The sequence below is a fragment of the Macrotis lagotis genome, chromosome 4, assembly GCF_037893015.1.
Source record: "Macrotis lagotis isolate mMagLag1 chromosome 4, bilby.v1.9.chrom.fasta, whole genome shotgun sequence".
NCBI classification, from domain to species: domain Eukaryota; kingdom Metazoa; phylum Chordata; class Mammalia; order Peramelemorphia; family Peramelidae; genus Macrotis; species Macrotis lagotis.
In genome coordinates, this window is record NC_133661.1 from 180630837 (window position 1) to 180775015 (window position 144179).

At 35.7% G+C, this 144179-nt stretch overlaps 1 long non-coding RNA gene across 2 annotated transcripts; it reads right to left on the minus strand.

The window, feature by feature from the left end:
• Positions 1-7195: 7195 nt before the first annotated feature.
• Positions 7196-98819, minus strand: LOC141521827 (uncharacterized). 2 transcript variants are annotated; one of them, XR_012478069.1, is made up of 3 exons: positions 98761-98819; positions 98212-98262; positions 7196-8174 (listed from the first exon to the last, which is right to left on the minus strand). It is a non-coding gene; the product is annotated as an uncharacterized LOC141521827 (long non-coding RNA). The 2 variants fall into 2 exon arrangements; XR_012478070.1 differs by lacking the exon at positions 7196-8174 and adding an exon at positions 96016-96824.
• Positions 98820-144179: the final 45360 nt, after the last annotated feature.

Below are 144179 nucleotides of genomic sequence, written 5' to 3' on the forward strand. Positions count from 1 at the left end.
AATATCTTAGTCTAGAAGACTATATAAGAACCTCAGAACATAAGTGAAGGGAAATTGGCTTAATTGCAATGGACTTGAATGCAAATACTTTATATTTCATATTCAATTAAATAAATCTTTTCCTATCTTCAATATTTTGTTAGCCTTGATGCTTATGTGTGAGTTTGGGGTCTTTTTGTGAAGATATAGAGATGTATCAAATAACTGATTCTTCCATGAAAAATCCTGGGTGAGACAAACTATATACAATTCTAATACTCACAGGGGAAACATTTGTTAGATAAGCCCAAAGGATTGAATTTAGTCCATGTTAATTTAGACCTTTGGTTCTGAGCCATAACTTTCATTGAAATTTTAAAATGTGAATAAAATTGTAACAGATGACAGGTAAACATAAGAACATAAACATTAAAAGCTGGAGGAACTCAAAAACTATCTAATCTTGACCCTTTACTTTATAGACAAGATAACTAAGACCAGGAAAACCTGAAATTAGTGCCATTATTATTATTACATTTAAGGAAACAAACACATGTGTCTATGGATGTATATGTTTTATATATATGCATGTGTGTATATGTACACATATGTATGGATTGATATATTTACATCCACATTTTTTAGATATATAAATACAAATACAAAATGGGAGAAGAATCCAAGAAAAATATCCAGGTTCAACCAAAATTAAAGAAGAGTCAACAATTCATTGTTTGTTTTGTGGGGTTTTTTTTAAAAGAAAAAGACAGGAGTGGAAGAGAAAAGAAGAATTCCTGAATGTTTCAAAAGAAGTATCCAAGAAGGAAGTGTCCTGCTTTTTCTACAATTAGACCCTTTGGAAAACACTATAGAAAATGTAGAAAAACTGAAGAAGATTCAGAGAGGAGTCACAAAGTGATTAAAAAGAACTAAAATAGTCCTTATGGAGAAAGACTGAACCAACTATATCCTGGAAAAACAAAGGTTAAGAAGTTATTTAACTACTTTTTCTTAGGTATGAAGTTATTACTGGTTAGCTGCTTTCAGAGTTCAAAGAGGACCTAAGAAAAAGACGTGTGATTGAAATGTGGAAGGAGACATTAGATGTTGATTGTCAGGATAATAAAACAATAGAAAGAGTTTTTGAGAGATTTTGCTTTGGAAAAAGTAGAGAATGCTATCTCTGGTGAGGGGCTATCTGAACAAATTCAAGTTGCTGAGACAAGAGATAATTAAAAGACTCTGGAGAGAGTATTGTCTATTAAGAGGTGTCAAAGAACTTAGAAAATAAAAAAGGGAAATTTGCAAAGAATGTAAGATAAAGACTTCAAGCTACAGTCATGAACAGTGAATGGATGTTTACCATTCTTAATGACAATCAGTAAAGGAACTAGAAAAGGACAAAATAAAATGAATCATCAAGCATTAAGTGCCTCCTGGGTACCAGTCACTGAGACAGGTACTAGAATGCAAAGACAGAAATGTAATACTTCCTACTCTCAAAGCACTTACCTTCTATGTAAGAAAATGGGGCAGGGAAAAAAAAGAGGGGAAAGAAACAAAGGTGGGTAGCCTGGCAACCAGATTATTCATTTGTAGCTCTTCAATGATATGATTGTAAACTGGCTCCTACTTTGTTCTTTTGATCTCCCTGTTCACGTTTCTGACCTTTTCAAAGCCCTGGGGCATCTTGGTGCATATAGAGTCAGAATACACTTGTATAATATTTTTTAAATCAATACCATATATATCAGTTTTAACACATTTACATGTGAGCTGAAAGCAGTGGGTCCAGAACAATCAGATTTCTGGTTTATGACTGAAATGAATGCATGAGGGTTTTTTTTTTTCTTTCAAGTTTAGGCCCCCAAAAAATACCTAAATAAGTGCACTGAAGAGTCTTGGGCAATGTGGGAGAAATTTCTGGAAAGTTCCTCTTACCTGAGTTTCTAACACATCTCCCCTCCTAAGAACACCTTTTCAGTATACTTTTTAATATGCACGTCACATTTGAGAAAGTGTCAGCAGGTAGGAATCATAGAATACTTACCATACAGACATCTGAAGAGCATAATTGCTCCAGCTGACATGTATGACTGCACTTTCATTATCATGTCAAGAGGACCCTTTCTGCTTATAAATTGTTTGGTGTGAAAATAAAATAGGAAGCACTCGCTTAAAGTTTATTATAGCCTTTTAGAAAAAAAAACATAATTATAAAGTGTTCTTCCTGGGCAAGAACATTCTGTTGTTCTTCTTTTGGGCTCCTTTAGGATCAAAAAAAATGTAATTTCAAGGTGAGATGTTAAGCAGACAAGTTTCATTCATTTAAAACTTTACTGACTTGTTCAACTCAGTTCCCTAGGGGTATGAAGAGTATGCCAGAGCCCCTTAAACACTCTTAGACACACTGGAAAGAACACCCTAAGTGGCCCCTCAATGCAATTCATAGATAATACCAGTGCCTGAACTAATCTGCCAGCTCAGCAGGAATTCACTCTGCATTTAGAACCAAAGGAAAATTGGAGAAAAGCCTGGGTCTGATCCAAAGTGGGCTCTACCTATGGAGTGAAGTAGTTAGCGATTTCCCTGATATAATTTCAAGCTTGCCAGGGAGGTTTCTTTTCACTTTTAGTCCCTCACCTCTAGGAGGAAAAAAAAATCTTCTCAAATTCCTTTTACAGAATTGTTTAAAGTGACAATCCTCTGGGGATTGTTAAGTCTTTAATTGGTTATAAATCATAGAATGGGAAAGCTGTAAAGGAAATTAGAGATAATTGGATCATAAGGGTTGAAGCAGGGAAAAGGTCTTCCATACTATTAGGTTTCACCTCTGAGTTTTAAAATGGAAAAACTACTGCCCAAAGAAGTGAAGGTCTCTGGCAGTTTAGGGATCCCTAACCTTCATCATTTATGTTTTATGTGAATGAGTTACAGATACTTTTCTGGTAGCAAGGTTTTAATCAGGAGTGGGAGGGTACCAGGACACTTAGGATGGGAGATGAGGGGACTATTGGAAATGGATTGGAGGACAAAGAAAGAAAAGTTAAGAGTGGTTGATGAAGATAAACATTTCTTCCCATCTTTTCAAATAGTAGGCCTTGGTTAAGGTTGAAAAATTATCGGATTTTTTCCAAATCCCATCAATCCTGTAAAACAAAGAGAAATTACAGCAAAAGAATATAATAGGGAAGAGTAAGATTTAGGTCCACGATGAAGGTAGTAAATAGAATTTGATCCAGGACTGTCTGAACCTAGGCTTTAAAAGCCAATCTTAGAATAGGAGAAGAGAGTAAAAGAAGGAGAAAGGGTTTCCCAGGATGAGAAACTTAACCAGATATCTTTAAGTACCCTTCCAGCTCCAACACACAGTCAAATAAAAAATATTATATTGTATTCTTCATTTTTAAGCACAAATACAGAAACAATTTTATTAATTTAATATTATTCTAAATACAAGCATGTCTAGTTTAGAGGGGAAAATGTCCAATTTGACATGATCCTTCCTCAAATGTCCTCAGACATCTCTTTAACACAAGACAATTTGAAGTAACATTTATAGGAATCTGGAACAAAGAAAAGGTCATAATATGATAAAATACAGTTTGTAGTTCACATTATACTTTATTTAATAGGACAAAAGGCACATAATCTTCTCCTAACCTACTCAATTCCTTCTTTGATCACTCTCCTCTGGAGTAATCAAAGAGACTACCTCCTAGTAATGGAAAAAGAAAAATACTGTCCTTTCTTAGGTCTTAATCCCTTACGAGGATGAGGAAGGCAATGCTCATAACTGAAATGAGTCACCAGGAAGAAGAGGAGGAAGTTTGATTCTCAACTTTCTATGCAATATTCTAGAGAGAAAAATTTGAAAATGGCTTTATATTAGAGAATTTTTTATTTTTATTGAGCTAATAATATATATACATATATACCTGTATATATTCTTCCACAATTCCATGATTCAAAGTGGCTTGTTACATCTTCACATGGAAGAAAACCAAGGGTACATTCACATCCAAGCTTGACTTTGAATATTTGTGGGTGTCAATCATCCCAATTTCCTTCAATCTCCCTTTAAACTTGGAATTTACTTGAGTAGAGTTAATTAAATAGTCTGATAAAAGGCCTTGGAATGTAAAAATACAGGGAAGGGAATTGCATGACCAGACAGACCAGGAAAAATTAAAAAGAAGGTATTTTCCTCTCCTTTTGATTTTCCTTTTTTATTCCCCAGATACCCACAAGGTCATTATAAGTCTGATCTTCTTCAGGACCAACCACTCAACCTGCTCTCCTTCCCCATTAGGTCATCTCCTCTAGATATGCATTTGGAAATTCTTGCATTTTATACAAGTTTTAATAATCCAATGAACCAAGGCTTAATGAATTCAATAAACTAATTTTCTTAGTGAGGGCTTCCCCATGGTAGAAATCTGTTTAACCCATTAATAGCCAAGAATGAGAATTTCAGCCAGGTTATTATTTGTCCTTTGTTCTCTAAGAAGAAAACCAATGAAAATATGAGGCTGTTGGTTTGACTTTCCAGTAAATTGAATATGAGTGACCTGTGCAGTCATCAACCCCATTTTCTTCTCCAGAGTTATCAAATTCTAGTGGCAAAACAAAGATGAAGAGGACTGGGAATAACCCAAGATGTGAATAGGAGAACCAAATGTTGTTACACATTTACCCTGCCTGATAGTCCCTCTTTTTTCAAAATTACATTTTCATTTATATCTTTTGGTTTTTTGTATGATGGTATAGGAGCACTGAAATTGAAGGCAGCAGATCTGATTTTTAATTGCAGCTCTACCATTTATTAGCTGTATTTCTGAGCCTTATTTTTTTATCTGCAATATTTAAACAAAAAAGGCTTACCTACTTCACAAGTTGTGAGGAACAAAACAGAGAATATATAGAAAGAGAGAAAGTTCTTTATAAAGTGTAGCACACTATTCAAAGATAAGGTACTCTCATTATCATTACCATGATAAACCAAGGAAGTGTTTCGGAATAAATATAATGAATTCTCTGGATACAGTTCAAATCTCCCTATGTGTAGTATCACCCTTGGCTATGGGTAACATTGACACAGCTAAGTTCACTTGCAAGAGAGTGTGTCAGTGAGAAAAATAACTCCTTCCCCAATAAATGACTGCTGAACCAATGGTGACTCAAACTGAGGAAAAAATACAAATAAAGATGAAATATAAATGAAAAGTCTTATATAACTGCTTTATATTCAACATTTTTAATAAACTATTTCATTATAAACTTAACCAGATTTTCTCAAACCAAGCTGAGAAATTCTTTAACATTCTCAACAGTAATAGGGAAGTTTAGAAAAGGGCAAGGTTGAGTTTGAAAAGTCTATAATTATCAATATAAACAACTACATTCATTTAATAAATATTTATATTTCAATTATTTTAAACCAAAAAAAAGCATGAATCTTTTTCAATTTCTCCCTTTAAGTCTGTATCAAGAACTTCTAACCATTCATCTTCATTAATTTTCCCCATAGGTTTATTGTTAGTGTATACTCCTTTAATCTGGTCCAGCTTTCTTTCTTTCTTCCTTTCTTTTCTTTCTTTCTTCTTTTATACTTTGTATTATTTCATAAAAATCTTCTTGCATATCTTTGTAATTCTTATGCTTTACCATTTTAATTACTTTTTGATATGCCAATATGTTACTGAATAACAATTTATTGTAACTATTCTCCCAATGTTACACAGTTTGCTTCCTTTTTTAAAAAAATATATTTTTATGAAAATCTTTTAACAGACTTCTTTTTGTGGTTGTTTTTGATGATATCGTTAGGGCATTCATTCATTTGTTCAGTCAATAAGAAACAAAGGAATTATTTAGTCAAAGTATATAATTATTTCTGTAAACTTTATTTTCCCTAGAAAGATTCTACAATTTTGTGATTCACTGTAATTCAATGAATGAATGAACCTATTTTGTCACAATCCCACCTGCACTGGATGATTTGCATATCTGATTATTAATGAGGCTGAACATTTGTGTGTTTATTAAAAGTTTTAATTCTTTTTTTGAAAACTGTTCTTATCCTTTATCTTCATTATGAACTAGAAGTTACCACTATGACTACTTGAGAGTTCTTTATCTACTTTAATCTGTAATATTTCCCATAGTTATTTTCCCAAACTGTCTTTTAATAATCTTATTAATTATAATGGTATTTCCTATATCATTTAATTATATCACTTAGTAGAATAAACTGAATTCAAATGATTTTTATTTTATTTCCAACTAGCACATCTATTGTGTCCCTAGTAATTCTCTTCTTTGTTTTATTGTCCCTATACAATTGAAATAAATACCTTACTCCATTATCTTTTATATTTTTCTAGAGTTCATTTTTGTTTATTTGCTTGATTGGTTACTTAGTTAAGTCTTTCATACAGCTGGAACTCACCAGATTAAATGATATAAAATGAAAATAAAAATCTTTTCCTACCAAATTGACAATAATGAATTTACTTGCCCAATATGGTTAGATGTCTGGAGGATGAATTCTATCCTAAAGATCTATTTTTTTTCTTTTGCCAAGTACAAGCAACAGACAGTTTTGATGATTACTGCTTTGTAATGTGTTTAAAAGATTGGAAGTTCACTGTCCCCTTCATCAGGTTTTTCCTTTTCAGTGTGTCCCTTTGTGCCATTATTTTTTAAATAAAATTTCATCATGATTTTATCTAGTTCTATAAAGAAGATTCTTGTATTTTAACTGATATTGCACTAAATACAGAAATTAATTTGGTATGGGAAAGGTAGTGTTCACTTGATTGCAGAGTTATAGAGTTAATAGAAAGGGAAAGAAAACTTTTCACTTGCAAATGAAAGATTAAAGTTCTAATTTTAAATCTTTATGGGACCCCTTAATTTTAATAGTATGGTATCTAGTTACTACTGGCTGACCATGTGATGTTTGGGAAATCATCAAGCATTTGGTCCTCTGTTATCCAAAAATTCCTATCATAGACCTGGATGAAGGTATAAATTGCATATTATGAAATCTGTAGATTCATATCTCTTCAAAGGATAATCAACAGGTTGAATAACAGTCAGAATCCAAAAGTATATCAAAAATTGTTAATGATAGGATGAATCTAACAAGTTGGAACTTAATAAGGATAAATGTAAATTCCTACAAATGTTAAGAACATTAGCATTACCAACATAGGATGAGTGTAAAATGACTGAACAAAAATTGGTGGGAAAAAACCTAAAATCTTTAATGAAAATGTTCTCATTGTGTCTAATAATGTGACATGGAAGCAAAAAAAACTGACCATAAACTTCATTGGGAGACAAATTCTTTTGAACTAAAATATTGTTATTCTCACTCTACTATCCTCTGACCAGCCAGTATCAGAAGAGATATATTGAGTTTAATTTGGGTACCATATTTATGAGAATTAACAGAGATAAGGTAGACATAGTTTACCCTCTTATTTTTAATTATATTTTTTCTCCTTCCCAGATCCACCTCCTTCAATTTGAAAAAAGAAAGAAGAAAAGCCCTGGTAATCAATATACATGGCCAAGCAAAAGAAATTCCTACATTGGTCATGTCCAAAAATATGTGTATTATTCTTTTTCTTGAATCTATCACCTCTCTTACAGAGGAGGCTAACTGATAAAATAGATAGAATGTTGGTCCTAGAGTCAGAAAAATCTGAATTCAAATACAGCATCAGAACTTTACCTGCTATGTGACTGTGAGCAAGTCACTTAACTTCTGTTTGTTTCTTTACTCATGAAGTGGGAATAATAACATACCTATCTTCTAGGAATATTTTGAGGATTCAAATGATACAATATTTTCTAAAGCAATTAGCAAAGTGACCCACACATAATGAGTTTAAAATACTTATTTCTTATTTCTTTCCTTCCTTCTTTTTAAGAGGTGATTGGCATGTCTATTCATTATTATTCATCTGAGATCATGGTTGATGATTGCATTGATCAGCATTCTTCAGTCTTTCAAAGTTGTTTTTCTTTACAATGTTATAATTATTTTAAAAGTTGTTCTAGTTCTAGGTCCCAGACTTCTCTGAAACTGTCCATTTCATCATTTCTTATGGCACAACAGTGTTCCATTATATTCACATAGAGGCATCCAAGAGGATCTTGATAGCCTGGTGCATTGGATGAATCTAAAAAGATGAAAATCAATAATGATAAACATAATTTTTTGTCCTTGAGTACAAAATAAATCAACTCTTCAAATATAATACAAGAGAGGCCTAGATAGGAAGCAATTGTTCTGAAAAAGATCCTAGAATGAGGATTGCAAGTTCAGAACGAGTCAGAAGTATGGTGTGGCAGACAAAAACTCTAATCTTGATTTTAGTTTTCAGGAACTTAAAAAGGGGAATCCCACTGTCCTCTGTTCTTGTCAGATTTCTTCTAGAATACTGTGCTCACTTCTGAGCACCATGGTTTAAGAAGGACATTAATAAACCAGAGAGTATCTAAAGGAGGATTACTGGGCTGGCCAAGGGAATTGAGTTATTGAAAAACTGACTGCCATATAGAAGAAGAATCAAACTTGTTCTGATTAGCTCAAAGGACAAAAATTTTTTAAAAAGAGATAGAATTTGGTGAGACAAATTTAGACTTGATATCAGGGGAAAATTCCTAATAATTAAAGCTGTCCGAAAGAAGAATGATTTGCTCTGAGAGGTCTGCATTCAGAGGGCAGACCATCACTTGTTAGATATGTTGGAGTGGAGATTCTTTCATGAATGGAATGGATTAGGTAGTCATTAAGATCTCTTTCAACTCTCAAATTCTTTGATTCTCTAAGTGCTTTAAAAAGTTACAAACACGGGGCGGCTAGGTGGTGTAGTGGATAAAGCACCAGCCCTGGAGTCAGTAGTACCTAGGCTCAAATCTGGTCGCAGACACTTAGTAATTACCTAGCTGTGTGGCCTTGGGCAAGCTACTTAACCCCGTTTGCCTTGCAAAAAACTAAAAAAAAAATGTTACAAACAAATGGAAGTACTGTCAATATTCATAAAATATATCCTATGGCTCAAGTCCCTTGAAATTGTGAACAAAATCCATCTCCAATCTTTAAATTATCCATATAATGCCTCAACCTAATATACTATGTCATGAAACATAGTTCTTGCATTTCTAAGATCATGCTAGCAGATCTCAGGGACCTAAAAAGCTATCAATTCCTACTTAGTTCCCAAAATGGCTTTTATTATAAGCCATCCTACAGACCTATGGATACAACAATCTAACGACCTTCTAGTTTATAAAGACAAGGGAGGGGGGAGGGAGAGGGAGAGGGAGAGGGAGAGGGAGAGGGAGAGGGAGAGGGAGAGGGAGAGGGAGAGGGAGAGGGAGAGGGGAGGGGAGGGGAGGGGAGGGGGAGGGGAGGAAGGAAGGAAGGAAGGAAGGAAGGAAGGTAGGTAGAATGGAAGGAAAGAAGAAAGGAAGAATATTTACTTGTCAGATACTTTAATTAGTGATAGAAATATAAATATTAGCAAGAAATACTCTGCACATAAGCCCTCAAGAAGTTTGTATTATAATGGGAGAAGATAACAAATAAATGGGTAATAGAAAGGAAAGTGAAGACAGGAATAGAAACATGCACAGAAACATGTTAACAAGATGTTAGGACAAGTTTTTGGAAGGCCCAGGTTCTAACAAGATCAGATAATAGTTTATCTATTAGATAATAGTTTATCCATTAGAACCATGAGATCCAGGGATGGGAGTTCAATATTCTGGTAGGAAACTGAGAAAGATGACCTGGTGGAAAAAATGGTTGATAGATGACATCAAATACAAGATCTTGTCAAGTTAAAGCAAAAGCTCACCATTCAGTGAGCATGGGTCTTTGGAAACCCAAGGCACAGACCACAAGTTTGATTCAGTTGGGGAGATATTTCCCTAGAAAGTCCTTGTTAGCCAGGTCCTTGACTCAAAATGTCTTATCCCTTCCTTGTCTCTCATGAACTAACATCATTTTGGACACATAGTAAAGCATTTAATACTTAGTGTTTGAGGATGCTGTCAGATAGTCTTTGTTCAATTTTAGTTGTTTCACCCTATCCTCAAGCTATTTTTCTTTCCTTTGGTAGTCTCATGAGTCTTCCAAACCCCTAGAGATTAGATTCTGTCACTAACTTTTCAATACCCCGGTTTTATTGGCCTTTCCTTGTGAGACAATGAAATAGAGTTGAAGGAGTAATGGACTGGGGATCAGGTGAAACCTGGGTCCAATGTCTAACTTTATTACCTATATCTTGAGTGACCTTGGACAAGTCACTTACATTCTCTGATAGGAAGCTGGGAATAATGACCAGAGAGAGAGAGAGAAAAGACTTGGTGTCAAGATAATTGGGTGGTGACATCAAAGCCTGGGTCTTGGCAAGTTAAGGCAAAATCTCACCCTTCAGTGAGCATGGGTCCTTGGAACCCCAAGGAACAGAAGACAAGATTGAATCAGGTGGATAGAGTTTAGGATTATTGCCCTATCTCCTCAGACTAGGAAGTCTCTGTTTCCTCATCTGCAAGATGGAGATAAGAAGTATGGACCTCAAAGGATTGTTGTGAAGTCCATATAAAATGACATAAGTTATGAAAAATGCTTAGCAAAACTTAAAGCAATATATAAAGGTCAACTATCATTAACCCATTCCCCTTTGGTCCCAAGAACCAATGGACACACATAGAGGGAATCATTTTTTCCCTAGGAGTCATACTGAGACTCTGGAGAGTAAAAACTAACCTCCATATAGGATTTTTCATGCTCACCTACAGGCAGAGATGACCCTGCAACTTACCACCTCCCCACCACCCCCAGAGAACTAGGCTGCGTGTGGGTGGATACTGGCAGCGAAGTGACACTGGGTGTTAGGAGCTCCTTTGCCTCTGGTACAATTTCTCCCCTATAATCAGGTTTTCTTTGTCTACTTTAGAGCAGCTTGTGTCAGAAGCTGTCTATTTCCAGGGCTTGCTCTTGTTCGCTATTTTTATTTTCCCTTATCATATTCAAAATAAAAGGAACTCTATTTTTATGCCAAACCTGTCTTCCTCCTCTTCTCACTAGATTGATTAGAATGCAATTTAACAAAAGGAAGAGGAAGGAATCTGTTTTCTCCCTTCCTGACCCCACGAAATTTTCCTGTCCCTATTAACCAGCTGTGGCAGCAGTTTTTTTTAATTTTTTTGTCTTTTTAACGAAGCTTTCTTTGGGTCTCTTTATGCTTGGAGCTCAATGGATGCAGAGTTTACTTCATGCAAAATATCACTACTGTTATCCTGTGCCAACTTTGAACCTTTGAGACAATTGAGTACCCACTTGGATGAAAGTTAAGACAAAAGCAGAGTATTATTCTTGAGAACCTACAAAAAAGGAGGAGTTACTTTTTCGCTTATTCTTTTGTACTCCAAACGCATTATTGTTTAAAAAAACTTTAAGCTCCATTAATCTACTAAGAACAGTGCTAATTGTGAAAATGCCTATTTGTTACTTGCATAATGAATTCAATTAGTTGAGGAAGTAAAGAGAGCACAGCAAAATAGACCAGACTGGTAAAAATACTTTAAAGAGTAGTCTCTATTTCTAAGGCCTCTAGTCACAGATGCTGTTAAGGTTGACAGACATAAGCATAGCTCATTAGGTATGCATCCAGGATAATAAATCCAAAAATAACAGAAATGTTTTCTATATCAAACATTTAGGAAAAAAGAAGCATGTTGTCTCCCCCCCCACACACACATACACACATAGAATATCTTCTACTTATAATAATAATAGCATATATAGATATAAATTATAAAATAATATCTTACTCTATCCTCCTTGGGAGGTGGGTACTCGTCTCCATTTGAAGAAATTGAGCAGTTAAATAACTTGACCAAAGGCACACAACTAGCAAGCACTAACTATTTTTCCAATTCTCTCCTCTATCTACTCAAATCCACTGTCACCTACTTCAAGGACTAGTTCAAGTCTCATGTTTGCTAAGAGGCCCATTCTAATTGCTCAAGTCCTTACTTATCTTCCCTTTCTTTAAACTGCAAAAGCATTTACTATTTCCACCATACATTTCAGTGCTTGCTTGTTGTTTTTTAGTATTCTCTTACTATTTGATGAGTGTTTTGTCCCTAATTAAGCAGTGTTTCCTGAAGGCAGGGATATTGTCTTTTTATTCTTTTATGTTTCTCCAAAGACTCCTAGCACCAAGTTGAGAGCCATTATAAAGTACTCAAAAAAAATTACTGAAAGATTTTGTTGCAATACATCTATAACCTGGTAGATGTTTTAAGTTGCCTGAGATATATATACAGGTAAAAGTGACCTGTCCAACATGCCATACAGTTAGAGTCAAAGTCAAATCTTCCTGACCACAAGTCCAGCATTCTATCAAGAGGTATTCTAGGTATGTAGTAATTGTGGATTTTCCTATGTCAGTTATTTAACAATAATAAAAGTTATAGATGTCATAACTTGGGGAGGGAAGAAATGGTAGAATGGAGTTTAGGGGAAGGAATAGGGACAAGCGGAGAAGACACCACCTCTTTCATGGTAAATTCAAGATAGAATCTTTAAAAATTCCTGGGGGAGCTATGTGGCACAGTAGGGGCATGTAGGTGGCACAGTGGATAATAGAGCACTGGCCCTGGAGTCAGGAGGACTTCAATTCAATCTGGCCTCAGGCACTTAATAATTACTTAGCTGTGAGACCTTGGGCAAGTCACTTAACCTCATTGCCTTGCAAAAAAAAACAAAACAAAACAAAAACAAAAAGAGTTCCCTACAGGTTTTCCACTTGAGAGAGATTGTGTGTATGTGTGTGTATATAATGGGAGTGCTCTCCCTAGCACAGGCTCTCTTTAGCCCAACACCATGGCACCAGTGAGATGGGAATGGAGAGGCATTTGCATTATGATGTTTTCCTATCAAACCCCTCAAAACAAAAGTAACTTTCTGAGGCAGCTAGCTGGCACAGTGGATAGAGCACCAGCCTTGGAGTATAAATCTGACCTCAAGACAGTTACCAGTTTTGTGACCCTGGCAAGTCACTTAACCCCAATTGCCTCTTTTTTTTAGATTATTCGAAAGTCAATGGGGTTATGTGGCTTGCCCAAGGTCACACAGCTAGGTAATTATTAAGTGTCTGAGGCCAGATTTGAACTCCTGACTCCAGGGTCAGTGCTCTATCCACTGTGTCACCTAGCCATCCCCTCCCAATTACCTCTTAAAAAAGAAAAAAAGTAAATTCCAGGGAATGACAAAAGACAGTACATATCTAGTCCAATAATTTGCTTGCTACAACCTGCAATCCTGTAGTGATGAGTATTTATTTCCCTAATTTTTCCTAAATTTCCCTAATAAGGGAAATAAGTGCTGTTAAGGTTGACAGACACAAGCATGGCTCATTAGGTGAGCTCCTCCCAACCTATCCTGGAACTGGGATCTGAAGCCAACTCATCCTGATCCAAAATCAGATTCTATCTTCTCCATCACACTGTCTCTCTGCTGTATTCTATTTGGTCTGAAATTAAAATTCTTTTCAAAGTTGAGTCAAGTAAGCCCATCATGACTCCACCAGTTACATTTTTCAATTTCCAATTTTCCCTGGTTATAGCAGACATCTCACTGATTAAATTAGGGTAGTCACAGTAGAAAGTACTAAAGATAAAATGACAGGCTAAGTTCTGAATCCATCCAGATTGTCAACTTGGCTTGGAAGTTACAGCCTTTTCACCACTGTTTTTGTGGGCAGGGTATTTTTCCAGAAAAACTGCAAAGATATTTACAATATAATTCCATCCTTGAAAACTATTTCTCAATAGGGTGGATTCTTGAGATCTAAAACATATAAAATAAAATAACATTTTCTAGGACAATGCTCACTGAGATTTAAGGAAGGTAATTTGATACATACTTTCAGGAAGAAAGATGCTCTCACCTAGAAGACCACCATTGCCAGACTTCTATCTAAAAAAAAAATCACTGTGGATTTCAGTTGGTTTAAAGTCAAAGTGACTGAACTATAAGTATAGACATGTTAATGGATATGTTGACATTGGTAGAGAAGAAAGATCTAGAAATGAAAGTCCAGAGCCCCACAGCATCTCTGCCTCTTATAAGGAATGCTAATAGAGGCCTCTTAAGCATCCATCTCTCCTGACCACAGCTGTCATCTATGGAAACATCTTACAACATCAGGTGATATTTGATGCTGCATCAACACTAAACAGTTCCTCTGCAAACCTGGTGCCCAATTACCTCTTCAATATCATGCAACCCATTTCGGCAGGGATCATTGCCACCCTAAAACTGAACTGATAATATACTGCAGAAATTGCTTAAGGATCAGGAAACAAACTGAAATTAGTCTGGAAGATGGTATGCAAGAAGGAAACTAGATCTTCTAAGTTGGATAAAGCTAGACTCTGAATCTATTCTGGGGGTCAGTAATTTGCTATACAATCTTGCTTCAAAGTGATTTACATTTCCAAAATGTTCCACTACCCTGACCTAATGAGTATACTGTATTGAACCTCTCATCATTGCAATTAAACCTCACAACATCCCTGTTTCTTTTTCAAGTATGGGATCAAAGATGGACATCTCATAGAACAGCAAAGCATATGGTGTTCTGTGGTGATCTTTGTGGGGAAAGGACAGACACTATGGAAGAGAAATAAGGAGAACAGTTTTCATTTTTAGATGTAAACCTTCTAGGACTGCCAAATGATGACAACTAAAAGAAAATAGTGGTAGAAATATAAAGAGTAGTACAGTGATTTCAGGGACTGCTTATTTTGACTTATTGTCTTATGCAGGTCTTTATGGACTGAGGAAATTGTCTTTCCCCCAAAACAGAAGTGGAGGGGGTCCGTGAATGGTAACTCTGATCCTCAAATCCACAAAATATAGAGTGTCTGAGTATAATATGGAGTGTTTGGGTATCCTGCTGAGAATACAGTGCCAGTTCCTAAGAAACCTGCTACAGAATTTTTTGTAATACTCAGAGAGAGTCTCATAACGATGAAGTTAAAGTTTTTTGTCCATTTGTAGACTTTCAACTAAAGGGTATAAAATTCATTCCTGAAATAAAATGTAATTTCAGAATACTAGAATGGTGAAAGACGTTCTTCACTCCTCTATTCATATCCCTCAGAACAAAAGAAAGATCAATTGATCTTTCTTATTACTATTTTCATTCTAAAGCCTTGCTGAAAGGTTAGAATATTCTAGTTACAATAATAATAATTATCTCATAGACTCTGTGTTCAATAATATCTGTCTCATTTGGACTCAATAAATATAAAACTTTTAAGTAATGACAAGGCAAGATAGAGAAGGAAACACTTCACAAGTGAATCTAGAAATCATTTCTAACCAAATCCATTAAAATGTTTGCTAACCCAGAGTCATAAAATCATGCATATCCATTAATCAATACATACCTCAACTAGTCTGTATCCCAAAGGGATTTTAAGAAAATGAAAAGCATGTGTGTGTATGTATGTATGTATATATATACATGTATATATGTGTATATATATAGTATGTATACATATACACATATATGTTCTTAAAGCAGCTCTTTTAATGATGGCATAGAATTAAAAATTGAAGAAATGTTCATCAATTGAGGCTGAACAAGTTGTAGATTGTCATTAAATATTATTGAGCTATAAGAAATGAAAAGCAGAATGCCCTCAGAAAACCTGAAAAGACTTACATGAATTAATGCAAAGTGAATTGAGCAGAAACAAGAGGACAGAAATATTGTATTATGATCAACTGTGAATACTTAACCATTCTCAGCAATACAATAATCCAAGGTAATTCTGAAGGATTTATGAAGAAAAATGCTATGTTCACAGAAATAACTGGTGGAATTTGAATGCAGATTAAAGTATAATTTTTTTAAAATTTAATTTTTCTTGGGAATTTTTGTCTGTGATTTTTTTTTTGCAACATGACTAACATGGAAATACATTTTGCATGACTGTGTATGTCTAACTTGTATCAAATTGTTTGCCTTCTCAGTATCTGGGGGAGGAAAAGGAGGAAGAGAGAATTTAGAGCTCAAATTGTTTTAAAACAAGGACTAAAAGTTATTTTTACATGTGATAGGGAAAAAAATAAAATATTAAATTAAAAGTAATTACCTGGAAAAACAAAGAGAAGGGGGAAAAGAGCTTTGTTAATACCCTAAAGTCAAGTTGAATCAGAAAAATATATTTAAAGCATTTAACTCCTATACTAATATATTAATCTGGTATTTAGTATTATAAAATATATCATAAGAAATTTGAAAAGTGCCCTAATAAAAATTCCATATAATCCTAACAAATCACAGGATCCATCATGCTAAGGCAGATACAGAAAGATTAATCTGTCTCCCCCCAAAAAGAAGGAAGATTGATAGATATGTTTATGATGAATGATTAACAGATCCAAAACCTACACAATTACTTTTGGAACAAACAGGTATCCCTTCATCAAATAATAGCAAAAATTCCTAGCATTGGATTTAGATGTATATACATACATATATATATATATATGCATATATATGTATATATAATAATCAAAAAGTTTCTTAGAAATAGAACTTATAAAATTATTAAGATTCAATCAAAAGTCTTCATGGGTAACAACTACATAAATTTAGCCAACAATATGTTGATAAAGAAGCTTCAAAGAAGCAGATAAGTATCAGAGTATTGTTTGTGGAAGAAGGAAGGGTTATAATGATAAGTCAGGATCAGGTCATTATCACTAGAAGGATCATTCTTTTTTGTTTTAAAAAGTTTACTTTTCCAATTGCAAATAAAAAAATTTTTAGCATTTATTTTATAAAGTTTTGAGTTCCAAATTCTATCCTTCCCTCCTCTCCCTACTCCCTAAGATGGTAAGTAATCTGCTATGGGTTTTATATATATATACGCAATTCATAAAACATTTCCATTTTAGTCATTTTGTATAAGAAAAATAAAAAGGAGCCTATCTGTGCAAAAATATTTATAGAATTTCATTCTTAAGGAATCCATATTTCTTAATTAATGTACAATTTGCAAAGAAATAGTAGGAGCCATGTAATGCATCAATCAGGCAACAATAATTAAGCACCTATTTAATGCTTAGCTAAATATGACCTAGTAGCTAGCATTACATATCAGAAGCTCATTATTTTTCATAGAATTGTCTTTCAGTCATTTTCAACTCTGTGACCCTATTTGGGCTTTCTTGGCAAAGATTATGAATTGGTTTACCATTTCCTTTTCCAGCTCATTTTGCTGCTGAGGAAATTAAAGCAAATATGATTAAGTTACTTGCCAAGGTCAGATAACTAGTAAGTTAAACTCAGGAAGATGAGTCTTCTTGACTATCCATTGTGCCACCATTTACAGACAACAAATCCATACAAATAACATCCTGGAGACCCCATTCCAACTTTACTGGAACCAAACCTTTATCTAATAACCCATAGTTGCCCAGCCCTTACATTTATTCATAAAAAAACAAAGTTTTTAATAGATGCTACCATATGAAATATTTATAATCATCAGGCCACATAGTATTAAAAACTTTCAAAATAGAGACCAGGCTGAGGAGATCAAACTCACATAGGAATAGGATGGGGTGTGTATCATTTTTGTTGTCCCATCTGCTGTAGGAGTTGTATCAAGGATGTTTTAAATGAGCCTACAGAGGATAAACTTAATAGTAAAACCTAATGTCATCATTCCAGTACAAAAAAGCAGTAATTTAATTCCCCCTAGGCAATAATTTATAGAACATTAAATATAAAAGAATAGTAGTTGGATAGTGATGTCCCAGAAGCATTTTCCTCTGAGTCCCATCAAAAAGATGAGAACAAGATTGCAATCATCATCATCATAATATCTGACATTTGGGTAGCACTTAAAGGTTTTCAAAGTACTTTATGTATATTTTATTACTTATTATCTCCTTTGGTTATAGGAAGAAGAGATCTGGTAGTAATGAAGTCTGAATATGTGATTCTATTTGTTGTTGCTCAGTCACTTTAGTTGTGTTCAACTCTTCATTACTCATGTTGGGTCATGAAAGATACTGGAGTGGTTTAGCCATTTCCTTCTCCAGCTCATTTTATAAATGAGAAAACTGAGGCAAACAGGTTTAAGTGACTTGCCTAGAGTCATATAGCTAGTAAATGTCTGAAGCCAAAATTGAATTTATCCTAACTTCTGGTCTGGCCCTTCTAGTTACAGGCCACCTAGCTGCATCAATTGTTTTTTTTTAGGTTTTTGCAAGGCAAATGGGGTTAAGTGGCTTGCCCAAGGTCACACAGCTAGGTAATTAATATTAAGTGTCTGGGTCCAGATTTGAACTCAGGTACTCCTGACTCCAGGGCTGGTGCTCTATCCTCTGTGCCACCTTGCCACCCGTGCATCAATGATTCTAAGCAATGATCTATATCTTCATATCCTTCCCTCTTGAATGCCTATAGTACAATTATATTATATACAATATATATGCTTTTATATTATATTATATATATATATATATATATATATATATATAAATTGATGGAATTGATCATAGGATCAAATTTGGTCTACATTACCTGGACTGAAAATAATATCATCCATTAAAATTTAAGAAGGACTTTAAAGGTCATCTGATCTAATCTCCTCATTTTATAATTGAGGAAACTGAGATCCAATGAAGTTAAGTAACTTACAGAACCAGGATTTGAAATTATAAAACTTTTACAAGGCATTTAACACTCCTGGGCCTAGTTTCCCTCTAGTAACTTAAGGGGGCTATATCAGATAGCCTCAGTGGTCAGTTCTAGCTCTAGAATTATGAACCCATGAATTAAGTTCTCTGATTCCAGATCAAGATCTCAACTCAGTGCACCACACTGTTCTTCGAAGTAGGTCTAGAATCTCATTTTAGTTCCGCTATTATAGCTGTATGACCAAAGGGAAATAAATGATTTTACCTTCTCTGGATTTTATCTTTCTTCTCAAGAAAATAAAAGATTTGGATTAGAGATTCTCCATGATTCTTCCAGTCCAGAATCCTCCACTTCCATGATTCTGTGTCCTGTTTTTCAAAACTACAGCATCAAGAAATTGCTTGTTATGATAAACTTACCTCTTTGCAGTAGTTCAGTGATCAAGGACAATTCTAAAATATTTGTGATGGAAGATACCATACACACCCAGGAAAAAAAAAAAAAAAACTATGGAGTCTGAATACAGACCAAAGCACATTATTTTCACTTTTTAAAACTTGTTTTAGGGGCGGTAGGTGGCGCAGTGGATAAAGCACCGGCCCTGGAATCAGGAGTACCTGGATTCAAATCTGATCTCAGACGCTTAATAATTACCTAGCGGTGTGGCCTTGGGCAAGCCACCTAACCCCATCTAACCTGCAAAAAAAAAAAAAAAAACTAAAAAACTTTTTTTATTTTTTCTTTTTCTCATATGATTTTTTTCTCTTTAGTTCTGATTATTCTTTTACAACATGATTACTATAGAAATATGTTAAATATGATTGAATGTATAAAACATATTGCAGATTACTCACTGTCATGGGGAAAAAAGTTCGCAAAAAATGAATGTTGAAAACTATCTTTGTATATAATTGAAAAAGTAAAATAACATTTAGAAAATAAATTGGGGGCAGCTAGGTGGTACAGTAAGATAAAGCATCAGCCCTGGAGTCAGGAGGACCTGAGTTCAAATCCAACCTCAGATACTTAATTAACCAACTGTGTGACCTTGGGCAAGTCACAAGTAACCCCACTGTCTTGCAAAAATTAAAAAACAAAAAAATTGGTTGTCTCACCTCCATTTTCTGATTGAGTAGGACAGGGGGAAGGTCAAGATTAAATTATCACTACAATTTTAAAATATAAATATTTTATTTATATTTATATATAAATATAAATATGTTATACATAGTCAGTGATAATTATCATCTCAGTGGTTTTTCTGAACTTCCCATGAGTAGTTGAAGCTATTATCCCACCATGCATTTAGAAAATTCTGTGAGTTTTCTAAAAATGGAGAGAGATTTTTCTCTTCTCTAACCCTACTTTTTTACTCCATTTCCCTTATGACCAGAAGATCATATTCATGAACAGCTGGCCTGGGTCAGCATTGGGGCAGTCCATGATCCAGAAATAGAGAGGTTAGCTAACTCCTATGGGAATTAAAGCTATAACTTTGAAATGAATCTCTCTATGCACATTGTAAAATGTCTAATAAACAGATGAAGTCAGACATGTTAATCATCATCTAAGTTGCATGCCAGATCCCAATTCAGGACAGGAATTTTTCCAAAATTCTGCCAAGGTTTGGCATCTTTAAAGAGCCAAAAAATGTCAACCATTGGTAAAAGCAATAATTGCACTAGGTTTGAAGATCTCTCACCCCATCAAAACCAAAGCCAATTTTTTACAGAATTACTATACTATTCCAGTATCTGGCATCAGTAAGCTTTCTTCCAGAAACTCTCCCTACCCATACATTGAGGAATAAATTTATTTAACCACTAGATGATGCTGGTAGCAGAAGCTAAGTGGCACAGTGGAGAGAACACTGGAATCAGGAAGACTCATTTTTATGAGTTCAAAGCTGATCTTGAATAATTACTAGCTGTGTGATGCTGATTTCAGACAGTTACTAGCTTTGTGACCTTGGGCAAGTCATTCAACCATGTTTGTCTCAGTTTTTTCATCTTCAAATGAGCTGATAAAGGAAATAGCAAACCACTCCAGTATCTTTGCCAAGAAAACCCCAAATGGAATCATGAAGAGTTGGGCACAAGTGAAACAATAGCACAACAAAGGTATTAGTAGCCACTACCCAATCCTATTAAACAAAAATGGTTTTTCATTTACTACCATTTCTGGTAAACCCCGTCTCTTCCCTAACATTGTCCTGATTGCACAACCTGTGAATGATGGAGCCACTATCCCACAGTTATTGGTAAGCATGCTTGGATATTACAGACAATATTTGACTTAGCACTGAATCAATTTAAAACAAGAACACATTCCATATTTGCAATAAAATAATTCATAACCAAACAGCTTTCAGAGTCCAGATAATACCCAAGAAACTTCAAACCCAGGCATTATAGGAAATGTATGATTAGACTTGGTAGAATTACTTGGTTACCCTTCCTTCAAACAGTTAAAGAAGCATAAACATATATATATATATATATATATATATATATATATATATATATATATATGTTATACATATAAGTATATGTATGTGTTTACATATGTGAAAATAAAAATATAATCAGACTGATTCTATCTCTAACTGTAAATATGTAGATAGATATAAAATTAAATGCAAAATTTGCTCATCTCCCTCTTGTAATAGGGACAATCATCAAGTAAAGTTTCAAAAACACTACAAATAAGTTATTTAAACTATTACAAATACCCCAATTAACAATAAAGGACATATGAAGAAAGTTACCATCTCTGTCCAGAAAAAGAACTGATAAATAAAAGTATATATAGAATAATTTTACACACATTTACATCTATTTGTGTCTAATGGTGACCATCTCTACAGCATAGGAAGGAGGGATGAAGGGAAAAAAAGAAATTTACATAATAACTTTGTTGTATATTTAAAATGAATAGTAAGTTGTAGATAGCAGATTTGAAATTTCATATGCAATCATCTTTTTTATTATACTGTTCTGGAAATGTTTATTTTATTCCATAAATTAAAATAAAATAAATTCCAAAAAAAAGAAAAGAAACTCTGCATCAACTCTGGTCTGAATATCTTGTGCAACACTGGCCACAAATTTGGGGTCTAATGTGAAATCTAAATTCTAAAAGGCCGGTGCTTTCAGTGTTCTTTTCCAGTAGGGATCTTTGGCTAACTCATCACTCATGGACCCAAGGAAGTATAGGAAAAAGCAAGCTGGATATGGAGATAAGCATTTTCTACTCCATTTTCTTTCTTGTTTCCTTTTTCCTCCCTCAACTAATCTCTGACCTTCAATTCCTATTTTCATTGAACAGGATGTGGGTCATATCTGTTTTTAACTTTTTGATTCCTAGCACAGAGTTTCAAGAGACAACATATATAGATCAACATAGATTATGTCTATGTTGTGTGTGTGAAGTTGGTGAAATTATTCTTGAACCTTCTCATCTCTCTTCTTGATAATCACTTTCCCCTAAATTAAGTAACTATTAACTAATTTCTGCTAAAAAGTATTCATTAGCTAATGTGCTAAAAGTATCTGCTTTATGATGGAGGGGTTTAAGAACCTATAGAGATAGTAAAAAGAACCCTTATTTTAGAGCTAGAAGACCTTGGTTCAAATCCTGCCCCTCCCTGTCACTAGTTTCTTCATCTCTTTGGTTCTCAATTTCTTCAGCTGAAAGATGGAGGGTTTGGAAGTATATGATCTCTGAGGTCCTTTCTACCTATGAATCCTATTACTCTTTAAAATGCAAAAATACAAGACTTTCTAATGGTACAATTTCAAGAATTGCATAGAGTAAGTACATTGAATTACTAGAGGTTATAGAGGTGGAAGAAAAGGGTCCTCTTCAAAATACATAGACAGTCAATAATATAGGACCTTTAAGAGACAGTAAGGTCTAAGAGGAAAACACTGAATTTGACATCAGAACATCTTGGATAGAGCCTTGTTTTGAAAGCTCCTAGCAAGGTGATTTTGGACAAGTCCTTGATCTCTATATAATGCAATTTTGACATCTCTAAAATCAGAATATGATAATTTGCTGATCTCACAGAGGAGTTCTGAAGAAAATAATGTGAAGTATTCTATAAAGGTGAGTGATTACTATAAGCCCAGATTGAGTGTCAGGTTCTTAACCTTTTGGAGGGTTCTAGATTTCACTGGCAATCTGGTGGAGCTTCTGGACCCCTTCTCAGGATAATATTTTCAAACTTATAAAATAAAATACATAGTGAATACATAATAAGTGAAATCAGTTACAATGAAATAAAAATATATTTTTCTCATCCAAGTTCATGGATTCCCTGAAATCTATCCATATACTCCAGGTTGTGAACTCCTGATCTACAAGGGTAGATTTCTATATTAGGAGACTTGTCTTGAAACTATTGAAGATTTCTATATTAGGGAATTTGTCTTGATACTTAGACTAGCTATCTTATGCTAGTGTATCTATATTACTCTCTCTCTTTGCTTTTCTCCCTTGGTTACCTATCTCAGTCTACCCTTATTCCTCTAACCTGTTGTATTTTGTTTAATTTAGCTATCAACTCTGTGTTAATTCAGTTAATTATAAGACTCACTTAGTGAAGATGATATGGGTAACTTTTATATTTCCAAAATCTATTATAGCTAATTCTTACTAGTAATGGAGTCACCATGAGACCATTACTTGGGTTCTAGTTTTCTACATGTTTTGCTATTTATAAACCAAAGTTCAAACTAAAGGGACACCCATCAATTGAAAAATGCCAAAATAAGTTATGGTATATGAATGTCAAGAAAAATTATTGTACTGTAAGAACTGATGAAGGGAACGATTTCAGAAAAATCTGGGAAAATTTACCTTACCCAGTATAAAGTAAAGTAAGTAGAACCAGAATAATTCAAAAAATGATGCTATTATAAAAATAAAACAACTTTGAAAGACTTAATGAACTCTGATTAGTGTAATGACCAATCTTGGTTCCAAATAACTCATGATGAATCAAGTTAACCAACTCCTGACAGAGAGTTGATAGACTCAGGATGAAGATTTTTAACATGGTCAATGCAGAAATTTGTTTTACTTAACTATACATATTTTTACATGAGTTTTGTTTTTGTTTTCTTTTTTGGTTGGAAAGGGGAAATTGGAAAGAGGAAAGACAGATTTGAGTTAAATGAAAAGTAAATTTAAACTTAAAAAAAAAAGAAAAACAAAATCAGGAAAGCACATAGCACTATCTTAATTATAAAAAAAATGAACACTAAAATATAATCCTGACCTAAAGCTAATATGAATTCTTATGAATGCAAATTTGATCTTGGAGACTTCTCATTAATTATGGTTTATGCTTTTGGGTAGGGTTTTCTCAAGGACCATAAGAATCTGGCATGTTTAACCTCTCCTCTAAGAATTATAAATTCCCTAGAAGAGAAACATAGCTACCCAAAGTATGTAACATGGAATGAATTTATTGCCAAAACAAAGCATAACAAGTAGAATCATATCTGAGACCATAGATAATAAAAAATTCTTTCCCTTCTGAGTTTTTTCACTTCCCAGGAAATATATACAGTCATCAAAATTGACATAGAAATTAATAAATTCTGTACCCAAGGAACAATAAGCCATATGATATGGAGGAGGAAATCCAGGTCTTGTCCTTCTCTGGGACTGTGAGTCTTATAGACTATGTTTCTGAAGAAGGTGGGGGTCATTAGTATGTTGTACACTAGGTGGAAGGCAACACTGAAACCCAAGATGGTGCTTTAAATCTGTAACAGTCATATAGGTCCCTAGGAGTGAAAGAATCCACAAGAGAGAGAGGTTCTTAGTTATTCATGAACTCAGATCCAGTCTTTTCAAAATACTTTGCTGAATGTTAATCAATCTTATCCTTTCCTTTATTAGCCTGCAGTTGGAGAACAAGACAAAATGATTGGCACATAGTAGGCACTTAATAAATGTTTATTGACTATTTCATTGACTGGATACCCCTATATGAGAGCTAGAAATTAATCAAATTCAGATATTCCCAAGAGCTGGATGCTGGATGAGTTTAAGATAAGCCATAAAAAGTTTTAATTATTAAGAAGCCTCCAAAAACTAAACCAATTCATATAAACCCAGAGCTGTTTTTCTATAACACTATGGGACATAGCTTAAGTTATACTGTGCTAAGCCCCAGAAATATACACAGTGTGTTTTCAGTTGGCATAGATGGATGTTTTTATAAAATCATGGGTGTGGAAAGTAGAAGGCAAAGTATTCAAACAAGCAGTGATTTCCTATCCCTTTTAGGCATAAAACAAAATTACGAACCAGTAAAGACTCTAACTTTTATTTCCTCTTGAGCAAAAGACACACACACACACACACACACACACACACACACACACACTCAAATCTATAAAATGAATCAATAATATAAATAATTACATCCCAAATTTTCTTCAGATTCTGGCATCCTATAATGATTAAATATTTCTGTGGTCTGGGATTTCATCAGACTAGAAATTTTGACAAGAATCCTTCCAGAGAACAAAGGGAAACCCTAAAGTATTAACACTTTTTCACAAGCCTTGACAAAGAGATGAGCAAATGTTCTGACCAAGGCCAATTCAATCTTGGTCATGCAATTTAATATTTACCAAGTTATATACAGTCATCCAGGTAATGATCATTTATTAAGCACCTACTCTGTGCCAGGGATCATTCCAAGTACTAGAAATACAGGGAAAGGCAAAAACAATCTCTGTCTTTAAGGAGGTCACATTCTAATAAAAAATATTTCTATTTCTCTATAAAGGAAGATAAAATTGCTATAAAAGAATGACTTACAAGCCTTTTTAATAGCTGGCTCTTCAAAATAAAGAGCAAAGCAGAAAATTGGAGGTACCATTCTAGATAAGTCAAGGAAAAAAACGATAGAATTGTTTAGGTTCTTGGATTTATTATGGCTAGATAAAACTGAACTTCTTATTCTTCATGAATGTGGATGTTTAGGGGTGATAACTATTCAACACACAGCATAAACCTAATGTGTTATAATATTGCTAAATGTATCCTAGAGTCATACTCATATTCCTAGACTAAATGTATCCAATAACAAAACATTTAATTAAATCAGGAAACAGTACAAATAATAAGAAAGCAATCCAAATAGTAAAATATTATCAATCCACCTACATGACAAGATGCGTGTCTTCTACACAGTCAAGGGAGTTTTGGTCCCATTTCCCTTCATTCTCTCTAACTCATCAGCCTAGTGATATGTCACATTCACTTTGCAATTCACAGACAGCAGGGTGGACACAGCATGAAAAACCATCTTATTCTTGGTGTCTTTCCCAGCAGCTCAGTGGTGTTGACTGAAAAATGACTGAAAGTTTTCACCTTGGTTCTGTGGCCAGGGCAAGGCCCAGACTAACATGGCTGTCACCATGGTCTTTCCCTCATCAAGCCTCCACACTTTGCTACTCCTGTTTCTGATCCTGTTCCTACTGATTGTCCCACTTTTAAAGTTCCTACCTTGTAAAGGACTCATGCAATTAGAATCTTTACCTTTTTGGTACCATAATGCTATGGGCTCAAATTGTAGCCCTCTGGGATGTGATCCTTAGCTTTAAGACCTTTAGGAAATCAAATTCCTGGCATATCCTTTCTAGACAAATTTGAATAGCAATTCAAATCTTGGGAGTTGAACATGACAAGAAGAAATCTAATAGAGATAACTATACAATTATAACTTGGAATTGCAAGTGAAGAATAGGACAAATATAATTAAATAGCAATTTGAGTGGGGGTTACATTAACAAAAGACTAAAAAGCATAGAGAAAAGAAAGGTGATAATTGTACTGTACTCTGCTAAGATCAGATCATGTCTAGAGTAATAGGTTCAGTTCCAATGCCATACTTTAAGAGGGATATTCTGGAAAGTAAACAGTGCAAGGTGATCAGAATGAGGAAGGTACTCAAAACTATGCCAGAGGAAGATTAATTGAAGAATTCTATGGAAGAAACATGGAAGTAAAGAAAATTATGAGGAATAGGCATGGTATTTATAATACCCATGTGAAAGGTCCTCACGTGAGAGCAGATTTTTTTTATTTCTTCTGCATAGCTTCCAAGGAAAAGAGAAACTATAAGGTTGAAGTTAGAGGGAGAACGATTTGTAACTTAAAAATTTTACAATATTTAGAGCAATTTGAAAATGGAAAGAGTTAGGACAGCTGGATTGCACAGTGGATAGAGCATTGGCCCTGGAGTCAAAAGGACCAGAGTTCAAATCTAGCCTCAGACACTTAATAATTACCTAGCTGTGTAACCTTGGGCAAGTCACTTAACCCCATTGCCTTGCAAAAAAAAAAAATGAATGGAAGGGGTTGCCTCTAAGGTAGAGAGGGATTATTGAGATTGTTTGGGTCTCAGGATCCCTTTACACTTTTAAACATTTTGAGGATCCTAATGTTGATATGGATTATATCAGTATTTATCATGTTAGAAATTAAATATACTAAATCTTAAAACTATTTCTTTACTGTCATTTAAAAGAACAATAATAACCTCATTGCATATTAACAAAAATAACTTTTTTATGAAAAATAAATACATTTTCCAAAAGAAAAACCTTTATTAAAAACAATGTCACTGTTGTACCTATTAGTACAAAACTTTATTGTCTAGTTTAATAGAAGAAAACTGGATTCTTATATCTGCTTTTGCTTTCAATGCTTTTGCATTCAATTTATTGTACTAAGTTTCTTTGATTTAAGCTCATGAAGAAAATACAGCCTCACAAGATATGCAATTGGAAAATGGAAAAGTTTTTAATAAGGAAATAATATCTTAGTGCTATTAGAAAAATAATTTTGACCTCACAGACCTTCTGAAAAGATCTCCAGGACTCCCAAGGGTTCATAGAACACATTTTGAAAAATGTTATTTTAGACAGAATTCAAATATTATGTAGGTAAAGAGTAGAGGATTTGGAAGTTAGAAAACTTTGGGTTAAATACTGATTGTTATTTGCCACATATATAACCTTACTCAAGTTATTTTTGCCTACCCATGTCTCAGTTTTCTTATCTATAAAATAAATACAGTTGACTAGATGATATCTAAGATACCTTCCCACTCTTAATCCCATTATCCTAAAATGTAGCTAAAGTCTCTTCTAATTCTGAGATTTATTTATTGTAATGTCTGGATTTTTGCCAAAGATTTTGTCTAGATCTAGAAATACACATCTCTGTGAATACATCCAATCTCTACCTTATGACTTATTGTCAATATTGTTGGGGATATTTTAATGACTTAGATAATTCAGTTAACAAATTTAATCATTCTCAAGTCAGAAATCTATAGGAAGTCAGGTTTCATTAATTCTTGTGACCATTTCATGAAACTATTGGAAAATGATGGAGTTTATTTTTGGTGCCCTTCCACCTACCTTTTCTGCACCCATCAACAGCCCTTCTTCACTCAAATGAGAAAACATTTCATTCAAAAGAGACTGGCACATGGTTGGTATTTAATAAATACCTGTTTCCCTTCCTTTCACTCCCCACAAAAAAATACAAGTTATGAGGAAAAAGTAATAAAGGGAATTTCATTGCAGTTATATCCAACTTTTTGTGATCCCATTTGGGTTTTCTTGACAAAGATAATAGGGTAGTTTGCCATTTCCTTTTCCAATTCATTTTAAAGATGAGAAAACTGGGGCAAACAGGATTAAGTGACTTGTCCAGGGTCACACAGTAAGTGTCTGAGGCCAGACTTGAATTCATGGAGACTAGTGTTCCTGATCCCAAGCCTAGTGTTCTACCCACTGCAAAAGTAATAGAATAAAATAACTCATATTAAAGTACTTCTCAATATATTTACATTCTTAGAAACAGAAGTAGAGAAAATGGGTTACTCAAATTATTCTCCATCTAGAATCTTAGTTGCTAGGGAAATAGGGTGAGAGATGGAAAATTTGAGCACAAGAATGGTCTTCCTGGTGACCCCTAAGATGAAACTATAAAAGGGACCGCCTATGTTTAAACACAAAACTTATCTGTGAGAAACATTTTGGTCCATCAAAACCACTCACAGCTCGATTATTTAAAAGGACTAAAGTCACAAATCCATCCAAATTTACCTTTGGAATGAAATGTCAAAGATTTAAAATATTCTGGGCTCACCACAGCTTTCCAAATTACCTTGGGTGGTCATTGAGATGTCAGGGTAGGGATGGAAGTGACTTCATTCTCACTCCATTTTATGACACTGTTTGAAGTGTGCATGTGTGTGTGCACACATGAATCACACATAAGAGGATGATTTGCAGATGTATTTATTGTAACAAAGCTATTTCAGAAAATGTTTAGAGTCTGGGGAATAATTTTAAGGAGGATAATTAGCATTTATGCACCACCTCCAGAAGTAGCTCTCTGTATTAGCAAGCCAGTTTGATTTCTGAATTTATAATGTCACATTTTATGAGTCCAATTTGGATGGGGGAAAGAATCAACCTCTGCTGTTGCTTCTAAATAACCTCTCTGATGTATCTGTTGCATGCAGGGGTAATGGAAGAACCCCAAGGCCTTTTGAACCATATGATTCAGGAAATGATTAACAAAAAATAAAGGTCTACATTATGGGCCACTCTGGATATACAGAGTCCAAATTCCTTGGCAACTTTATAAGAAGGGTTCGTTCAGGGATAATTAAGCTAAATTCAAGATAGCTCAGTTGAAGTAAGATATATATTTTAGAATTTGCATATTTAGGTCAGCAGATTTCAGGGAACAAACAAGATGGAAGCAGAAACTAGACAATCAAAAGAAGAAAAATTTGAAACTGACCCAAAACTTGAACATATTCTTCACAGTGATTATTCCATACTTTTTTCTCTTCTCAAGCACCCAGCCATCTACTCTGCCAGGTTCCAATTAATCTCAAAATTTCCTTTGAGAATTTGCTCCAGGAACCATCCCTTCACTCTCTTTCACCTCCAGTCTCTCTCTATTTTCTGATTCCTTTCCCATCACCTACAAACATGCTCAACTCTCCCTTTCCTATAAGAACAAAAACAAAAATCCTCTCCTTGCCCCTACCACTATCTCTGTCATGATTTCATATACTCTCTTCCCACTTCCTGCCAAACTCCTGGAAAAAGTCATCTATACATGATTTTTCCACATCTTTAGTGTTCACTCACCTCTCATTTTACTGATACCAAGTCTTTCTTTTGGTTGTCCCTCATCTTCCCTTCTCCATACTTGAAAAACTCACAGCATCTGACTATCCTCATTTTCTTTTCTCCAGGTTCAGAGAATAAGAATCCTTTCTCTTTTCTAAGACCAGTCTCTCTAGTTGTGCCCTCAATTCAAGGGTATGCTAGTACCCTTGTGCAGCTTTGCAGAGAGAAAAATGTATTCCAACACACTTTTAAATGTAATCTATATTATTAACATTTTTCCATTACTTCCTTAAATAGATAAAATCCACAAAAATAATAAATCAAGTCTTGATTCTAGACCTTGCTAATTTCTGAGGCATAAATGATCACAATGAAAATTTAACAATCATTTCTCAAAAACTGGTTCTAGCTGGCTCCAACACAACCCCTGCCTTGTTCCCATATCATCCCATTTCCTTTGAGAATTTGTCTCCTTGATCATTTCCCCCATTTCTCTCACCTTTAACCTCTCCTTGCCTTTCTACACTGCCTACAAATACATTCAGCTCTCCCCTTCCTTAATTTTTTAAAAAATTTACATATTCATTCATTTGTTTTTACAAGCATGTATTTCCTCTCCCTCTTACTGCCTCCATCAATTGAATATTTTTTAAAGAAAGAAAACTGTCTTAACCAATAAATATAGTCTAGCAAAACAAAGTCCCACATTGGCCATATCAACTATATATATTGAGACAGCTAGATGCCACTGGAGTCAGGAGAAGCTGAGTTCAAATTCAAATGTGATCTCAGACACTTGATACTTACTAGCTGTGTGACTTTGAACAAGTCAATTAACCCCATTGCCTCACAAAAAATAGATAGATAGATAGATAGATCGATAGATAGATAGATGATAGCTAGAAGTAAAGAGATAGAGAGATATAGTAGATAGATGTAGATATAGACATAGATATAGATATAGATGTAGATGTAGATAGATAGATAGATATCAATATAACATTCTGTATTTTAAGATCATCATTTCTCTGGCAAGAGGTAGGCAACATATTGCATTTCAGTCTTCCAATCCTTAAAAAAATATTCACTTGACCTACCATCTCCTCAAATTATCTTTGTCTTTCCTGTCTACTAATCTTCTAGTCATTTATACTCACCACCACCACTTCTTCCTCATCTACTCACTCCCCAAGTCCTTGTAATCTGGTTTCTGACTGACTCGTTCATTGAAACTGTTCTCTCCAAGGTAGTCAGTTATTTTTTAATTGCTGAATCTGGAAGCCTTTTCTCAGTTCTAATCTTTCTTGACTTTTCTGTAAATCTTTTCTTGACTTCTGTAATACTTTTCTCTCCTGCTTCTTCTCTTTTCTGATCTATCTTCCTGAGTCTCCCTTCCTGAATTATTCCAATATCTGCCTCCATAAACATGGGTGTTAGCCTGTATTCTGAGTTCCTTTTCTTTATATATGCTTTCTTCCTTAACATTGCTCCTATGCTTTTGTCTACATTTATGGGTTTCTAGAATCACAGAACTTGAGAATTGGAAAAGACATTAATAATTATCTTGTCCAACCCTTTCTCATGAAAGGAATCTGTACTGGAACATTCTAAATAAGTGGTCATCTAGCTTAGAATTGAAGACCTCCAAAGTGGCCACCACCTCTTGAGGCAAGCCACTATACTTTGGGACAACCCCAATTTTCAAATATTTTTTCCTGACATTCAATCTAAATCAGCCTTGTTTCAACTTGTACCTATTGTTCTGGATTGCAGATTTGCTCTGGAGCAAAGAAAATGTATCTAATCATTCCTCCATAAGACAACCCTTCAAATGCTTGAAGTTAGCTATCATGTACTCCTGAACCTTCTTTTCTCTAAGTCAAGTAGGTCCAGTTTCTTTAAGTGATTCATCAGATCATTGACTAAAGGCTGGAAGGAAACTTAAAGGCCATCAAGTCTTATAATCTTTAAACCAATGCTATGTAAATATATTCAATAACTTCTTCCTTATACTCTAGCCCCATATTAACTATGGTCTGCCAGATATCTCTAACCAGTACTTCAAATTTAACATGTTTAAAACTGAGTTTGTTATATTCCCATAAAATTTCCATTCTTCCAAACTATCCTACATCTATTGATTGCACCACTGCCCTTCTGTTAATTATAACATGCTATCAGTGCCCCAGGCCTATCAGTTCTTCATCTAAGACATTGTTAGCATCTTCCCTTCATGTCACTCAAATGACCTTCATCTCCATACCTGGACTGAATGTAGTCACCTTGCTTCACCTTGAGCAATTCCAGACCTAAAAGAAACCTTACATATCATCTAAACAATTTACTTTAGATATGAAAACTAAGACCCATAAAGGAAGTCTAGGATTTGTCCTGTCTGTTACTTAGATGAATGCAAAATAGAGGTCTGGTGGTAGAACCCAGGTTTTCTCATGCCCGACTGATTGTTCTTTTCTTTATACTATACTATATGAATAGGAGTATTAAATATTTGCTCATCCCATGGTACATGAGAGCCAAAGTCACCCCTGAAAGAAATTTTCAACAGAAGTTTTCTGCAACAAAATCTTACAGAAGCAAGGATAATGCAGCAGAGAGAAGCTGGATTCTACAAAGAGGAAATGTAACTGTTGTAAATCAGAATATTCAATTAATTTCCTCTCACAGAACTCTGCTACAATGTCTTAAAGAGAAAAATTGTTCACGCTAAGGAGAAATGCAACATATTATTAAATCCCTGGTTTGTCCACTTGGGGAATGAGAACATAATTAACTTCATTCAAATTGGGGGATCTAATCCTACCTTTGTCTTCTATAAACTTATGTATATATGTTGTCTTTCTCATTTGAATAGAAGCTTCTTGATGAAGGGAAGACTTTTACTTCTGTCTTTGTATTTCCAGCACCTAGCACATAAGAAGTCTTAAATAAATGCTTATTGGTTGATTGATTGATTGATTGATTGATTTGGTTTGTTGTTAGGAGCTCTCTTGAACATATGAGTTAAACACCATCTCCCTGGGAGCTGGCAATCCAGGATACTCTCTATAAACACTTTTAGAGGGGATGGAGACAATAGAAGTGGGAGTGTTTTTAATGTCACTCAATGTAATATCCTCTCAGAGGTATTCTTTGTAATGTAGGAAAGTGCACACAATCTGGTACGTGCATCTGAGGCCTGGAGATAGCATTTGTTGTTCTGGATTATTCATTGTAGAGAATTCTTTGTAATCAGATCAACAAAACAGTGTTATCCCACGGCAGACCTCAGAGGGCTGGCTCAATCTGTCATCTGGGAGCAAGGGCTCAAAAACAGTTCTATCTGACCTGTCCAACAACAAGAATACAAGCTGTTCAAATCCTTCCAGTCAGTAGTCCCTGTGTTCAATCTCCCTTCCACATGTCCTACCACCCATAAACACACACAAACAAGCATAATTCTCTCACACACCCCCATCCAAATGAGTTTGTTACCTGCAGGTTAGAAGCTCAATGATATTTTTTCTCTTCACTGACTATAGGCTAATCATTATTTGGTACATAAGAAATGTCTAATCCAGGACTTCTGTGAACTAAGATGTGGCCTAAGGCTTTAGAAAATAGTAACAGAAGGTAGAAGACATAGAGAAAAAAAAGAAATGTTTGTTTTTAGTTGAGTAGAAGTTAGAGAGAAAAAGAAAACCATTTCATAGACATCAAGGGAAATTCATCCAGAATCTCACCCTAAACCAAATTGGAACTAGACTGTAAACTCAAAAAAAGACAGAGACTGGACAATTCTTATTTCATAAGGGCCTCCCCTTAGTGTTTTGCAGTTCTCTGCACATTGCAGGATATTCGAATTGAATGACACAACCATACAAGTACATGATTGGGAGAGGTGAGGAGAATGAAGGAGTATGATCAGACAGGTTATTTTCTGTACAATATAAAGTCACAAAGAATCAACAATGTGGCAAGAAGCAAAAAAAGAGTGGAGGTAGAAATTAATTGAAGGGAAAGGTCTTAGCTCTATGTAAGAATAACTCCAGTTACAATAAAGTTATCCAGGACTTCTGTGAACCAAGATGAGGGAGTAAGGCAGAAAGTCACCTGAACTCTCCCAAATTCATCTCTAAACAACACTAAAATATTATTACTTCTGGAAAGGTAGAACCAAAAAATAGATGGAGTTAAATAATTCTCTAGCCTAAGACAACCTGAAAGGTTAGCATGAAAGGTGTCTTTCAAACAGGTAAAAGGGGAATGCAGTCCAAGGCAGACAAACTAGCAGCATACCTGGTCCTAACAAGCCAACAGGAAGCCCTGAACCTCACTGCAGGTATGTGACTAAGGCCCCATGGCCCTGGTGCACTAACAGATGAATGACCAATACCACCCCCTTCGCTATCCCCTTCTACCCCCTGCATAGTACCAGATCTCACATAGACCCTGACAAAGTACCAAGTGAGCACCCAGACCCCCCCTGCAGCCCCAGTATAACACCACACAATTGGTAAGGCCTGCAGCTCCAAGAATACAAAGCTTCCTGAGAGCCCATGAGCAGAGTTCGACTTTCAAAGTAATAAAAATAGACTGAAAAAATGAACAAAAAAAAAGTGGCCATAGAAAGTTATTGTGGTGACAGAGATCAAAACACAAACTCAGAAGAGGATAACAATATCAAAACACCTACATGTAAAGGCCAAAAGAAAAATGTACATTGAACTTAGGACCCTCCAAAAAAAGAAAAGCTGAAAAACAATAGTGTCACCCAGTATTTAAACAAAGGCTAGATCACCCCTTGTCCAGAATACATGACAGAAAAGTTTCAGGTTCCAGATTCAGGCTTATATTAGAGATTCTAGAAGATCAGCAAAACACACAAACTCTAACACAAAGCTTTCCACACAGAGACCTCTTAGGGAACCAAGGAAGAAGGAAGCTGATAATAATCGGAGTCAGAATTCAGGTATTAGGATTGAAAAAGTAGAGCTTCAAAAACTCAAATAGTAATGAGGGAAGAATCTCTACAAGCCACTTATAGGCTTAGACTTAAAATTTAGTATGATCTATGTTTTATTGGTTTTTTGACTAAATATTTCTCGATTACATTTTATTTCAGTTACATCACACACACACACACACACACATACACACTCAGTAGTGTAGGATACTGCAGCATGTTTAACTCTGAAATACAAAGGAATTTCTAAATAAGACAAAGGCAAGCTCTACATTTGCTTGATCTACTTAGAAATTCCACCTCCATACACTTTACAATCCATATATTAATAATATCCTCATATTTAGATTCTTATTTAGAATCAAGCTGCTTTTGTTGTATTCAAGACAACTAGTCTAATGAGCTGCACTGTTTTGACATCTCCTTATACAGGTGGTTACAGAAAATAAGAAAAAGACTATAGATATAAGATGAAAAGAAGTGCAAACTACAAGCAGAAGACACAAAGGTAGGGAGCCTGGCAGTGTTACCAGGTTCATATATTCCTTGCATTGATGTCAACAACATACATTTATTTAGCACCTACAATGTACAGAGTTTTGTACTAGGCTTTGTAGAATAAACAACATTAGATAAGGATCACATCCTTCATGAAGATTACCTCTTGTAATGAAGCTTGAGACAAAAATTAGGGGATACTAGTAAGTCCTTAATGATTTGTCTCTCCTGGAAGAAAAATAAATTCAGCTAGGATATATGTTTTCAAGTGTAACCTGCATTATTAACACTTCTAGACAATTCACAAAACAATAAATCAAGTCCTGATTTGTAGCATTTGTCAGTTGATGAACAGGAGTAGAAAAAGGGAAATATAGTTAATAGTAGACACAAAACAAAAACATATCTAATTTTCAGGGACTAAATGAAAGATTTTATCTAAGCAACATAAAAAGGGGAACATTTCCATTGATCTTCAGAGTTTGGAATGCAGAAGATATGATGCAGTCTACAAGAAGATATGATACAGGATTCACATTTAAGGATGCAGAGAAGTCAGTACAGGAATTCTAGCTGGTGACATGACTAGACTGGAAGTAGAAGACAGGGCTTAGATTTATCCTTTCCTACGCTTGCTCATCAATTGGGAGATGATGGACAAATTATGGCATAAGAATGTAGTGAAACATTGTTGTTTATGAGACACAAAGAAATGAATGACTTCAAAATATCCAGAAAATTTGTATGCAAAGTGAAGTGAAGAGGACCCGAAAAATGATTTACTCATTAAGAGTAATACTATCTTGAAAAGACTTAAGAATTCTGATTAACATAATAACCGATCATAGGTCTGAAGATGAACCATGTTAAACAGCTCTTAACATCAAGAATCAGAATCTAAAATAGGATGTATATTTTTGAATTTAACCAATGAGAGAATTTGTTTTGTTTGACTATGCATATTTGTTATAAGAGTTGGTTGTTCTTCTTTAGGAAGTGAAGCCAGAGTGGAAGAGAAAGAAAACACATTTTTATTAACTGAAATAAAATTAAATAATTAAGCATCCTCTTCTCCTCAAAATACAAAATAAACCTCCAAACACATTTTGGCTGAAAGTTTTGATTCCATGGCCCATTCTATCAATCTTTTAAAATATGGCTGCTGCAGTTTTACTAACCCTTTTCAGCAGAAATGGAGAGATAGGCTACGAAAGTAGGCTCAGGTTCCCATAAGAACTCTCTAAACATACAGGGGAGCTGGTGCCCTTATCCCCAAATAAAGAACACATGTGAGCATTGTTTTTAACTTTTTGAGTCTCCCTTTGCTCCTCCCTATTCATGGTTGGTGTCTATAGGAAACTAATAAACCACATTGAACTTTTTTGATCAAACTTATAGGATATGAGCAAGAACAAGGTTTTTATACTGAAAGGAGACAAAAAGTACAAATTTTCCATGAGGCAGTATATAGTGCAGCTCTAATGAGCAGTCCTTCCTTTAATGACATCATAAGTAGAGGAATCAATCATATATGAATAAGACTTCAATTACCAAAAAATAAAATTTACATGTATGAGTTGGGAGTAGATAGTTAAAGGCTTTAGCATTGTGGTCTGGAAATTTTTTTATATAGCTCAAATCTTCAGGTCTGACATCCAAACTAGGATCAGGGATACATATTTTTAATACTGCAAAGCTCCTTACTGCCTTCCTAGAGGCTCATTTATAATAGGAATTGGCTTGAGAAGTGTTTATGTGCTCTTTGGTGTTGTCTATAATTACTTTCTCGGCTGAAGTAGCTGTGAGAAGGGAGCTCTAGAGTAAGAGAGGGACTGGAACATGCCTGCATAAAATAAATAAATAGTGCCTTCTGGGAAATTGGTTTCATTTCTCTGGTCTTGTAATTTTCTACTTTTTCTAACTATAATTGAAAAAAATATCCAAGTTACACTGTGGATATTAAAAGAAATGTCGCTGGGTTTTCCCCATGCAAGTTTTATAGGTTTATGACTGAGATCTCCACTATGTAAACAGTTGAACCTAATCAAGCTGCTGAATACAGTGAAAACTGAAATGGGTCCTTTTGTCTCAGAAGTTTTCCAGATGTATCCTGACTTCACCCAAGAGAATATGAAAAATGGCCTTTTTAAGTGTTCCATTATATGTACATTGTATGAACAAGGCAAAAATTTAGATCACTTGAAAATGAAATCTAGCAATCACTGTTGTAATGTAGAAAATTCACCTTTTATGAGAGACCAGAACTCTTGTTGAGGGTGGAGAAGGTTTATGGAAATCCAAAGTCTTCAGATGAGTGTTTTTAATAGTTTTTTTTTCAGTTATATGTAAAGACAATTTTTAACATTCATCTTTACAAATTTTGAGTTCTAAATTTGTCTTCCTCCTTCCCCTGCCTGCTTCCTAAAATGGGAAGCCATTTGATATAGATTATTTTGTACAATCACGTAAAACATATTTCCATATTAGTTGCAAAAGAAGAAACAGACAAAAAAGGGGGAAAAACACAAAAGGGAAAATATTACACTTCAATCTGCATTCAAAGCTCATCAGTTCTTTCTCTGGATGTGTATAGCATTTTCCATCATGAGTTCTTTGGAATTGTCTTGGATGTTGAATTGAATTGTCTTACTGTTGAGAAGTTAAGTCATTTATAATTAATTATCAAATACTATTGCTTTTACTGTGCACAATACAGTTCTGTGTTAACAGAGATCTTACCCAAAAGAAGAGAGGATTCAGGCCTAAAATGAGGATTCACTGGAATACATGAAATCAGTGACATTTTCTGAAGACCTCAGCCAACAGTGTAAAACTCAAATAGTAAATAAGGGCTACTAAACTAAATGTTTAAGAATTCCCTGCAGATGCATGTTGACTTAAAAAAACACATATCAATATTTTCTATTTTTATTTATCTTATTAAATAGCTTCCAATTACATTTCAATCTGTTTTAGGTAGTACCAGGAAGTATTGTGGGCCATATGCAGCCCACAAAGAGTGTGTATGACACTTCTGAACCCATTTTGTACTTCTCCATTTCATTCTCTTTAAGAGGCTTAACAAAGACACACACACACACACACACATACATCACTTCCAATCTGATCTAGTCAGCATTTCTTATACCTACTATGTGTAAGACAGTCAATAAGCATTTATTACACCCCTTTCTGGGCTGGACACTGTAAGTTCTGCAGATAGAATTAAGGCAAAACATTCCTACTCTCAAAAAGCTGATAATCTAATGGGAAAACAATGGCAAAATAACTGTTTACAAATAATCTATAAGCAGGACAAATTGGAAATAGTCAACAGAGGGAAGACACTAGAATTAAGGGGAGTCAGGAAAGGTTTCCTGGATCCTGGAATTTTTAGAAGGGACTGAGAGAAATCCAGGGAAGTGAAGAGGCATGAGGAAGGTGATGAGGAGGAAATCATGGAGGACAGCCAGTGAAAATGTCTGGTGTCTAGAGATGAAGTGTCTAGGACCAACAAAGGGACCAGTTTCACTGGATTAAATACTATGGGACAGAAAGGAAAACATAATGTATAAGAACAAATGCATTTAAAATATATAAGGCATAAGAAAACTAGAAAGAGAGAGAAGGGAGACAAGTTATAAAGAGCTTTGAACATCAAGTGATTTTTATATTTGATCCTGGAGGTGGTATAGAACGTTAGGGTTTAGTGGTCAGAACTATGCTTAAGGAAGAACACTTTGGTAACTGAGTGGACTGGAATGGGTTGAAAGACTTGGGGAAGGGAGAACCAACAAGCTATTACAAAAGTCCAGATGAGAGATAATGAATGCATGGACCAGAGTAATGGCAATATTCAAGGAGATAAGGTAACTTAGGCTATAAATGTTATGAAGATGAATTCAACAGGACTTGGAACAATATTGAACATAAATTGGGGAGATGTGAAGAGTCAAAGATAACACCTAGGTTGTGAACATAGGAGACTGGGAAAATGTCAAAATTCACAATAGTGATAGGAGAATTAGAGAGAAGGGAAAGTTGTGGAAGAAAGATTATAGATCAGTTTGGGACATGTTGAGAATAAGATATCTATGGGACATCTAGCTCTAGATGTACAGTAGGCAGTTGGAGAGGAGAGACTGGAGATTGGCAGAAACATTAGTAATGGAAAAATGAATTTAAGAATGATGAGCACAGAAATAATTATTGTATACAGGGAAGAGAAGAGAAAATGAAAGGCTTGGAAAAGGTTTAATGTTTGAAGTTGTATATGAGGTGAGTCTTTAATTAAGCTAAGGATCCAAAGAGACAGGAGTGAGAAAGGCATGCCGTATAGAGATAGGAGTCAGCCTATGAAAAAGTTAAAAGAGCAAATATCAAGATAGAAGTCAGCAAGGGGATCAATTTGACTGAAATGTGGAGCTTATTAAGGGATAGAGTGATAGATGAATATATGGGCCAATCTACCAAAAATAAAGTCTGAATGCTAGCCAGATATCATATTCCACCTGAAGTCAGACCAACATGTGTCAGAGATTAGAAACATGGGCAGTGAAAGAGACTCTCTGACTAGACTAGAGAAGACAGTCTGAATTCAGATGTCATCAAGTGTAAACCAAGAAATCAGTCCAGGTTGCCATTAAAATAAAAGATGTCAAAAGTAGGGGAAAGGAAGATATATGTGACAATAGAGATTCAGACCAAGTGTGCGGCATATAATCTGGATGTAAGATCCAGAGAAGGCCAAGAAACTGATCTACTTCCCAAAATATCAATCTTTTTTACTCAATTTGCTTTCATTGACTAACAACAAACTGTGTTAAAAGTTCTCTACCATATTCCTTTGGATCCTGCAACTCAATTATCCTAGGATCTGATTTATCAGCAATCTTTTAAATCCTGTTATATGGTGGGCACTGGATTAAGTGATATAAATACAGGGATTAAAGAAAAATAGACCCATTGAGGCACTTAACATTCTAACAGAGAAGACACATATGTGAATATTTATGGAATGTGAGTTTTTATATATGTATATATAATAGGGGCAACCAGGGGTATCTTACTTGCTCTATACAGAGAAAATGGAGCAAGAGCAAGAATGGGTCTGTTAAGGCCATCCCACAGCAGTGAGCTCCCCTAGTCATTTTTCAGGATACATATGCTCAACACCAAAGGACTTGATACTTTGAAGTGCCAAAGCATTCTCTTTTCCCTATGATAGAAGAAGAAAGAAGGGAATTAGTCAAAAGAGGATTGGCTACTGAGCCAGGAAGAAATGTTCATTGAAGAAATAAAGGAACTTCCATGCTTGCTCTCATCTTCCTTTCTCTAAAACACATGACATGGAACTCAGAACTCCCTGGAACTTCCTGTGGGGGGTATGGGGGGGGTGGGAGAGGGAGAGAGAGAGAGAGAGAGAGAGAGAGAGAGAGAGAGAGAGAGAGAGAGAGAGAGAGAGAGAGAGAAGGGACAGTGTTGATTTCTCCTTCCCTTAGACTATCTAAGCACTTAATATAGATCAAGTACAGCAGACCCTGAGTCTAGATCTCAAGGTCCTGGTTACTTCTTTACTTTAAGATTCTCTCTATGAGCATAGGTGACTGAACAGCAATTCTGAGATGGATTTTTTCAGTCTTGAAGGTAACCTCATGAATTAAAAAAAATCTGTAGCTACTAGGTCCTTCAATTAATGCTGACTATACTGCAGAAAAATTCCCCCTGAAATAACCATAATACTCAGAGAGCTTCTGAAAAAAGGAGGAGCCCAAGCCCTGACCTGTTTGCCAGAAAACTTGAACCTTAAGGGAGGTCTTGGAATAGTAGAGAACCATGGTGGAGATGATATGCTTATACTACAGTCCTCTCAAAACTCCATGTTTTGATGTTTTAAGTATTACCCCCTGAGAAAGAGTTTGAGCTTACTTTATCATCTTTGATGTATTTGTCAAAAATCATTTATGATTCTTCTGTGTCTTAAGGTTTTCTTTTGTGTGGAGAAAACAAATAACTATTCTGTATTTGATCTACATTAAGTCTATAGAGGTGAGACACTAGGCATGAAACAAACCTAAGCTGTAAGAGATTTTCCCCAGAGGTTTAAGGTTGGAGACTCAAGTTTCAGACATTATGGGGGTGGGCAGGGGCAGGGCAGGGTAGGAACAATGTGGGAGGGAGGGGAAATGATGTTGACTTCTCAATTTAGAGCTCAAGCTTCTCCAAGACTGAACTGGGAGCATGTGAAAGTCTAAGCCTAGAAGTCCCCTCTCAGAGAGACGGTATCCTCAACCCCCTGGGACTAGTAAGATATGCTGTTTGACATAAAATAAATATAAGATGGTTTAGGGAGAGAAGGCACAAGTAACTGGAGGGAAATTAGATTTCTTAAAGAAGGTAATATTTGAGCTGAGTTTTAAAGGAGTACATCAGCCCTGGCTGACCTGATCAAGTTTCTCATGTTTCATAAATGAATGATCAAAGAACAAAGTGCAGAAGTGACAGCCAAAGCATCTTTTCTTAAAAGTGTCCCTCCACTAAATGCTTACCTATTAACTTCAGACTAGCTGGTATATGTCAGCAGGCACCTGCATGAAGAATTGTGATGTCCAGTGAAAGACAGGTTATAAACTGACCTAATTGTTAGTGTGATCAGTGATCTGAAAAGCATATGTGGTCTTTTACAACTGCAGGATCAGGTTATACAAAAGAAAAATTGTAGGAAAACTCCTTCTCTCTAAAACCTCCTGAGGGCAAAGACTATGCTTATTCATTTTCATATTTGCCCTAGCACAATGTCTTACTTGTCATAGAGTGTCAGTCCATTGTTGAACTGAATTGAATTGATCACTTTCTTCCCCTTCCCCCAATATACTAAATGATTCTTTTACGGGGGGAATTGTAGCTCTCTTGCTGAAATAGTGGCAAAAACAGACGATTAGCATAGAGCTAACAACATGAACAGACACAGAAATTTGTCAGATACAATTGACAGAAGCATCACTAACTGAACAAAAGATATAGAGAAGGAACACCTGGTCTGGTCAATAGTCTTCAACAATTCAGTTCTGTCTGACTTTTCATGACCCTATGGACCACAGCATGCCAATACCATCCATTGGGTTTTCTTGGCAAAGAGTCCAGAGGGATTTGCCATTTCCTGCTGCAGTAGATTAAGGCAAAAGAGATGTTAAGTGACTTTCCAGGGTCTCACAGTCAGTAATGAGACTCTATATCCACTGAGCCAGCTACTAGCTGCCTACCAACCAGCTAATTGGTAAATGGCTTATTCTAATAATGACAGGAAAAAATGGATTTACACCTCGACTAAGCCATGAGTTGGAGCAAAATTTTGTGGACTGAATTAGTTCATAGAATAAGAGATTTAGAATTGAAAGGGTTCTAGCTTCCACATTTTATAGATGAGCAAATTGAGACCCAGAGTAATGAGGTGATTCACTGAAGATCACACATAAATGGCAGGGCTCTCCTTTGAATTCAGGTCCTTTAACTTCAAATTCTGCCCTCTTTGGTGAACAAAATGTTCATTGGATCATAATGTTGTCACCCACTTCTGGGCTCACTTGAGGGGATGGTCAAAAGGACTACTCTCCCACAGAATTCTAGGGCAGTTATTGTATTTCCCCATGTATAAGATGCTCCCATGTATAAGACACACCTTAATTTTGAGGCCCAAAATTTGAAAAAAAAAGTATTACCAAAAGTTATTGATCTCAAGTTTTATTCATCATGAAATTCAAGGATCTTCTGCTCATAACTTTCAGGCATCTTTTGGGCAAGTCTGGTGCATGGACCCATGCTTAGTCTATTCCATTTCATGAACCTGAAGCACCAACTGTGTCCTCCTTTGAAATAAGTCACTTCTTTTTCATCAGCAATTCTTCTTGTCTTGTCTTATACTGAACTATCTTTGTGGACACAGGAATTCCAACTGCCCTTTGCTCTATCTTCAATTCCCTCTCTACATCAGACCATTGCCCTGACTGACTTGCCTCTTATGACCTTCTTCTGCCAAGGCATTTTCAGTAGGTTTCTTCTTCCCATAACTAGCCTAGGATTGTTTTCTCAGTTGGAGGAGGGATAAACTGATGAAAAATGAATCTTCCTGACTCTAGATCAGGCCTGCCCTGTTGATATCATTATTTGACTATAGATAGGAAAAAAGATAACTTCATCAAATCTCTAATATACAGCAAAGTTATACATATATAAACTATGTTATAATTAACCATCAAAGTCATGATTAAAACAAATCACAATTAGAATATTTACACAACTCAATGACACTAATGTTTCCCCCAGAAATCAAGACAGCTTTCCTGATGATCATAGAGAAAAAAATATGATACAATACCTCAAGTTGACCTGCTAATGTATATTTTAGATGGCAGTATAGCATATCATGTTCATGGTGGCAGACATTATAAATGCAAGAAAAATCTCTGATCTCTCAGCTGACATTTTGTGTTCTATTTTTCAGTCACTGATTAATGTTTACTTAAAACACTGAGGTTCATATTTTAATAATATGCCCCATTGTCCCCAATAAATCAATAATAGGTAGGGTATAAAAATAAATAAATAAATATATATATATATATATATATATATATATATATATATATGTATGTATGTGTGTGTATACATATAAACATGGCCATGGGTCTAGAGAGGCAAAATAGAAATTGTGGGTAGAAAGCTATGCTCTTAGTCAAAAAGGTATGGATACAAGTCCTTCACCTATACACATAGTATGTATGACCCTAAATAAGCCCCTTACCCTCTCAGTCCCTGAGACAACTCTCTATAAATTGCAGAGCAGATGGGAATCTGTGGAGAGTGAATGTCTTCATTGGCAAATTCTCTATGAAAAAAATGAATGAAAATGAAAATGAAAATGAAAAAACAGATTCAATCCCCCAAAAATAGGCTTTTGGCAGATTTATTGGAGATTACAACAGCCCCTATAGCCAGACTTCACAGCTTGGGGAATCATGAACTCAATCCGGTCTCCTTTTTCCCAGTCAAGTCTACTTTTCATGCATCAAAGGAAATGGGGGAAAAAAAGATTAAAATGAAACCTAGAATATCCAGAGGAGAAGAACAGGTCAAAGAGGCTTAGGTTTCAAACTTCTTACTATTTAGAGTACACACATAAAAAAAATGTAGTGAATTCACTGGGTTGGAATTATATTAATTTACCTATTGTTTGACATCTTTAAATAAAGATTAGATGGTCATTTAACTAACATATTTTATACAGAATTTTATTTTCTGTAAAGGACCCCTTGACCACCAAGTGTCCCCTCCAATTCTGCAGTTTCATGATTGTTTGAACCCTTTATAGCTACAAAAGGAATTTTGATTTCTGTTGTTAGTCCTTCTAATTCCTCCTGGTGCTATTAATTTCTTCACACCTGGAAGAATGGAGAATAAGCTTATAAAATATGTGCATCTAATAATGTATTTTGAATTCTACCTAGGATGGAAGCTAGTGCCATCTCTTGTTATTAAAGTTTCAGGAAATTTTTCAACACTTGATCAATAACCATTAGAAATAAACAAAACAGGGGATGGCTAGTTGGCACAGTGGATAGAGCACCAGCCCTGGAGTCAGGAGTACCTGAGTTCAAATGCCACCTCAGACACTTAGTAATTGCCTAGCTGTGTGGCCTTGGGCAAGCCACTTAACCCCATTCATTGCCTTGCAAAAACAAAGAAATAAACAAAACTAGAGTAGCTTACCAATCACTAGACCCGTGATCTCCAAAGTGAGAGTTCCATGGCCTAATCCCAAGAAGTGTGTGATCAGCCAGTTGGAGGAGTGAAAGATAAGTATCATCTTACCATTTTGGAAATAGTCATTCAGTTTGTATCCAACACTCCTAAATTTTTCCTTATCCCTCACACTCCATTTTTCAAATTACTAACCTCCCTGCTTTGAAATGAAACTGAATTGAACACTGAAAATTATAAGCTAGCCACCCCCAAGGTGTCCACAGTAATAGCATTGTAAGTGCTACTGAGAAAATTCAGATTAACCATATTAATCAATCACACTAATAATTCTCCCTAATTATAATCATTCCTTTTCTCCAGATTACCTCATGACTGCAGCAGATGACCCTCAAGAGAGCAGACACCTTGTTTCAGACCAGAGACTAGAAAGAATCCTATTTCCTCTTTTTTTTCATTTATGTTAAGATAGTAAGTCAGGTATAATAATAATCAGGCATAAATGTATTGTTATAGATTACAGACACCATTGCATTTTTTTCTCCCTCAGAGAATCCCTCTTTTAAATTGCATGTGGTAAGTGTGCCACCATCCTTCCAATCACCAAGACTCACAATGAAAATGTCAGCTTCACCTCCATGGTCCCACCCCACATATCTAATCAGTTGGCAAATCTTGTTGTTTCTACCTGTACTTTCATACACTCATTCTTCAATCTCATTAGCTTTTACCTGGATAGCTAGGTGCCACAATGGATAGAGTGCAAGGCCTGGAATCAGGAAGACCTGAGTTCAAATCCAGATTCAGTACTTCCTAGACATGTGACACTAGACAAGTCACTTAACCCTACTTGCCTCAGTTTCCTCATCTGTAAAATGAACTGGAGAAGGAAACAGTAAACCACTTTTTGGTTTCTTTGCCAAGAAAACTTCAAATGGGATCACAGAGTTGTACGCAGTTGAAAAATGATTGAACAACAACAAAACCAATTCCTTCCCCTTGAAAGGAAAAAAAGACAGCCTGTTGTGTAATGAGACAAATATCTTACTCCTGGGTTTGTGCTAAGTTCTGAGTTCCAACCAAGACATTGTAAAGAGATGAGGAAGCAACTGGTTTGGGTTATGGTAATTTCAAATGAAGTCTCTCTTATTTGGCTATTGAGAGTAAGGGAGAAAGCCTGCAAAAAAAGAAGCAGGTCATCCAAGCTCAAGAGGAATTTTTCTTACTTTCCTCTAAGATATCAATCAATGACTATGAAAAGCATCCTAAAACTTCACCAAGAGCAAAAACTGAACCTGAAAGAAGTAGGAAAAGAACAATTAGAGTGTACAACACCAAGATAAGGAATTAGTAGGGAAGAAAAGTCCAGGAATAGGAGTGAGGAGATAGCTCTAAATCTCTTCTCTGTTACCAGTTAACTGTGTGATCTTGGACAAGTCACATCTCTCTGGACGTCAGAATCATTACAGGTAAAAAGAAAAAAAAGACTTGGTCTCAATTACCTCTAAGGTTACTTTCAGTCTAATTACCTTTGAACTTACAAAGGCACAGATGAAGGCATTTTTGGAGTAGGGGGAAAAAAACCCTTTCAACAGAAGGCAGGGAATGAATGTTGGTTGATAATAAGAAGGAACCTTAGAGATCATCTAATCCCATCCTGTCATTACATAGAAAAAGAAACTGAGGCCCTGAGTGTGGAAATATAACTAATAATAAACAGAGCCAGGGGTTAAACACAATCCATCTTCTCCTTCTTAATCTAAATTCAGGCCTCTTGCAGCTGTTACTAATGTCAGATTGCTATCACTAGGAGAGATAGGCACTGGATTTCCTTTTTCTCCAGGTGGAGTAAAGTAGCAATGCACAGAGAGAAAGGGTGACTTATACTCCCTTATGGTATATCGTGTGTAGGGTTTGTGTGCCAGTGTTTAAATCAGCCTAATAAATGCCTAGCCAGCCCTTTGTGACTTTTATGTGCCCTGGAGAATAAAGCTCATTACTTTTAGTTAGAAAAATGTGTGTTTTCCATCTGTAATGCTTTCATAGCAAAAGAAAAGTGCTGATGGCAATTTTTCAAGATCTATATACCAATGACTGTTTGTTGGTGGTTTATAATCAGAAAGATGTCCAACATTCGAGGTCATCTTACCCAACCTGCACTTTGTTTTGGTTTGAATATAATCCCTCAAAGTAGAGAAATCTCCTCCCTTGCTCCAAAATGGTTCACCACACAGATCTAGATGATCTTTCCTAGACACTTCTTCCCTTTTAACAAGAAATTGGTTTTTCTTTGGCCACAGCAAGTGTTTCTCTTCTCACAGTATTACATCATTTTTTGAGATGTGAGCATCCCAGAAAGAACTTTGTAGAACAAAAGGAAATATTATTCAGTTAAATAAGAATCTCTGCCTGGATGTTTCTGAACTCACATAATGTAAACATGATCTTTTCAACCAAACCTCACCTTCTCTAAGATTTCCTATGAGAATATTGCCTTGTTTCTAATCATCCAGATATGCAGCCTCACAGTCATCCTCATCTCTTCATTGTCCTTTGCCTAGTTTTGATGTATTTACTTCAACATCTCTAATTCATTCCCTTCTTTTCACTTAATCTGCCACCACCTTTGTTCAAGCCTTCAATATTTTTTCCTGGATTGTTAATAGTAGCCATACCACCAGTGAACTGGGAAAATTTGGGGGGGGGACCCCAAACACATGAAGACATCCCTGGAAGAATGGCAAATGAGAACAAGTTGTTCCCACATCCATAAAGGCAGTTAAAGAAAGCACTGTGGAATACTTAGAGCTTGTACAGACATCAAAGAAGTCAGGGTCATCTTCTTCATCCCAGGTCACTGTCAATCATTTTGAATTTTGTCTTGCCAGTAGACTTCCAAGAGTGAAGTAAAGAATGAGGCTGACAACTTTGTACAACTCTTCCTTACTTTGAACCCAATTCATACTCAAGTCAAGACATCACCCTGTGATATTATTGATCCTCTTTGAAAACGATGGACAAACAGCAACAACAGAACCTGTTGGACCTCCCTGCCTAAAGTCTCTCTATTCTCTTCAGTCCAAAATACCTTTACTAAAATATTCTTTCAGACCCCACTCAAAAAGCTTGAGAAGATATTTGATGTCTCTGGGGTGAAATATAAACTCCTCTGGCATTTAAAGCCCTTCAGTCTGTCTCCAGACTCTTTCCAGACTTGTTTCACTTATTCCCCTTCATACATTCTAGGTTTCAATTAAACTGGTATATTGCTCAGATTTAATATTCCATCACTTGCTTCCATGCCTTTACATATCACCCTACCCCTACCCACTCAAAATTCACTCCTTCTTTTATAATACTCAGTTTCAACTCAAGTGAGGCCTCTTCTATTTCCTGTTCTCAACTAATTTAGCAATCTCTGCCAAGGGAAGTACTGGTAAATGTTTAATAAACCAGTTCTCTCCAAAGTACAACACACTTTTAGGTTTTATCTGAATTTTAAAAACATTTCCTCCATCATTTTTCTTCAATTGTATCCTCCTCTTCATGATCCCATTTGGGGTTCTCTTGGCAATGATACTGGAGTGGTCTGACATTTCCTTTTACAATTTATTTTTAATAGATGAGGAACTGAGGCAAACAAGGTTAAGGGACTTGTCCAGGGTCACACAGCTAGTAAGTATCTGAAATCAGATTTGAACTCAGGACAAGTCTGAACTCTAAACAAGTCTTCCCGACTAAGTCTTCTATCCACTGTTGCCACCTACCTATCTAAAGTCTAGACAATCAAAAATGCTATAAATCAATTTGTTTTGTAGTACTTACCATTGCGAAGGTCTATATGCACATAATGAAAATTGCACAGTGTGCAAGCAGAGACTAACTGGCTCCAGGACTAACTATCCCTGGTTCTCTCAGTCTTTATCTTCTATTAACACACTGTATCCCATTAGAATATAAGCTCCTTGAGGTCAGGGGCTACTTTTCGTTGCATGAAATAAGATACTCAGAAAAGTTGAACTAAATTGAATGATTAAAATGGCTAGGGTTGACATGATGTCAGCTTTCCCTTGCTGGTCTTGGTGGAGAAAATACTCAACACATGGCAAAATAACTTGCTACAGCTGGTCAGGCTATTTGGAGAACAATGGAGAATGAAAAGCTGCAGCAGGGAGAAAACATCAGAAAGACACCAATGTGTGTCTCATGTCAGCCATGAAGCCCTGGTGGAACATCTGGGACTGACGCCCACCTTTGGGATCAAGCCATTTCTCATTGTAGGGGAAAAGACTGCCCTTGGGATCAGCCAATCAATGACTCAGACCTTACCCAAATAAACCTCTCACTAAAAATCCTTATGTGTTTGATTGCTAAAGAAACAATTTACAGATGGCTTGACTTTCAGTGAAAGGCTGTATTTTTCTCTTTACCTAACTTTAAAACTGAGTGCTACTTCTTTAATATTTCACTATATTTCATTTTAACAAGGGGTATTAGATGTTAATGTTTCTCCACATCCCCTTCTCCCCTCCCCAACAGGACTTCAAATAGAAAAGTCGCGTGGGGAATACAGCAGATAGTGAAAGCTCTGTGTTCATACATTATTTTGTTTTTCTCTTCCAAGTCAATATTTGCACTTACTGGAGAAGCTTATGCAGGCCTGCCTCTGCAAACTGAATTCGCCTTTTGAGCAGAAGGTCAGGAAAGGGATACGAAGAGACACAATGCAAGCTCCCCTGGGCCTCCTGCCTAGTGACCTTCAGCCTGATGTGAAGGTGACATGTTTAGAAAGAAGGTGATTTGGTCTTCTCGGAAGCTCAATTTGTGAGCTGGAATGAACCAGAGACTGACAGCTGTGCTAAATGATGTTGAAATTACATTTAATGGATTTGAGATTATGACCATTGTCCACTGGGGACTTAGCTAAGATCCCCAGACTCAGCTGATTCTTACAATGTGGGGTACTGAGCCTATTCCAGGGTCAAAAGGCAGAGGCTTTTTCTCATTATAAATTGATTTATTGTTTATTGGTTGAGAAAGGGTTGTAAGGCCCGATAGCCCATTCAAGTAAATAGATGCTACTTTCCTGCTGCAGTATAAATCATGCTTATCCCCCTTATCTGAATGAAACCAAACAACCTCTGAAACAAAAACAGCCCAAATTCTCTGTCACAAACTTGTACCACAATTTTACTTTTGACTAGTTTTAATCTTTAAGAATTTTTTTTCTAATATCTAGTCTAGATTTGCCTTTCTACAAATCTCATGCATAGTTCATACTTTGGGGCCAAACAAATAAACAAAAAAAATTCCTCTTCCTATTTGATGGATACTTGAAAACAGCTATCTCAGTTCCCTATTGGCCTTTTTTTTCCTTCTCTAGGCACAATATCTCCTACCAATTCTTAGTCATATATTTAAGTTGTGATACTTGTTGCCTCTCCCCAGTTTATCAAAATCCTTCTTAAAAATGTAGTTTTTAGGACCGAACACAATAGTCCTGATACAAAAACGACTCAAACAGAGTGTAGTAGGGTTATCATCTCCTTATTCCTAGAAGCTCTTCTAACATGCCCAAGGTCATCTTCCCTCTCACAGCTGCCATATTACATAACATTCTTCACTCATATTGAGTGTACAACCCACTAATATACCATCAGGTCTTTTTTAGATAAATTGCCAAAACTTCAGTCTCAGAAAGCCATCAGGGAAGCAGCAAGTGGTTAAGAAGATAAAATCCCTTTTCATAAAAAAATAAAAGAATGTATGAATGAATAAAAACAGATCAGGTTATTCAGGATTATGCATTGATTCCTAAAGAACAAACCTATAAGATCCTGCAAGGGCATTTTTGGGGGAAATGTAATTTATTCACAGTTAGAATTTTGACATTTTTACATAGAAAATTAATCATATGGAAGGTGTTGCAGAATCTGCAGAGACCCTCTATGGATACTGGACACCTCTTTCTATTCTTGTAAGCAGGGAAAACCAGATTCAAATTCTACCTCAGACAGTTACTAGCTATGTGACCCTGGGTAAAACATTTAATCAATCTGAGACTGTTTCTTTATCTGTAAGATGGGAATAAAAATAGTGTCTACCTCATAGAGTTGTGATGAGGATCATATGAGATGTTTATAAATAACTTTGTAAATTACAAAGTGCTATATAAATGAGAGCATTTGTGTGTGTTCCTTTTCTTTCTATTCAAATCTATCACATATTTAGAAGTCTATATTTATAAGTTCCTAGGATAAAAGAGTCAAAATTGAACAAGATCTTTGAGGTCATCAAAACCCTCGTTTCATAAATGAGAAAACTGAGATCTTGAGAGGTAAAAATTACTCATCCAAGGTCATAAAAGAAGTACATGAGGCAGATAGGCAGCACTGTAGCTACAGCTGGAGCCAAGAAAACCTGAGTTTAAATCCCACCTCAACTGCTTACCAACTGTAGGACCCTGGGCAAGTCACAGTTTCCTCATCTGTAAAATAGGATTAATTATAGTACTTTCCAAGATCATGAGGATAAAAGGATATCATATTTATAAAATGCTTTGTAGTCCTTAAAGCTCTATATGAATGAGAAATAATATTATGCTAGCTATTAAATGGCAAAGGCTAGATTCAAATTCAGGTCTTCTGATTCCAGGCTAGAAGTCTGTTCCCTAAATCATGCTACCTTGCATTTATTTAGGTGTTACTTGGTAACTTTTCAAAGTGATCAGCTTACTTGGCTGAGTTATACATTTTTTACCAAGAAGAGATAAGAACAGGACTTGTGATATCATTCCTTACCAGGTAACTTCTGGTGAGGAAATTTCCTTACTCAAGGCACAGTCTACAACTTAAAGCCTTAAAGAGCTACACAGAAAACCAAGAAGTTAAATGACTTGACTATAGTGACAAAGCTAGCAAGTGTCAGAGACAAGAACTGTGCCCACATCTTCCTGTCTTCAAGGTCAACTGCAGCCTTGAAGCCAAGATGTCAACAAGTACAGGAGCATAAGATAGTTATGCCTGTAAATGACTTACTTGTAAATTGATTGGTTATGGTCCTTCGGGGCCTCATTTGAACAAGAATCCTCCCAAACAGAAATGTGACTGGATCTTTGTTGCTAAAGGTCTTATAGATCAACAGAGTACCTTACAGATGTGGAAATGACCATAGAGGTGCAATGATTCAACTAAGTTCATACAGCTAATTAATGACAGCGCTGGAATAAGAACCCAGGATTCTAGTGTAATACTCCTTCCACTGAGAGACAGACAGACACATAGGGGTAGAGACATAAAAATAGAACCGACAGACAGTAATGGACAGAGGACAGATAGGTGGACAGAGACAAAAGCCAGGTCTCCAGTCCAATATGCCTTGCACTCCACTAGAGAGACAGATAGACACAGAATCAGATAAACACATGTTCAGAAACTGAAAAAGAGAGACACCCAGACTGAAACAGAAAGAGGTAAAAGACAGAGACAGAAACAGGGACAGAACCAAGTGTTACAGTCCAATATTGTACTCTATTAGAGAGACAGACAGACACAAAGATGAAGCAGAGAGAGGCAGAAATAGATAGACAGACAGAGGCAAAGGCAGAAAGATAAAAAGATAGAGAGGCAGAGATGAAAGAAATAGAGGCAAAAATAGAAACAGAGTGGGATTAAGGCTGAAGCAGAGATAAAGAGAGTTAAGAGATGGAAATAGAGATAATTGAGATGAAAATAGAGAGATGAGATAGACAGTGACAGAGACTGACCTAGAAATTAAAGACAGAAGTATAAGCAGAGATAAAGATATTAATCTATGATGTTATTATTTAAGAGACATATTTGTCTGTGTATATATATATATATATATATATGTATACATATATATGCACATATATGTATCTCTCAGTGTCTGGGACACTTCAAATATTCAAACCAAGGCAGGAAGAGCTCAGCTTCCTATTTGAAATTAACTACAAAAATATCTGCTATATTTTTTTAATCTACCCTCAAAACTAATCATTGCACAAAACTCAAATAAGCATGAGCTGAGGCCTGGGGTGAAATCTAGCTTTTGATCGATCAGTGACCAGGTCCCCATTTCATCTGTCTCCAAATGTTAACACCTCTAGCATATTTCCTCTAACTTAAACTGCATAATCCTCCTTGTATTCAGAGGAAAGAGCACCATCTACTGAAACCCTATGATGGGAAAGTTCCCTCTATATTTTTCCCCAAGGCTTTCCATTCACTTCTGGAGCCCAGCCTAGCTTATGAGAGTTAACAAGATTTCAGCTCCAGGCCACAGTGGCCACTGGCCAAGTTTTAACCACATTAAAAAGCCCAAGTCTTTGGAATGGGTTGTTTATTATTAACAAGGTAATGCTATTAGGCAGGGATAATGATTGATGGCAGTCATTTTACGAGGCAGACAGATGCAAATGTCACTTTTTCTGAGTTTATATGAAAAACAACATAAAGAAACATCAACAGCCTCCCAAATCTCTGTCAGGCAGAGTGGAGGATGAACAGCCAAGAGAGCTGGCATTGGGTGCTTAAAATGGATTCCTGTTTGTCTTGCAACCTCCTAAATCTCTCCATCTTTTACCTGGCATAGGGGTGAATATACTTGGTCTTTGAAGCTAGATAAAAGAAGTAGGAAAGGGTTGATATTATAACTCTGTCTCCAAACAATTCCCCAATTTCCCCCAAGACCCAAAAAAGTCAATTTTCCATCCTAGAGAACAGAATTCAGAGGAAAGGAAAGAGAAAGAAAAATAGGAATAGAGACAGAGACAGAACTCAGGACTGGAATGTGATTACCTTCAAATAGTAAACTTTCAGTCAGAGTATCTCCCTCTACCAATTTAGTTTATCCCTCCCCAATCATGTTCACCCATAGAGACTTGCTGAGAGTACTAAGACATTAAAGTGTCACCCAAACAATATGTGTCAGAGGTAAGACTTGAACTCATATCCTCTTGGTTGGCTCTCTACTCACTATATAAGTCTACCTAGGTAAAAAATCCCATTACTATAGAAAATACCATCCACATGCAGAGAAAGAATTATAGAGTCTGAATGCAAATCAAAGCATATATTATTTCTACTCTTTTGTTTTTTGTTTTTTTCTCATGGGTTTCTTTTTTATGCTGATTCTTTCACAACATGACTAATATGGAAATATGTTTAACATGATTGTGTATGTATAACACCAGATTGCATGCTATCTTGGAAAGGAGGGAGGAAGGGAGAAAATTTTAGAACTCAAAATTTTACAAAAATAAATATTGTAAACTACCTTTGCCTATAATTGGAAAAAATAAAATACTATTAAGATAAAACAAAAACCCTATCACTAAGATTTAGTAACTATGTGACCATGGCAAGTCAATTTCTCTGAACTTCAATTTTCTCATATATAAAAGAAGATATTTCCCTGATAGTACTTACCTCATAGGATTACCATGAGGCCTAAAAGGAGACAATATAAGTCAATTTCATTGCAAAGATTAGAGAACAAAATATAGATCATAAAATCATAAATTTAGAACTAGAAGGAATCTTTGAGGTCACCTAGTCTATTCCCTCCATTTTATAGATGAGGAAATGAGGCCCAGAAAGGATAAACCTGAGGTTTTATAGATAGTAAGTAGCAGAATTTAAAATCCTATTCTCTGACTCCACATCCAGCATGCTTTTCAAACTATACTATAATCACTTATTATTGTGATTACTGTGATTATTGTTTTCATTATCCTTAGTGCTATTGTTATTGTTGTTGTTGTTATTATTATTATCCTAAAGAACATGAATCATTTCTGAAAAAGTGAGCATTGAAGATGGACTTGGGAAGATGTGGGATCAAATCCTGCCTCAGAAATTTAATAGCTATATGACCTTGGTCTTCACAGGTCCCTTCAGCACTAAATCTATGATCCAATGATTTATTCACTCAAAAAAAACAAATAAATAAAAATTTCCTTATCCTTTTAGGAATCAATTCACTACTTAGGCCTTTGTTCAGGTCTCATGCGTAACTTGGAGTCTCTATTTTGATTCTGTCTATTACTCACATGGTGCTTCTCATATTCATGGACCCTTGACCATGTACCCAGGGAATTGTCCATGAATAAAGATGAAAAGGCTTCCTTACATGCTTGTCAGTTGTAATTGCTTGCTTTTAAGTCCTTGTGCTTTAACATTTCCATATAAAAAGAAGTTCTAGTACTCTATCCTTGTGTGGTACAATAGAGAAAGCCCTGGGCAAATGGGTCATAGGATCGGAAAATTTAGAAGGTACCTTAGAAGGTCCAATTCTCTCTTATTAGAGATAAAAAAAAAAACTGAGGTCTAGAGAAGTTAAGCAATTTGCCCAAGATCATATTGGCAGTTTGAATAGTTAGAGATTTGAATTCAGGAAAATGAGTCTTGAAGACTTCAGACCTGGAGCTCTCTCTAAATAACTACATGATTCCCTATAAGGAACCACCAGGAACAAACTAGACCTCTCCTTTCATTAGTAATATGAGTCCTATAGATTATATGCATAAATAAGGTTTGAACATATTCTGGGGTTTTTGTAGGTTACACAAGAGCTATTCCATATTCAGCAATAACCACAAATTGATTCAACCGCGGTAACTGCAGGGGAGTGAAAAGTATTGTAAATGAGGAATAATGAAAAACTAATATGAGATTATATCAGAATAATATATGTGAATAAGTGTATGTAGAGTAAGATATAATCAATGGATGACCTACATGTTCCATTGGTTTTCATATAATGTTAAAAGAATGAGAAAAAAAAGTTGTTCAGCATAATGAGGAGATAATCTGTAGAAGTTTGTAGGAAGACATGAGCAAGAGAGGCAAAGAATGGATAGCACAGACAGCTTGTAATCTGTATCCTGGGAATGAGCACTCCAATGAGCACTCTAAATCATGGGAGCAGTAAAATACTGGACTATTGAAAAGCTAGAGCAATGAGAGAAGAATATCACTCAACTGGTATTCTAAGACGCATGCCCTCACATAGGGATCAGTTGTCTCTTAGATAGTCTCCAAATGTGATTCCTGTATAAGAACCCCAAAACTCCAGTTTTCCTTTCTGAAGATGCTCCCAATCAGCATTCTATAGCCGAGAGATTTTATGGAACAGTTATAACCTTCCTGGTGTTTCCATGGCAACACCAAATGGGTCTGTTCAAACACTGTGCTTTTCTAGTTGAGGATACAATTGATACCCCACTTGTGGAAGATTTTTAGTAAAGTACTACCAACCAGCTAGTTGAGTGGACCCCACCAATCAAATTGAAATATGTTTGAATAAAATTCCTCCATTGACCAAGTTGAATATTTGTTTGGACATCAATACCAGAAAGTATCTGTTATACTCAAAGCATCATAATACGTTCATCTACCCAATGTAACTACATACAGCAACCACTTAAAATATATTTGTTGGAAATAAAAGTCTGGAATTTTCATCAACAAAATGATGTCAAAATACTCATTAAGTACTTGCTAATTAGAATAAAACTCTATAGTCATGGAGTTAATGTTTCTACTTCACGGAAATTAAATTTCCTTGGAAACTTTTTAAAGTAGAACTGAACCATCCAAATCATCCAGAAACCTAAATTCTTATAATTAAAATTTTAACAATTCAATATTTATTAATAATGGTTATAATTAATATCTTAATATCTACTCCATAAAATAGTATATATTTTATATGATATGTTTATGTTGCACTTGGAACCCTTCTCAAATGGTGATACCCCCCTGAACACTACCCCCAGATTCAAGGCTTTTTTTAGGGGAGTATCAGCATCCTCTCATGTCTAACAAGCCTCCACCAAAATAAAATTTTTTAATCAACCAAAGTAGGCATTAATTCAAAGAGAAAAATAGGAAAATATAAGATAGTTAAAGTGAAGTTAAAAGAAGTTAAAAAGAGGCAGACTTCAACTTGATATTGTGAAAAACTTTCTAATAATTAGAACTCCATAAAACTAGAATGGTTTGCCTCTGAGGTAATGGGCTTTCTTACATTGGAGGTCTTCAAAGTCTGAAAGATCACTAGTTAGGAATATTGTAGAATAGATTCTTGTGAAGGTACAAGTTGAATTACATGACCTCTGAAATCCCTTCTTACCCAAATCACCAGGTTGATGACTAAGAGCAAGACATGAGCTTCAGTTTCCTCATCTGTATAAGGAAAGAATGGAACTAGATGATTCCGAAATTCTCTAATTGACTGAGAATGAAATTTTAGTTTTAATTTCAGCCCCCAATTATGCCATTTTTTCTCATGAGAAAATGCTGTCTACTTTATAATGGTTTTATTCAATTCAACAAATAAGTATTAATCTCCTTCAATACATATGGCACTAAGTTATGAGATTCCAAGTTTAGATGAGAATGCCTGCCTTCATGGAGCCTATCTGTATAAGGAAATGTATCCCAAATACAGATAAATATGAAACAGAGAAGCATGATACAAGTATATAACAAAGAGAAAGGTATGAAAGAGAAAAGTTTTCTTTTTCCCAAGAGGTTCAAGGAACACTTAATGGAGGAGGCAGCATGTATGTTCCAAAAAAACTTTTATTGTCTGCTACATGCAAGGTAATGTTCTAGGTTCTAGGGATACAAACAAAAGATGAAATGATTCCTTTCAATGAGCTTCCAATGAATTTACAATCTAATGGAGGAGATAAGACATGCACACAAATAACTATAATACAAATTAAAATGTCAAATTATAATATAAGGATCAGAGGAAAGTCCAAAGAAAATGTTATGAGAAATTCAAAGAGAAAAAGATTATCAGGTTTTTAAAGTCATCTCCAATCCCAGTACTTAATTTTTTCTTACATTTCCCCCATGCTGGTAAAGTGTTCTCTGTCCCTCTATTTCTCTGTTTCTTTATCTGTCTCTCTCTCTCTCTCTCTCTCTCTCTCTCTCTCTCTCTCTCTCTCTCTATCTCTTTTCCCTTTCCCTTCCTTCCTCTCTTTTTCTGTCTCTGACTCTCTCTGTATGTGTGTCTTTTTGTCCTCTGTGTCTCTTTCCCTTCCTCCCTCCCTCTCTCTCTCTCTCTCTCTCTCTCTCTGTCTCTGTCTCTCTGTCTCTGTCTCTCTGTCTCTGTCTCTCTCTGTCTCTCTCTCTGTCTCTCTCTCTCTCTCTCTCTCTCTCTCTCTCTCTCTCTCTCTCTCTCTCTCCATCCCCCCTCCCCCCCTTTCCTAAAGAAGGTCTTGACCTTGTCTTTCAGGACTTCACATCTATACCTTGGCTATAGATTACCACTGCTTTCCTTTCAGTCACCTAAACACTAACACTACCGCTTCCCAGGATTTATACAGAATCTATGAATTATTTTTTTCTCCTTATTGTGATAATGTAGTTGGACAAATATCCAAGAGAAAGAGGCTTTCTGCATTCTGTTCTTCTTTATTAAATTCCCTCTTATAATACCGACTTAAAATTCCTCTAAAAACTACATATGTTACATATCTCCACCCCACCCTTGCCCACAAGATCACTAATCTATTTGGCTGATCCAAAACCCATTTCCAGGGCTCATTACCTTCTCTGTGTAAACTTCAGCATGCCCATTAACATACATAAAATCCAAATGGATTTTTATTACAATGGACCCAGCTATATCAGGGTTGCTATGGATCCACATATCATTTAGGATAGAGTAAGGAGTGGAGGAGTAGGTGATGTTGCTGCTTCCCTTTGACAATAGTAAACTCGGTCCACCTCAGGATAACGGGGAGATGAAGAGGGGTAAGAATAAAATTCAATCTCATAAGAGAATCTTATAGAAAGACTGGAAAGCAAAGAGGCTGCAAGAGGCATAACCTCTTGATTTTTCTTTACAAGTGTTCTCTGACTCTTTGTCTCTGTTTCTCTCTGTCTCTGTCCCTCTGTCTGTCTCTGCCTCTGTGTCTGTGTGTGTGTGTGTATATATACATATAATATATATATATGTATGTATGTATGTATGTATGTATGTATGTATGTATCTCTTTCTCTCCCCCTTCCACTCACCTCTCTTTAAAAAGGATCACTTGGAACACTAATAGAGCTATCTCAGACCCAGGAGTCACTAGAAAAATGTTGAGCCCTAATAATTTTCTTTAGTATTTCTCTGACTATGAAAGAATGAGGGAACTAATACTGGTGGTTGCAGTACTAGGTCTCAGAATTAGGCCACCAGACTCACTAAGGTGATGTTTAAGTATATTGGATTAAGATTTAATATAGAAATGATTATCTAGTATGGCTTTTTACGGGAAACAGAAAAAAATAAAATGCCTTATCATCAAAGCATAGAAGGAGGGTAGAGCTGCTCCATATTTAATTCAACAAGTAAAATTCATGGACACATGTATATTCAGTTTTCTACCCTCCCTCCCAAACTCAATTAACATATTGGTCTAAATATACTCTAAACATTATCCCCAAATCTAAATAAAACCCAGATGCAACCTCAGAATGAAAATGCCAATGAAAGTTACAAAGGTGAAAAAACTCTACATGGTCTCCTTGGATCACTGATTTCAATCATATAAATACTTCGTTCATCAATGCAAGGTGAAATCCAATTACTATTACTCCTATTACTCTACAAAAGTTGTCCTATATGTTCTCCCTGAGGTCCTCTGCTGAAAAACAATCCACAATGCTGGAGGACTTCCTCTATATTGTTTTTCATTTCCTATGTAACAGGAACAGTGCAACACATTATCCTTCACCTTCATCATAAGCCTAACCAGACAATCATTCCTTGGATGGCATCGCTTTCACCTTGAGGTGGCCACAAGCAAACTATAGCCTAGTTCTCATATACAAGCAGTTATGTCATGAACAAAAAATAAGCAAAACATTTATTTGAATGAAAATAAATGTGTTTAAGATCGCAGAAAATGCCTTTTTATAAGATAATTGTGTGTGTGTGTATATATATATATATATATATATATATATATATATATGTATGTATGTATATATATATTTTCCTTTTCAAAGAGATCTCATTTTGGGAATACAAGCTAGATTTGAGGATAGTGTATATTTGGATCAGTACAGTATTTCCATTCAATCCAAAATAAATGTGTTAGGAAATTTTACAAGCTCAAGGGAATGAGTCATGAGGCAAAATGAGGGATTAGGACAGAAAGAACATAAAAGGAACCAGCTCCTCAATTCTAGTAAACTCACAAAAGACTGGTTAGATAGAGATGATGATGAGTCATACCAAAATATTGTAAAGGAAATTCTAGGTTCAAATCCACCAAGAAGTGCTGTTTATGCCATGGAAACTAAGATGAAGGCAATCTTTGAAGGAAGAAGAATATTGTCGCATATATATTGAGATATAAAGGACCCAGTCTAAACCTTTTATTTTCCAAATGAGACAAAGTTGAAATTCAAACTATATAATGCATATGGAAACAGGTTCAGTGATTCAAAGTTGAATGCCCAAGCATAGCATTCTTTCCAATGTAATACATTGCCTCCATAATCCATTACTTTGTGAAATACTTTGTTTAAACTTAGACACTATCAATTCATTTTGTAATTAGGAATTCTGTAAGTCAAATGTCTAAGGGATGGACCTGCCTAAGACAAATTTGTACCTCTTTAACATATACATACACATGCATATATGCATGCATACATATACATGTGTGTGTACATATATGTGCATGTATGAGTGTGTGTACATGTGTGTGCATGTGTGCATGTGTGCATGTATATGAAAGTCAAACAAGTGGCAGAGAACACTTGTAAGGAAAAATTAAGAGTATATTTCGACCAATATGTTAATTGAGTTTGGGAGATAGGGTAGAAAACTGAACTATAAAAATATAATTGAATAAATTTATTTCTCCCAGACTTTTGGGATGATAAATATATATCATTTGTCCCAGATATTAGTTTCCAGTCCTAGAGTAGACCAGTCTTTGGTATGAGAGCTAACACCTTCCAAATTGAATATAAACCAATGACTGGTGGAAGAAAAAGGCCTTTGAGATACTCAAGATTCTAATGACTTTAAACGCGTTCTTATTTGTGGGGAATATTAAGAAACTGTCCCAAACATTTTTGTTAATTAGATTTTAGGATCATAGATTTAGTGCCAGAAGGTACTTCAGCAATAATCTAATTCAACCCCTTTGTTGGCAGATGAGTAAACTAAGGTGAGAGAGGTTAAGTGATTTGCCTGAGGTCACACAGATAGTAAATAACAGAGGCATTATTTGAACCTAAATTTTATCTAAATCATCAAAAGGTGTTTCTAAAATGTTTGGCCACAAATTAATAAAAAAAAATTCCATAAGCTAAATGTGAAAATCCATCTCATTCCTTTAATAATTGTATATACATTTACCTGCCTATCCATCTCTATCTACAAATATACAAAGATATATACATATAAAGAAGAACATGCAGACTACTGATTCTTTGTTATCAGAAACCTCCTTTACCTCAAAATCAGTCCTGCCACACTTAATAAGCAGAAATAATAAGCAAAAATTTCACTCAACTGTTCACCCCTGGAACTGCCTGTTTTCTGTGTCTTCTTTTTGGCACTCTGGTAGAAAATATTATTCACACAGCAGGTAATAAATTTATGGAATTCATTACCCCCAAGAGGTGGTATAACCACAAAATATAAATGAATTCAAAAAAGGGATTTGGACAAATTTATGAATGGGAGAAACATAAATGACTACATTATTTTAACTAGTATTCAATAATATTTTTGTGCAGTAAGCTCACCCATTCAAGAATGAAAACTAATGTCTCTGAGTATTGTATAGAATATTATTTAATGCTAGCTAACATTTCTATAAATATATTTATGTTATACACATGCATGCATGCACACACATACATTTCTATTAAAGAAGAGGAACCAGGGGCAGCTAGGTGGCACAGTGGATAGAGCACTGGCCTGGGAGTCAGGAGTACCTGAGTTCAAATCCAGCCTCAGACACTTAATAATTACCTAGCTGTGTGGCCTTGGGCAAGCCATTTAACCCCATTGCCTTGCAAAAAAACCAAAAAAAAAAGAGAGGACCCAATCTAACTAACTTTGATAACAATGTTTCTGATCAACAATGTATGGAATACATCCTTTTAATGATTATATCATTTTATTTCATTTTTGAAGGATTTTTCATTTCTTATTTTGAGAATGAAAACTAATGTTATAATTATTAATTTTGTATGTTCTATTGGGATATAAAATTGTCTGAAAAATTTAAACACTGGTCACCACCACCTCTGTCACCACTATCATCATCATCATGACTGCAGAACTGGTAAAATTAAATATAAGCTGTGTGAAGATGCAGAAATCATAGATCATCAAAATTTTGCCATTTTCTTCCCCAACAGGAAGTGTCTTCTCCCTGTCTAGCAATGGAGAAACTAAGGAAACCAGAAAATTCCCCTTTGTCTTCCTGCCTTACCCCCAGGGATAAGACATCTGTTCTGAACGTTTGAGACTATTCTAAGGACTTCTGAGCATAATGACAATAGACTGGATGCTGCTATAGTCTCAGACAATTCCCTGCTATCTGAGTTAGAAGATATGTCAAATCATCATTGACCAAGTCCCAGAGCAGCATGGACTTTTCAAGAAAAATAGATTGTCTGTTGTCCCTATCAGAGGAACATGGGCTATAGTGCCAGGCCCCATCCTTATGGTTTCTCCAGGGAAATGGCAAACAAGGCAGTTCCCTGGACCTGCTCTCATGCATCACAAAGACAACTCAGTGAACTGTGTTTAATTAAGTTCATATTTCCTATAGACTTTGGACTGATAGACTTTGGAAAAAGTATTTGGGGTTTTATTTTTTTCATAACAGACACACTATTTCACTGCTGGTAGAGTTTGGGAATGATTCAGCCATTCCAAAAGAAATTTGGGGCTATATCCAACAGGTGTTTATTCTCTGATTCAGCAATATCATTATAAAGCCTATATTTCTAAACATATCAAAGAAAGAGAGAAAGGACTCATAAGTTCAAAAATATTTGTTGCTATGTTTTTTTCTTATAGTAAAAAAATGAAACCAAAATAGATACCCATCGATTAAGGAAGGAGGAAGGGAAAGTTGGTTGGACAAATTATGGAGAAGCCTGGGAGAACTCCTCATTAGTATGAACTAAAGTAGAAGTGAAATAAGAAGAAGGAAGAGAACAATTTATACAATGACCAAAACATTGTAAATGGAAATGATTATGAAATACCTAAGAACTCTGGTCAACCATGACTCCAGTAGATTGATGAAGAATTTTGCTTCCCACCTCTTGGTAGAGAGGTGAGGTTGGGTGAGATATATTTTCAGACTTTGTCAATGTGTAGATTTGTTTTGCTTGAATACAATTAGTTGTTACAAGGAAGGGTTTTAGTATTGTTGTTGTTATTATTATTATTATTATTAGGAGTTGAAGGTTAGTGAAAGAGTAGTTAGAGTGAGCCAAATTAAAGGAAAGAAGAAAGGAGTCAATGAATCAGTTAAAAGTACACAGACAAAAGAGAAGAAAATTTAGAAGAGGAAAGAGATAAGCAAGATGTTATTGGAACTACCATGTTCAATTTAAAATGTACTTTAAAAACAAGCTATAGAAATTGGAAATGTATATTTATATATTATATATATATATATATATATATATATATATATATATATATATATATTTGGGGGTTTCTGTTCTTTGTATAATGATGTGTTTGAGTTGATGTTCATAAAGCTCATAATGATGAAAAGAAAAAATATTTTAAGAATTTTTAAAATTCCTTCATTATTTCCCTCTAAGGTTTTTTCAGTCCCAAACAAAGCAAGTAGTCACTCTCAAAGTGAAACTAAAGATGAGTGTCTGTGTATTTTCTCAATTCCTGCTTTTCTTATAAACATAGAAAACAAAAATGTTTACTGTCCTTTTTTTCTCCAATTAAGCTCACAATCCTGCTAGAAGGTACAAATAGCTACATTTCCTCTGTGCTAGTATAGTTAAAACAATATGTAAATGCCAACTATCATTATTATTTTCACATATGAAGATTTTGCTCCTCCGATGTTGCAGAATTCCTCTCCTCTGATGAGATTGCTTTCACTAAGGGTTCTCCCCACTAGATTCAGCATCTCTGTTTCCGTTGCCTTTATAGTGACTGCAAGTCTGACCCTCCAGCTGAGGGACCAAATCTCCCTGTCCAGCAATCATTTGAGCCAATAAGTTAACAGCTTCATACACTGATTTTCTGCATTTAAACATCTTCTGTGGTTATACTCCCTAATATATTGTGGATTGCATTTTCCTGTCTCCCTCTAATAATAAAATGCAAATGAAAGATTCAGATGTGTTGATGTTTGTACTCAGCCAGAACAATTTGAAGGGTTAGTGAGAGATCTGCTGAAAAAAAAATCAGAGAAATAAAACAGAAAGACCCAAACTCCCAAAAGAGCTCATCTTTGGAAGAAAACTTCCTCAGCCCTTAGATGGTGGCAACAGAAAATTACCAGTTTCAAAATGTCAAGGAGTATTCTGCCTTGTATTCTGGATTAGTATTCTGATCCATTTTATCATAGTCATTCAGAGAAGAAGGAATATAATCAGAAGACTCCAAAAATGCCATTAAGTGCTCCAGAGACAACTTCCCCACCATCCCTTGGTTCTCTAGCAAGTAGAGTCTATCACACAATGAGCCCCCCCTGCCAGGACACCTACTCCAGATCCAATATACTCCTGAGTCTGTGACCACAAGAGTCCATAATTCAAAAATCCCTATTAATATATCAACTTATTTACTTATTTAGCCAGAAGCACAATTATTTCAAAGAAAATGTATTTAATGAAGTAACATAGCATAAGAACTTTTTTGAAATCTAAATCTAGGGTATACTCTTTCCACAATACACACACCATCATGAGGAATGGTTGGCATGCCTAGGAATTATACATGAGAGACACATACACAGACAAAATGTAGTCACAGCAAATAATTTAACATATATCAAGTGTTTTACAAACCTTTAAAGCATTGTGTAAATGCTATTATTATTGTTATTATTATTATTATTATTATTATTCATAGAAGAATAATCCATGCCTCCAATGTTCCATTGAGCTCTCCCCGACCCTACTTTCTGATGGATTCAGTCATTGATCTAAGGATAATTAATAGCTCTGCTGATCTGATGGTCCTGTGGAGGCCAGTAGCTGGTAGCTGGAGGGTACATGATCTCTGTTAGGCATTGCTCCCTAATACCCTTCTAAATTCATTTCCTTGCCTTAAAAAACAGAATTTGGCCAATTGGAGAAGGAGATTAAAAAAAAAAACTCTCTGAAGAAAATAACTCCTTCAAATGCAAAATGGAACAAAATGAATCTGATGACTTTGTAAGAAATCAGGAAGAAATAAAACTCTTTCAAAAAGTCAAAAATTAGAAGAAAATGTGAAATATCTCATTGGAAAAACAACTGACCTTGAAAACAGATCCAGTAGAAATAATTTAAAAATTATTGGGCTATCTTGAAAGCCATGACTAGGAGAAGAGCCTAGACTTAATTTTTTAAGTAATAATACAGCAAAATTGCCCTGCGATCCTAGAAGCTGAGGGTAAAAATAGAAATCAAGAGAATTCATCGATCACCCCCTGAAAGAGATTCCCAAAAGAAAAACTTCCAGGAATATTATAGCCAAATTCCAAAACTCTCAAATCAAAGAGAAAATTCTAAAAGCTACCAGAAACAGACAATTCAACTACCAAGGCTCCATAGTCAGGATTACACAGGATCTGGCAGTATCTACATTAAGGGCTCATAGAGATTGGAATATGATATTCCAGAAGGCAAAAGATCTTGGTTTACAACTGAGAATCATCTACCCAGCAAAACTGAACATCCTCTTTCAGGGGGGGAAAAGATGGACTTTCAATGAAACAGGGGACTTTCAAACTTTCCTATTGAGATAACCAGAGCTGAACAGAAAGTTTGATCTCCAAGTACAGGACTCTGGTGAACCATAGAAGGAGTGGAAGAGAAGGACTAATTTTGAGAAACTTGATGATGTTGAACTGTTTGTATTCCTGCATGGGAAGAAGATATTGATAACTCATGAACTTGCTCATTTATAAGAGCTGTTGGAAGGAGCACATATAGACAGGACATAGGAAGGAGTGGAATATAATGGTATGATGTGGTAAAGGGATGGAGTCAATGGGCGATGGGGGAAAGTACTGGGAGGAAGGAAAAGAAGATGAAGAAAAAGCCGAGAGATTTCACATAAGAGTCAAGAAAAAGCTTTTTCAATTGAGTGGAGGTGGGGAAGGCAAGGGGAAATGAGTGAGCCTTCATTCTCATTGGAAATGGCTCAGGGAAGAAATGACATACACACTTAATAGGGTGAGGAAATCTGTCTTGCCCTGGAGAAGGATGGGAGGAAAGGGACAGAATGAGGGGGAATGGGGAAATAGGTGATAGAAGAGAGGGAAGATCAAGGGAGAGGATACTCAGATTCAACACACTTTTGGACAGGGCCAGGATGAAAGGAGAGAGAGAGAGAGAATAGAATAAATGAGAGTGGGAAGAAATAGAGTGGAGGTACAGCTAGTAATAGCAACTGTGGGGAAAATATTGAAGCAACTTCTCTGGTAGACTTATGATAAAGAAAGCAACTCATCCCAGAGACAGAGTCATTGAAATCTGAACACAGACTGAAGTACAATTCTCTCTCTCTCTCTCTCTCTCTCTTCTTGCCGTTTCTCATCTTCTGGGGGGGGATTTATGTTTACTCTTATAACATTCAATTTACATCAATGTATGGCATGGAGACAGTGTAGAGACTGTCAGACAGCCTTCTGTAGCGGGGAGGGAAGGGAGGAGGGGGGGAAAATTGGAGAATTCAGATCCTTGCAAAAAAATGATGGGTATATATTACTATTGTATATAATTGGAAAACAAATAAAATGTTAAAATGTCAAAAAAATGTTAAATTCATTTTCTTAGGGTAACCTACTATCCATCTCAGCTCTATGCTAAGGTATAGTGTCTAAAAATTTTCCCCTATAATAGACTGATAGCCCTTTAATCATTGCCACCATAATCAGGTTATAACAAACAGACAAAAATGACCTTAGACCTTAGACAATCCATAAGTCTGGGCAGAGATCCTGCCTTCTTATAAATAATTATCAATTTAGCATTAGCCATTCCCAAAACCTTCTCTAGTTTAGCACATAAATTTGAGCCAGAACAAAAAGACAAGCTAAGGAGCTAATGGCATTGTTCTCCCTTCTCCTAACCAGCATTCTTGCTTTTATTTTGAAAATATATCTGTCAACTGCAATAACCCTGTTCCCACTCTCATCCCCCTAGTACTTTAGTGCTCAATTTTGGCCACTGGAAAATCCTGCTGTCTCTCTATAGCTCTATGGTGCATTTCAAATTCTTTACACCATAATCAGGATTTACAAAGAACCCCAGTATTTTCTGACAATGTACTGCTAGAGAAGGAAATGTGTTACTTCTCACTCTAATCATGCAGAGCTGGGAAATAGAAGTCAGCCCTGTGTGCTTTTTATGCCTTCTGGAAGAGATGGTTATCACTGGTGATAAAATGGAATGGTTCCGTTATTTTGTTCTGCTTATGTGTTTAATTGTCAACATTTGCAATAGCCTTAACTGCAAAGAAGTATAATCTCATTGCCCACCAATTGTTTGATGGGAAAAATATAGGTAGTTTAGGTATGATTTTTGAGATGAGAAGAATCACAATTATCTTTTTTATATGAAGTTCTCTTTTCATTTGCCAGTTAAAACCAACCCCACTCACCCCCATAGACATTATAGTCCTTCATGCATTCCACATGGCAATTTAAAAATATCTGAACTCCTACGGTAAGTGTCATTTGCGTTTCAAGAGACATGGTAGAAGAATGAAAATAGCATTAATCTAGGAATCAAGGCAGTGGATTCTAAGCCCAGTTCTGTCCCTAACATGTTGTCACAAGGCAAGTTCCTTACTCAAGATTCAGATTCTTCATCTCTAAAATGAGAGCATCTTCCAGATCTATTTAATAAAGGATTAATTGAATGAAGTCCAACATTCATGGTGGTGATGTTTCTTGTTGCTATTATTTTACCATTTAAAAGAAATTTACTATTTATTATCTAATATTAATAGTCAGAAGGGTAAAGCAATTAACATGTAGGGGCTTAGATAAAAGAAAATCTGGATTTAAATTTCTTCTCTGATATTTTATTAATATCATGATTGATGAACAAGTTACTTAACCTTTATTGCCTTACTCTAACATGTAAAAAAGAGAGAACGCTTGTTAGAAGAAATGGGTTCAAATCCTGACTAATGCTACCTGTAAGAGCTCAGGCAAATCATTTCAGCTTATCAGATCAGAATTACTTCAACTGTAAACTGAAAAGATTAAACTAGATGGCCTCTGGTTTTCCTTCTAGCTCCAGAGCTATTATCTATGAGAAATCTCTGACACACTTACCATGCCTTGGGGATGGAGTTTCCCACACTAAGAATACCCTCATATTGCTGAATCTGTAGTATCAATAAGTTGTTGCTGTTTGGTGGTGGTGATGGTTGTAGTGATGATGGTGGTGGTGGTGGTGTCTGTATGATCCTTTGTGACCCAATTTGGGATTTTCTTGGCAGAGATATAACTTTCTAGTTCCTTCTCCAGCTCATTTTACAGATGAGAAAACTGAGGCAAACAGCCTTAATTGGCATGCCTAGGGAAGTAACCAGCTAGTAAATGTCTGAGGCTGGATTTGAACTCAGGAAGATGAATCATTCTCACTCCAAGCCTGGCTGTACTATACACTATGGTACTATCAAGCTGCCCTTCACCTATGGTTACTTCTATATTACTTGCACTGACTCTAAGAGATGAGTACAGTTGTTATCTACCCATTCCAGCTACCACATAGAATGATCACCGAAGCTGCTCCACCAGGCCTCCCTTTTCAAATGTCATGGGATCATAGGTTTTGAATTGGGAAGGGAATTGATAGGTCCAACCCTCAAATTTTACAGATATGAAAACTGAGGTCCAGAGAAGTCAAAAGACTTGGGATTTCTCACAACAAAGCTATATTTGGTTTCCATCTTCTTTTGCAACATGGTTAATATGGAAATATGCTTTTACATAACTATACATGAGTAATTTATATCAAATTTCTTACCTTCTTGAGGACAGAGAAGGAGAGGGAAGGAAGGAGAGAATTTGGAAATCAAAATTTTTAACAATTAATGTTAAAAATTATCTACATGTAATTGAAGGAAATTTTTTTTTAATTTTAAAAGACAATAAAGCTAGAATCATTTCCATGGTACCATGCTGTCCAAACTTGACTGGGCACAGAATGCACCTATGGAATAATAGCAATAGTAATAATAGCACTTATAGAGCACTTACTACATGCCAATTATTATCTCATTTGGTCCTCATAGACCCTGGAAAGTAGGTGTTATTAATATCCTCATTTTATAGATTAAGAAACTAAGGTTAACTGACTTGTCCAGGGTCACACAGTGAAAAAACTGGATAAGTTTCTCCACTCCACCCCAACCCTGCTTTTTCCTTCCTCTGAGTATAAGTTTCAGTGCAGAGGCCCACAAAGCTCAAGGGTGGAAATTCTCCTACAAGCTACTGAGTATAACATGTTTGCTCAACAGTTTTCAGTCTATACTACTTATCAATGGTGTAATTTCCTAGGATGACTGTTTCCATTTTTATTAGCCACGACAGCTCTATTATTAAGAAGAAAAACATATCACATTGAAGGAAAATATGCTTAACCACATTAAGAACCAGGTGCTAAAGTATAGGAAAGTTCTCTCAGGTGAAATCAAGAAACTGGCTCTATCTACAGAGGAACTGATACTCTGATAGCTGATTAAAAGTGACGCCAATACCAAAATTACCATGAATTATTCCGTCATTGTGTCACTTCCATTTAAAGTAGGGATGTTAGTGTTGGAAGCAGCCTAGTTTTGAAAAATGAATTAAGAGAGAGACAGTTTTGTTTGGAAAGTGGGAGGTTAGGAAAGCTCAAACTGAATATGATGGTTCTTACCTCTAAGTTGATGGAACAGGTCCATCCCAAGAGAACATTCGCTGAAAGTTATTATAAGTTGATGGTTGACTCCATGACAGCTCTTGTTGATAATATGATATGATGATATGAGATTGGGTCCAGTTTGAGACCTGACTAGAATTATAGATGCTCAGACAGTAAATGTTTATTAAACACTTACTAATATGCCAGACACTGCAAAATGCTGAGAATACAAATAAAGGCAAAAATACTCCCTGTTGTCAATGACCCCACAATCCAATGGAGAAAACAACAATTAAACAGCTATGTACAGAAAAAGTCATATACAGGATAAATTAGAATTAGTCAACAGAGGGAAGGAACAAGCATTAAAGGGAACCAGAAAAGGTTTTCTGTAGAAGATGGGATTTTACAGTTATGAGCCAGACCTGTGATTTCTTTGGTATAGGAGATACCCAGATAAAGAATTTCCTTCCCAGTGCAGGTGGGAAAAATCTTCTCTACAATTTATAGTCTCAATATTGCCCAGAAGAACAAATTAAATGACTTGCCCACACAGCCAGTAGTGTCGGCAGCAGGACATAAACATGGGTCCTCTTGTTTTTAAAGTCAGATCTTCAGCCATATTCACCATCTAGAGGGATTCTGCCCCCCAGTAATCAATTCTGAAAGAGGTAGAGCACTCCACTTCCAAAACAAATTGGAGACACAGATGAATAGGGTAATATTTAGTACCTGTTGTTTAGTGGTAATTGGGTGTGGTTTCTTCTCAAGTGTGAAAATCTACTATCTTCCTCAGTCGCATTTAATAAAATGATTGGGGGGGAAAGCTAGGAAGGAATGTGTGTGTGTGTGTGTGTGTTATCTGCGTGCGTGTATATGTGTGTGTGGGTGGGTGTGTGTGGGTGTGTGTGTGTATGTGTGTGCTCTATTTGGTTCACTCAACTTATATGAACCTACTTTGCCCAGTCCGTTGCAACTGCTCTGAGATTTGGAGGTTTTAACAAAGGAATCAGACAGATCAGAAATGCTAAAAGCAATATGGTTTTATAATGAGCTTGCTTTAACTCACAAGGGAAAGCATAAAGCCTAATGAGAAACCCAGGAACTAGGGCATTAAAAGTGACACCAGGACTATCATTAACCATCACCATCCCTTTCAATTACTCCATCATGTTGTCAGTTCAACTTAAAGTGGAATATTAGAGGTGGGAAAAGTCAATGATGGAAGAGGGTAGGGAGTGGTGAGGAAATGGTGATTACATATCTGAAGAGCATCCTCTGTGTTAGAGAAAACAAAAGCAAAACATAAGTAGCAATTTTTCCTCCTCTTCATTTTTCTTTATCTTTGTCCCTTTTACACCAGGCAAGATTCACTCTTTGATTTTCCTCTTGCTCCTCCTATAGCCTTAAGAATCTCCATTTGTTGCCTTTAATCACTCATAGCTAAACTTCAGAAATAATAACAAAGGACTGGATCACTCTCATATGCATCCTCAATTACTTGTCCTTTCTTTCCTCTTGTGCAGGTCTTTAAAAAATAAAATCTAGACTGATTAATAAGTTTCCTGTCCTGTCAGATCTTCTTTGTTGACCAGTGGTGTCAAATTCAAATAGAAAAGAAGATACTACACCATGCATAAGAATACCTGCAGGCTGTATATTGACTTGGAAAACCATATATCAACATTATATTTGTCCTAGTTATTTTCATTTATTTTGTTAGCTATTTTCCAACTGTGTTTTAATCTGTTGAGCTGTGCTTTAGACAATCTCTCTTCTTTCTCATTGTAATCATTTGTGTTTTTGTCATCATTCTCATTTTTGAGATCATCCCATGCCTTTTTTTTCCTACAAGGCAAATGGGGTTAAGTGGCTTGCCCAAGGCCACACAGCTAGGAAATTATTAAGTGTCTGAGCCCGGATTTGAACCCAGGCACTCCTGACTCCAAGGTTGGTGCTTTATCCATTATGCCACCTAGCCGCCCCCATCCCATGCCTTTTTTTAAGCCTGTTTCTTCTATAGAATTTTTGTCCATGAGATACTTCCTACTTTTCATCTGAACTCTTTGGAACTCCCAAAACATTCTGCCCAGGAATGCCTAGACTCTCCTTCCTTAGGATGATAAGTCCTGAATTACCACTGAGTAGAAGATACTTCCTCAGAATGCAGAAGTATTCTCAGATATCTACTGGATACCACTGTTTCCTAGTAGGTAAATTCTTCCTGGTTCTCCCATGGACCCAGTATTGGTCCCTCTCAATAATCCTCTTTTGATGGTCCAAAATGAAATCTCTTCTCAGGCTTATTTCCAAATTTGAACTAACCTGATCTGCTGGAAAAACAGCATCTTGAACAAAGGTGTTATTCTGTGTTTTCAGAGAATTTGGGGGACCACTTTAGCAGTATTCTATACTCTCTCAGCTTCTAATACTCTCAGCCTGAACCCTAAAAATACTGAAGTTGAGACAAAGTCCATACCATCTTTTTTATGAGTTTCATTTCACATTGGACTTAAGGTCAGCTAAAACCTGTATATTTTTCCCATGTGAAGCCCCACCAAATCAGGTCTTCCCACCCTATTTTTAACTGAAATAAAGGTCCTTATGTTTTATCCCTACTCAATTGCATCTCACTAATTTCAGACCAAACTTCAACCCTGTCAAGATTTGGAGAACTTCATTCTATTAGCTAACACATTAGCCCTTCCTCTTCAACCTCCGTTTATCTATGAATTTGATAAGGATCTTGATCTAAGATATTGAAATGCTGAGAAAAAAAAGAACCAGATGTAGATCCCTATAGCATTCCACCAAAGACTTTTCTCAATATTTACCCTTATCCATAAATCAACAGTGTGTAAGTTCAACCAGCCATGGATTCATCCAATTATACTTATCCATTCTGGACTACTCTATCTTCCCCATTTGAATATTGATGTCAAACTCACCATGAAGCATTTTTAGAAACCACAACAATTTAAAATCAATGACAGATTTTAAGGCAAGTGTCTCACTTCTCAAACTTTTTCAGAGATTACTGACAGTGCCACTACCCTGATATGCAATTCATTTAGGCCAGATTTTTTTTTAGGTTTTTCCAAGGCAAACTGGGTTAAGTGGCTTGCCCAAGGCCACACAGCTAGGTAATTATTAAGTGTCTGAGACCAGATTTGAACCCAGGTACTCCTGACTCCAGGGTCGGTGCTTTATCCACTAGGCCACCTAGCCACCCCAGACCAGATTTTTGAACTTGTTTTAATGAAAGTAGACACTCTCACTATGTGTCACTTACCTTGAGTTCTGATTCTCTTAGCCATTTTAGTTCTATCCTTCATTCTTCATACAGGAATACAGGAAAGATCAAAGAAATCATGAGGATAGGGAATTCTAACTGCAAACTATCTCCAAAAACCTTTATGGTTTAGGGCTTGAAACTATTTCATTTGGATATTTACATCAGCCAGAACTTCTTATTCATTGTTCCCAAAATGTTGAACTGCTCCATGAAAACCAATAACCAATGAAAGTTAACCTCACTGGATGAACATAGGTGAAAGTACCTGCTTCTATCTGCTTCTCAATTATTCTGATGTTCCCTAAAGAATATTAATCATAGAGTAAACCCTGAACCCTAAAGGGATTTTTACCTATAGATCTTCATCTAAAACCCATGCTCAAATCGCCTAAAAAAATCTACATTTAGACACCTATGTTCACACACACACATATACACACACAGACACACACACAGACACACACACACACACACACACACACACAAACTAAACTTCGATACAATCACTGAAACCAATCATTAACTCACCCCACTTTCAAGCTCTACTCTATACTTTATCACTATCACCTATTGGTCACTTCTAATCCCTGCACCACTACTACCAACATCAAAAGAATATTCTGATGATCTGTTCTAGCAGGAGCAGCTTTAAACCATCCTCACCTGCCTTTCAAATCAAATATTACTAAAATTGATGATAGGAATGTATGAAACTGCCAAAAGAGAATTTGTAAAGAGAGTTGTGTCCAAGTGCTAAGGATACAAAATAGCATTAAAAAAAAGTCTCTGTCCCTAAGGAACTCACTTTCTGATGAAGAGATAATACACAAATGACTTGGATGTATATAGTGTGAATGGAAGGTACTAGCAGTCTCAAACCCCTGAGAAATAATCACATTAAGGTATCAGTAACAAGATGAAGAATATGAGTGAAAGAAAGGTAGAAGGAAGTTCTAAAGACCTAAGAAATGGTTCTAAGAACAAGACAGGAGAGAGAGCATCCACAAGGCGGAGTTGACCATTTGTGCAAAAGCTTGTAGATAAATTAAAGAGGAAGAGGAGAACAGACTAGATCAGGAATTCCTAACCTGAGTCTATAATCTTTTCCAAAATATTTTGAGAAGTGTCTTACAATAAAATTGGTTTCCCTTATAGTCTAATGGATTTTATTTCATCAATTTTAAAACATCATTCTGAAAAGGAGTCCATAGACTTCACCAGTCTGGCAAATGAGTCCATTGCAAAAGAAACAAAAAGGTTAAGAACTCTTGCACTAGAAAACCTGAGGTTCCCTCAAGATCATGACAGCCTATGACTGTGAGTCAGACCAGCACTCTATCTGTGAAAGGAAGAAAAGGGGAAAATGTAGAAGATGAGTGACAGGAGGTCAGAATATGAACAAATATAAAATGAGAAACCAGAAATATCTAAAAGTAAAAAACAAAAAAGAAAAGGACCTAAAAGGACAATAATATTTATAGCAGGTCTTTTTGTAAAGAATTAGAACTTGAGAGGATATCCATTAATTGGGGAATGGCTGAACAAGTTGTGGTCTGAAAATGTGATGTAAGCATGTAAACATGCTGTAAGAAAGGATGAGCAGCTTTTCTGGTGGCAGGGAATGGAGACTGAGGGGATACCCAGCAGTTGGGGAATGGCCAAACAAATTGTGGTATGTGATTGAAATGAAATGCTGTTCTGTTTTGTGAAATGATGAACAAGATGCTCTCAGTAAAAAACTTACACAAGCAGATGCAATGAGAAATGTACATTATGCAAAGTAACAGCTATATTATCAATGACCTACCCTTCCTCAGCAATGCTGTGACCCAAGAGAACTCTGAAGGACTTAGGATAAAGAATGCTATCCTTCCCAAAGACAGAACTGATGGTATCTGAAGACAGACTGAAGCAAACTTTTTTCCTTCTTTCACTTTATTTTTCTTGAGGTTTCTTTTCTATGGGGGGAAGGGCTCATGTTTACTTTTACAACAAGACTATTGTGGTGATGTTTTTCATGGCTAAACATTTTTAAGCTGTACCAAGTAACTTACTTTTTCAATGAGAGGGAGTGGGTTGGGAGGAAGAGAGAGAATTTAGAACTCAAGGCTTTGTAAGTAAATGCTGAAATTTGTTTTTGCATGTAACTGTGGGGGAGGGGTGGAATTTAAAAATTAAAATTAAAAAAAAAGAAATGATGAACAGAATGTTCTCTGAAAATCCTACAAAGACCTACATGAGCTAATGCAAAATGAAAAGAACAGAACCAAGAAAACTTTCTAAACAGTAAGAGCAATATTGTACAATGATCAACTGTGAATGTCTTAGCTATTTTCAACAATAAAAGGATCCAAGACAATTCTGGATCCAAGGATCCAAAAGAATCCAAGACTTATTATGAGAAGTACTATCCATCTCTAAAGAAAGAACTGATGGGGTATGAATGAAGATTGAAGCCTACTTTTTTTTTTTACTTTATTATGCTTGACTTTTCTTTTTTGCTCTATATTTTCTTTTGCAACTTAGCTAATATGGAAATGTTTTGCATGATTGTACTTGTATAATCTTTATAAAATTGCTTTCTCAAGGAGGGGGAAGAGAATACAGAACTCAAAATTTTTAAAAAGCAAATGTTAAAAATGTTTGTTTAAGGGTAGCTAGATAGCACAGTGAATAGAGTACCAGCCCTAGAATTAGAAGGACCTGAGTTCAAATGTAACCATGCTGTATGAGCCTGGGCAAGTCACTTGATTCCAATTTCCTCCAAAAAAAAAAAAAGTTTACTTGCATGTAATTGAGAAAAAAATAAATAAATAAACAAAAAATATAACTCAGGCAGAATGGGGGCAGAGAGATAAACCATACCATGGGAGAAAAAAATTATCATTTGCTCTTTATTGATCATTATTGCACATATATGTTATACTTAATCATCTCTTGATGGAGATTAAATTTCTTGACCTCATTTTACAAATAAGGAAACATATATCTAACATCTTTCATTCAATAGTTTCCCCACAAGAGTCATTATAAAATTAGCTGATTGTTGTCATTCAATCATGTCAGAATCTTTGTTACTGCATTTGGGCTTTCCTTGACAAAAGTACTGGAGTGATTTGCCATTTCTTTCTGCAGCTCATTTTACAGATGAGGAATATTTCCTGCATCTAAAGGAAGACTTTATGGATTGTTTAAACAAATATTAAAAAAAATCCTAATTAGTTAAGATAATTCTTACAAATTTGGAAAACAATTAAAATTGAAATTGTGTATTGCAGATTCTGAAACCCAAAAACTGACAAACTGAGCCAAGCAAGGTTAAATGACTTGTATAAGGACAAACAGTTAGTATCTAAGGCTATATTTGAACTCAGGAAGATGTCTTCCAGATTCTACACTTGGTGTTCTACCCAATGCAAGACCTAGCTGCCCAGAATTCATGAAGCTTCCCCTTTGTCTTTTTGGTATGAGGTGTAAGAAAGTGAAAGAAAGAAATAAAGTGAAAGAAGGAAAAAAGTTTGCTTCAGTCTGTCTTCAGACACCATCAGTTCTGTCTTTGGGTGAGACAGACATCGAGTTATCCCCACTGAGAGATGCAAATAAAGAAGTAGCCAAACCTGCATTGAGTGAACTTTGCAACAAAGCACACCAGATTAAGGAGATTGGGAAATGAGGACTCTTTCAAAAAATTCTGGGCATTTTTATGCCTAGACAAATACTGGCAGACCTCACTTATAATACCCCAGAAGAGGAATTGATGGAAGGACTGACCATACAAGCAGAATTTCTTCTCAAATCAACCCATGGAACATGCCCAAGCATTTCCAAGTAGATTTTGATTCTTGGAACATTTTCTGATTCCTATTTGGTAGCATGATGAAAAAAACATTGTACCTATAATTCTTTAAAATTTTGTGTTTTAAGACTCACTTTCTTCCTACAAATTAAGTTTATGATGTCCAAGATATTTCCCAACACCAAATAATTATAACTGACAATCATGTATTGCTTCAAGTTTTACAAATTGTTTTATATGTATCATTTGATCCTCACAACAACCCTGTTAAGGTAGTTATTTTTCCTGTTATTATTATCCCTTGGTACAGCAAAGTGGAGAAATGGAAAGAGTGCTAGACCTGGAGTCTGGAAGATTTACATTCCTGAGTTCAAATCTAGTCTCAGATACTTACTAGTTGAGTGACACTAAGCAAGTCACTTAACCTTGTTTGTCTTGGTTTCTCATCTGTAAAATGAGGTGGAAAAGGAAATGGCAAACTGCTCCAGCACTTATTTTTAGCAAGAAAACCCCAAAAGGGTTCACAAAGGCTAAGCACAACTGAAAAACAACTGAATAACATTATTAGTGCCTTCCGCATAAATGAATAAACTGAGAGAAATGGTAGTTGTCCAGTATTACATAGCTAGCCAATCATTTATTGTTTGCTAAACATTATACAAAGTTTAAGATAGAATGTGAGGGTGAGGGTGAGGGGACTATTTGCAATTAACTGTACAATGGAAGATGTATATAATGCAAATGGAAGGACATCTCAGAAGAAAGGAATGAGGGGGAGGATGGGGAGGAGGAATCCAAAAAGATCATCTGAGCTCAGGTCATCCTGGCTGCAAGTCCAATGCTTGATTCACCATGTCAGTTAACAGCTACAAATTCTATGATTCCTTGATTGTAGAGTTCAACAACTCTGATGTTCATGCTTTTGCTTCTTTACTTGTCACCTTTAGCTGTGATAGGCTCTCACTTTAGGGTACATTTTTTGCTTTTATTCACCTCCTACTATGACATCTTTATATGAGTCTTGAAAAAAAAGTCCTTAGAAGATGACTACAAAAAGCTTATAAAAATGACCTATTCACATATGTATTGGTGATCACTGTCCCTGCTCAAGACACATACAATAAGGCGATTAAAACTCTGTCACCTTTTGTCAGTGTGTTCAGTTTTGATATGGAAGAAAAGGGGGAAGGAAATGGAAGGAAGGTATAAGTAAAAGGAAAGGACATACTCTGAAGGTAAATGTTGGCAAGGGAAGTGAGTATATGCTCTAATTTTGTGATGACAAAGAAGACAAAATCTTAGAAACCTTTAAGGTTTTTTGGTAAAGGTTTCTAACATGTGGCAGTAAAATGTGTCATCCTCAGCCTTCTGTTTTGCAGCTCACCTCAGCATTGAACACAGGGACATTTTAGCAAAGAGAGACTGAAATAGAAAACTCAATGCTGGGATGAAATGTGACAACTTGCTTTGCAAGGGATATGTTTGATGTGTTTTCCACCTGTATGTTTCTAAAATTTATTGCAGTTTTAGACAGGATTTCAAAAAAAGGGGTTTTTTTCCATTTCAGAGTTTCAAAACTACAATAGACATAACAAATGAAGCCCCAAGGAAAGCTTCCTCTGAGTTACCTTTCCCTAGTCTTCCACAACTAATGGATTTTGCAAGTCAGATTTCACAGAACATTAAAAATTAGCTTTAAGGAACAATTGTTAAAGGCAATGGTCTCCAACTCATTTATAGGGATCACAGTTCTAAAACAAAAAGGTGCATCTAATCTACCTTCTCATTGTACATATGAGAAAACTGAGGTTCATATAGAAATTAAATGGCTTTCCCAATATCACACAGGAAAGTAGTCAAATGAGGGATTTAAAATCAAATCCCAAGTCAGTGGTCAATATGCTTGACCTTGACCTAGTAATGGTACTTTTAGTCCTCTTCCATCTGGAAGAACAACAGCTAACCCTTTACCTTCTTCACTAGGACACCTCAAATATCTAAATATCTCTGTTGGTTGGGATGACCACTTCCTCAACTATGTCTCTCTCTCTCCTTGCTTAAGGAAAAAAATGAATTCTTATTTACCCTTTTTTGCAGAGATTCTCATCTGGAAGAGCAGTCAGTAGCAATACTCTTCTCACACTTAGTTCAGGGAAATTAAAATCACCAAGGTTCCTTCTCCCTATTGCCCAGACTCATGACTGCCTTCCATGATGGCAAAGTTTCAGAGAAAGAAAAAGTTGTCTCTCCTCACAAGAAAAAAAATAAAGAATGAGGACCTTAGATTAAAGCCTTTAAAAGGAATGATGGATTTTGCCAGTTAAAAGTAGAAAATATAAGATATTCAATTGAATTCTCTGAAATAATTACAATAATAATAATAATTAGTCAGTAATAATTGTATTAGTATAATGGCAATAATTAGTAATAATGCTATAATAGTAATAATATTGATTTTATAATTTTATGAAATGTGTTATTATTCCTGTTTTTATAGAGAAAACTGGGATGAAAAGAAGTTGTAGTTTGTGAATTTACAGGTAGCAAGTAACTGAAAGAGAATTTGAACTCATATCTTCCTGACTCCATCATCAACATGCCACATACTTTCTGTTTGATCTTAGCCAAGTCATCTAACCTCAAGATGAGGTTAGGAGGAGCCTTTGCTTCCTCAGGAATGATCTTGATTTTACTTTCTGAAGATGTTTTTCCTCCAGCAAAGAGACAACTGAGTAGTTATAGGAGAGTGCTAAATGGGTATTCTGAATCTATACAAAGTCTGATATAATGCTTTTGACCAAAAGAATCATATAATTAAAATTTAAAAAGGACCTTGGAGGTCATCTAAGGCTCGTGAGCAAATAAATAAGAATTCATGTCTTTTCTATTCATTTCTATTGACTCCTCTTGTCTTAGGAGGATAGATTTCCCACTTGTCCCCAAGGCAGTCTGAAAGAGTTTTGAAGTACTAACTCTTTGTAAACCATTGGAACTGATGCTGAAAAGAACTGGTAGAGAAAAAAGAGAAATAAAAATACCTGAAAGCCAAGATTGAACTCTGGTGCTTGGCATGGTCATCCCAATGGTAATGTACAACACCTAGAACACAGTTCTTATTGAGCTTGATAAAAAGTTTATTATGTTTATTAAGCACAGGCCCAGAATTATATTTGAGACCTCCCTTCACTCCTTTACGGAGGGTGAAAGTTCCTGAGTTTGGAATATAGCTTTTTCAGATCTTTTAAATGTTTTTATCAGTTATGCTAATTTTTTCTCATTTTCCTTTTTTTCTTTTAAAAATCCCTTGTTATATGAGATAGCTCTTTGGGGAAAAAAGGTAAACGAAGGGTAGGGGAAAAGACAGGTAGTATTAAAAAAAGGTTTCAAGGTTAGTCATTTTTCAGTCATGACCATCTCTCTGTGATCTTATTTTATTTGGGCTTTGGGGGGGGCAAAAATAATGAGTGGCTCACCATAGCAATAAAAAATAACTTTTAAGAATAAAAACCAAATATGTGATGGTTGATTAAAATGGGAACTAAAGCTATAATATGTGAGGTTCTCCTAAAACCAGTTTATTGTGAGAAATAATTCATTTGGACCTCTTCTCTATTCCAATCAGCATTAATCAATTTGATATGATTCCATAGGGATAGTGATTATAAGTTCTATGTATTAGGCTCCAGAGCTGCAAGCTGCAGATGGTAAGATGACTTGTGTAATCATAAGAAGCTAGTTAGAGGCTCTCCACCCATTTTTCCTTGTCATAGTGACTAAGACCAAAGTGGTGGTGGTAAGTCAACTACAGGAAAGTTCTCCCATTTATTTTTGTACCTCTGGACCATTCTCTCTTTTCCAAAACAATCAAGTGAGCATATGATAACCATTTAGTCAGTGGACATGCCCTATGCTCCACCCAACTCATGATCCTGCTGACATTATTTTTGCCAATTTTAGTGTTTGCATCATATGCCAACCAAGGGATTTATTCTGCATTTTGTGTAACTGCTCTGAAGTGACTAGGAATCAAGCCCTATAAAAAAAATTGGGCCCTGGAAGGAAAGGGCACCTCAAATCATAAGGAAGATCTGAGATCCACTTCATTAGAAGAGACCATGGACCCTTTAATAAAGTGGCATTGGTTCAGAGCTCTGCCTCAATCTCTTTTATTGTAGGTGGAATAATTTTAATACACACACACACACACACACACACACAAACATACACACACACACACATAAATATTTGTGAAATCAGGTCAAAATGAGCATCAGGTTCAACCTGAATGGGAAGTCACCAAAGAGTGATAGACCACCACCACCCCCATTCATTATAATGGAGAGAGGCAGTCTCATCTACTTTGTCTTGGTGGTGATAGTGGGCTAAAACCTGATTGCACATATGTGAAAGTTAAACTGATCTGTGACTCATCAACATAAGGAACTCCTAGGATCGGATTCCTTTGCCAGTAGTAGACCACAGATCTCAGAAAACCAACCATGTTCAAATCAACAGGTAAGTTTTTGTTGGTTGACTAAAACCAATAGAGGTTCAGCAACTTATCCAGAAACACACAATACTAGTAAGTGCCACAGGAAGGATTTGATTGTCAATCTCTGGATTTCAAATCTAATATTCTGTTGCCTATGCCACACTGCTCTGATTATGTGTATGTACAAATATTACATATTATGTGCATGTGTGTGTGTGTATGTGTGTGCCTAAGGTCTTTTCCCCTTATCAACTAGGCTTTTTTAATCCCTAAACTAATCCTTTTAGTCATTGCAGACTAGCAGTGAAGCATCTTCCTGAGTTCAAATCCAGTCTCAATCACTTCTTAGCTATGTGACCCTGGGCAAGTCAATAAATCCTGTTTCCCTCAGTTTCTCATCTGTAAAATGACCTGGAGAAGCAAATGGCAAATCATTCCAGTATCTTTGCCAAGAAAGACCCAAATGAGTCCTTGGTCTTTTTAAGCTAAAATCTTCCTGATTACAGTTTGTCTGAGGCAATGACCATTCAGTGATTAGGGAAGGAGAGAAAGGAGAAAGGAAGGGAAGAAGGGAAGAAGAAGAAGAAGAAGAAGAAGAAGAAGAAGAAGAAAGGGAAAGAAGAAGAAGGAGGAAGGAAGGAAGGAAGGAAGGAAGGAAGGAAGGAAGGAAGGAAGGAAGGAAGGAAGGAAGGAAGGAAGGAAGGAAGGAAGGAAGGAAGGAAGGGAGGGAGGGAGGGAAGGAGAGAGGTAGAGCAGCATTGTCCAAATGGTCAGTTGCAGGGTGGGATGGGGAAAGGGGAGTACTGACCTCATGAGGAGGTAGTCTAGTAGGAAATTCATGGAATCTCATGTATTCTAACCTAACAATCCTTGAGGCTAAGAAATATCCATGTTTATGAGACTCAATCCTATGGTTCTCATGATGCTGAATTGTACTCTTGTCATTTCCATGAATGGAAATTCTCAGAAGTAGTAACTCTCCTTCATTTATGCAATTTATGGCTGCAGATGTAGAAGTCCATTATGACCCATATGCCAAAGAAAGTGAAATAAATACTTCTGTAACAAGTGGCATGACCAGCACATTAGACAAAACTGACAAGTCAGATATTTGTTTTGGGTCCCTTCCATCTCCCTTTCTGAATTGTTCTCCCTCACCTCCAGACCATCATGGTCATTTATATATTGATTACCCAAAAACTCAGTTCTGGCCTTATCTAGGCTGATTCTCCCCTTGTAGGGTCCTATACCCCTACTCATCATTCATCTTAAATGTTGAAGAGGTAAGTCAAACACAGGTTGGGTTAAGTGACTTCTGCTGTTTCTTACAATTCTGAAATTATGTTAGTCTGCTTTTTTTAAAAATAGACTGTTGAGTCTACCTGTTAAAAGTATAGAAAAAATTGAATCAATGCTTTGTAGTACCATGCAAAAACAGTCAACCAGAACAAATTCTCAGGGCATCTGCTGTGACTGTATTTCTGGAATATTAGTTAGGTATGTCTTGTTAGATTGAGTCATGAACTAGTGGCTAATTATAATCACCAAATGTCAGTTAGAGAACATGAGCTCTGATTGATGATCTGAGTGACAAACTTTATGCTGCTATAAAATATGGTTTGGTTTTTTATTTGTTTTTTTTAAATCCCTTTTATAGACTCTATCAACTTGATGGGTTATCCTGGGACCTCGATGAAGGGATTATAAACCAATAGGAGGGGAAATCATCTCTGTTTCATGCTATAGATCAGTCCTAATTCTCCAGTCTTTAAATTGAGACTCTGAATCTTCATCAAGCTGAACAGAAATGGAAAAAATTCTTCATGATGGTAGTCGAATTTAATTCAAAAGACATTTATTAAGACCTCTTAAGAACAGGACACTATTCTACTTCTTGGGGGTAATTTTTTTTAAATAAATAAAACATAATACCCAGTCCCAGAGTTTACAGTATGGTTACTATATGAACTTGGGCAAAGTACATCTCTTTGGCCTTAACCTCTTCATACTTAAAACATGAGAATTGAAACACATAGTCTATATGACTATTGTTATTTAGTCAATTTTCAGTTGTATCCAACTCTTTGTGACCTCATTTGGGGTTTTCTTGGCAAAGATACCATAGTAGATTAGCCATTTCCTTCTCTAGTTCATTTTAAAAGTTAAGAAACTGAGGCAGAATTAAGCGACTTGCCCAGAATCATATAGCTAGCAAGTGACTGAGAACAGATTTGAACTCCAGAAGAGGAGTCTTCCTGATTCCAGGCCACACACTCTATCCACTGGGCCACCTAGCTGCTATATGGCTGACTTCAGTGCAAAATTTTATGGTCTTCAATTGAATTACCAAACTTAACTTCAGAGTACTGGACTTGATTTCAGAGTGCTGGTGGTAAAGCAAAACTTTCTCTTCTCAGCAAAGAGAAAGTAGAATATAAGTGCAGAATGTTGCCAGACATGGTCTCTATGTTGATTCATTTAGTAGGGAAATAGGAGAAGGAATTATTTCCAAGGGATACTGCCATGTACAGATAATAACATGGGAGAGGAACAGATGCTAAAAGGAGTATGTCCTCCTACTGTCCCCAACTCCACAGTCAGAACAACTGGATCATACATGCAACAAGTTGCACCCTCTGATCCCAGTCCTCAAAATCCTCTTAGGATTCAAATTAATAATATTTTAGACAAAAGATTGATACAAAAACTAATAGGAAACAGTCCTATCTTTCATGAGGCAAGGTAGTAAGAAGTCTGGACCACTGATTTATGTCTGATTTGCCTAATAAGAAAAGAGAAATGAAGGGCAGGAACTCCAGAAGTTTTGTCATAGCAAATAAGTAGTTAGAGAGAGGGAGCAGTTCCCAGCCTCCAGGTCAGTTGAAGCTTAGCCTATATGCATCCTGGGGGTTGGGACCATAATCATCAAACTGCTTTACACCTGCTCACAGTTTTGCTTATCTATTCTTTATTACAAGGGACAATTCTGTAAGAACTAATGCTCATTGGGAAGTAATAGTGATGGACCCCCCCCATTCAAAAAAATTGTTATTGAATATTTTAATCCTATTATTTCAATCAATCAACAAGCTTTTATCAAACACTTGCCATATGTCAGCCCATATTAAGTGTTGGAGATAAAAATACATAAATGAAATAATCCCAACTCATAGGGAGCTTACATTCTTATGAAGGAGAGAAGTTCTCAGTTTTCACATCAACAAAATGATGGGGTTGGAAAAGATAACCTCTGAGTTTTGTAATCCAATGGACATAGATAATCATACACAAAATAAATAGAATAATAATAAAGCCAAAATACTTAAGTACATGGTAGTTAGGGAAAGGAAATGGCAAACTACTCCATTATCTTTGCCAAGAAAACCCTAAATGAAGTCACAAAGTGAAGATCAGATTGAAAAGTCTGAACAAGAAAAAAAGTCAAGGAAAGAGAACTCTAACAATTGAGGAGACGGGAAAAAAAAATTCCTTTAGAAAACAAAGTTTGACCTGGGTCTTCAAAGAGAGTAATAAGAATATAATCCAAATATGAGGGAAATAAAAGGAAGGAAGGAAGGAAGGAAGGAAGGAAGGAAGGAAGGAAGGAAGGAAGGAAGGAAGGAAGGAAGGAAGGAAGGAAGAGATAGAATATGGAATGCCAGTGTTGAAACATAGAGAGTCCAGGTTGGTTTATTATAGAGTGTGGGAGTATCTGAGAGAAATAGAATAGCTACATCCATGCAAATAACTGTAATGCAAATAAATGACTATATACAAAGAAATAGGCAAGAAGAGGGATCCCTTCCATCATCAAGGATCAGGGGAAGCTTCATAGAGGAGGTGTTCTGTGAAAGGTAGAATTTTAACAGGAGGAGATGGGAGAAGCACTCCTAATCAATTCAATTTAGAAAATAATCATTAGCAACCTAGTCTCCTAAGGGCTTTGTTATAGGAGGTTGAAGAGATACATAGGAAAGTTAGAAATGATTCCTGATCTCATAGAGTTGATTATGTACTAGGGATATAAGACACATGCACAAGAAACATGTGTAATGTGCTGTTGTTAACTGCTGTTGCTGCTGCTGCTGCTGCTGTTTATGAATGCAGTTTTGAAGCAAAAAGTCTATATTGTTTGTGAAATAGAGATTTTATCTTGTTATTTTTTTGTACTTGAAATTAAAGTGTCAATTTGGATCAATGTACAACATAGAAACAATGTAAAGACTGGCAAATTGCTTTCTGTGGGGGGGAAGTAAGATTGGGGCAAAAATTTTAAAACTCAAAATAAATAAAATCTTTAATTAAAACTAAAAAAAGAAATTAAAGTGTGAATAGATTTTACTGAATGCTGCTTTGAATAAGTAGTTTAAAAGATGATTCATGTAACTCGATTCTTGAATGTGTTGCTAATGAATACTTATTTTTAAAATTCCAGGATAAAAATAAATAATTTGGTACAGAGGACACTAACATTTGGGAGGAAATAGAAAAGGCTTCATGTAGAAGATGATGATAAAACAGTCATGCCATAAGATTTCTCAGGATTTTTATCTTTTGAACAAATTCCAATTCAGAAGACTTTACACTAAAAGAGCTAATTTTGAGTTTTCAGAATCGCAAAGTTTCCAGAAAATACTACAATGTCACATGCAAGTTTTATTGTTAAGTACTTTCAGTCGTATCTTCCTCCCCATGAGCCCATTTGGGGTTTCCTTGGCAAAGATACTGGAGTGGTTTGCCATTTTCTTCTCCAACTCATTTTACAGGTGAAGAACTGAAGCAAACAGGTTTAAATTATTTCCTCACATAGCTTGTTGAACTTGTCTTTCTGATTCCAGGACCAGTACTCAATTCACTGTGCCACCTTGCTGCCCCCACGTGCTCCTTAGTTTGAGGTAAAGAAGGATAAATTCTTAAAATCATTTTTAAAATCTTCTATCAGTTATAAGGATGGCCCAATTCACAACTATCTCCATCCTTCAAAAATTATTACATACATACATATCACTAGTGTCTAAAATTGTACTATTAAAGATATATTTCTTGAATTAAAGCATGTTTCTTTATTTCAATGAAGTATAAATAGCCCCTAGATTTCAATGAATTATAAATATCCCCAGAAGGGTTATATGTTAATCCTTTATCAGCTATAACATCCTGATTTAAATTATTTTGATCACTTTTCAGAAAACTTCTGACTTGATTTTTCTTTAAATAAAAAGATGGGGACAGACTTCAAGTTGAAAATCACTTCTTATAAATGTTCAGATCATAGAAAGCATATATATGCTATAATGAGAAGACCAAAAAATGGTCCAGAAACCATCTCATATAGAAAAGCACTATCTCCTTGACATGCAAGTCAAAAGATTCTGATCTAGAAGGGATCTTAAGGATCTAACCCTGCCATTTTAAATATGAGAAAGTCGATTGACTGTGACCTCTCACAGTCCATTTCCTCTCCTGGTGCTCGAGGAGCCAGCTGCCACCATGAATGACAGTAACCGTAAGAATCAGGAAGTTCATGACAAACAGACTTCTTCAGCAAAAACAGATGGTTATAGATGTCCTTCATCCATCCTGGCAAGGCCACAGTACCTAAGACTGAAATTCGAGAAAAACTAGCCAAGATGTATAAGACAACTCCAGATGTCATTTTTGTCTTTGGATTCAGAACCCATTTTGGTGGTAGCAAAACAACAGGCTTTGGCATGATTTATGATTCCCTTGACTATGCAAAGAAAAATGAATCAAAGCACGGACTTGCAAGGCATGGTCTGTATGAGAAGGAAAAGACATCAAGAAAGCAGTGAAAAGGGGCGATAAGGTGGTGCAGTAGATAGAGCACCGGCCCTGGACTCAAATCTGACCTCAGACTTAATAATTGCCTAGCTGTGTGGCCTTGGGCAAGCCACTTAACCCCATTTGCCTTGCAAAAAAAAAAAGAAAGCAGTGAAAGGAACGCAAGAATAGAATGAAGAAATTGAGGGGTACTGCAAAGGCAAATGTTGGTACTGGCAAAAAGGACTAAAAGACATTGTGGATGTTTATCTGTGAAGATAATTTGGATTTTTCATCAGAGCATAAAAAAACTATGTTAAAACTCTTGAAAATTAAATAAATTAATAAATAAATATGAGAAAGTCAAGGCAAAGAGAGGTTAAGTGACCTGCCCTATGTCATACAATTAGTAAGTACCTGATATGATTTTAAACCAGTTATTTCTGACTCCATGCCTAATACTCCCCTAAACCAAGCCACACATGGTAGCTAAGAATGATGACTTTTAGAATACAAATTCATTCATAAAATACTATGGAGAAGGACAGTGAAAGATACTGAGTAGTATCATTTCACAAAATAGCAAAAGGCAGGGAAAGAGGAAAGAAGAATGATAGCTCATACCAAGAATATTCCTGCTATAGGTGAAATTGCAAAGACAACAGAAAGGAAAATAGAAAAAATCTATTTCGATTTCTATATTGTATTTCTAATGTTCTATTCACACCATTGCTAATATTAGGATCACACTATTTGAAACTTAATATCTCAATGTTCAAAATGAGGAATTATACATGGCAATTAAGATGGCCAAGTCAGGGAAAGAGTTGAACTAGTACAGTATACACACAGGAAAAAAAAAGCTGTGTTGAGGCTAGAAACTTTTTAAGTTTATAAGTTAACAAACATCAAAAACACAAATATTTCAATATACAAAGAAAAACAGAAATGAGTATTGTTTATGGTACGAAGTTTTGTTACAGGTTTTTTTTTAGGTTTTTTTGCAAGGCAATGAGGATAAGTGGCTTGCCCAAGGCCACACAGCTGGGTAATTATTAAGTGTCTGAGGCCGAATTTGAACTCAGGTACTCCTGACTCCAGGGCCGGTGCTCTATATACCGTGCCACCTATCTGCAGCTTTTTTTAAATGAAGCTTATACAGTTTTGAAAACATTAAGAGATTGATTTTCATGATATCACAAAGAGGAGAAGATACTCGATAATTGGAAAAATTTTGGTTGTTATTATTTCCTTCTACAATAATAAAAAAGACATCAGCATTTTTAAGTCATATGCCTACTTTCTCATCTCTATGAAACTACCTCATCTTTATGAGACTAATCTACATACAGGAATGGTATTTTTTATTATTACTGATTATTATTTCTCTATATTTTTAATTGCCAATGTTTTGGTTTTTTTAAATAATCTCTCTCTCCTTATCACTTGGATACTTCCCTATTGCCTTCAAATATATTAAAGTCCCTCCTTTCACTTTAAAATTATATCTTACTCTCAATCTCTCTACCCTCAATCTTTTATTCTATATTTCTCTGCCCTTTCTTAGCCATATTCCTAGAAAAAGCTGTCTATATTCATTGTATTCACTTCCTGCCTCTCATTTCCCACTAAACCCTTTGCAATCTGACTTCTGACTTCATCACTCAATTGAAAATAAATTCTTTAGCATTACCACTGATATATTAATTGCTAATTCTCATGGAAGTCCATTGATTAAGTCCATCAGTACATATATTTTGGACAGACACTGAAGATAGATAATTATCTGAACCCAGAATTGAAAAAGAGGAAGAATGAACTAGATTGCATTTGGTAAAAGTTATTGTGCTCTTCCAGACTAAACTTTAAGAACTCAGGATTAATTACACAACAGTATGAGATATCAAAATAGAACTGTTTCTTTTAAAGACACTCAGTGATCATTTTTTAGGGATTCACAAAGAGGAAGATTCAAAAGAATGGAATAGATCACTAATTAGTACAATCACTTAAATGGGGGTAGGGGGAACAGGAGGCAAGACTTAGAAGACATCAGCAGTTACTGACACATAAACATATTTCTTCATCTATAAAAAATATTTCTAGGAATGACCTATGTATTCAATAAGGGTAACAGTGATGTTTAAAACATGAAAAAGAGTGAGGTAGATTTTTGCGGTTAAGTTCCTATAGGAGAGCACATTTTCATAATTACACAATTTATTTGAGAGCAATGGTGAATACAACATACTACTGTGCTTATTGTTTCTTGATAATAAAAAAGGTTTTATTTAATGGGACAAGGTACAATTCTCCCCCTACAAGATGCCACCCATGCATGTTAAGATCATATAAAAGTCCATGAGAGATGCTGCCACAGAGATAATTATATTCAACAATCCTATGACAATTAATATCAAATAAGGTATAAAACAGAGCGGTGTTTGTTTATCAAATAAGTTCTTCATCACCTTGGAGGATGTCCTTTACAAAGGACAAAGAAAAATGAGGAATTCTGAAGAACCTCCATTTTATGGAAGACATTGTAGTGATTGACTTAAGTCTTAAAACACTACAGGGTTCCTTTGTCATTCAAAGAAAATAGGTCTAGGGGCGGCTAGGTGGCACAGTGGATAAAGCACCAGCCCTGGAATCAGGAGTACCTGGGTTCAAATCTGGTCTCGGACACTTAATAATTACCTAGCTGTGTGGCCTTGAGCAAACCACAACCCCATTTGCCTTACAAAAATCTAAAAAACAAACAAAAAAATAACAAAGAAAAAAAGTCTAGCAAACCCCACAAGAAAATCCAAGTAGATCATGATATATATTTATCAGATTGTGATATCCAGTGGGATTTATATTCCCTTTAGAGAATTAATATGTTTGAATAGTTTGGATGGTCTCTATACATGAAAAATGAATTGGACTCATAAAAAAGAGGAAATTAGATTCCTCTTCTTAGAAAGAAGAGATTGGGCAGTATGACATTGGAGAATTTGTACAGTTTAAATGAGTCTAAGATTCTCCCTGATATAAAAACTCATCTATGCATATTCTCCCATTAATGCTTTACAACTCTGAAACATGGAATCATGATTACAGGATTAAAATTGTGGGTGAACCAAAATATAATACAAAGACATATGTTGTGTGTACATGGGTTGAAGCAGATAAATTATGGCTTGTATACAAGAAATAACCAAAAAAGACATCAAGTGCAGGTAAGACTCAAGAATAATTCCAACACTTAATCAAATAATGTCAATAAAAACTTATAAAGTGACTGCTTTATACATGACACACTGCAATGTGGCAGGCAAAATGCTAGGGGTTATTGATACAAAGAAAAGCAAAAATAGTCTCTGGCTTCAAAAAAGGAGCAAAATCTGATGATGACAAACAAAATAAATTAGGGAATCAAAACCAGAGAATCTTGAGGAGGTACCCACTATTAGGGAGGTGTGATTGGATGAAGTTAGAGCTAAGGAGACTGAAAAGTGGTCAGATTAGTAGGAGGAGATCCAGAAGAGAGAAGTATCCTGAAAATCCAGAGAGGAAAGAGTATCAAGAAGAGGATGATAGCAATGCTAAGGCTGCAGAGAAGTTAAGAATGATTAAGAAATAACTAGCAACTTTGGAGAGAGTGATTTCAGTTAAAAGATGAAGTTAGAAGCCAGTTTGCAGAGTCAAGAAGAGAGAAGGAGGACAGGAAGTGGAGGCAGAAATTGTAAATGGACTTCCCAAGAAGTTTAACCTCAAAAAAGGGGGAGAATTACAGGAAAATAACTAGCAAGAACGGATGGATCAAGTAAGCATTTGGGGGGAAATGAAGGAAATATAAGATTGCAAGTAGTAAGGAAACTGTCAATAGAAAAGAAAAAATTGAAAATTAGTGAAACTGGAGATGTTACGGGATTACTCTGTGGAAGAAAGGATAGAACATATGTATCACTTATGCATTTCTTAGCAGGATCACTATTTTATGTGAGACAAGGGAGAAAGAAGAAATGGTGGCAGAAAGTATCTGAGTGTTGTGAAATGAGGAAGGAATAAAATGGAGCTCTCAGTGAGTGATCTCAATTTTCTCAGTGAAATTTAAGACCAGGCTCTCAACTGAGAGGGGGAGAAGAGTCATGGGAGATTTTAGGAGAGAGAAAAAGGATTAGAAAAGTTGATGTGGTGGGATTGATGACTGAGGCATAAAAGGATTGCCTTGATGCAGTGAGTACCTAGTTTAAAATATGTAACACACATGTGTAGCTTTGTGTTTTGTGAAGTTTTATGATTTTTCTCCCACTCCTTTCAGTAGTATGGGAAAAGAAGGCAAATTGGCAGATAGTGTGAGAATTCCAAGGTTAAGGCTTTGCAGGGTAAAACTGGTAATAGCATAATGAGACAAGAGTATCACTGAAAAAGAGAATAATGTAGAATTGAATGATTTAGCAAGGTTTCAAGATTTGCAGCCAGGACATGGGGCAATTGCCTGGAAAAAATACTCAGGAGAAGAGTGATTGCAGATTTCCAATAATTCATCTCCCATGTTTATTGATGAGGAAACTATGACCATAGCAGTGAAATTACTTTATGTGGTCATGCATATAAGTCATATAGTCATATAAAAGTCATGTGTATAGTCAGTGGTTGAACCAGGATTCAGACCCTGTGCTGTTTCTACTTCATTATGCCATCTTTTCCAGATCCATGGAAGAATCAAAGAAGAATAGACAAGAGTAATAAATATAGAACTGCTCATTGGAAAATAATTTCAGTTGTCAATCTACCAAGGTGGTAGAGGAAGATAGGAAATAGACAATTCAAAATTTAAAATGCCTTTATAAATTTAATTAAAGAAAGGCCTTCTTTATAATTTTCATTTAAGGTTTTTGCATTCTAAGGGAAAGGGAGCTGCAGACTAGAACTTAAATGCTCACCTATTTACATTGCTTTTCCTCCCTTCCCCTTTAAAGGGAAAATATCAAGGAAGTGTACTGAAGGGCAAGCAAACATGGCATTATTTCAAATAACTGTGCAAACAGAGTTGCAAAGGATTTTGTATATCATCTAGCCCAACCTCCCACCAAGGGCAGAAAGACTGCTGAACAAACCTTCACTTGAATGAATTTTTCCAATAACAAAAAATTCATGCAATCACAAGAAATTGTTTTATTGGGAATCTGCTACTTTTTAAAAGTTCCCATGTTGAACTAAAATCTATCTTCTTGTAACTTCTAACCAAAAGTCATGGTTCTTGCCTTTAGGGTCAAAGTAAATCTAATTCCTCTTCCAGATAACAACCATTCAAACATTTGAAGACAGCTAAAGTATCTTCTTCAAGTCTTCTCTTCCTCAAGTTAAATATCCTCTTCTTCAACCATTCTTCATATTCAGTTTCTCTTCCACATGGGATGAGTAACATCCCTATGATCTGGAAAATCTGGGTAAAAATATTGGACCTCCTCATACCAGAGAAATCTTAATTATTGTGGCATTAAAAGATAAAATATGTTGCTATTTTACAATTATGTATGTATGTGCGTTTTATGCATTTCTGAGATTCTAAACTTTTTCCTATATTATCTGTTGGCCTCCATTGTCTTGAGTTACTGAAAAACTCACAAAAACATTCCCATTTAATTTCTTATGCCAACCTGTGATAAATCAAATCAACATGGGACTTGCTAAGCATTGGAGGAGACAAAGACAGGATAATGCTAGCCTTCAAGAAGCTTAATTTATACTGGAGAAAAGGCAATACTAGCATAGATAAGTAAATGGAGGGAGGGGAAATATATAGAAAGAAATGAAGACAAAATCATTGGCAGAAGAGTACTTGCAACTGAGAGGGCCCTATGAGACCACATGCACTATCCTGGCCACACTTGAACTGAGCATTTAAGGGAGATAAAGATTCCAAAGGCAGAGATGAAGAGGGATAACAGGCCAACTATAGAGGACACTGCTTACACAATAGCACGGGGGGGGGGGGGGGGAAACAAAGTATCATAAACAGGGGAAAAAAAGTTGGTCATTTTGTGGGAAATATTGTCCAGGAAATATGAATGTTTTAGTATGAAAAGATAAGTTGAAACCAGATTGGAGAGGGCTTTAAATGCCTAACAAAGGAATTATGAGCGGAGAAATTACAGGGTCAGATCTGTGTTTTAGGAATATTCATTTAGTATTTTTTGGAGGTTAGGTTGGAGAGGGAAGAAAGGGAACAATTTTGTTGATCTTGTTCAGTCCATCTAGTCCTGTCCAACTCTTGGTGATGCCATTGGAAGTTTTTCTAGGCAAAGATACTGAAGTGATTTCCTTCTCCGGCTCATTTTACATATAAGAAAACTGAGGCAAACATGACTGACTTGCTCAGGATCAGATAGTTAGGAAGTATCTGAGGTGCATGTGAGCAGATTCTAGGACCAGCACTTGGTCTACTGCTCCACCTAGTTGTCCAAGAATGAAGTTTGGGAGATCTATTTTAAAAAATTATTACAGGGGCAGCTAGCTGGCACAGTGGATAGAGCACTGGCCCTAGAGTCAGGAGTACCTGAGTTCAAAGCTGACCTCAGACACTTAATAATTACCTAGCTGTGTGGCCTTGGGCAAGCCACTTAACCCCATTGTCTTGCAAAAAAACCTAAAATTTAAAAAAAACTATTACAAAGATGCAGGCAGGAATGTGGAGGACCTTAGCTAGAGGAAGCATATAAGAGATATTAGAGAGTCAGTCTCTTCACAGTTCCAGACCCTTTCCTTGTGATTCATTCTACTATGTTAATGTCCCTTTTAAATCCAACACTCCTAACAGAATACAATACTTCAGATGTGGATTAATCAGTACAGAACACAAGCTGGGGGATACCTTCTTTGATCTGTATATTTTGTTACTCTCGAAGAAGTCCAAAAATATGTTGGCTATGCTGAAGTCATACTGCATACTATTGGCTCATATTTAAAACAGGAATGTGATTGAGGCAGTTTGTACTGAAGAGGTCAGGAAGAAAAGGAGAGGGAGAAGAGAGAAATGAAGAGAATTTTTAAATTTAAAATTTCTAGTATGAGCATTTACACCTCTGAAATTGGACAGTGTTACAAATCATGGCTTGATTTACTGTTTTGTGGTTGTCTACACTTAAGAAAGTGATAAGGGAAATGTTAACAAAATAGGTAATACTAAAAGTTCATTTTCAGAGAGCTTGTTGTTAAATATTTACCAAACATCCCTCCTAACACATACCAGCTTAAAACTGAAAATCCTAGGTCTATTTTGATGGATCATTATTAAACCAAATTTCCTTTGATATGTGCTTGTGCAAATTGGTTTTCTGAACCTATATTTAAGACTTCAGAGTTATCCTTATTAGTTGGGGTTCATCATTCCTTCCTGATGGGAACTTTTAGAATCTTGATCCTGTCAATTAACATAGTCTTTCTCAGCTTTATGTCATTGATAAATCTGTTAAGTATGCCCATTAGTTATTTATACAAATCAGTATTAGTCTAAAATTATGAACAGTACCAGTCTGAGAACAATCTTATGGCATACCACTAAAGGCTTTATTCCAAGGTTCACATCAATCTTTTAATTAAACTAGCTAAGAATCTACCCATATTTCTCATATTTCTCCTGGCCCATATTTCTCCTGACCTATCATGAAAAAACATGTAAACAGCTTCAAAAAAATCAAGATTACATGTAATAAGGGGCAGCTGGGTGGCACAACATAGAGAGCACAGGCCCTGGAGTCAGGAGGATCTGAGTTCAAATCCAACTTCAGACACTTAATAATTGCCTCACTGTGTGACCTTGGGCAAGACACTTAACCCTATTACCTTAAATAAATAAATAAATAATTTTAAAGATTATATGAAATAAGAAGACAAAATTTTAAAATGACATGGAACTCTAGGGAGGACCCAGTGCAATCCACTACATTTTATAGCAAATGGAACTAAATTACTTAGAAAGGGAATGTTTTATCCACAGTTACTAACTCATTAGTAGAAATATCATAGAAAGAATCCAAATCTCCTACACCAATGTTCTTTCCCCATATTATACTGTCACCTAAACCTGTAATAATTAAATTCCCTCAATATGTATATAAGTTCCTTAATTTAGTGATCCTATCAAAAAAAGTAAAAGAGATTAGTCTGATTAAACTAGTTCTTAAAAAAACTCTTAATGGTTTATGAGGACAAAGAATAGAAAGAGGAACCTGAATTGAATAATCAGTTACAAAATTATATTTGGAATTTGTATAGCGACCATGTCTATAATTTGAGTAATTCACTTATATTAATTACATATTTTATCTACTCAAATAAAAATTTTCCTTGGTTTTTGATTGATACTATAATTCTGAAATAAAATCCCTTAACTGACTATATTTGTTTATTTGTATATTTCCCAAGATATTGGAATCTCTAAAATATTTCTTAGTATGACATGTACTCCAGTGCTTTTCTAAAGATCCTGGAAGCCCATTGAGTTTTTGGTCATCCTGTCTATTCAATTTCTGCTGCCCTTTTCTTAAATGTGACCTTGTGTTATCTTGGGAGCAGTTGGTTTCTGTCAATTCTCTTTTGCTAATTATCACAGCAACATATCTTCAAGGTTGCCCTTTTCAAGGAAGTCAGCTTGGAGGCTGCCACTCCACTTACAATAATTTTCTTCTGTTGAATCTCTTCAAAACAATGTGATAGAAAAAATAATGTTATTTTCATTGAGTTTTAAAAGATTGGTTCAGTAAAATAAATCTCCATGATATAGAGCAATTGAAAATAAGATCAATCTGACAGTCAAAAGTCAGTTTGGGAAGTGTTAAAAAGAAATGCATTTGCATTACTTTTAGATAAAACACAGGTCACAAATTAAGATATAAAGGGATTTAAGAAGGACAATGACCAGAAGGGAAGGTCTGGGAGGAAAGGAAAGGTAAATAGAGGCTGTCATTCAGAAAGCAGAAAAATGAAGGAAAGACCATTAGAAATAGAAAGAGAGAGAGAGAGAGAGAGAGAGAGAGAGAGAGAGAGAGAGAGAGAGAGAGAGAGATTCTCTGACACAGAGAAAGATACTTATCTGAAGAGGCTGCAGGACTCTTCCATCTGTGAGAGAAGGCTGACAGATGGGAGGCATTAGAAGGATATGTTTCTGTAATGTCTTTCTTGCTTATTTATATTCCCGATTCTGCAACCAAAATCAAAGCAGGGTCCTTAAGCAAAGTACTTCCAATGACAGCAAAAAAGACTGGTGACTAGAGAGGAATTGACTAATTCAATTAGTGACCATTCATCAAGCATCTACTATAAGCTCAATAATTGCTGTAAGAGACAATGGAAGTATAATAGTTGGTCCCCATCTTTAAAAATTTGGATTGGAAAACAAGATAAGGTGCATAAAAATTATTTTTTAAAAAAGATAGCATCTGATCAAGTATATGGGGATAGACCTAAACAGATGGTCTAACCAATTCAGAGACTAAATACAGTGGAACCAAAAAGTTCCATAATAAAAGCAGCTAACCCGAAAGCCAATAATCAGTGGGATGAGCCAATTATACAGTTCCTTGGACAGAAATGGAAATGGAAACCATGAACATAAGATTGTCACTATTGTTGCTTGGCATATTAATACAGACAAAATAGACCCTAAAAACAGAGCCTCTGAAAATTGACTTTGGTAGATATACTTTCTTCCAAGACAATCTTCTGATTCCATACCTCAAATCTTTCATCATCCTGGGAGCCCCAGTTTATATATGCCCTGCTGCCTTTCCCAGTCTTGAACTACTATTTCCATGTCTTCTAGAAACCATTTGTCTAGGTCTCTTTCTCCCACCATCTTCTTTCCATGACTAGATCCTAGTTTTTGCACAAGGGCAAATTCAGTTGATCAAAAAAGTGAAAGAAATGGAAAAGAATATCAGAAGACATCAGACTAAATAATATGTAAATAGAAAAGATGATGGAGATATATGGAAGAGAGAGAGAGAAATGGTATTTGGGATAAGAAATAGAGAGAGAAATAGGGATAAGAAGAGAGAAATAGGGACAGGGAAAATGATAGAAAAAGGATAGAGAAAAAAGAGGGTGAGATAGAGAGGGGGGAGGGAGAGAAATAGAGATTATAGAGATAGAGATAGGAAAAGGAATAAGAAAAGAGGAAGGAGAAGAAGGAAAGGAAAGGGAGAGAGGAAAGAGAGGGAGAGAGAGAGAGTCTTACTTCTTTGAAAGGTTGGTACAGAGGTTCCCCATTAAAATCTTCCCATTAACGATTTTATATAAGGCCCTGTTAGTTCAAAAGTTCTTTTTCTAATGTTTGAGAGTCAAATTAAATATAGCACTGTTTCAGTTCAAATATGGCTCCCACTACTGGAAGAGTGTGTCCAAATAGTGTTCAATTGATAAAACCCACACTTGACCACAACCGAATTGGTACCAAGCACAAGAACCCTAATAAGGGTTTAGATTTAGAAATAGATTTGACTTTAGAGACATCAAATACAATCTCCTTATTTTGCAAAAGAGAAATTGAGCCTCAGCAAAGTGAAGAAAGTCATTCAGCATTATATTACCTAAATCTTCCTGACTTCAAGTTCTTCATTCTGTCCACCATAGCATGCAGCCTTTACGAAAAAAAGAATAGAATCGTGTTAAACGTGTGGTACAGATGTAAAGGAATTGATCTACCCAATCTAATTTAAGGCTAATTTAATATTTAACAACGTAGAAATGTAGTCATACTTACTGATACCTTTAAGATTTTAAAACAATTTTCTGATTGAGCCAAAAAAGGAAACAACCAGATTGACAGAACAAATTAACTATCCCTCTCCTAAGGTTTAAATAAAGTCATAGATAAATTTCTGCAGGTGAGTGTAAAGGAGATCACAAACTAAAGTGCCTATGGACACCTAGAAGGGGACATGAAGAATTTCTCTTCCCTCCACCCTTCAATGATCATGTTGTTGCTGTTATTGTTGTTGTTATTTGTCCTTCCTTCTGAAAGAGGACCATACATTAGAGATACTATACTATGACATGCAAGTGAACTGGATTTAAGTCAGGACTGGGAAAGGAGGGGGAGGGGAGGGGGGCTGGAATAGTCATGCAAAGTCACCAACCTCACTTTCTCCTCCAAAGCCTTCTGGGTCCGGTGTCCAGCTATGGATCAGGCTGCCTAGAGATGACCCAAGATACAGTGAGAGACCTTGGTCATTTTAAGTTTAGGGTCTTTAACAAGTCTCACAAGTAACACCCATTCAGTGATTAAGGCTAGGTAAGAAATAAGGCAAAGAATGACCTTTTTAACCTAGTCAAAAAAGAAATCAAACTGAGAGGGGAAGACCCTAAGAGTTTCTGATCAAAACAGAAACAAATTGCCATTTTCATTCACTCTAGGACAATCAGGACTCAAAGATATAGTCTGCACTGATCATATTAATGATGATGTTTGTCCTTCCTTCTCAAAGAAGACCATGACATCAGGGAGGTGATGCCATGACAAGCAAGTGGATTGGATTTGAGTGAAGGGGTGCTGTGCTAAGTCATCAATTTCACTTTCTCTTCCAGAGTTATCTGGATGACTGGAGATGGTGTTGGGTGTGAGACAATCAAGGTTAAGTGACTGGTCCAAGGTCATACATCTAAGTAAGTGTCTGAGATCAAATTTGAATTCAGGTCCTCCTGACCCCAGGGCTGGTGTTCTATCCACTGTATTGCCTAGCACTGATCATGTAGCTTTTAAGGAAAGTTATTCAACTAGTAGAGGCAGCTAAGTGGTATCATGAGCAGAGCACCAGACCTGGAGCTAGGAAAATTCAGTTTTCTGAGTTCAAATCTGGCTTCAGACTAGCTGTTTGATAAGTCATTTAGCCCAATTTACCCCCGTTTCCTGTAAGAAAAATGTTGAAGAAAAAAGTTGGAGAAAGAAGTGGCAAACTAGTATCTAAGCCAAGAAAATCCCAAATAGGGTCTTAAAGAAGAGGATACAATTGAAAGGATTGAACAGCAACAACTCAACTAGTAGGAGACCTTGCAACCAGTAACAAATAGACATACTCCAGGAAAAAAAGAAAGTTACCAGAAGAAGGAAGTAGCTTCAAAGACTGATTCTTGGCAGATTCTAGGAGCTCAGCTGAACAATAATACACTCAGCAGAGATGCTTAGTCATGAGGAGCTGTGTGATAACTCTACATGAAGAGAGAAAACTTCCAGTGCCTCCAATACCAAAAGTTATAAGTTGTCTTTATCGCAATATATCTTACATGTGTGTCCTGATATAATTATACACTAAATTTGAGTCCATTCTTCCCCATAAATTCTCCATTTTTCTTGAAGAGTTTGCAATCTGCTGGGGAGGGCTAGAAGGGGAATGTTTTGTAGCTACTATTATTACCATGTCCTCTGAGTAAATGACTTTTACTAAATCAATGAATTGTGCCTCTTGACATATTGTTAATAGGAAGTAAAAATAGAAATAGATATATCATAGACATATAAAGATCAATCAATAATTAGATGAATGAATAGATAGATGAAAAACTACAGATAGAATGATAGATATAGATACATAAACAGATAGATAGATAGATAGATAGATAGATAGATAGATAGATAGATGATAGATAGATAGATAGATAATGGTCTATAGTCTTAGATATAGATACCCAAAGGATAATGTAAAACCCAAGGTAGTAGCTACTCTCTACCCAATCTTCAAGCCCAACAGATACTACCTAAGAATTCAGAAAAGAGATCACTATAAAAGCAAAAGTGATCAGGGAAGCAAAGAATTATACTGAAAGTTGAATGACAGCAAAAGACATGAATTTAAAGAAGGAAAAAAAGACATTTTGTGAAGGTGAAATAATATGAGGAAAAACTGAACAATGTACACAAAATGGACAGGGAACAATAAGGATTACAAATCAATGAGTTTTTCAATATTGTTATATCATCCATTAAGCATCAAACCTGCATGAAAGAATGAATTATAACCATCGTACAACACATAAGCACACACACACACACACACACACAATGCCAAATCTTAAATCTAGTCTGGGTATCTATCTAACTATGATAAAGTTAGTTAATAGTTAAAATATTTGTAAATCTTTGAAATTTCTCAAAGAAATTTCCAATTGAAAAATTGTCATCCAAATGGAAAAACTTTCATAGGACAAATAAAGTTTAGGATATTAGTATATCACATCTTTACATGTATTTATTTCTATCCATTTTCCTCTCTTCTCTTCCAAATAGCTCCTGACAGGTGCATTTCAATTTTTGACTGCAAATGTTATTTCTGAGAGCTGCCTTCAAGTATAAACAACTTTATTTCCTTCCCTTAAAATGGCACCTTTTATTGAATAAATTATTCAAGTCTAGAGATCTGGATGAGGTAATCACCTTACCCAGAAAGGAGCTGAAAAGTGATATTAGAGACTGGCACCTTGTCATTCCCAATTCTGCAAGCCTATTCTGTTTCCTGAGTTCCTTGGGACTGACTCATAAGTCTGGAAAACTTAATTTGGCAAGAGTGGTGAGACAGATCTTAATTGAAAAGTTCACTCCTAATGAAATGCAAGATGGTAAAAGGTTGGACTAGCAGGCTAGATCATTTGAGTCTTTATTAATAATACTAATTCATTTTAATTCAGTGAAGCACATAATTGGCATCAAGCTTTTCAAGTTCACTGCACAATTTTGTGTCTAGAATTACTAATATTTTAAAACTTTTTTCCTTATTTTTTGATAGATGTTTTCATAATTGGCATTTCAACATGAGGTTGCTCTTAGATAGCAGAGAGTAATTATAAGTCTGTTGATTTTTATGAAGCCACTGGTACCTAGTGGCCAGCAACAAATCTTTATAGGTCTAAACTTGAATTCCCTATAATTATTCTGCAGTCAGCTAAGTCCTGAGCAAAGAGATGAATGAGTCCCCCTGAGATTACTCCACCTTGAATAATCAGAGGAGGTCAGGGGGGGGTCAATTACTGTTTCAGTTTGTTTCATAGCTCCTGCATGTAAATCAGTTTACTCACCGCTTAGAAAGGGCCTCAATAACATTTATTTCATTGCCATATCTTTGCAACTGCAGCCATTCTATGATGTAAGCCTCCACTTTTGAAAAGATTCTCATTCCATATGATGTAAGGGAAGCTGTTGAATTGCCAAGTTTATAGGAAAAAAAGAAAGAAAACTTTCTCTTATTCACTGACAAAGGTCAGGCAATTCCATTATAGAACTACAGGTCTAGTGAAGTCCTGGGAGTCAGGAAAAAACTAACTTTGCTTTTATTTATATTTAAATCTAATATATTATTGAGCTATTCATAGATTTAGGATTTCTTTTAAATTCTTTCTTATTTATCCAGGACAACTCAAAATAATGAGTGGGAAGGAGAGGAAGGAGGAAGGAAACAAATAAGTGTAGTCCTCCAACCACTATCTCAAGTTATCTCTAAAGGATGTCTACTGGAAATTTGGTGGTGCTGTGGACAGAAGAGTCAGATCAAGTTTGAATTCAAATCTGGCCTCAAACACTAGCTGTGTGACTCTGAGCAATGGACTCAATACTATCTGCCTCAATTTCCTCATCTATAAAATGAGCAAGAGAAGACTTTGAAAACCCCTCTATTATCTTTACCAAGAAAACTCCAAATGAGATCATGAAGAGTCAGACAAAATAAATAAACAATAATAACAACTATTCTCAGAGGTTCTAGGGTACTCTCTGGATAACTAATCCTACCTACTTTAGCTAAAAAGTCCCTGTGAGTGAGCTTCCCCTTAATGATAGACCAGTAGGCAGGTAAGCCTCCTCCACAAAAATCTAATATATGCAACAGACTGAATCCTGAACAGGAAATCCAATAAAATATAATCAAAGTTAGGCATGATGCCAGCACAGTTTGGCAGAGAGAGAGAGACAGAGGTCTATGGATTCAGGAGATGAGGTCTAATTCACACTTTGCTGAGGATGCTAGTGGCCTGGGTCTGAGAGATGACCACTCTACACGAGGGCAGGAAAAAACGAAGACAGGAAGTGATCCCAAAGGTTCATGAACTAGTGCACAGAGTGGGAATTGGTGCCATCTGGCAATTCTATCATTCACTATCCATTTCTGATTCACAGGTGCAGAGTAGATTAAAGAGGAGACCTGTGCCTAGAAGTTAGTAGAGAGGAGCAACCATGGTTAAAAGGCCTTTGCTAAGTACTGATCAAGTTCAGAAGCAAAGAAGAGATATGTGATTCTGACTCCAGAAGTAAAGACTATCTTCTAGTAAAGGTGAAGCCTTTAGGGAAATAAACAAGACAGGATGGTGATGGCAATCATACAATTAAAAGATGTTTGCTCCTTGGAAGGAAAGCTATGGCAAATCTGGATAGCATACTAAAAAGCAAAGACAACACGCATATTTTATAGTTGAGACAATTGAGGCAAATAGAGGTTAAGTAACTAATGCATGATCTTGAAGCTAATAAGTATCTGAGGTTGCTTTTTAACTCAATTCTTGATGAATTCAGGTCTGATACTCCTATCTACTGTGCCACCAAAGTGATACATTGAATATTTTTGGTCCTCACAAATATTCTATGGAAACAATACAATAGGTATTATCATTTCCATTTTACACAATGGGAAAATTGAGACCTAAAAAAATAATGCAATACCCATGGTTACAATAGCTTCTAAGTGTCAGAGATAGGATTTTAACTCAAGTGTGGATGGTTCTGATTTCAAGAGCAGCATCTGATCTACTATAGCTCACTGACTTTCATTTATAGTCCCCTTTTTCTTCAATAATTTATTAAGTTATCTTAATTGAGTCATTTCACCTCTGGGAACTTCAGTTTCCTCATATGTCAAATGGAGATAATAATACCCTCTTTATCTCAAAAGTTTTTTCTCCTTTAGGGATAAAATAAGAAAGTAGATGTGAAAAGTAATTTGAAAATATTCAATTATTATATAATAGGAGCAGCAGTTGGGGAGGAAGATGAAGAGCCAACTTTGGAGTGAGAAAGACCAAGATTCTAGACACATTACTGATATTCTAGACAAGTGACCCTGGGCAAGTCACTTCATAAGTGCCCCAGGCAAATTAGGTTCTAAATCACAGTATAATTGTTGCCTGGGTACAGGGTATTGGGCCTTTGAGAATTCTCTACAGCAATGACATCTAAAATTATGGTACTATTAAGATGATGACAAAGACTATGACTACTAATTCTGCTTTCATGTAGTTCTGTGAAAGAATGCGGAGTTAAAAAACCTAGGTTTGATTCCTGACACTGCCACATACTGTCTGTGTGATCTAATACTTCCTCTCTTAGTCTAAGTTTCTTCATCTATAAAATTAAATAATTGAACTAGATGACTTCTAAGTAAGGTCACTTTTAACAACATCATTATCAATCATCATCATCGTCATATTTATTAATGATATGATTAACCTAAACATTTGCCTCCAGGATTGATCATAGTTATTTAGAGTTGATAAATGACTTATGTTTTAAATCCATTATCTGATCAAAGTCTCACAGCAAATTGGCCAAATATTATAAGTTCTATGTCAAGGGCAGCTAAGATATCACAGTGGGTACAGCACCTACCCTGAAGTCAGGATGATCTGAGTTCAAATGTAACCTCAGATACCTACTAGTAATGTGACCTTGGGCCAGTCACTTAACCCTGATTGCCTCACATCCAGGGTCATCTTCAGTCATCTTGATTTATATCTGATCACTGGACCCAGGTGGCTCTGGAGGAGAAAGTGAAGCTGATGACTTAGCATAGCATCCCCTCATTCAAATCCAATTTACTTTCTTGTCAAGGCATAACCAGTCTCAGAATGATCTTCTTTGGAAATGAAGGACAAACATTATTTTTATTATAGGTTTCAATCTCTCTTTACAGATAAAGAAACTGAGACTTCAAAGAATCAGGTAAGTTGCCCTTGTTCATTAGTTAGAATTTGAATGTCCTGAGTTCAGATCCAACTATCTATCTACTGCACCACCCTACCTACTAATCTGAGTATGCATTTCTTTACTATTATACATGGCTACATTGGAAACTGCAGGGAGCTGTTTTTTGAAAAATTAATTTTTGCTAATTACTTACATGCATTCTATTCTTTTCATCTTTCAAAAAAATTTAAAGCTTATTACTTACAAGTGATGTTAGAAATCCTAAGGAAAGGGTCAAATTCCATGAATCTTCTGAGTAATGATGAGGTATTGCATGTAAAGAGCAAATGGGACTTACTAAAATGGATTCACTATCAAGATTCATTCTAGTAAGGTTCAGGGAGCAGGCATTAGTTTTCTTTTTATTTAAAATTGTTTTTATTTTAGTTCCAAATTCTTTCCTTCCCTTTCTTTCTTACCTCCTCATTTAGAAGGCAAGCAATTTGATATAGGTTATACATGTGCAATCATACAAAGCATATTTCCATATTAATCATGTTATAAAAGAAAACACAGACACTCCAAAAAATATCAAAATAAAGCTAAAAAAAAGTATGATTCTACCTGCAGTCAGACTTTCAACTCTCTTTTTAGAGGTGGATCATTTTTTTTAAATCATAAATACTTTGGAATTCCCTGGGATGATTATATTATTCAGAATAAAAGTATTAGTTTTCTTTCAGGGAAGGACTCATGGATTCTATTTCAATTTGCCTTCTAAATCTAATAATTCTATCCAGTTTTCTCCTCTGATTTCTTGAATATGGTAATAAGGTTTTTGTTTCATAATGAGTTTTAGGGAAGTGTCTCTTAAGTTCTGTATCCATGTCTCATTTTCTAGGTTAATTGTTTTTGACATTAGAGATCTCATAAGTCCTTTCATATTTTAAAGATTTGACTTTTACTCCAATAGTTTTATTATATTATTGAATTTTCTAAATTTTACTTCTTCCATTCTATTTCTCAGGGTATCTATTACTTTAGCAAGGTGTCCAATTTCTGTCATATGCTATTTTTTTGTCTTTCCAAGTTTTCATAAAAGGCTTTAATTTAATTCCTTTACCTCTTATTTTAGAAGAGCTTATATTTACTCTCAGAATGCTTACAACCAATTTATTCTCTTTTCTGTATTTGAACTTCTAACTATTGCTGAGCTATTCACTCCTGAAGTTTTATCTGGATTTCTCTTAACACAGTATTCCTTCATTGTTTCAGAGATTTTCCTACATTTCCTCATTCTTCAGTTTCTCCACTAGGAATAAGTGTTCCCAATTTCCTTCTCTCCCCACACCTTTTCTTCCAAACCTCTTTTGACTCTACAATTGCAATAGTCATTAGTAGTAAGTGTTCCCTCAATGATGATCTAGTAAGAATTTTAGCTACTGCCTTTTGACATAGCGTGAACTAGATAAACTGTAGAATAATTCTTTTTTGTTTTATTCTTTTGTTATTTTTATGGAAATCTACTTTACTGTGGAATTATTTTGTTCATCAATTTTTCTCTTAGTTTAATGACTAATTGCTCTACTCATTCTCTGATTTATTATTACAGGCATTTAGTGACATGAAATTTCCACTGAGTACTGCTTTAATTACATCATACAAATTTTGATAAGTTGTCTCATTGTTGTCATTCTTTTTAATAAAATTATTTATTGTTTCTATGATTTATTCTTAGGTCCATCCACTCATTAGGATTAGATTGTTTAGTTTCCAATTAATTTTTTATCTATGTCACCATCCCCCTTCATTGAATACAATTCTATTGTATTATGGTCTCAAAAGAGTACGTTTAATAATTCTGCCTTCCTACATTCATTTGGGATATTTTTATGCCCTACTATGTGGTCAAGTTTTTGTGAAAGTACTATGTACATTTGAAAAATGAATATTCTTTTCTAATATCATTCAATACTCTCCAAAGCTTTATCATATCTAACATCTCTAAGATTCCATTCATCACCTTAGCTTCTTTATTATTTATTTTATGGTTAGATTTGTCTAACTCTGAAGGGGAAAGTTGAGATACTCAACTATTATAGTTTTCCTACCTATTTCCACCTATAATTCATTTACCTTTAAGAATTTGGGTCCAATACTCATTTAGTGAAGATATGATAGTATTGCTATTACTTCAATGCCTGTGATACGTTTTAGCAAGATATAATTTTCTTACTTATCTTTTTATATTAGCCCTATTTTTACTTTAGCTTTGTCTAAGATCTTGACTGCCCTCCCTGCATATTTTACTTAAGATGAAATTTAATAGATTCTGATCCAGGTCTTCATTTTAACTCTTTGTGTGTGTGTCTCTCTCTATTTCAGATGTACTTATTGCAAACGACATACTGTTGGATTCTGATTTCTAATCCATTCTATTATCTTACACACACACACACACACACACACACACACACACACACACACACATACACACATCTCCTCTACATTCACATTATGATTATCAATGATCCTTGATCCTATTTTCTTTTGTTCATCCTCCTTTCTATCTTTTTATCCCATTCCTCCTCTAAAGTCTGCTTTCCTTCTTACCACCACTTTCTTTTATCTACCCCCTCATTTATCATTCAAAAAAACAATTTAGAAGTTTTGTGATGGATACAATGATGAGAGAAGAGATGGTGGGGGAATGGGGGAGGTTGTAAGACAAGGGGGTTGACCTGCCTGAGGTCACACAACTAAGTAAGTATTAAGTGTCTGATGTCCCCCTTTTTCTTATCTTCTTCCCCTCCTACTTCTTTATTGGGTAAGATAGTTTTCTCTGCCTACTTAAATATGTGTGTGTGTGTTTTCCTTTTTAAATGATTTATAAGACTGAGGCTCAAACATTGTTCATACGTTGTCCACCCACCCCCACACATATACAACATTTTCCCCTCTTTTATGTGAGATGATTTCCCCATTATTCCTCTCCCTTCATCCTTCTCTCAGAGCATCCTTCTTTCTTGCCTATCCCTTTTTTTACATCATCCCATCACAGCCAATTGATTTTTTTGAGTTCTCTGTCTAAGAACAATCTCTCTAATAGCCCTAATAAGGATAAAGTTCTTAGAAATTTTATGTATTCTTGAATAATCTTTATCAAATTGTTTGTCTTTTCAAGAAAAGAGAAAGGAAGAGATTTGAAACTCATTTTTTTAAATGTTAGAAATTATTTTTATATCTATTTGAGAAAAAATGAATTCAAAGAAAGTTTTGTGTATCATCTCTTATAAAAATGTAAACAGTTTAACCTTTTGATTATGATTTTGATTTCATGTACCTTTTTATCCTCTTGACTCGTATTTGAAATCAAATTTTCTATTCGACTCTGGTCTTTTTATATAGAATGCTTCAAAATTCTCTTTTTCATTAAATATCCATTTTTTCCCTTGAAGAATTAAACTCAGTTTTGTTGTAGATGATTCTTGTTTGTCATGATCTGGAGGGCTGTGGTCATTGACTCCCTGGTCTAAACTCTGGTCCTTAACCAAGAAAGGCCCTCGATCCCATGGAATTGTAATTGATAGTACTCCTCAGAGTCCCATAAACTGTGAATTAGAAGTGGGCATAGGCAAAGGAGTTGCCATACAATGTCTGCTTCTTCAGTGAATACTAGTACAAGGGTTCCCTATACTCTCCTTCTGACTGATTGCCAGAACCCTTACCACATCTGACTTGAGTTCCCAGTTACTGTTGCTTCTGTCACCACCACCTATACCCATGAATGGTGTTATATTCTTACTGGCTCTCAGTCATTTTACAAATCTCTCCTTCTGACCTCCTAAGTTTTCTTGAGCTAGAAGAATATTTCACATCGACCTTTACTCAGAATTCAATTGGAAGCAGGGAATATTGGAAGAATTTGACTGAGTGCCTCCTCTACTCTGCCATCTTGGCTTTATTTTCCCTTCCCCCAATTTTGCTTTTAAAAAAAATTTGAGGTATTTTTTCCATTGCTCTTAAGACCCTAATTTAGCAAGGGGATGAATTTTGCTGATGTATCCTTCCATGTTGTCATCTTTCCCAGAAAGTCATGAATCTTTTTTTTAATTATAAATAAGGAAAAGTGATAACTACTCTCAAAACTCTCTAGTTAGAGGTCAGCAACAGCTTGCTTGGTCATGGAAATCTTTAACCAAACTAGACAGTTCTTATTTCATTCTTCAGGATTTGTCTTAATACTATGGATTTTTTGCTCTCTTTAATACAAGCAGTATTTTCCAATTACTAACCTTAGTTGTAAGTAATCAGCTCTAAGCTTAAAAACAAAAATAAAAAAAAAGCCAGGGGAAGACCAATGTGGGTAATTAGCAAAATATCAATAAGATCAAAAGCCTGATCTTAAAAATTGAGGCAAAAAGAGGGGAAGAAGGAGATGAGGTTCAGAATTCTAAATGTGTCTGTTTTTTTTATAGATCTGAGTAAGGTTTTGCAATAAGGAATGTGGAGAAAAGTATTCCTTTTTGTTTTTATTTCAATTCTATCAGAAATATTTGATATTGATATGATGTCAATATTTATATAGATATGGACATAGATATATAGATATAATTACTAGCATTGCTGCTTGGATAAATATAGTCTAAAGTTTTACAATTTATTGCATTCAGAAACAGAAAAATTCAGTAGTCAAGATTAAACAAGTATAGAGTTTAGGTAACCATGTTTGATTTCTCAAACAGAACAATAATAGTAATTACCATTTATATAGGGTTTATATATAAGTCAGTAAAATACCTTGAAAATAACTCATTTTATCCTCACAATCCTGAGAGGTAGGTGTGATTATTATCCTCATCTTACAAATGAAGAAACTAAGGTAGACAGAGGTTATGTGGCTGGCTAAGGATCACACAACTAGTAAATATCTCAGGCAGGACTTGAACTCAGATCATCTTGACTCCAAGTCCAGAATTCTCTCCACTACATTCCATTCAATCAGTTTAAAGGTAAAGTTAGGAAGATTACTCTGAAGTGAATTGAACAAAGGTACTTCTGCCCTTGTATGATAAACACCCTATTTCTGTGTTCAGGGAAATCAAAGTTTTTACCTGAATCTTGACTTAGTTTCCCTTTAAAAACTGTTAAACTGGTCTTTGAAAAACATTACAGGGGTGGCTAGGTGGCTCAGTGGATAGAGCACCAGCCCTGGAGTCAGGAGTACCTGAGTTCAAATCCGGCCTCAGACATTTAATAATTACCTAGCTGTGTGGCCTTGGGCAAGCCACTTTAACCCCATTGCCTTGCAAAAAAAAAAAAATCTTAAAAAAAAGAAAAACATTACAAAAGGATTTCAGTCTAGGAAAGTTTCCTTGGCATTTGATAAAATATTGATCATGTTTATGCTATTCAAATGAGTCCAAAGACTTCCGACTGTGGGATTGTAAAAATGGCTGATTTTTATTACATTAAAATAAAAAAGGGCTGTACAAATAAAACCAATGTAGCTGAGATTAGCTGGAAAGCAGAATATTGGGGGGTGGGGGAGGAAGTAAAGGCCATGTCAATATAACATTGTCCTTAAGTACTTAAGAATAAGTACCTGATATCAGGATCTAGAAGAGGGGTGTCCAACCCATGGCCCATGACTGTATGTGACCCTCAAAGTCCATTCATGTGACATTTTTACATTTTTTATTATTATTATACTCATTGGGTCATATTCAATGGGTTACATTAAAGTCATAAACAAATATTAAACTCTATATACAGTCCTTGAAAATATAACCCAGGAAAGCTAAAAGGTTGGACACTCATGAGAAATTGCTCAGAGCCCCACAAATAGGACCACTAAATAAATTCCATTTCCCCCCCCCAAAAAAAACAGGACTTTTTTTAACCAAACTGCCATTTTTAGAAAGATTTTATTTATTTTGAGTTTTAAAATTTTTCCCCCATTCTTGCTTCCCTCACCCCACCCCCACAGAAGGCATTCTGTTAGTCCTTATTTATTTATTTTTATTTTTGGACAAATGATTTTTTTATACATTACTAAAATATTCTTGTTTAAGAATAAACATAATACCCCCTCCCCCAAAAAAAATGTAGACTCCTATGAGAAATAAAGAGAAAAAAATGTGCTTCAGTCTGTGTTTCAACACCACCAGCTCTGTCTTGGGTGGATCACATTCTTAATGATAAGTCCATCACAAAAGCTACTTCCCTATTTTTCCACCTTTGCTGTTGCTGATCCCAATACCCTCCATTCATTACCCCCACACACTATCATATACTATATTTTCTCTCTCCTTTCACTCTGTCCCTCTTCTAAAATGTGCTATAAGGTAGCTGAGAGGCACAGCAGACTGATCACTGGCCCTGGGGCCAAGAAGCCCCAAGCCCAAATACCACCCCTGAGACTCAGCAACCACCCGGCCCCATGGTCCTAGACAGGCCACCCAACCCCAGCCCTTTGCAAGAAGTAAAAAAGAAAATATGTTATATCTGACCACTCTCCCCATGATTGACCCTCACTTCCATCACTCATATTGCCCCTTTCCCCCTGTCCCCCTTCTCTCCTTTTTACTCTAGATGTCTATACCCCATTGAGTGAATATGCTGTTTCCTCTCTGAGCCACCTCTGATGAGAGCAAAGGTTCCCTCATTCCCCATCGCCTTCCCCCTTTCCATATCATTGCAATAGCTCATTGCTAAAAAAAAATTTTATACAAAATATCTTAGCCTATTCCACCTCTCCTTTCTCTTACTCCCAGTACATTTCCCTTTTAGCCATCCATTTTTACAATATATCTTCAAATTCAGCTCTCTCCTGTGCCTCATCTATAAAAGCTCCTTCTACCTGCTCTATTAAATGAGAAGTTTTATATAAATATTATCAGTATCATTTTTCTATGCAGGAATACATGCAGTTCATCATCATTAAATCCCTCATAATTTACCCTTCTCCACTCTCTAAGCTTCACCTGAGTCCTGTATTTGAAGGTCAGACTTTCTGTTCAGCTCTGGTTGTTTCAAAAGGAACAATTGAAATTTCCATGTTTCATTGAAAGTCCATCTTTTCCCCAGAAAGAGGGAGTTCAGTTTTGCTGGGTAGTTGATTCTTGGTTGCATTCTAAGCTTTTGCCTTCCAGAATATTATTCCAAGCCCATAAGCTATTAATGTAGTTGCTGCTAAGTCCTGTGTGATCCTGACTGCAGCTCCATGATATTTGAATTGTGTTCTTCTGACCGCTTGTAATATTTTCTCTTTGACTTGGGAGTTCTGGAACTTGACTATAATATTCCTGGGGGTTGGCTTTTTTTGGATCTCTTTCCAGGGGAGATCGGTGGATTCTCTCAATTTCTATTTTGCCCTCTGTTTCTAGGATATCTGGGCAATTTTCCTGTAGGAATTCTTTAAAAATGAGGTCAAGGCTCTTTTACTGATCATGATTTTAAGTATCCCAATAATTTTTAAATTATCTTTCCTGAATTTGTTTTCCAGATCAGTTGCTTTTTCAATGAGAGGTTTCACATTTTCTTTTAATTTTTCATTCTTTTGGTGTTGAAGTATCGTGTCTTGACTTCTCACAAAGTCATCAGCTTCCTTCAGCTCCATTCTAAATCTGAAGGATTTGTTTTTCCTCAGAGAGCTTTCTTATCTCTTTTTCCATCTGGCCAATTCTGCTTTTTAAAGCATTCTTCTCAATAACTTTTTTAACTGTTTTATCTATTTGACCTATGCTGGTTTTTAACATGGTATTTTCTTCAGCATTTTTTTGGATCTCCTTGACTAAGCTGCAGACTTCTTTTTCATGTTTTTCCTGTATATCTCCATTTCTTTTCCCAATTTTTCCTTCTGTCTCCATTACTAGATTTTCAAAATCTTTTTTGAGCTCTGTCATAGTCTGAGACCAATTTCCATCTTTCTTGGAGTCTTTAGATGCAGGAGCTTGTACTTCCTCATCTTCAGATTGAGTATTTTTTGATCCTTCTTGTGATCATAGACAATGTATTTCTAAATGGTGTTCCTCTTTTTCCTCTGTTTACTCATTTCCCATCCTGTGCCTGGTTTGGGGGTGCTTCCTGAGCTTTTGAGTATTATTGGACACCCCCCCCCATAAGGATCTCAGTGTGTGAAGCTCTGACTTCCCTCCTGGTCTGTGAATGACCACAAGTGCACCCTCTGCCATGGGGCCTAGACTGTGATCAGGATCTGAATGTGGTCAGAGTCCCAGAGTCCTGTTCCAAGTAGAGAGGGCAGATCTCTGAAGTCTCTCTCCACTCCCCTACCTTCAGTGGCTCAGTTGCCTGGGGGTTCCTGTTTACTGGCTCCACAACTGCTTGTTTCCTGGATCTGGACTGTTGGGAGGCTGCTGCTGAGCTGACAGTGCTGACTGCTGCAACTGCCCCAAGGGCCTGGGCTTCATGTGCTCACTCTGTCAGAAGTCCCCTCCGCTGATCCTCCACTTTGTGCCTGGTGCTCCCTGAGGTGTAGGTCAGGAAACTAACCTGGCTGCCGTGAGCCCTGGGGCTGCCTACAGGAGGCTGAAGTTTCTTCACTCTAGCAGCCACCCCTCTAAGCCTGTGGAGCGTAGCCTTTCCACTATTTTCCAGGTTACCTTGGTCTGGAGAATTGCCTCACTGGATCTTTCTGTTGGTTCTGTCTCTCAAAAATTTAGTTAGAGTCATAATTTTAAGATTTTTTAAATATTATGGAGAAAGAACCTAAGAGAGGCTCTTCTCCTGTCGCCATCTTAGCTCTGCCCCAAACTGCCATTTTAAACCATAACTTTTGAGTAAATGATTCAATATGTACACAATACTGGATAGTAGAATATAGAGTTTGGAAAAGAATGCTACTTCACTGGGGTGTGGATGACAACAAGAAAAGATTGACCAAAAGGAGTCAAGACTGGGCAGACTGGGGATGGAAAGGTAGTTTAGCAGAAGTCTGGCAGATATTAGAGGACAGGCAAGGGGTCAAGTTCAGTATAATCAGCTAAAGTAGGAAAGAGCAGATCTAGTCATGGTCCAGATTCAGGAATCAGCAAAATCTTTATCTAGCTGATAAACTCTGAATTTAAAGTAGAGACTGTTTTCTCTTTACCCTGTATAATATTCTCTTCAGACAGTGGGCAACACTGGAAACATGTATTGTTGTTCATCCTTTTTTTCAAAGGGAACCAATAACATCATGATGTTGGGTAAGAAAATTGTGGATGATGGGTAATGTCTTGACTTGCTCATGAATTGGATATGCACATTTATATATGTACATACATAGGAATAATTTGTTGAATGAATTAGTTATTTGTTTTTTAAATTGGGGAGAGAAAGTATTGTTTGTCCTTCATTTCTAAAAGACCAAAGACATCTCAGGGTGTTATCTTGACTTGAACAAGATATGACTTTAAGTGAGACAGAGTTGCACAAAGTCATCAACCTCCTCTTTTCCAAAGTCATTAAAGTACAGTGACAAGACAAAAGTCAGAATGACCAATGATGACCTGGGGTTCAATGGATAACCTTGACATCTTCAATGTCTGACCAAGCTCTAAGCACTCCCGATCACCTGCCTCAACTGTGTTCATGACAGTTGGAACAAATTTTTCTCATCTGCTATTCTGTTGGGGAAGTCTTCACATCTGAGACATACCCCTAACTCACCAATAGATTTGAGGTCTGTCAATGACTGCTGCACATGCTACAGTTTCTTGGAACCACAGTGAGAACGACAAGTGAACATCAAAGGTTGATAAGCAGCCCTCATACTAAAGGTGCTAGTCCTCCCTGAAGACTTTATACATAAGTATTAATTAGCTATATAAAAAGAAGATAAAAGGTTAGAGGAAAAGAGGCTAAAAACTATCTGGTAATTTATCAAATGACCAAAAATATATTATAGGGGAGAGAGGATTTAAAGAAGGAGGAAATGATGATTCTATTTCTAGAACAATGAAGAGAATGTGATTACCATATGATATGGATCCTGGGGGATACATTTAGGTATATAAAGGAATTGGGGACATAATATCAGACAAATGAAAAATTAACAACTCAAATTTATGTAATATTTACAAAGTATTTTTAATGTATTATCTCCTTTGACCCTTATAATAACTTTGCAATATAGATAGCTAAATGATTATTATTTTCATCTTCAAAATGAGGAAATCTCATAAAGTTGGTGACCTGTACAAGATCATACAATATCAGGGGAAGGATCCCAGTTACCTCTGATTCTAAATTCATTGTTCACTCTATAATACCATGCTAAGGAGTTGGGGAGGGGGTTTGGTTAAACAGGAGCTTACCTGAAGATCAAGGTGATGACAGTGGCTCCAGGTCAATATATGAGAAATGTGAAATAGCTGTTTCAATTAAATTAAATACTAATTTAAAGAATTACCATCTATATCCCTAATAGTGGATATGTCCCAAGACTTTATCCTAAGCCATCTGCTCTACTCTTTGTAAATTTCCTCAACTACCATGAATTCTATTATCATCTCCATGCAAATAACTCCCAAAGCTGTATATGCAACCCTAATCTGTCCCCTGAACTCTACTCCCACATTACCACTTGCCTGCTAGTCTCTACCACCTGGATATTGAAATTGGAATACATTCAACATGGAAATCTTTATTTCCCCCTTCCAAAACAGGTTCCTTCCTCAAACATCACCATTTATATTGAAGGTCTCATCATTGTTCCTATTGCTCAGATTCACAACTTCAGAGCCCCCTACACTTCCCTCATCCTCCATATACCACTACAAAAACTTATTGATTCTATCTTCACAATGGTCTTAATGTTTATCTCTCCAAACACAATGTCACTATCCTAGTTCAAACCCATTTCACCTCTCAAGTGGATTATTTTAATAGCCTCCTAATTGGTCACCCAAATTCTAATCTATCCCCTTTCTAATCACTTTCCACATAGCAACTAAAATTATCTCTCTAGAATAAGAATCTGAATGTGTCATTTGCCTGTTCATTTGATCCTTATTGCCACTAAAAAGAAATACCAAATTCTAATATTTAAAGCCTTCTCACCAATTGGCTCCCATCTGTTTTTCTAGACATTTCCCATTACTCCCTTCATATCCTCAACATTCCAGTCAAACTGGCCTATTTGCTGGTCCCTGAACTCAGTACTCTCTATTTTACCTTTATACCTTCATATAGTCTTACTCTCCTTTCTAGAATGCCCTATCTGGATATAGTTTGTAAAAGGTTTTAAAGACCAACCTTCAATGTTTGTATTATATCCTAGAGGATAAATTCCTGGAGAAATCAATGGCAATTCTTAAACAGGAGAGTGGTACAGTCCCTATACTCTCAGAAGATCATTCATTCTAGGTGAAGGACGATTGATCACAGTGGTTCACTTATTTAACTGTATGCTGAAATAGCCTGTTTTTGTTGCAGTAGATAAGTTGCTAATGATTGTGTATTTATGTATAACACCAATGTATCATATCTGCTAAAAGCAATTCTATTTCAAAGGACTTTTAAAATTCACATCATAAAGTAAAACTGAACCTATGGTATTATTAAAGGGCCATCCAAAGAGGTCTTGAGAGACAAAAATAATGAGACAAATATTGTTGTTGTTCAGCTGCTTTAATCACTCTTCGTGACCCCGTTTTGGATTTCTTGGCAAAATTATTGGAATAGTTTGCCATTTCTTCCTCCAGCTCATTTTACAGATGAGGAAACTCAGGCAATAAGGGAGAAGGAAGGGCAAATAGAGTGGCTATTTTCAAGTATTGAAAATGTTGACATTTGAGTAAAACTAGGAGAACATTGCAGTAACATTGCACAATGATCAACTATGAATGATTTAGCTCTTCTCAACAATACAATAATACAAGGCTAACATATCTAGTAAGTGTCTGAGGTCAGATTTTAACTTAGGTCTTCCTACCTCCAGACCTTGCATGCTATCTACCTGACTGCTATGGAACAAATATAACAAGACAAAATTTAATATCAACAAATGTAAGGTCTTACATTTTTGGTTCAGAAAAAAAATACAGGGTCAAGTGTGCAAAATAAACCTAGAAAACAATTCATGGGGAAACAACTTGGGGGAATAGTAAACTTTAAGCTTAATATGCAGTATGATATGACAATCAAAAAAGATAATTCTATCTTAGACTACATAATATTCAGGATAAGGAAGCTACACCAGTCTTCCCCACTCAAACCCACATCTAGAGAATTTGTCTAGTTCTTGGAATCTCATTTTAGGAAATAATTCAATAAGCTAGAAAGAGTCCTAAAGAGGATGACCAGGATTGTGAAGAATCTTAGGAACCTGTCATGTAATAATCAATTGATAAAATAAAACTGTTTAACCTAGAGGAAAAAGACTGAGGGGCAGGGTGGATGGGGAGAAGAAAGGGCAAATGGCTATTTTCAAGTATTGAAAGTGTTAATATGTGAGTAAAACCAGGAGAACTTTGTACATAGTAATGGCAACATTGTACAATGATCAACTATGAATGATTTAGCTCTTCTCAGCAATACAATAATACAAGACAATTCCAGAGGAAGCATGATAAAAATGCCATTCACATTCTGGGAAAGAATTGATGGAGTCTGAATGCAGATTGAAGCATATTAGTTTCACTTTCTTAATTTTCATAGATTTTTTTTCTTTTGGTCTATTTCTTCTTTCCTAAGATAGCAAATATGGAAATATGCTGCACATATTTAATCTTTATCAAATTATTTACCATCTTGGGAGGGAAAGTAAAGGAGGGAAAGAAGAAAATTTAAAACTCATATTTCTTAAAATGAATGTTAAAAATTGTCTTTACATGTAATTAGAAAAAAATGAAGTACTTTTTTAAAAAGTGCTATCTCAGTGGATCATAGATTTTTGAGCTGAAAGATAGTTTGAGAGGGATTAGACTCTTTCTGCTTGGCCTCAAAGAGCAGAACAAATGAAAAGCATATATAAGTGAATTTAGGATGGATGTCAATGAGTAGGGAAAAACCTTCTATGAGTCAGAGCTATCTAAAGAATGAAATGGCCTGGCTTGGAGCAAATGACATTAGATTATAAATTCCTTGAGCATAGGATCTGTCTTTTTGCCTTTTTTGATATCCTCCAGACCTCAGCATAGTGTCTGGTACATGTGGTTATTAACCATAGCAAATGGTTAATTAAAGGTTCATTGATTGATTGTTTAATTGATATTGTAAAAGAGAAACCTACTTAAGTACACATTTGACTAGAATATATTTTGTTGTACTCTGAAATTCTGTGCTTCTCCATAGTATCTCCATTCCTGACTCTACCTTACATTATTAATAACAATACAATAAGACCTATAAATCCCAGGTAGGGTTGTAGCCAACCAACCCCTTCCTAAGAGTTGTTACCATCCACAGCACATAGTTTAGCATTTGATCAAATTCAGTTTGATAATGTCTTCATGCTACACAGTCTCATAAAGTTCCCATTTTATTCTAAGTCTAGTGATTTCCTTTGCATAAACTTCATATCTCCATATTCTCTCTTTTACCATCTCAGGGGTTGGGACCATGCCTTGCATTTGTGTATCCCTCAGGGATGAGCACAGAGCTATACACTTATCAATCACTTTCCAAATGTACATAAAAGTGAATTAACTTAAATGAAAGAGAAAAGAGGGTCATTGAGTTTTTTGCCCCATCATGCTAACAGACAGATCATCTTTGTCTTAACCATTTTCATTGCTGATTGCACAAGAGGATGAAAATTGTCTCTGCTCAGGCAGATCCTTCTCTAATTAGGGAACAGCAGGGAGCTGGTGGAAATCTTTAGTGGGTATCCCAGTTGTTCATTCATTCATTCAACAATATTTATTGAATTCCTACTCTATCAAGGTATTGAGCCAGGTTCTCTTGAGAAATACAAAGACTGGATAAGACCACACTTGATCTTGCCTTAAGGAACTCTAGTAGAGAAGAGAAGATCAGTTTAAGCTTGATATGCATTTTAGATATTTATGCATTTTATGTATAAAAGATATGGAATTCCTAATTCTTCTGTAGTAGAGCAAGTGTTGCAGTGGGTAGAGTGCTGGGCCTAGAGTGAAGAAGACTTATCTTTCTGAGTTCAAATCTTGTAAGAGACTGTTGAAGGTCATAGGAAAGTCATTGCGTGACTGGGAATGACTTAAAGGTCCTCTTGCCCATGTACATCAATGGCCTACTCACCTGAGTGGGCTCTTCTCATCTGTTCCTTATGTTTTGGCACTTCCTGGAGCATTGTATGAGAAGTACTAGTCTGAGAAAGTAAACTGTATCACTTGCTGTCCAGGAGCAGGGAGGCATTTATTTGATTTGCTAATTGGAGAAATAAATTGGGAGTAAAACAGGGACTAAGAGGATATTTAAGCTCTTGCATTCTGTAAAATAAATGGAGGACTTGTCGTCTTTGTCTCCTGCTTCTTCAACATCTGAGACAAGTATTAGTTATGAGTAATGGTTAAGTTAGCCAGCAGTTAAGTTAGCCATGCAACAAAATCTGACCTCAGATACTTAGCAATTGTGGTAACCCTGGTCAAATCACTTAATCTTATTTGCCTCAGTTTCCTATCTGCAAAATGAGTTGGAGAAGGAAATGAATGATAAATGACCCCATATCTCTTTCAAGAAAACCTCAAATGAGGACAGAAAAAGTCAAATATAACTAAAAAACAACTGAAAACAAATTCTTCTGTTTTTTTAATCTTATTCTTTGCAATTGCCCCCTAACTAGTCTTTCTATACAACTAAAAAGTAGTTGTTCAAACTCTACATAACCCCATTTGGAATTTTCTTGACAGAAATACTGAAACAACATTTCTTTTTTCCAATTCATTTTATAGAGGGAAAAAACAGAGGCCAACAAGGTTTAGGGACTTGCCCAGGGTAAGCTGTAAGAAGCTGAGACTGGATTTGAATTCAGTGTTTCCTGACTCCAAGGCTTTATTCACTGTGCCACCTATCTTCACACAACTAAAAGGACATAGGACTAAAGATGTCAAAAGAGTCCCGTTCATGGTGCTTTTAGACAGCTAGTAGTAAAAATAATCTTGGTGCTATAAATATAAGTCCCAACTATAATTCTTGCCATTGATACTGGGTATGGATTCCAGAAGCCATTTAACTTCCCTGACCTGCAACTTTCTCATTTAAAAAAATGGGATTGCAAAAACTTGTACAATCTATTTCATAGGGATGTCATAAGAAAAGTACCTTGTAAACCTTAAAATGTCTAATGAATACAGTTATTATTCCACCATTTCTGTTAATAGCACCATCATTTTCTTAGTCCTCTAGACACAGAACTTTAAATTCATTTCTTACTCCTTCCAAAAAAGGAGCAACAATAGTAGAACAATTTTCCAAGCTTCTCTCAGTTGCCAAATTTAATGGTCTTTTCTCATTGCTCATCATATTTTGTTTCTTGACAGCATTTAACACTATTGACTATTAAGTTCTGTCTCCTCTCTGAGCTTTCCTGACTGCTCTCTCTTGATTTCTCACCTATGTCTTTTCAGTCTCCTCTGTGAATTCATGTCATGCTCATTAATTGCAATTGTCCCCAATTTCTTCTCTTGGCTCCTCCCATTCATTGCTCCCAGTTCTCATCTCTTTGATCAAATAGTTCATTGATATCCACTTTATTTGAAAACATTTAAAAAGCTTGAAGATAGAGATCATTTCCCCACTATATTCTCACTGCCAGACTAAATAGACCCAATTCATAGAATTCATAGATTTAGAATGAAAAGGAACTTTAGAAGTCATCAGACACAACCTTCTCTTTTTTTTTAATTTGAAGATTCTGAGGCACAGAATGAAGTAATTTGCTCAGTGACTCAGAGCTCTGAAGTGTCTGGGGTAGGATATGGACCTAGGTCTTGATTCCAACTCTATAGCCCCATCCACCTATATTATGCAGAGCTCCTACAACCATACCTCAAGTGCCTTTATCATTCTGATAACATTGTTCTAGTCCTATCTGATCTTCAAAGGAGAATTTAACAAAGGACTGTGTAAATAAGATCTCAATAATACCAAAATAGCATTGGGTCTCCTTCTACAGAAAAAATGAAATGGTGACGTAGTGTGTCTTTATTTTGCCTGTCAAGAGGCTAGCTCTGACATAGATTTCCAAAAAGAAGTGGAGGGAAGAAGGGAATGAATTAATGGAGACTATTGATGACTTTGATCTGTTCAAACTTTGGAATTTTGACCTTTGAAAGGTAGGAAACATTTTCCTTCTTTTTAGTCTGGAACTCAAGAAGTTTAGACTCCACTGTATTGTATATTATCCATTTTGAGGCATGAAAAAGACAGATCAGATCTCAGAACCTGGTCTTCTCTTTCCTCATCTTGTTTCTTTTAATTTGTTTTTTAGGAACTATTTGTACCTGCCAAAAAGTAGGATCTTTAAAAAGACTTGTAAGTTTAGGAAAAGCAGACAGTGATAGTCCAAAGCAAAGGGGTAAATGGAAAAAAAGAAGTCAATTCTTGAGTATTTGTGAAATAAATATAAAAGATCCCCAGGTTCACTGCTCCTAGAGCCACCTTTATCTGACCAAGTTGTTCTTCTGACCTTAGGTGGCTCCCACTTTTACCACCTGCAATTGTTTTTATGGTCCTTAAAGAGTACACAAACTGTATTCCCCCCAACACAATGGGGTACTCATTCCATCTGACTCATACTTACCTGAGCACGGAGCCATAAGACTTTCTAAACTTCTTCCTGATGGGAACTCACTGTTCATTAGTCACAAATTTGTTGTATTTCTTGCACCATGAGCACCTAGTTTTCTAAATACTCCCCTACCACCACCACCACCTAGTTTGTGTCTCCCCTCTTTATTTGGTCCTCCTTTCCCCACCAAAATTCAAAATTGTCCACTATCCATTTCTGGAAAGCCTTTAGGCAAAATAAAAATCAACTTAGACTGAAAGAAGAAATTTTTCTACCTGAATCACCATAGAATATTCTTGGTATAAAGAAGTAATATAAAAAATATGTCATTCTTTGCATATCTGTCTAACATATTAAAAGCTTCTTAAAATCAGAAATTGGTCTTAATTCATTTCCATTCAGGTCAAAAAAATTTATTATGTTACCTACTATAGGAATTGCACTGTTTTCCTAGGTAAAGAAATAAAAGGATGAATTAAGGCACTATCCCAATCCTCAGGTAGGAAAGGACATTAATAATCAGGGATAGAAGAAAGAATTCATAAGATACAGGCCAGCATTTGAAAATACAGCATGAAAGCTGAGAGGAATGAGTATTTTGAAATATATAGCATGTATAAAGAATGGGTAGGTTATACAGTAAGGATGGGAAAATAAGTTAGATCCAGATGCTGGAAGACTATAGTCTTTTTTATATTGTTCCAAGTCTTATTCTTTTTATTATATTTCAATTCTGGCATATGGTAAGTACTTGTTGGATATTTGTTTAGGAAACTCCCAGGTATACATGTGCATCACTGTCATCTAAGTACATTTCTGTTCTGATGTGCTGTTTGGAGTCAAGATTTTGAAATCCATGGCTCCAGGAATCTACCCAAAGACTTATTTGCCTACTAAAACAAGATCATATTTGAAATCAGGGACAACAGAATAATGAACTTGTAAAATAATGAATGTTGAAAACTATCTTTGAATGTAATTGGAAAAATAAAAATATTTTTTAAAATTAAAAAAGAATAGTGAGGTAAATTAAATTGAATCACATAAATTATTAGTTGTTTAAATGAAATGAAATTTTGAGATTTTAAAAGAAAAATTCATTTAAAATAACTGTAGACTATATAGAAACTATATAAAATACAACCATAAAAACACTTTATACAAATAAAAACATACCTAAAGAACTGAAAAAAAAATAGTAAGTAATTGCTCAGGTGTGAACCAAGACAATAAAAATAACAATATTGACCAAACTAATTAACTTAATTCTGTGCCATATCAAACTAGTGAAATACTACTTTATATAACAAGAAAAAAAATAACAAGATTCATCTAGAGAAACAAAATGTCAAAAATTTGAAATAATGAAAAATAATGAAACAATGAAAAAATAAGTGAACAGGAATAAACCTTAATAATATCAGATCTCAAACTATGCCACAGGCATAAACATCAAAACAGATATATGTAGGTTAAAAAATAGAGAGGCTGATCACTGGATCAAATTAAATATATAATCTACAAAAGTAAACAAACATAGTAGCTTGATGTTCAATAAACCAATGACTCCAGTTATTAGAGTCAGGACTCCCTATTTGACAAAAACTGCTGGGAAAACCATACAGCAGTCTGATGAATTAAGTTTAGACCAATACTTCACACCATGATAAGCTCTAAATGAATGTGTGAACTAGATATAAAAGATTATTTTCATTTTTTTTCTTAGATTTTTCAAGGCAATGGGGTTAAGTGACTTGCCCAAGGGCACATGGCTAAGCAATTAATTATTAAGTGTCTGAGGTCGGATTTTGAACCCAGGTACTCCTGACTCCAAAGCCTGTGCTCTATTCACTGCTCCACCTAGCCACCCCCATTTTTTTTAATAGAGGAACAAGGAAGAAAATAGTCTTTCAGCTCTATGGATAAAGGAAGAATTCATGACCAAACAAAAGATAGAGAGAATCTGAGAGGAATCATTATTTTTCTATTATAATAATAATCAATTATTAAATTAGGATTATTGTTTTTTCTATTTCCTCATTCAGGGAATAGTCCCTATATCCAGTCAATCAGTCTCTAAAGACAAGGCTGATAGTCAAGATTGCCCAAATCCTCCGAGTACATGCTCCTCAATCTTGGGCAGGATTCCATCCAACTAGGAGACTTTACTTTTGTTTAGAACATGTAAAGAGAATCTAACCCAAGTGCATTCAGTCCTAAAGCATTAAGCTTATGTCCTTGCAACCTTCTATTGGTGTTCAGGGTACCTGCTCATAAAGGAGAAAACTAACCAGTATAGCCTGGGTAGAGATGGATTCCTTTGTTCAAGATGGCTGAGTGTCATGATCAAACCATGTTCTCAGCAGGAGGAGTTGAAAGTTTTCAGCCCATTTCTTCATTTGAAAGTCCACATCTCCTTTAATAGTTCATCAGAGTTTATTTCTACCTGTTAAATGCACCCTTTTCCCAAACATTTTAAGCTGATTCACTGATCTCCATGTATTGTCTTTGTTTACCAAGAAAAAAACCACAAGTCATCAATTTATTGATTATTTTCTAGTCTAATTAGTAAATTTACTATTGATTACCCAGAAATTCTGTCTCTTGGACTTTTCATCCATTTCAGTTCACAGAAGATAAAATAATCAATTTTGATTATATAGAATGAAAGAGAGCTTCACAAATAAATCCAGTTCAATTAAGATTAAAAGGGAAAGAATTAACTGAAGGGGAAAACATCTTTGCAACAAGATTAAAATTTCATTTCTTAATCCATATAAGGAATTAATTCAAATTTATAAAAATAAGAACCATTCCCCAATTAACAATTTAAGAACTTTGATTAATGAAATGATCAACCATGATTCCAGAGGACTTATGATGACAAAGAGGTCGATCATACATAATGATACACACAGTTTTGGATGTGGGAATTAGTTTTGCTTGACTATGCATATTTGTTATAAGGGTTTTGGATTATTTTTCTGACCTATATGTATCTGATGACCAATTTGGCTTTTCCAAACTTCTATATCCCACCCTCAAACTACCCATGGTTTCCTTTTTCTCACTCTCTTATTTGAGAACCTTGTTTCATTCCTCACTGAAAAAAAGTGAGACCATTTTCCACCTTCCTCCTTTCTCCTCATCTTCCATCACCTTTCTCACATGGCACTATTTGCCAAAGTTAACACTTCTTTATGGACCATGGGATACCATTTAATGCTGTCTTCTCCAATATACTGACCTTTTTTTCATCTCCACTCTCTCATCTCCAACTGTTGTCTCTTTATTCCATTCTTAATTCCTTTCCTGTCAACTCCTTATGCCTCATGCCTCAAGTCAGAGCTTCTTGGTATTCAGTAATCTATCTTTTCCTTATGTGTTAAAACACAAGAGATCCATATTTCTAACAACATTTTTAAAGGATATCCCACAAATTTTAATGCAGTTTCAAACTTTTAGAACTTAATACAGTTAATCTTAATTCCGATGTTACTTCCAAGAGTTCCAAAATAATTATTTGACTTCAAAACCCTCACGTGAAAATAAGCTTATGGACAATCATTTCTTTCACCTATTTTTACCTCAGTCATTGCTATGTCTTTTGCCTTCACATAGATCTCTCGTTATAGAAATCTGAGAAGCTGTGCTCTATCAGGTCCTTAGAACAGTCTGTCACTCTTCCATCACAAGCAGATTTTTATCATTTTTTCTTAAACAAATGTTCTTTTTCTGCCCTTTTCAAAAGTTCATATTCAAAAGGGAAAGAATCTTTCATCTATATATATATATATATATATATATATATTCATCATTTCCATTAGCATAGTAATATCCTATTACATTTCAATTTAACTTGGATTTGCATCTATCAGGTAGATCTTTACTACAGAAATTGAATTCATACTGATTTTATACTTAGAAGAGTACTTAAGAAATGATTTGTTTTCTTGCTCACAATGAATGAGCAAGGGGTTAAGCTCCCAGGACTGAGCTAGGAAAGGTCCATTTATCCCACATGTCTTTCACTATGATCTCACATCACAAACAAAATGATATCCAGCAGGATAAAGACAGGATCAATCACAGGTATTTATGAAATAATGCAATAAATGTACTCTTTAACTCACTAAATTTAAGAAAAATATAATTGGAAGTAAAGCTGGGACAGGGAAGGGCCAGTCTATTGTTCTTCTCTCTGCAGGTTTACAGCTCTCTGTGTTCCAGGGGCTGGGTTAGTAAACCATCATCATAAAACATACATAGTTACATGCAACTCCAAGCTTGTTCATTCATCTGGAGGTCATTTCTTGGGGTCTTACAGAAGGGAAATACAGGTGTAGCTAACAACAGCTGCTGCTCCAGTCTCATGCTTCTGCCAGGACAACCACTAGGTCTTTGTTCTCCAAAGAGAACCACTGTAGCCATACATGAAAACCTCTGCCCCCAATTCAAGGGCTAAATTAAAGTTAGTTTTCTCTCTTCCAAAACTGAGAAGTATTACATACCCCAAAGGGATATGCCAGCAATAGTCACATTTATACTACAACTCATTTAACCATTGCTCAATTTATAAGTATCTTCTTTGTTTCTACAAAACAAAATTTCTTTATTCCTACAAAAAGTGCTACTATAAAGAAGTATTTTGTTTAAACAGAGACAGTCTATTTAACATTAACTTCCTTGGGATATATGCTTAGCAATGAATTCTCTGGGTCAAAAGATATAGACAACATAGTTTACTTCCTTCACTTAATTGCCAATTGCTTTACAGGATGATTGGACCAATTTACAACTCCACCAAATAGTATATTAGAGCCCCATCTTTTGACAACTCCTCCATTGCTAACTATTCCCATCTTTGGAAACTGTTGTCAATTTGTTAAATTTGAGGTGAAATCTCAAAAATCAACAAGAATTTATTAAATTCCTTCTCTGTGACAGGCAGTTGGCTAGGTGCTGGGAAAACAAAAACAAAGCAACAACAGTTAATACCACAAAGATTCTGTCAGGAGAGAATTTGTACCTGTATAAATGTAGCAATAGGGTATTGGGTTAGTGGTATGACATACTTAAAATTGAACTTCTCATTTGCTTTCTCACTGTTTCAAGCTACTCCCTGCCCTCGGGCATTATTTTCTCTACCAGTCAGTCACTCCTTTAATCTTCCCTCCCCACTTTCCTCCAAGAAGCAGTGTTTCTTTTGAAACAGTACCACAGGAAACAATAACAAGTTTTAATCACTACCCCACCTCTAGTCTATGGTAACATTGCCTAAAGGGAGCTGGGGATGTTTGCTCTCCCTGTATAGGATCAAGTCTTAAAACATTAATTCTCTTTTCCAACTTCAAGTCTCCAGGAGCAAATCACTGGAAGGGGGAAAAAAACTGCAGCTTTATTTTATTTTTATTTTTTTAATTATATATATACTTTTCAATATTAACTTTCGTAAAATTTTCTTTCTCCTTCCTTTCATTCCCCCTTCTTTAAGATAGCAAGCAATCTGATGTAGATTATACATGCACAATCATGTGATGCATATTAGTCACATTGTGAAAGAACCAGGGAAAAAAAGGGGGGTACCACAAAAAAGGAAAAAAAGTTAAGTAAAAATGATGCTGGGAAAAATGGGCTTGGGATCGGGGGCTTAAGAATCAATGTGGGTTCATGTCAGTGAAGAAATCACCAAGTTCTCAGACTCAGGAGGGTTTAAAAAAAAGGCTTAAATTTTAATTCACAGGATACTGCAAAAGTTCATAGTTACTACAAAAAGTTCACAGGTTAGGTTCTTTGAAAAAGCAGTAAAATGGTAAATTTCAGTAGAAAAAAGTGAAGTTAAGCAAAAAAGAAATCCCTACAAGCTGGGTTAGTGAGGACATCAAGCACAGCTAAAGTGAAAGAAAGAAAAGTAGCCACCAGACAGTGATGGAGTTTAGATCAACATGGATCCAGCATGGAGAAGAGGGTGGGCTCAACTTTTATAGAGAGCTTAGCCCACCTCCAGTAAAGGGAGAAATCAAGGGGAGGAGGTCAAGGAGTGACTCACAGGAGTCTAGCTTACTCATTGGAAGGCTAACATTCAGATAGGAGAGGTGAGGAAAGGGGCTGAGGTGGCCTCAACAATTGAAATCGACTATTATCTTAGTGAATTTACATTTGAAGAGAGGGCTAGACTGAATAATTGGTAGGAAGCCCACAGAAAATGCCAGACAAGCACAAGAAATAGTTTCGAAATATTATAAGAAAGGCTAGACAAGTATTTCTCTCCAATATCTCTCCGACATTCCCCACATAAGCAATTGGCTCCTGGCCTTTCTCTTCCATTATCTGAACCTGAGTCAAAGTTTAATCTTTCTTGTGAGGTTTATTTCCCCCAGATTACAAGTGCTCCATCTCAGTCTAGTGGTCCAGATAGGAACCTAGGAGCCAATGCCCCTTGGATCCTACCTCAGTCTCTTGGATCCTGCCTCAGACTTGGATATAATCAACTCCCTCTCAAACAGGACCTCCTATGCAGGAAAAGTTCTACATCCTCTTTTTAGGAGGAAGTAGCTTCAGAAGAAAAGAGACCTAAATGAATTTTGTGCTAAACTGACTGGAGAATGAAGTAGGGGAAATATTGCACAGAAAAATATGTTTTATAATAATCTTGTAGTTTATAATAATCTCTGTAGTGACCATGTATCTTCCCCCCTACTTCTATTCCATTGTTCAAGTTATTGAGATGAGGTGATTGAATTTTAAGTAAAGTACCTTGCCCCCTACCTAGCCAGGATTCCTGGTAGATCCCTACCCCACCCCAGGCACAAAAGCCCCTGTCATCATTTACATATCCCTAATTACCTCATCTCTGTTTCCTAAATTATACACCCACTTACTGTCTCCCTATGTCTCCCTTAAAAAGCTCACTTACTCCTCAATGGAGTAGCTTTTTTCTTTGGGAAGCTAGCCCACTCTTTTGGATCATTCCCAAATAACCTCTCTTGTTCCTATACTTTTCCTAACTGCTTAACCTTTCATGGTGGCTTTGGATCCTTAGGTTGCTTGGGTTGCTTAGGAATCAGTGTTTTCCTACCCTTTAGTCTCTCTTTCCCCTTAGCTTCTGCCAACCACAACAATACTTTAACCTTTTTTGTCCCTAAAATTACTTCTTGGTTAGAGTTGGTTTTGTACATGAATTCTTTCATATTCCACCCAAACCTTTAGCTGGTTACATTTTCCCCAGCAACAAAAATAGTATGCTTTGGTCTACATACAAACTCCATAGTTGTTTCTCTGGATGTGTATGTCATTTTCCATCACAAATCTCTTAGAATTGTCTTTGATTACTGTATTGTTGAGAAGAGCTAAGTCTATCAAAACTGATCACAATGTTTCTGTTTCTGGGTGTAATGTTCTCCTAGCTCTCCTAACTTGACTCAGCATCAGTTCACAAGCCTTTTCAGGCTTTTCTGAAATCTGCTTGCTCATGATTTCTTACAGAACAATAATATTTCATTATAGTCATATACCACAACCTGTTTAGCCATTCCTCAACAGACAGGCATCCCCTCAATTTCCAATTCTTTGCCCCCACAAAAAAAAGCTGCTATAAATATTTTTGTACCTGTCTTTTTTTGCCCCTTTTATAGTTTTCTTTATAGTGGTCTACACTAGAACTAGTAGTGGTCAAAATTTGCTAGGTCAAATTTTTTCACAGCTTTATAGTCTTTTGTGCATAATTCCAAATTGCTCTCCAGAATGGATGGATCAGTTCATAATTCCACCAAAACTTCCAGTTTAAATCTCACTTTCTCTCCTCCTTTTGTGGCTTTTCAGTTATATCCAACTCTTCATAACCTAATTTGAGATTTTCTTGGCAAAGATACTGGAGTGCTTTACTTATTCCTTTTCCAATTCAGTTTACAGAGGAGAAAACTGAGGTAAATAGGGTTAAATGACTTGCCATAGGGTTCCATAACTAGTGTCTGAGACTGGATTTAAACTCATGAAAAGGAGTCTTCTTGACACTTTATGCACTGCACCACTTAACTGCCCACCTAGAACTTTCTTTCACTGCATTTAAGCAATCAGTCTCTCTCTCTCTCTCTCTCTCTCTCTCTCTCTCTCTCTCTCACACACACACACACACACACACATACACACACACATACAAACACACACACATACTCGCTCACAAAAATATACACACATGGAAATTAGTAATGCAGAGGTTGACTACATTTATCATAATTGACAGCTCATGAGATAAAGGAAACAGAAATTAAAATAAAGCTTTTGAAGTTTCCCTTGTGCCAGAGAAAGGTTCCTAGAAGAATGAGGGATCCTAAAGGCAAAAGGGAAATGAAGAATCATTGCCATGGTACCTGTTATATAGTATCCATCCCAAAGCAATCTACCAAAACAGACATTGTCTTAGAGACTGGCATAAACATTACATGACACAGATTCTAACTATCCCTTCTATACATTTGAATAGTTCATCATCTTCAGATGAATTATTGTTCCTCTATACTCCATCCACAAACTCTTTTGCTTCTCTATTCCCCTAATGCTTTAGAATTCAGGGAGTTAGAGAGTCAGGTAAAGTCCACCCAGAGAGATGATATGGTTAAAGTAAACTCAGAGGGACAGAGAAACTGGGAAGCTAACACCTTCCATTTCTGCCCAACTAGTCAGTATTCATCTCCAAAATCCTGATCTCTTTGATAACAGGACAATAATATATACAATATATACAAAATAAATATTTAACTACAAGATAATTTGGTGGAGAAAAACCCAAGGACATCTTATACAGAAGATGGTGCTAGAGCTGAGCTTTGGGGAAAAAAATGCAAGATAGTAAGAAAAAGAATGTGTTTCAGGATACCCTGTACAAATACATAGGGACAAGAAACTAAGCAATTTTATTCAGACAACAATTTATTTGGCAGTATATTCAGCTGAAATATAAATAGGATTCAATACTCTCAGTAAACCAAAATATATCTCTTTTAGAAGGGATGGGGGAAGGAAAAAATAATTTATTTAGGACCTACTATGTCCCAAACACTCTACTGAGTACTTTACCAATATTATTTCATTTGATTCTCATAAGAACTCTGAAATGCAAATGCTTTTATTATTCCCATTTCATAGTTAAGGCAAAACAAGATTAAAGGACTTGTCCAGGGACACATTGCTAGAAAATGTATAAGGCCATATTTAAAATCAGGTTTTTCTGATTCAAGCTTTGGAGCTATATGGAGAATGCAATAGAAAGGCAAAACAATTGATCAAATGTAAACCTTGATTCAAACGGCCATCTTTATAAGAGTCTCCTCTCTTGTAGAGATTTATTATTCAATGTTCTATGCCTTCCTCAGACACAGCATTGGTGAAAGTATGAAAGAAGAGGTCTCTTGATCTTCTGGCTTTCAGCTATAAGACAGAAGGCACATGGTTCCAGACCTTAAAGGGAGTGAAAGACTAAGAGGTTTCTTCCCCTCAGAAAGGGCCCAAACACTGAGTAATCAATCTCTACCATTGCAGAAAGTCTTATGCACATATACTTTGAGCCAAGTATACATAGATTGTGAAGACATCATTCTATTATGGATGGGGAATCCCTTGATTCCCAGATGAAATCTTCAAAAAAAAAAAAAGAGAATAGTCCCTGGGACCTCCATATCAGGCAGAGCTTGGCATATAGAAAACAAGGTGTTGACACTCAGCTCTCACAGAGTTGAACTAACCCAAATCCTGTCTTAACCAGAGGTTGCAGGCAATGCTTTAAAAAATAGTTTTTCTAGGGTCACTTTGTTCTCCCTCCTCACATCTCCTTGACCATGAGAGCAGCAATCACTGGGCTTTGCTCCCTCTCTCTTATCAATCTTTCAATCAGAAAAGTAGAAATCTGTTGGCTCTTCTCTCCCTATCCTGTTTGGTATTGTGTGCTGGGTATGGCATCAGGACAGTGGCAGATAGGTTATCCTCTAGTAGCTAAAGGAGAAGGTATTTGTTTTCTCTCTTGTAGCCTCTTATCCTTGTTCTCTCTTAAGAGGTGAAAAGTCCAAACATCCTCTCATCAAAGTAGGCCCAAGAAAGTAATTCATTGTCACCCTCCTTTCAGAAATAATTACAAGAATTTCTTTTGTCTTTGTAGGAGTATTGGGGTTTTTGTTTTGGTTTGTTTTTTTTTAGTTTTTGCAAGGCAATGGGGTTAAATGGCTTGCCCAAGGCCACACAGCTAAGTAATTATTAAGTGTTTGAGGTCAAATTTGAACTCAGGTACTCCTGACTCTAGGGCCAGTGCTCTATCCACTGCACCACCTAGCTGCCCCTTAGGAGTATTGTTAAATGAGGGTGATGATAAACCTTAATGGACTTGATCATTTCTTCAGTTTAATAATCAGAGACAATTTTAGGGTATCTGTGACAGAGGGTACCATCTGTATTCAGAGAAAGAACTGTGGAGTTTAAGCAAAGACCAAAGATTATTATCTTAAATTTAAAAAAAGTTGTCTTATGTACTATAATTTTTTTTCCTCAAGGATATGTTTTTTTCTCTCAACACATTGAATTTTGATCAATGGAAAAATGTAAAGATCAGCAGATTGCCTTCTGTGGGGGGAGGGAAGGGAGGATGGGGAAAAATGTAAAATTCAAAACTTTACAAAAAATGATAAATAGAAACTACTATTGTATATAATTGGAAAACAAATTAAATATTTATATAATTAAAAAATAATTTAAAAAAGATTCTGTTTCATTATCTGAAAGTCATTTTCATTAGATTTGTATGTTTCTACTGGATTAGGAATTTCTTCCAATAGTTCATATATTTGATAGGTAGCTAGATGGTATAGTGAATAGAGTACTGAACCTGGAGTCAGGAAGACCTGAGTTCAAATCCTTCTTCAGGCATTTACTAAGTTGTATGATCCTGGGCAAGTCATTTAACCTCTGCCTCCCTCAGTTTTCTCATCTATAAAAAGTTGCAATAATAACACTCACCTCCAAGGTTTGTTGTGAGATTATAAATGTATAAATATAAAGTACCTGGTATATCTTAAAGTGCTATATAAATGTTAGTTATTATTGGAGTCCTCAACTGAATTTTAATATTGCAATTTAAACTAATTGAATTAAGAATTTCCCTTATAGTTAATGTGCTTGATAATTTTCATTAAATACCCATCTCATGTCTCTTGGCATTTGCATATTTCTGTTTATATCAATGTTTTATTGTCTCTTTGTATCTCTGTCTCTGTCTCTCAGGTAAAACTATATTTTTAATTAATGGGATTCCTCTTCTAGGCACTCCATTAGACAACACCTAGAAAATCCCAACCCTTCCTCTCCTTGCCCACTTAACAGATTTGAGGTATAACAGACTCAATAATACAATGTTGACACATAGTGGATTTATTCCCCTGCACAAGATATTTTTCAGTTTCTGTTTATGGACCCCAATTTTCACTGGAAATATAGGGTACACATTACAAACTCAATTACCATTACTTAGGCTAAATAGAGCAATGAAAAAATTAATTAGGCTTTGACTTTTTTATATTAGCAATCCAACTTTATTAATCAAATGCATGCACCTATCATTTCCCATTTTCTATTAAGCACTGCAAATATTAAACCCACAAGGAACAAACCACCAACCTGATTTCCTAGGATTTCCCAGGGGGTATATTGTATACTAGTATATTCAATTACCAGATTCCTTCTCTGCCCAATTGGAGGCCATGTATCTCCTTCACAGAAGGTTGCATAGCAAATCAGCAAATTTCAATCAAGCAGCTCTTTTCACAGTTGAACACAACTAATGTTTGAGTATCCAGGACAGGGGAACACAAGAACTAGGTCCTCTGTGGGTTTCTTAGAATTTAGTTATGAGCATTGACCAATTATATTCAAGTATGCTTGGTAGCCAATGATCTAATTTGGCTGCAAATTAATTTGATTTATGCCTGATGGCATAAACAATAATGATAAAGCTATTTGCTGTTTTCCTATTGATAATCTGTCCTATCTGGGATCCCACATATTTACCAATTGTTTATGAACACAAGCATTTTTACTAATTTATACTATCCATATCCTTATCTAAATATTAAAAACATTTCATCACAAAATGGTGGCCTAATATAAAATGGAGTCAATTATGTCAAGGCAACAAATGTTTTCACTATACCATCTTTGTAAAATGAAGGAATTTCTTCATCTTTAAAATGAAGGCTAATACAAAAATTGTTAGCAGGGAATTGAAACATGAAATAAGTGAAGAGAGAGCATCAAGAGGTACTTGATGAGTTCAGGTCACTAAGCCTAGATAAATTACATCCCCAGGAACTGAAAGATGTGAAACTGTGATGTTCTTAGTTATCTTTGAAAAAAAATCATAAAGAACATGGGACTAGGACAGGCAAATGTCCCAATTTATTAAAAAAGAGGAAAAAGGTGAAAGCTTCAAATGATAGGTCATCAGCTTGAGTTCAATTTCTGCCAAAATTCCAAAATATATTATGAAAGGAATTTTTTTTTTGAGATTTAAAAAGAGAAGCACTGATCATTAGTAGCCATCATGAGTTCATGAAACAGGTCATGCCAGACTAACCTCATTTCCTTTTTTGACAGGGTTATTAGACTGGTGGATAAGAGGGGATACTATAGACAAAGAATACCTAGACTTCAGTTAAGGATTTAATAGTCTTTCATGTTATCCTTGTGGACAAAATGAAGATGTGACCTAGCAAACAGTGCAGTTTGGTGAATTCAAAATGAGTACCTGAAATAAGAAATTAATGGGTCAATATCAACTCTGAAGTGGTTCCCTAGTGTATCTGTCATTTGTCTTTTGCTCTATTAAATTAAATATTTTAATCAATTATTTCAGAAAAATAATGGATGGCATGCTTTTCAAATTTGCAGATGATGGCCAGCCAAGGGGAAAAACTAATACACCAGATGACAGAATCAGGATCCAAAAATAAGTTAATAGGATGGAATAATATGCCAAATCTAATGAGATGAGATTTAATTAAGATAAATATAAAGTTATGCACAGAAATTCAAAAAATTTACCTTACAGATAAAGGAGGGTGAGTTATAACATTCAAGATTCTTTATGCTCAGATTCTAATTGATCTTTTCAATCTTATATCATTTCCTTCAAATATTCAATATTCCAGCCAAATTGAACTCCTCTCCATTTCTCATTCTGGCACTACCCTTTCCTATCTCCACTCCTTTTCACAAGCCCTCCTCCATGCCTATACTCCTAGACCATCAGTTATTTAACATCCCTTCCTTACTTCAAAGCTCAATTGAGATATTGCCTTCTCTGTAAAATCTTCCTTTACACTATACCTTTGCCCTCTCCCTTTTCAAATCATTCATGGAACTTTTTCATCACTATCATTTTCATTTGCGTATATGTTACTTATCCCCTGATAGATGGCAAGTTCCTTGAGAAGAGTGTCTGTCATATCTGTATTTGTAGCAATTTGTCTTCCTTAGAAAATAGTAGTAATGACTAGTAAATAGTAAATATATTTAATTAAACAGTCCAGAAAATCCTCTAAGTTGATGTCTGACTGTAATGTTTGGGTACAATTTTGACTAGGAATCAAGGAGTGAACCTAAGCCCATACACAAAGAGGAAGTTCTAGCTTGAACTAGGCATGGAAGTAAAAGTAGTCAAGAAAATAGAATGTATTTATAAAAAATGTGATTTATTTATTTACCTACTGCAGTAGTTCAGAAATTTTCTAGAATCATCTTTCTGGAAATAGACTCTCTATTATCTAGATACTACTTCTCCTCCTGTCTGGAATCTCAGCTTTATCCCTTCCCTACAACTTCCCTCCCCATATCTGAAGGCCTTTCTTAGAAACTTCCATTCCCCATACACCCTTCTAATTGGTGCCTCCCCTGCTTGTGACTTCAGGAGTGGCAAATAGGATGCTCCTGAATGAAACTCCTGCTCCCCTTATTAAACTCCTGGTCCTCTTCTACCTCCTCACTGAGCCTGCTGTGTGAGACAGCCCAGTTGACCTATGTGAAGGGGTTGAGGGTTAACTCTCACCTTTTCTGACTTTTCTAAAAATCATAATAATAATATTATGTAAACTGCCCCTCCAGAGTTCTATCCCTGCTTTTCACATAAGTGACCTCAGTGTTTCCTTTATCCCCTTTCCCTTGTCCTCCTTAACTTACCCCTTTCCAAAATTAAGTGTTTCCACATACTGGGCAAAATGCTCCTATATTAAGAAAACTCATTGCATTTTTTTTAATTTTAATTATTTAGGTTTTTGCAAGGCAATGGGGTTAAGTGGCTTGCCCAAGGCCACACAGCTAGGTAATTATTAAGTGTCTGAGGTCAAATTTGAACTCAGGTCCTCCTGACTCCAGGGCTAGTGCTCTATCCACTGTGCCACCTAACCACCCCAAACTCATTGCATTTAATAACATTGATTGGCTTATTGGAAATCTCTGTAAATCCCAAAAATTAGCAATAGTGGACCAGGATGAGAGGAGCCAGTCTTAGAATCAGAAAAATGTTGATTCAAGCCTCACCTCTGAAAAAGGAAGGTGTAAATTCAGTACAAAGAAACCTAAGAAATTCATTAGCCATCAATTTTAAAGATAGGAAACTGAACCCCAGAGAGATGAAGTGCCCAAGGTGGCACAAATATTAAATGACAGAGCCAGGATTCAAAGTCAGGTCCTTTTATTCCAAATCACCGCACCATGCTGCCCCCAGCAAACCAAATAGATTAGATCTGCCCCCAACAAACCCTCTAGATGAGATCTGTCCCCAGAACCCTCTAGATGAAAGAATGGAAAAATTGCTTAACTACTCAAATCCCCCAGGCAACTCCTTACTGTAAATTAGAGACTTTGCAATTCTCCTAGGTAGAGGGAATTTCTTCACTAGAAGGAATTCCCTTTAACAATGAAATCATAAATATGATTCCACCACACCATTCCAATAAAAGATTGAGTCACCTGTGCAAAACTAAAGTAATATGACTGGTCTTATAAATGACCTCCAAGCTTATGGTTGTTATCTCCTCTCTGAAATAAAATTTCTTTGGCATCATGATTCTATTTAGACCATCCTTAAAAAGACATATAATGTAACCTCTTGAAACAAATGTTTTTAAACGGTTTGGGTTTTAGGGAATTTGTCACACCTCTAGAATAGAGCCCCCCACCCAGAAAATCTGAAAAAATCATCATGATTTAAATTTCACTTACAAATGCACAGTTCATAAATTAAAATAAATGAAATTATACATATTTTTTAAAATTATAAAGAAGCGACATTGTAGGAGAAATTAAAGAGTTCAGTATTTGGTAAAAGAATCTATGAGATCCTGGGTGGAGGGACCATAGAAAGGTACCCAAATCAGTAGTAAAACTGACCATGTGGACTTCTTTTTAAGGAATGTGAGGTACTAGCTGGATTGTGGATTGTCATAAGAACCAGTTCTTATTCTCAAAGGACTATAAAACTGTACATACCCTTTAATCTAGCAATACCACTGTTAGGTCAGGGCAGCTAGGTGGCACAGTGGATAGAGCACCAGCCCTGGAGTCAGGAGTACCTGGGTTCAAATCCAGTCTCAGACACTTAATAATTACCTAGCTGCCCCTACCCACCCAAGATGAGTAAACTTTGCTGAAAGGAACTGTAAATCAAGGATTTCTGACTGAGTCACTAAGTTAATTCCCATAAATTGGAAGCAGGGTCAGTCAAATTTCTGAGTAAACTAAGTCGGCAACTCTCTACACGATTCAGTTTTCAGGGTGCTAAGTAGGCTGCCCTAACCAAAAATCTCAGTACTCGTCAGTATATAAAATTTCTCCCTTAGAGATTCTTCCTTTTGGAATCTTGAAATCAAGGAGTGTTCTGCTAACTGAAAATATGCCCCTGGGAATTGTACACCAGCTAATAGCTACTACCCTGAGAACAGGGTATACTGAAGTCAGTTCAAACCCACTCACTAGGAGCCAACTGCTAAATTTTCAGGGTGAACAATTATTCTACAAATAAGATATTGATTTGTTATTTTGTTGATTGTCTAGACTAAAGAAGATGATGGAGAAAAATATTAATAATACAGCTTAAATTTCAAAGTGTCCCACATACATTTTACCCCAGAGACATAATAATTAAATTTTTAACAGCACACCCATACTGAGAGCAAAACTTTTGGAAAATATGAAACCTACATTCATACTTAGAGAAAAGCTAGAGGCTTGGAGTTAGGAGAGAGATACAGGAAAAGCAAACAGATGTCTGCTGAAGGCAACTCCAATTATTTCATAAAAACTTTTCTGTTTGGTATTTATATATCTTCATTCCCTGACTCCAGCCTTCCTCACACATAGTTTTTCTTTTTTTTAATAGTATGTTATTTCTGAAATTATATGCAAAGGCAATTTTTAACATTCATTTTTACGAAATTTTGAGTTTCAAGTTTTTTTTCTGTTCAGTCCTCTCCACTCTTCCTACAACAGTAAACAATTTGACATAGGTTATAATTGAGCAAACAACACATAATGTTTCAACAACTGTTTCAAAGCTTTAGGTATCCACCCTCATGTTTACAATGCATTCCCTCTACTTCTGTCTCTTGGATCCCTTTATTTCCATGAAAATTTAGGTCAAGTTTCACCTTCTATTAAGGCCTTTCTGGGCTCCCCAAAATGCTAAATTATTTAGGTTTCTTCAAAGTATCTGAATATAATTAAGCCATCCTTTGCATATCAATTGGGGAGTGACTGAACAAGTTGTGGTATATGATTGTGATAAAATACTATTGTACTATAAGAAATGATAAGCAGAATACTCTCAGAAAAATCCTGGAAAGACCTACATGAACTAATGAAAAGTGAAGGGAGCAGAACCAGGAGAATAATGTTCACAGGACCTGTAATATCATAAGATGATTGGCTTTTCTCAGCAATACAATGATCCAAAAAATATTCCGTCCCCACAGAAAGAACTGATGGAGCCTCAATATAGATAGAAACATACTTTTTTTACTTTATTTTTCTTGGGGTTTTGGGGGGAGGGGCAAATCTCCATTTTCCTTTGCAATATAACTAATAACATATGTTTTGCCTGTTTTCATATGAATAATCTATAATAAATTATTTGCCTTCTCAATGAGGAGGGGAGGGAGGGAGGAGAGAATTTGGAACTCAAAAATTTAAAAAACAAATGTTAAAATTTGTCTTCAAGGGAGGCTAGGTGACAAAGTGGATAAAGCACTGGCCCTGGGAGTCAGGAGTACCTGGGTTCAAATCCAGTCTCACACACTTAATAATTACCTAGCTGTGTGGCCTTGGACAAGCCACTTAACCCCATTTGCCTTGCAAAAAAAAAAAACCCTAAGATTACCAATTCTGTATATCTTTCTAGGGTGGCTAGGTGGCTCAGTGGATAAAGCACCAGCCCTAGAGTCAGGAGTACCTGGGTTCAAATCCAGTCTCAGACACTTAATAATTACCTAGCTGTGTGGCCTTGGGCAAGCTACTTAACCCCATTTGCCTTGCAAAAACCTAAAAAAATAAAAAATAAATTGTCTTCACATGTAATTGGAAAAAAATAAAATATTAAATAAATAATTTTTAAAATTTAATCCATTCCTAAAGAAGCATTTCAATTCTAAAAACTTCTGCTGGGGGGGGGGGGGCAGGGAATTAAAATATTGGTTGAATGAAGGCAAATAGAGGTCCCAGCTAGTATGTATAACTTAAGCAACAGGAATAAGAGTTCCATATTTCAATAAAGTATGCATGCATTTGTGTATGTTTATATGTGTAACACAGCTTCCAAATAGGCCTAGAATATTTTGCAAAAAGCCACATATGCAGAAGGAGACTTGACTCTAGATTGGTAGTAAGAACTCTAGACATGATACTATAAATCTATTTAGGGGATTAACAGTGTGAGAGGCAAAACTTCTGAGAAAGAGACAGATGTGGTTCCAAAGATTCTTCAGATACACATAAAGAGAGAAGGTTCAGACATGTAGGCAAAGTTGATTCCTCTATACATCCCTGATTTCCAATTTGCCTCCTTAGAAACTGCTAAAATACACTACTTTAGCTGAAATAAGGCCCTTTCCCTTGTTTTCAGATGAAACTTCATCTTGCCTCCAGCCAAAGAGTTCAATCTCTCTATATATTCTTTGGCATATTCTAATCTACATAATTTCTCTGATTTCTATCTGATTTGTTTAGATAAGTGGGTTTACTCAAAATTCACTATCAGCAATAGTCTTTTGTGTCACAAGAATTTGATGGGAAGAACCTAACTGACCAGTTTAGCTGAGGACTACCCTCCCCTTTAAGAGAAAAATAAAGAAGCAGTTTTCCTTCTAAACCAAACTCACACCCCTAGATTACCAATATTTGAAAGGATAAATGTAATTATAGCCTGATACTGCTCTTAAAGAGGTAAGAGAAAGAGAATGCATCCAGTCTTAGCCCTTAGTTTCCCTTAGAGAAGGGTGGGCCAGATTCCAGAGATATCTAGCCATTCTACCTAATTATTGTTATCTCCAAATTTAAACCTAACTGGACACAAATATATTACATGGACACATATATCTTATGTACATGTATATGTGTTTCTTAACCAGTTACTGATGGTTGAATGAATAGATTTGAAAGTTCTATTCTCTGAATGATTCAAATATCTGTTTCATTTGCCCATATTAAAAAAATGACTAATTAAACAGTTCTGGAAAGTTGATTAGAGTCTTTCCTTCACATACTCTCAGTTATGTAGACCATGAACATTTTGTTTCCAAGAAGTACCTTCAGTACTGACATGTATTCCAATATTAATTTGTGTGCTCAAAGATTTTAGTCTGAAAACGCTGATGACATCAATAGAAGATGTAAAATTTGACCTTCAGTTACACAGTGATTGGCATTGACTCTAACACCTTATGAGATCTCATATAATCAGCAGGCTGATGTGTGTAGATAGAAAACATAATCAGTTACTCTCTATCAAAAATTATTTTGAACTTGGAATGGATAAGCCAAAATATTTTTAATACTTGAAAACTGGTTCTTCTGATCCAGAAATAGCAAATGGCAAGTCCTCAATTATCCATGCTAATGAAAGTAAATGCTATACATGGTCAAAGCAAAGGAAAATCATTTTAGTTGTTGTCATTGGACATTAATTAGGGATCTCAAATTTACTAAAAACTATGTTTATCTAATACCAAAAAAAAAAGCCTGGATAAAAAGTGAAAAATTCAACATTTTTTATATCCAAAAAAAAGCCCAAAGTCAAAGGTTTACTAATCTGTCCCTTGTGATATAGTAGAAAGAACAAAGTATGACAAAGTATGGCAAAGTATGGCAAACAATGACTCACATGACTATGGGGGCTATCAGCAATGTCCCTTAGGATTTAGGAACCAGCTCAGTTACCCCTCACAATGTATTACACCCATTTTTACTGACAACTCAGAAATTTCTATTGGTTGCTTTTGGAGATAGACAGGCTATCTAAAGAATGTCAAGTCATTTAATGTCCCGGGCTTCCTATAATGACTTATATCCAGGTTGATCTAAGAACCTGTAAGTAGGTTAAGCCCAGCAGCATTCTATCATCAAAAATCAATAGAATATATGAGGTCAGACAAAATTCTTGGCCCAGAGAGTCATAGAGTTACATGAAGAGGTGTCACAGGCCCCCTTTATACCTCTTTCAATTACCTACTTCCATAAATTCCCTGGCTATCAACTCTCTCTTTGAGGTTCCTAATCCCAGAGAATGAAATAGAAGCCTGGTTTACTAATGATTTGCTAATGTGTTGGCACAGACTAATAATTAAGAGCCAAAGAATGGATCAATTTTATAGAAGTGTGCCTGGGACATTCCTTCCACTGGGCAAAAATAAAGGCCTTTTATCCAACTGTACTGTACTGTAAAAGGGTCAACCTATAGTAAATCTCAGTACTGACAATCTATCACCAACCTGCTAATATAGTGACAGGTAGAATTTATATGCTCCCTACTCTGGCTTTGGTTTTGCTAGTTTAAGCATGTGCAACTGCTGTTTTCATGACTGACCAAATCCCTAATCCACTAACATTCCTGACCAAATTGTATTCCCTTGGATGTAGGGTACATAATTCACTACCTAAGCCATTCAGGAATGGGATCAATAAAATGTAATTCACAAGTCCTCCCATATTTCCTACCATATCTCAGTCATCAGATCTCATTAAATTTTTAGAATAATCACCTAAAAAATTCAACTGAGCAGACTCCTCAATATAAGAGGGCATGCAAAATCAGGACCTCTATTTGTGACATCTTCTCCTCCAGGAAATATTGGAACTTAAGTTTTCCTGACTCCAGGTTCAGTGCTCTAATCACTGAACTAATTAGCTGTCTCTTAGTTTCCAAGGAATTAGTTTCTCTTAAATCCTGAAATTCTCTCACAGATATGTTACTTCCTTTATTCTCTCTGGGGTACTTCGTTAAAGATGGTCCTAAAAGATAAGTCATTGGAATTTATCAAAATTTTTTCCATCCACCTCTGATGGAAGGAAAATTCTTCATTTGGGTCTTTCACCCTGATTAAGGAGGCAAAATTCAGAACAAAGAGAATTAAAAGAATTTTCTTATAAGTACATCAAATGGGACTGATCACTGAAGATCAGCAATGTCTTCTAGGTGGAATCATTTAAGACAATCCAAAAAGGTCAATATCAGCAAAAGAGATTGGGCCCTTGCATCTCAGTTCCTCTCCAAGGTAGCAAAAACTTGACATGTTGCAGGTAGCTAAATGACAAAGACAAATGACAAAGATCAGGTAATACAAAAAACTATAAACTTAGTGTATGCTTCCTCACTCCAGCATTCGCCAACAATGATTGATAAGCAGCGCTAAGAACTAAGTCAACATAACTTTCAACATTCTCCTTTGGGGTATAAAAACTCCTCAATTAGAGTTGTGAAGGAATTCAACAATTCTATAGAGCAATTGGGAATTATGCCCAAAGGGCATATTCCTACCCTTAAACTACCCTTTGATCTAACTATGCCACTACTAAGTCTATATTTCAGAAAAGATGAAAAACAAGAAGGAAAAGGGTCTACATGTATAAGGATATTTATAGCAACTCTTTTCTGGTGGCAAGGAACTGGAAATTGAGGAAATCAATTGGGGAATGGATGAACAAATTGTGTTATGTGATTAAAATGAAATGCTAATCTGTTATAAGAAATGATGAACAGGATGCTCTCAGTTAAAAAAACTTGCATGAGCAGATGGGATGGGAAATGTTCTATAATCAAAGTTACAGTAACATTGTAGGAAGGATGATTAATTATGAATAACACACCTTTTCTCAACAATATTGTGACCTAAGATAACTGAAGGATTTATGATGAAGAATACTAACCATCCCAAAGACAGAGCTGATGGTTTCTAAATACAGATTGAAGCATATTTTTTCCTTTATTTTTCTTGAGTTTTCTTTTGGGGGGGGATTATGTTTACTTTTACGACATAACTAGTGTGATAATTCTCATGCCTATACATTTTTAACCTATATCAAATAACTTGCTTTCTCTGAGGGGGATTGGTGTGAGAGGGAGAGAATTTGAAACTCAAGGTTTTGAAAGTGAATATTGAAACTTATTTTTACATGTAACTGGGGAAAAATAAAATAATTTTTAAAAGGAAAAAAAATCTTTAATTACAAGGATGTTGATTAAAGGTCAGGGAAATGTACTGCATGTTGCCAGCCATCTTTTAATTAGTGAGACCTCTAAAACATACCCCAGGATGCAAGAAACCAGGGCTTAATGATCTCTGTGCTGAATATGGCAGCTGCTTCCTGGCTAAGGAAAATGAATGAAGGCTCTATCTCTGCCTGATCCTGTATAAGCCTTCAAAAAAACATCTCTAGACTAGCCCTACAACTAACTCTTAAGTTCTTGTTAAAGCTGATTTCAGTCCCTTGTAATTCAAATCTGAGTAACCAAACAACTAGTCATTCAGACTCAAAATAAATGGTGAGAGTTATTTGCAGTTATGGAGGGAATACTTACACTGATGAAGTCACAGGTTCTTAAAATATTTAAGAATTGTTATTAATGTTGTTGACTAGGATTGGCAACCCCTTCTCCCCACTGGTGTGCTCACTTCCCCAGGTGTATTGCCTATTTCCCATTCTCATCTGACTTTCAACAAATCCTTTTCTACAATGGATTATTCATATGCCCACATTTCCTGTCAGCAGGTATTTGGGGGCCATTTTAAAGTTAAAATGGCATTATTGTTCCCTTGGGGGATGCCATTTCTTCTTCCTTGTTTTCACTCATCTTTTCCCCCCTCCTTTTCAGACAGCCCTCTCTAATCTGTGCTGCTGCATTAATAGGTGCTAATGAGTTCATGTGTTATGCCTCCCAGGTAAAATATTTGCAATTTAAAAGAGACATGCTGGGGATTCAGAAGCTTAATCCAAAAGAGAAACTCTACGGGTAGGAATTTTAGACCCTCTAAGAGACCCTTGGGGGTGAGAACTTTGGGCAAAGGGACCTTTTAGTGACTTTTACATCATGTGGTGTCAAACACCATCTAATCCTCCTCTGAGTAAAGCCACCCATTGAAGTAAACTGGGTTTTCACTTTCCCATTCCTCCTCCACCCAAAGCACTCTAGAAAATTGATTCATAGACCTACATTTTTGTTTTTCTGAACATTTTGCATGACAAATGTCCTTAAGGCATGTAAATTTCCCTCTTATGGAAGTTCATTAGAAATAATTTTTTTCTGATTGCTACTCAAAAATTAGGAAAACCATGTTATAAAGATATGTGTGTAAACATATAAGTGAAGTAGTATGTTTTAG